This window comes from Macaca fascicularis, chromosome 12, assembly GCF_037993035.2.
Source record: "Macaca fascicularis isolate 582-1 chromosome 12, T2T-MFA8v1.1".
Taxonomy (NCBI): domain Eukaryota; kingdom Metazoa; phylum Chordata; class Mammalia; order Primates; family Cercopithecidae; genus Macaca; species Macaca fascicularis.
In genome coordinates, this window is record NC_088386.1 from 3,199,371 (window position 1) to 3,336,886 (window position 137,516).

The window sequence follows — 137,516 nt, forward strand, 5'->3', positions numbered from 1 at the left end:
CAGAGGGTGCAGAGGGGCACACAGGCCTGGGTGAGTGGTCCCACGCATCCTGAGCCCTGAACCCTGGCGCTCACTTGCAGCCAGCCCTGGGGCTGGGCAGAGGGCCCCAAGGGGGCAGCGGCAGGCACCCACTTCTCCGTGACTCCCCTCATACCAAGGTCTTCAACCATCGGCAGCCCAAATCCTCACACAAAGCCACCGCAGACCAGACGGTCCCAGACCAACACCTTGCAACAACACTCTGGTCACCAGCCGTGCATGGGGCCCATCACTCAGGGGACTCTGGAAACAGGAAAACAGAAGCGCTACCTTAGTGAGCTGCTGTGAGGACAATATCAGCAAATGCGCCTAGGACTACCCAGCACAGCCGCCCAGGCTGGCGTAGTCAGTGCTCATTCCCCTCTCCTCTCCCTTCCCTCCCGTGTCTCCATCTGAAGTACTTGGAGGCTTTCCCAGTGTTCCTCCGAGCAGGGTGCTCCCAGGAATTCTTGCCTAGCACAGTGGTGTTGCCACCAAATGCCTCCAGCCAGTGAAAAGGAAGCAGCCAAGTGGGTGACCACAACACCCATCACCCTAGAAACACTGCTCCCACTTCCCAACGGCCAGGGGTCGGGAGACGGACAGCACCCCGGGCAGGCGGCTCTGTGGATTTCATGAGCTGAACCACACAAAACCCTGGCAGCAGGACCTGGCCCAGAGCAAGAGTTCAAGCATTGTTGGCTGTTGCTAGGAGAGTTTTTATTTTTTATTTCTGATTGTTACTATTTTTTTTAAGGCAGAGTTTCACTCTTGTTGCCCAGGTTGTAATGCCGTAGCACGATCTCAGCTCACTGCAAACCGCCCCCACACCTGGTTCAAGCGATTCTCCTGCCTCCACCTCCTGAGTAACTGGAATTACAGGCGCACGCCACTACGCCCAGCTAATTTTTGTATTTTTAATAGAGACAGGGTTTCACCATGATGGCCAAGCTGGTCTTGAACTCCTGACCTCAGGAGATCCACCTACCTCGGCCTGCCAGAGTGCTAGGATTACAGGTGTGAGCAACCACGTCTGGCCACCAGGAGAGTTTTTAAAAAGAAAGGTACAAGGGAGCATGTGGCTGTGTAGAGGAGTTTGTGGGTGCACAGGCTGCAGAGGTCACATGTGTCTGGTGGCCCCAATGAGACTGATTGCTGACTTCATTCCTCTACCCCGTCAGTGCCTCGTGAGCATCTAGGATGCACTGGCCGTGCTCTCTATAGTGCACGGGGAGGTCAGGGGCACAGAGAAGCTCTTCCCTGAGGCGCCAACATCCCCACACAGTGTGACATTCAGCCTCAACTTGTCCGGCGAACCTCTGTCCTGTCCTGTGTCACAGCGTTTTCCAAAGCTTTTCTTGCATATTTTCAAATAATCACATGCTTTTCCTCCTGCTATTCCCGGAATAAATCCTGGTTTGTCATGGTGTAATGTTATCCAATTTAATTTTCTACTATTTCGTGTTTTTACATTTATTTTCAAAAATGAACTTGGTCCACAGTTTTGTGTCTGACTTTATCAAATTTTGATATCAAGGAAATTTGAAGGGAATTATTTATTAAAAGTTTGACAGACTTTGACTATAAAATTGCTTGGACAAGTGAGAAAAGGTAATAGAAAAAAGTATTATATTTATAACAGTAATAAAAATAAATATTTAGATATAAATTTCCCTCCATAGTACTGTTCTTTTTCATTTGTATGTATAAATTGATGTACAATTTACATACAACAAAATATGTAGATCTTTACTGCTCAGTTCAATGAATTGTGACAGTTGCAAACAGCCAAATCAGGATCTAGAGTATGTCTATCACCCAGAAACTTCCCTCATGTTCTTTTGCTGTTGATACCCCACACACATCCAGAATCAACCGCTGTTCTGATTTCTATCACCAGAGATTAGTTTTGCTTGTCCTAAAAATTTATATAAATGGAAACATACTGTTTGAACTCTTTGGTGTCTGGTTTCTTTCACACAGCATAATAATTTTGTAATTCAACCACATAGCTGTGCATATCAATAAGTGATTCTGTTTTATTGCTAAGTAGTATGCCATTGTTTGACTGTATCAAAAACTGTGTAATTCATTCACCTACGGATGGATCTGAGATGTTTTTAGCATACGATTATGTGAATAAAGGTGCAATGCACATTCATGTACAGATCTTTTTAAGGACTCCTGGGTGAATACCTAGAAGTCAAATTGCTGGGTCATGGGTAGGTGTATGTTTTAGCTTTATAAGGAACTGTCAGAGAGTCCTCCAAAGTTATCATCCCATTTTACATGCCCACCAACAAAGTATGAGTTCCAGTTCCTCCACACTCTCACCGATATCTGACATTGTCAGTTATTTTACTTTTAGTCATTCTAATATTTGTGTAACGGGAATTCATCATGATTTTCACTTGCTTTTGCCTGATAACAAGCAATGTTGAACATCTTTTCATGTGTTTATTGGCCATTTACATATCTTGCATTGTAAAGTGTCTATGAGTCTTATTACCATTTTAACTGGGCTGTCTGCCTTTTTATTATTTTTAGTAATTCTTTCCATATTATGAATATGGATTATCACTGTGACTATTTCCTCATCTGTGGCTTACTTGTTCATTTTCTTAATTGTATCTTTTGATGAGTAGAAATGCTCATCTTGATGATATCCAATTCTTATTTTTTTATTTACAGTTAAAGATTTTTGGGCTAATTTGGTTGGTGTCTTTGTATTTCCCAAATTTGCAAATATCTTGCTATATTTTTTTTCTAAAACATTTAGGTCACGTTTACAATTTAGGTTAAATTATTTTCCGTGGGGGTTAAGTTTATTTTTTATATAAATATCCAGTTTGTTTTAGCACCATTTGTTTAAAAGGTTTTCTTTTCTGCTTTGAATTAGTTTGATTCCTTGTTGAAAAATCAATTAACCATATTGTGGAGGTTTATTGCCTCTCTGTTCTGTTCCGTGGATCCATTTGTCTATCCTTATGTCAGTATGATACCATCTTGATTACTGTAGCCTTATAGGAAGTCTGAAAAGCAGTTAGTGTAAGTTCTCCACTTCTAAAAACTTAAAATCAGCTTTCTTCAAGAAGACTGCTAACATTTTTTCTTGAGATTGTGTTGAATCTACAAACCAATTTGGAGAAATCAACCTCTTTTCAATATCCAAGAACTCTAATCTATGATCATGGTACATTTCTTCATTAACATAGGTGTTATTTCATTTCTCTCAACAATGTTTGTGCAGTGGTCAGCATGGAGGTCTTTTGCATCTTTCTTCAGACATATTCCTAGGTATTCGGTGGGTTTTAATGCTATTTTTAAAAGTATTTTTAATCTCACTTTTGTAGGTTTTTGGATACCATCTTTATCAGATCGAAGAAGTTCCTTTTTATTTCTAGTTAGTTGAAAGTATTTAATCATATACGTGTTTGAATTTTATCAGATGCTTTTTCTGTTCATGTACTACTCCAATAGAAATCAATGTAATTCATTATGCCTAGCATAAATCGCACTTGGTCATTATATACTATTGTTTCTATGTATTGCTGGACTCAATTGGCTAATATTTTATTAAGAATTTTTGCAAATATGTTATTAAGGGATATTAGTCTATAATTTTCTTGTCAGGTTTTCATATCAGGATTATGCTGACTTCATAAAACAAATTGAGAAGTATTCCCTCCTCCTCTGTTTCCTCCAGAGTTTTGTAGGATTATTTTGTGGTATTATTCCTTCCTTAGAAATTTGATAGAATTTTCTGGAGAAGCCATTTGAGCCTGAAGATTTTTTGTAAAAAGATTTTTTATTATAAGTTTAATGTCTTCGATAGACATAGGGCTATTTAGACTTTCTATTTTTGTGTAAGTTTTGGTAATTTGCAATTTTCAAGAAATTTGTTGATTTCATCAAAGTTGTTGAACTTACTGTCATGAAGTCATCCATAATACCCCTTCATTATCACTTTAATGTCTATATAATCTGAAGTGGTGGCCTCTCTTTAATTCCTGATATTGATATTTTTTTTTCTATTTTTCTTTATTAGTATTTCTAGGGCATTTTGTTAATATTTGCAAAGAAGCAGCTATTGGTTTAATAGGTTTTTCTCTACTGTTTTCTAGTTCATTACTTTTCACTCTCTTTTCTACCTTGGGTTTCATGTACTCTTGTTTTTTTAGCTTCTTAATGTAGAAGTTTAGATCAGTGAATTTGAACCTTTTTTTCCCTAATATAAGTGTTTAAAGCTATAAAGTTTCCTCTAAAGACTGCTTTACCTGCATCTCAATTTTTTTTTCCCCCCCGAGATAATGTCTCACTCTGTTGCCCAGGCTGGAGTGCAGAGGAGCAATTTTGGCTCACTGCAAGCTCGACCTCCCAGGCTCAAGTGATCCTCCCACCTCTGCCTCCCAAGTGGCTGAGACTATAGGCACATACCACCATACCTGGCTAATTTTTGTGTTTTTATAGAGACAGGGTCTTGCCATGTTGCCTAGGCTGGTATTGAACTCCTGGGCTCAAGTGATCTGCCCACCTTGGCCTCCCAAAGTGCTGGGGGCAACCATTCCCAGCCACAAATTTTAATATAGTATCTTCTCATTATTATTCAGGTGAAAATATTTGCTAAGTTATTTTATGATTTCCTATTGACCCATAGGTTATTTAGAAGTATATTGTTTAATTTCCAAATATTTACGAATTTTCTAGATAACCTTTTGTCATTGATTTCTGTTTTTAGTAATGTTGTGGTCAGAGAACAGATTCTATATAAAAATCAAAACATTTAAATTTACTGAAACTTATTTTGTGGCATCTTTACATTTTTTAAGGGTCAATCAAGTATTTTTTGTGTGTTTTAATGTCATCTATTAAACTTTTAGATATAACTCTTCACGTTGCTTTTTAGTACAGTATGCTCTCAATGTCTTCAGTAGGTTTTTGGAAACTGTGACTTTAAGTGAAACGACGTACAGTAGGTTCTCCAATAATGTCATTTTGTTCAACATCATTTCTTTTTTTTTTTTTTTTTTTTTGAGATGGAGTTTCACTCTTGTCACCCAGGCTGGAGTGCAATTGTGCAATCTCAGTTCACTGCAACATCTGCTTCTCATGTTCAAGCAATTCTCCTGCCTCAACCTCTGTAGAGACAGGGTTTCACTATGTTGGCCAGGCTGGTCTTGAACTCCTGACCTCAGGTTATCCGCCCGCCTCGGCCTCCCAAAGTGCTGGGATTACAGGTGTGAGCCACCGCGCCCGGCCCAACATCATTTCATTTCTCAATGAATGTTCCATGTGCACTCAAAAAGAACAAGTATTCTACTCTTGTTGGATATAGTGTTCAAAATGTCAAAGTCATTTTGATGATGTCATTCAAATATTCTGTAACCTTACTGGTTTTGTCTGCTCATTCTATCAGTTACTCAGAGAGTGGTGTTAAAGTGACTAAGTATGATAATGGATGTCATTTTCCCCTTTAATTCTGTCAGCTTTTGCTTCATGTATTTTGGGGCTCTGTTATTAGGTGAATACATAATTAGGATTTTTATGGCTTCATGAATTTCCCTTTTATATTTCTGAAATGTCCCTTTTGGCGTTTATATCTTTATCTAGAAGGCTACCTCTTCTGATAGTGATATAGCCACCCCAGCTTTCTTGTGGTTAGAGTTTTCATGGTATATCTTGTTCCACCCTTTTACATTCAACCTGTCTTTGTATTTAAGTTGTTTCTTATTATATAAACAACATACAGTTGGATCTTGCTTCTTTATCCAGCCTGGCGGTCTCTGCATTTTAATTGGAGAGTTTTTCTATTTACACCAAATGTAATAACTATTATGCTTTGGTTTGAGTCTACCATCTTGGTATGTTTTCTATTTGGCACATTTGTTGTGTTTTCTTTCGTGCCTCTGCTCCACTTTTCTTGACGTTTTTAGGGGTCAATCAAGTATTTTTTTGTGTGTTTTAATGTCATCTATTGAACTTTTAGATATAACTCTTCATGTTGTTTTCTAGTAAAGTAAGCTCTCACTTAATGTCATCAATAGGTTCTTGGAAACTGACTTTAGCAGGTTCTCAAATAATGTCGTTGTGTTCAACATTATTTCATTATAACGATGAAAAGAATGGTTTTATTACATGCCATTTTACTCAGGCACATTTTCCAAGAACCTACTGATAACATTAAGTGAGGTTTACTTTAGTTGCTCTAGGCAGGGGTGTCCAATCTTCTGTCTTCTCTGGGCCACATTGGGAGAAGAAGAATTGCCTTGGCCTAAACATAAAATACACTAATACTAACATTTTAGTTGATGAGCAAAAAAAAAAAAAATTGCAAAAAAATCTAATGTGCCAGGCACAGTGGCTCACGCCTGTAATCCCAGCACTTTAGGAAGCCGAGGTGGGCAGATCACTTGAGGCCAGGAGTTTAAGACCAGCCTGGCCAACATGGTGAAACCTCGTCTCTACTAAAAATACAAAAATTAGCTGAGCTTGGTGCCGCTTGCCTGTAATCCCAGCTACTCGGGAGGGAGGCAGGTGAACCACTTGAGCCTGGGAGGCAAAGGTTGCAGTGAGCCAAGATAGCGGCCACTGCACTCCAGCCTGGGTGACATAGCGTGACTCTGTCTCGGAAAAAAAAAAAAATCTCATAAGATTTTAAGAAAGTTTACAAATTTGTGTTGGGCCGCATTCAAAGTCATCCTGGGATACATGTGGCCATGGGTGGACAGGCTTGCTCTAGAGATTAAAAGGCATATTTTATAAAACATTTGACTGGTTTTGTCTGCTAATTCTATCTGTTACTCAGAGAGTGGTGTTAAAATGTATAGCTATGATCAAGGATTTGTCTATTTTCCCCTAAAATATTAGAGCAATATATTTCTTTTACCCCCTCCTGTCTTGTGCTTTTGTTTTCACATATTTTATTTTTATTTATTCTATAAATCCCACAATTCCTTGTTATTGTTTTTGCTTTGGTCAACATTTATAAGTAGACATAGGTCTAGAGGTATACATACATCTTTCTAATACTCTTCGTACCTTCCTGCAGATCTGGGATTTCATCTGGCATCATTATTCTGCAGCTTGAAGACCTTCTTTTAGCATTTCTTGAAGTGTAGATCTGCTTGTGATGAATTCTCTCAGTCTTTGTTTGAAAATTTGTATTTTTCTTTATTTAAAGACACTTTTTTCTGGATATATGTTTCTTGCTGGAAAGGGTTTTTGTCTTTTATTTTTTCATTCAAAATTCAATATTGTCCCACTGTCATCTGCCCTCCATTGATTCTAATAAACATAATCAATGAAAATTGATTCTTATCATCGTTCCTCTGTGTATAATGTGTTTTTTCTCTCTGGCTGATTTTAAGATGTTTATCTTCGCAGGGCACGGTGGCTCTCGCCTGTAATCCCAGCACTTTGGGAGGCCAAGGTGGGCGGATCATGAGGTCACGAGATCGAGACCATCCTGGACAACATGGTGAAACCCTGTCTCTACTAAAAATACAAAAAAATTAGCTGGGTGTGGTGGTGCATCCCTGTAATCCCAGCTGCTCAGGAGGCTGAGGCACAAGAATCGCTTGAACCCAGGAGGCAGAGGTTGCAGTGAGCCAAGATCACGCCACTGCACTCCAGCCGGGCGACAGGGTGAGACTACATCTCAAAAAACAAAACAAAACAAAACAAAATTTATCTTTATCCATGGCTTTTAGCCATTTGAATATGATGCACCTAGGTGTGGTTTTATTTGTGTCTACCCCATTTGAAATTCACCGAGTCTTTGATCTGCAGATTTCCTTCATCAATCTTGTTCAATTCTCTGGTATTATTTCTGCTAAATGTCTTCTGCTCTTCTGCTCCATCCTCTCACCTGTCCTTTCTGGTGCTCCACTTACACATATATTGGACCATTTGGTATCCTCCCAGAGATCCCTTCTGTTTTGTTACATACTTTTCTCTTTGTGCTTCAGTTTGAATAATTTCTCTTAACCTGTCTTCAAATTCACTGATTAGTTGTTCCCTCTGTTGTTCCCTGAGGAGCTCAGCAGATTTCGCATTTCTAATATTTTCTGTTTCTAAAATTTGCCTTTGGTTCTTTGTTGTAATTTCATATCTCTGTTGAAATAACCCCATATACTTACACATGTTGTCTATCTTTTTGGAGGGATCATTTAACATATGTTTTATAGCTATATTAACATGTCTGTCTGATAATTCCAACATCTGGGCCATCTCTGATCTGATTCTATTATTTCTCCTCTTGACCATGGGCACATTTTGGTTTTTTTGTGTGTGTGCCTGGTCATTTTTTTAAATCAGACTTTGTCTGTAAAATAATAGTTGAGACTAAAGTTAATGATGTTCATACCCATACAGGACATACCCTTTCTTTTATCAAGCCACTACTGTGGAGGGTTGAGTTAGGTTTTGACTTCAGTGCAGCTTCAGTTGGCAGGTGGGTCCAGACTCATTATGTGATTGTGTGTCTTAAGATACTAATGTGAGTATCCAAGATGCACAAGATACACATGTGGTCTGCCAGGCCACATGTGACCACTAAATGCTCATCAAAATGTTGGCTGTTTCCTCTTTCCCTATAGCATATTCTTCCTTCCCTCCCCAATGTACCAGGGACAAAAGCAGTCATCTGCCTATTCTGCTGTCTGGAATTTAGGTCATTTACATTTCTTTACAACCTCAGCTCTCTGATGAGTTTTTTAAACTGTGACTTTTGCAGCTTATCTACTTGTTCTCACTGTTAGGATGAATTCATAAGTGTTATTGAGAAAATAGACTCATAATTTTTAAAGTTATCTCTATCTCACATGTTACAACAAAATAAATTCCAGACAGATTTTAGTTTTAAATATTAAAAAAAGACACATTAAAGATATTAAGAGAATATAAAGACGGCCTTCATATAGTCTTCAGGTATGGAGAGCTTGTCTAAACATGACCCCAAGATAAGAAAACAAAGCAAACTGATGGATTCGACTAAACAGAAAACTAGAACTTATATATGGCAAAAATACACAAAAGAATTAAAATGTAAATGAAAATTTGTGAGAAATTATTTCCAAAATCTATGAGAGATGGGGGGTTAATACCATTAACATTTAAAGAACTATTAAAAATAAAAAGAGGCTGGGCATGGTGGCTCACACCTGTAATTCCAGCACTTTGGGAGGCCAAGGCTGGTGGATCATGAGGTCAAGAGATTGAGACCATCCCGGCCAACATGGTGAAATCCCATCTCTACTAAAAATACAAAAGTTAGCTGGATGTGGCACGCGCCTGTAGTCCCAGCTACTCAGGAAGCTGAAGCAGGAGAATCCCTTGAAGCTGGGAAGCAGAGGTTGCAGTGAGGCGAGATTGTGCCACGGTACTCCAGCCTGGCGACAGAGTGAGACTCCATCTCAAAAAATAAATAAATAAATAAAATAAAAAATAAAAAGACAAACACCTCAACAGAAAATGAACTAAGGAAATGAATAATTTGCAAAAGGAGAAAAATAAATGGCCAAAAATAATGAAAATAATTCATTTTAATTAGCAATTAAATTGATGTGAATTGAAACCACAGTAAGATACCATTTTTCACTTATTGATCTGGTGAAATTTGAGAATAACCCTTTATTCCATAAGTATTTGTTTGGGGCCGGGGGCGTTGGCTCACGCCTGTAATCCCAGCACTTTGGGAGGCCGAGGTAGGTGGATCACCTGAGGTCAGGAATTTGAGACCAGCCTGGCCAAAATAGTGAAGGCCCGTCTCTACTGAAAATACAAAAAATTAGCTGGGTGTGGTAGTGGGTGCCTATAATCCCAGCTACTTGGGAGGCTGAGGCAGGAGAATCGCTTGAACCTGGGACGTGGAGGTTGCAGTGAACCGAGATCGCGCCATTGCACTCCAACCTGGGCAACAAGAGTGAAACTCCATTTCAAAAAGAAAAAGAAAAAAAAAAAAAAATATATATATATATATATATATAGAGAGAGAGAGAGAGAGAGAGAGTATTTGACTCCAATAAATATTTGCTGGGCACATTCTACATGAGAGATTCATATGTATCCCTGGGCACTGGACTCCGGAAATGAATTGACAGTGTCTGCCCTTAAGACCTTCTCTTCTAGTGTGGAGAGACACAAGGTGATAGGTGTTAGGAAGAAAGATAAGGAATAATAAGGGAGTGGGGGAGAATAGAGAAAAAGGTGTTTATTCTTCCACATAGGATGAACAGGGGAGGCAATTCTGATAAAATGGTATCTGAGCAGACACCTGAAGAAAGTGAGGGTGTGGCCACTTGGACGTCCTGGGGAACATATTTCAGGCAGAGGGATTAGCACGTGCAAAGGCTGCTGAGGTGAGAACACGCCTGACACATTGAGGAAACAGGAGGAAAGTCGTCCTGGCTGAAACTGAGAGAGTTGGCGAGCATGTACAATGGAGTCAGAGCTGTTATTCCTGGAAACGAGGACTCTCATAGACTGCTGGTGGAAATATTCACTGGCAATCCCTTTTGAAGGACAACTCAACACTATTTACACAAAGCTTTAAACCACACACATTCTTTGACTCCAAAATTCAAATTTCCTGAATTTATTCTGATGCAATAACCAGTGCACAAAGATGTACATACAAGAATCTTCATTATAGCAGGAATTTACAATTGGAAACAACCTAAATGTTAAACATCTGTGACTATTTAAATTGTGGTATAAGTCATGAAACGGAATTCTATATAGCCATTAAGAACAATGGGCCGGGCGCAGTGGCTCACGCCTGTAATTCCAACACTCTGAGAGGCCGAGGCAGGCAGATCACGAGGTCAAGAGATGGAGACTATCTTGGCTAACACGGTGAAACCCTGTCTCTACTAGAACTACAAAAAAAAAAAAAATCAGACGGGCATAGTAGCATGTGCCTGTAGTCCCAGCTACTTGGGAGGCTGAGGCAGGAGAATCACTTGAACCCAGGAGGCAGAGCTTGCAGTGAACTGAGATTGCACCACTGCACTCCAGCCTGGGCAACAGAGAAAGACTCAGTCTCAAAAAAAAAAAGAAAACAAACAGTGATATACTGGTACATATCTAGACAAGGAAAGATGTTCATAACGTGTTATAAAATTAAAAAGTAAAGGCCAGGAGTGGTGGCTTACTCCTGTAATCCCAGCACTTTGGGAGGCTAAGGTGGGCGGATCACCTGAGGTCAGGAGTTCAAGACCAGCCTGGCCAACATGGCAAAACCCTGTCTCTATTAAAAATACAAAAATTAGCTGGGTGCGGTAGTGGGCGCCTATAATCCCAGGTACTCAGGAGGCTGAAGCAGGAGAATCACTTAAACCTGGGAGGCAGAGGTTGCAGTGAGCCAAGATCACGCCATTGCATTTCAGTCTGGGCAATAGAGCCAGACTCTCTCAAAAAAAAAAAAAAAATTAAAAATTGATTATACAGAATGTGTACTATTGTTCTACTTTTGCTAAAATGTTTATTCACATGCATTTGTGTAGACAGAAAAAGTCTGGAAGTATAAACAGCAAAATATTAATCATAGAGTCTACTGGGTTGTAGGATTGTAGTAATTTTTATCTTTTAAATAAACGATGTGCTTAATTTTCTTCCCATCACCATGTATTATTTACTACACTTGATCTTAGCCAAAAGGCCAAGAAGTGAACCATATATTATTTACATAATCTAGAAACATTATTTCAAAGACCATTAACCTACTGCTAATAAGAGACATTCTTAAATGATATGAAAAAACGTTTTTAAAAGGTAAGTCAGCTGGGCGTGGTGGCTCACGCCTGTAATCCCAGCACTTTGGAAGGCCAAGACAGGTGGGTCACAAGGTCAGGAGTTCGATACTAGCCTGGCCAACATGGTGAAACCCCATCTCTACTAAAAATACAAAAATTAGCCAGACGTGGTGGCATGTGCCTGTAATCCCAGCTACTTGGAAGGCTGAGGCAGAAGAACTGCTTGAACCCAGAAGGTGGAGGTTGCAGTGAGCCGAGATTCCAGCCTGGGTGACAGAGCAAGACTCTGTCACAGGAAAAAAAAAAAAAAGAAAGAAAGAAAGAAAGAAAGATCGAGCTGCAGGGGCATAATCTCCTAATTTTATGGTCATTAGTGAACATTAGTTAGTTGATAATTTTTTTTTTTTTTTAGTTATAAAAAAGAGTTAGAAGTAGAATCCACCGCTTCTTGCTGTTTCTCTTTTTGTAGACCCACGGTGGGGCAGAGGGAGAAACAGCTTATTACAAGTCTCACGTTCTAGGATGCCTTTATTCTGGCACAAACATTAGTAACTGCAAATGCCATGATTAGGATTCTGAGAAAATGAATTCTACAACAGAAAACTCTTTTAAACATTTTTAAATTTGGCTGGGCACGGTGGCTCATGCCTGTAATCCTAGCACTTTGGGAGGATGAGGTGGGTGGATCACGAAGTCAGGAGTTCAAGACCAGCGTGGCCAAGATGGTGAAACCCCATCTCTACTAAAAATACAAAAAATTAGCAGGGCGTGGTGGCAGGTGCCTATAATCCCAGCTACTCGGGAGGCTGAGGCAGAGAATTGCTTGAACCCAGGAGGCAGAGGTTGCAGTGAGTCAAGATTACACCACTGCATTCTAGCCAGGGCGACAGAACGAGACTCTGTTTCAAAAAAAAAAAATTAAATTTTTTGCTCTTTCAAATTCAAAAAGATTTAAGAAATGACAATATTCTGTGCTATAAGAGGGGTGAGGCAGCACTGCCATTTACTGCTTATGGGAGATCAAACTTGAACCATCCTGGAACGGAGCTTGGCATTATGAATTAAGACTCTTCAGATGACCCCTCCCCGCAGCCCCCATTTGGTCCAGCAAATGCTCCTTTAATAAAGTACCCAAAATAGCCTGAAATGCAGACAACAATTTGTGCATAAGAGTGTTCATTACAGCATTCTTTTAAATGAGGAAAGAAATAAACAATCAGAAACAAAAAAAGTGAAATACCAAAGAAACCTAAAGGCCCAACACTAAGAAAACAGTGAAGTAAATTATGGTATGTCCAAAATTGGAAATATTGAGTAGTCAAATATGATGTTTATGAAGTTATTCTTAGTCATTTACAAAAATGCTTGGGATAAAATATTAAGTGAAATAAAGCAGGATTCAACACCATACACGTGGTGTGCTCTCAACTGCAACATGAACATGCAAAAGAAAAAAGACCAGAAAGAAATAAAAACATGATTAGGAGCTCATTCTAAATAATTAAAGTATAGATGATTGGCATTGTTTCCTTATAACAGTTTTCTTCTTTCCTATAGTTTAAATGTTTTCCAGAGTTGATAACATAATTACCAAAAAAAAAAAATCCACTTGTTAAAAATTTCAGAAACTGAATATGCCTCAGCTTGCTATTCCGCTCTGCCCCAGCCCCGGCCCAGGTGCTGCTGTGGGAAATGGGTGTGCCTAAAGTGGGCGGGTGATGCACCCACAGGGCAGGAATAAAACGGCCACTCTCCTCCCCTGAGCCTAGCTCCTGGAAGGAGGCTTGGCCACTAGCTCCTACAGATTCCAGCCCAGCATAGAGCCAGGCCCAAGCCACCACCCCTGTTCCAGGGACAGGTGGGCAGGTGGAATGGGTGTTCTCAGCCCTAGCTCCATGTCACAATCACCCACAAGCATTTCAAACCTGGTGCCCAGGCTCCCTACAAGAGGCCCCCTACAGACTCTAGCTGGCCCTGGAGCCAGCATTTCAAAGTTCTCCATCTGATTCTCTTTGTCCAGGGCCTAGCCCTGCTGGGGAAGTAAATCCTGGTAACAGGGGCATAAAGACCAGAGGGCTAGAGATGGCAGAGGGTGGTCAGAGGGTGCTTGGACTGGGCCTGTGCCACCTGCCTGAACCTGGGAGCAGGACTGTCCCTCTCATTGGTAGTCCCAGCCAAGGCAGCAAGCCAGACCAGGCCCCACAGGCCAAGGCCAGAAGGAGCAGGCCAGCGCTGGGTTGCAGTCCCAGGGAGTCTCGGGCGAACAGAGCAGGTGCCTGGACAGGACTGCTCCTCCATCATTCATACCCGCCTTTGATGAATACTGATCAGATGGCAGGTGGGCAGGGCCCATAGGACAGCAGGGTGCACCCTGTAGGACCTCACAGAGCCAGAAGACTGGCTCCGTGACGCCCACTCACTCCAGACGCAGATGTACTTTTCTTTCTTTCTTTTTTTTGAGATGGAGTTTCACTCTTGTTGCCCAGGCTGGAGTGCAATGGCGCAATTTTGACTCACCACAACCTCCGCCTCCCAGGTTCAAGCAATTCTCCTACCTCAGCCTCCGAAGTAGCTGAGATTATAGGAATGCGCCACCATGCCTGGATAATTTTGCATTTTTAGTAGAGACAGGGTTTCTCTGTGTTGGTCAGGCTGGTCTCAAACTCCCAACCTCAGGTGATCCGCCCGCCTCGGCCTCCCAAAGTGCTGGGATTACAGGGGGGAGCCACCGCACCTGGCCGGATGTGCTTTTCTTCACGTTAAACTTTTTATTATAACGGTGGGTTTGCATGCAGTTGAGTTCCTTCACCAGTTTTCCCCAATGGCAAGTGGCTAACATCCTGGGGAAATACAGTCAGTATTTTAAGCAGGCTGTAACACGGAGACGACAGCAATCTTGTTCAGATTTCCCCAGTTCTGTTTGCGCTCACTGGTGTGTGTGTGTTCGGTTCTGTCCAACTTCATCGCACTGTTTGAAATATGTGAACACACCCACCTCATTTGCATCTCCTGGTCCTGCCACCTCCCTCTTCTGCAGGAGGCATCCTTTTGCCTCGGGTGGCCTGGACTCTCAAGAATGAACACTCGGCTTTGGAATTCCAAAACCAAGCTTTCTGAGTTTGCACCTGGCCCATGGGCTTGAAAGGCAGACTTTGTTGAGATGAGGATTCTGTGAATCTTTTCTCTCTTGATATTTCAAGATAGGAGTAGATGTCCTATCTGGAACACAGGGGTGTCTGTGAGGGGCTCTGTCTGCCCTTAGGGGCCTCTGGGTGTAGGCTGCTCTGCAGGCCCAGCAGGGTAGGCGTGGTGGAGCGGAGGGGCTGAGTTTGCCCTCCCAAACGGTCCTGGGTTTCTCTGTGGCAGAGATAGAGCCCAGAGGCTTCTTGTGCCTCAAACGGGGATGCAGAGTGCGACTGAGGTATGGGCAGGGGCAGGCTTGCCCCCCATGGCCCACCAGGGCTGGGCTTTTTCCATGACTGCCAGGTCTAGGGGTTGTGGCAAAGCCCAGAGTCCTGCCAGCTGCAGGCCTGGTGCCTGTGCCCATGGCACGCCAAGCAGGCTCCACCAACCTCCCTAGCTGGACAGTGGCCAGCTCACACGGCGGCCAGCCACTGCCTGTGAACCTCGCCCTGTGCTCTTGCTTTGGGGCCCTCTGGGACTCCCAAAGAATTCGGATCTCGGAAGACCACACATTCTCTTGGGGTGTGTGAGTAGGGACCAAGCAGCCTTGAGAGAAGGCCCGAGGGTGACCTGAAGATAGAGAGCAGAGGGCAGCACTAGCGGGGAAAGCCCGTGTTGTCCTGGGTTGGCTTTCGGTGCTCCACTGGGGAGGGCAGTTTGCAGCGGGGGCAGGCACAAGCGCCAGCCGTGGATGCCTGGGAAGGGCAGGAGTTGGCTCACTGTGCTACCCTCTTTACCTTTGTGTGAATTTAAACTCTTCGTAAACAAAAGTTAAGAAATCAAATAGAGCCTAACAATTATCGGATCAGACTGGGATTACAGGATGGAAGTAATACAGGTTTTCTCTGCCACACAGTGGGATGGGCTCTCAAGAAGATGGGAGCAGATAAAAAGAAAAAGCAGTGGTTGAGTTCGGGTCTGGACAAGGAGGCACAGACCCATTTCTCCAGCTCCCCTCTTCTAAGTTCAGCTACAAACCCTGGAAATGGCACCAGAGATAGAGTCAAAGGAGGGCGTGGAAAGGGGGAAGAGGAAGGGGAACGCATCGAGACCCTAGGACAGGAGGAACAGCCCAGCAGCAGGGCACCCGACAACCCCACCCGGCAGGAGGAGGCGGTCCAGGCCGGGCGGGGGGCTGGACTCCACCCAGGAGCCCAGGGCTTGGGCTTCCCCAAGGGCTGGTAGTCGGGAAATGGGAAGGTGGAGAGGACCCTCAACCAAGGCTCTCACCAGGGAGGGGACACTGTCCCCTTGGCCAAGTCACTATCCTCTGCTCAGCCTCAGCTCCCTGGTCTGAGAAATGAGGGAATTATGCCCATAGGGCAGCCGAGAGCACCGAAGACAATCATGCACAGAGGAGGCCAGCGCACACGAGGGCCTGGCACGCAGGAGAAGCCGCGTAGCTGGTTTTGAATATACGGATGCTGATACAGTGCTTCCCACAACTCGACAGTAGGAATACCTAGCCCTTGGCCTAGACAGGGCTGTGGAATAAGCGTTTGCTTGCTTATTCCTTACCATGACCCTGTGAAGTAGATTCCATTATTATCCTCACTTTACAGATGAGGAAACCAAGGCTCAGAGAGGTTAAGTAACTTGCTGAAGGCCACACAGCTGGTTAGACAGAGCTGCGGTGTGAACGTAGCACCTTTGCTCCTAATGATAATGCCTAACTTTGTTTTCCTACAACTGAGGCTGAGACCCTCCTCCTTGGCCCCCAGCCCAGGGGGTCCCTCCAAGGACCAACCTGAGGGTAGCAGGAGCGTCCCAACCCCAGTCACCCAAAAGCCAAAGTCAGGGGTAAAACACTTGCCGGGAGGCCCTCACCGGCCCAAGGCTGGTCAAGACAGCATGGCAGTGGCAACGGTGCAGACATGCGTGGCCATGGTGTGGACTCCCTTTTCCAGCCCCCTTACCGGAGGGGCGGTCTCTCCCACCCTCACGGGCTCAACTGAGCACCCGCTGGCTCTGTGACCTTGGCAAGCAGCAGCATCTCCCTGGGGCTCAGCCTCCCCATCTACAAAGAGAGGCCCACAGAGCTGCCTTGGATTATAGGAGACGCGGCCTGACAAGGGCTCAGCACACACACCTTGACCACAGGGTGCTTATTGTTATCACAGACACGGCCTGAGGCCCTGGGTGGAGCACGGCCTCCAGCCCAGCAGGTGTGAGCTACACCCCATCCCGTCTGCTGACAGAAATGTGCCCCCTCTTGTCTACTGGCCTGAACAGCACCACAGCACTCGTCACCAGCCGAGGCCTTCAGCCAGGAGGACCGCCTGCTGTGTCGCACGCCGATGTGTGACCCTATCCCTGGATGCTGTGAGGTTAGAGTAGATGTTGTGGCTGCCCCATAGGCCCTGGGCCCAGAGAGGGGTGCGGCCTCCTCCCACCAGGGGCCGAGGTCCCCCCCCCCCACCCTGAGTGTCTACTCCCCATGAACTCTCCTTCTTAAAGGAGGGCAGGGAGAGAAACAAACAGCAAGAACCATTGCTATTTGGTGCAAAAAGAAACACGGTCACTGAGAGCTTCCAGGAAGTGCCAAGGCCAGCCAGGTTTACCACTGCCGTGCCAAGCCCTGGCCTAGGGACAGATGAGTCCCCCTCCCCACAGTGCAGGGCAGGGCCCTCTCCATAAAGCCACTATTGTGTCTGACCTCTGTGTCTCCACCCAGGGCCCAGGGCCCACCAAGAAGAAGCTTCCGACAGTCAACTTACTTGTCAAGCCAACTGTAATCTAGCAGGAGGGTGACTCTTCAATGGCAGTGGCGATGAATGGAGGTAAAAAGAGCAGGACCTGGTGATGAGGAGCATGGGGGCCAGCCATCATCCTCCAGGAAGGGCACTGGCGCCAGGTGAGTTCCACAGACAGAGGGTGGCCAGCCCAGCCCACAGAGAGCGAAGTGGAGCGGGAGCTGGTCCTGAGCCCCGACAGTCAGGCAAGGTTGCCTGGAGGGCACTGACCATCCCCTTCTGGACATCAAGGCCAGGGACCGAGGCCTCCTTCCACCCATGCCCCGGCCCCTGGTAGCTCAGGGAGCTGGGGTGGGAGCAGCAAGCACCCCAAGGTCGAGTGACTTTTCTCGGACTAGCCCATTTCACCCTTAAGAGGGCCGCTATCCACTCCACCCCACCCCCAGGGAACATCCCCACCAGTGCAGCTTTTCAAGCTGCCCAGTGCCCTCTCTGGTGGCTCCCCCGACCCGGCTGGGTCCGAACCCCTTTGGGTAGAGAATGACAGCCATCTGGGAAGAGACCCACTGGCCACTGGAAGCTGCCAGCAGTCACCCCCCACCCCATCCAGGCTGTGGGTCCGCCTCCGCCCTGGCCCTCTAAAGACATGTCTCTTGGGAAGTTTCAAGCAGAAGAACCAGGACGATGCCCTTGGGCAACATTACCAGGCCCCCGTCCTGCCTCCCAAGCTGGCAGAACCTGCCCGGCCTGCCCACAGCCCCTCTACCTGGGGAGGAGGGTGGGCTCCACTGGACAGACTCGGAATCCCGGCCAGGCAGCAGGCCAAGCCCCCCACCTGCCAACAACCCCACGTCACACCCGAGGGCAGGGGGCCAGCCAGGGGGAGGTCACCGGGCCGGCAGGGCGTGTGGGCAAGCCCAGGACCACGCTGCCCCTCCGAATTGCTCAGGTTCTCCTCCTCTGTTTATCCCACCCTCTTCCCCTAAGGACTGAAGCGGGCCTGGAGGTCCTGCAGAGAGGGCACAGGGAACGGGGAGGCCCTGGGAGGGGGTGGAAGGGAGCGACCCTTCCAGTGTGGCCCTCGAACCGAACCCCAGGACCCCTGCTGTCCCCGGGCAGCGGCCGGAGCGCGCCCCTCGGGCCCTGGGAAGACCCGCCGCGTCTGCGGGCTGCGTGGGAGCCCAGACGCTCCGCGGTGCTGGAGGAGGAGCCCCGCAGGGGGCCACCGGGCGGCAAAGGGGCCACGGGGCTCCCTGGAGGAGGCGGCTGCGGACGGGGGTTGGCGACCCTGGAGGAGGCGGCGTCCACGGCGCACAGCCCGGCGCCCCAGGCCCGCCGCGGGGTCGGGGTCGGGGCTGGAGCCGGGCCCCGCGGGTCCGCGCGAGCCGGAGTCCCCTCTAAAAGTTTGTCCCCAAACAAAACCCCTCTCCCCGCCCCGCGTGGGCAGCAGGGCCGACCCTAGGGGAGGCTCTGAGGACAGACGCAACTGCCCTCCTCCACCCCTTCGCAAACAACAATGGGCGGCCGCCGGACCAACGACTGGGGAAGAAAGTGTGGAAAATCCCCCAATTTTGCAAAGTCAACCGCGGGCGCTCGGGGGCCGGGCCGCGTGCTGCCCCCGCGCGGCCGCCCGCGGGACTGTGCGCCGGGAGGGGGCGCCGCGGTTGATCTCGTGGTTCTCAGACTCTGAGACAGCACGGTGGGCCGGGAATGAGGCTTCACTCCTGAAGCTGAACATTAATGCCTTTTCTGGAATCATCACAGCCTGCCACTAGCCGTGTTCTGTCACTTTTCTTTGCCATTAAGTCAGAGATAACACATTAAAGAATTGGTGAAGTGGATCTTTAGGGGACAAAGCCACTGAGCAGAAGAGCTGCCAGTGCTTTTCCCTGGACTCCACAAGCAGTCAGGGCTAGAAGCTGCCCCTAGCAAACAGTTCATATGCCCTCTTGGGGCTGGAGCAAACCTTGGCCAACGAGGAGATCACCCAGGGAAGAAAGGAAACAGCGCTCAGAGCGCACCTCCTGAGGGTCTGGCTGTGTCCGCTGACCTCCTGGAATCCCAGGCCAGCACTGGACTCTGCGTTTCTGTCCATTTTCCAAGACATGACACTGAGGACTCATAGCGGGGAGTAGCAAGAAGTGGTGGGGAGTAGCATAATGCAAGCTGCCCCGCCAACGAGCGCTCGAGCTGCCTTCCACTTGGCTCAAGTGTCCACTGATGGGTGGCTCATGTGACTTGACTTTCAGACCCCAGAAACTCACCTACAGCCTTGGGGTCTCAGGTGCATGCGCAGCGCTTCAATCAAAGTGGAAGACTGTAGCCAGCCAGGCAGATTTCCCTCCTCTTAAGAGAATTCTAGAAAGAAAGGGCTTCCTGGCTAATGTGGGTGCTCCCCATCAGCCAGTGTGGCAGGTATGAAGTTTGATTAAATAGCTCCTTCGGGGAGATGTTGCTCCATGGGTCAGACTGCTATGGCTCCCATTCAAGGGTGGGACCTTATCACGGGCACTTCTTCCCTGCCTGGGCCTCAGTTCCCCCTTGGGACAGTGAGATCATCACAGGGTGGGGCCATGGCCCAACTACCGATGGCTTCGTTGGCCTTCAGAGCTGCTCCAGCTTTCCCTTGAACACTCTGGGTCCACATTCCTCCTTGGTGGCAGTGACAGTCACCATGCGCTGAGGAGTGGCCCCTGTAGACGCTCTCCCTGCCCTCACTCCTGGCCTGGGGAGCTGGGGCAAGTGCAGAGGTGGGGAAGGGCAGGGTTCTGGGGCTCACAGCAGGAATCAGGATTCCAGCCTTGCTGACTCTCACGGGGTGACAGTGGTTGACCCTGGAACCAGGGTCTTAACCCCTTTGAACCTCAGTTTTCTCTTCTGTAAATGGGTACCACAGCCTACCCTCGCAGATTTGCTGATGGAATTGGAAATGACACCTCTACAGTGCCTGGCACCCAGTAGGTCTCCAAAACAGCAGTCTTAATTATGATGTAACACTTGGTAGAGGATTCTTATCTGGGTAAAAACATCTCGGGGGTGGACCCGGGGCAGCTGTGGTCCCCTAGGCCATACAGGAAGGCTCCTCAGGGCTCAGCCACAGGCTGTGTTAAAGGGCTGCAGGCAGAAGCAGACGGGTCCAACCACACTGCAGGGCGGCCCCACCTGTGTGGGATGGGGACTGCACCCCCATCCACAGCGGATATTCCTGCAGTCCCTTTGGAAAATGCATGCCGCCCGCCCAGCTGGGTTTGGGGGTGTTGGTTTTTCCAGCTCTCTGCGTTTGCTTCCGGGAGGGCTTTCTGGTGTGATGCTGTCTATGTTTAACAGCTTTACTGAGGCATAATTGTGACACCCCATGATCGCTTCCAGCCCCTAACAGAACGGAAGGCAGGGCACCCCGCCTGCCCCGTCCCCGGCAGGGCTTGATGTGGACACTGGGACCCCAGCCTGGCAGCCGGACTCGCTCCCAGAGCCGCGCTGGCCTGAACCAACACACTAGGGCCCACCGGGGCCGGCCCTGCAGCTGTGAGATCCTGGCAGGTCCCAGCCCGGCTCCTGCGCTTCCGACGGGCAGCAGCCTCCGAGTACTGCCAAAGCCCAAGCAGCGTGAGTGGGTACCTGGCGGGAACCCCCGCCCCACGAATGCTGCGTGCTTGCCAGGCTGGGCAGCGGCGAGCGAGGAACCCGCACCACCGGGGCCACACGTGAGCCAAAGGGGAGCGAGGCCTCCGCAGCCAGGATGGGCCCGGGCCGCTGGACTCTCCCACCGACCCACGACAGCCAGAATCTTTGGTGGGCACTCAAGATTCTTAAGACCTGGCTCAATGTTTTATAACTCTTTCATTGGAGTATCATAAGCATGGAAGGGGGGAAACGCACCGTGTCTGAAATTGCTTTCAAACAAGGAGGGAGCCATAAAGCTGGTCCGCAGGCCTCGGCAGACAGCCCAACATCTCTCAATGCCGGGCTGCGGGGCACCGTCCCAAAGCCAGCCGCGGGGGTGAGGGGGTCGGGCAGGAACGGAAAGCCTGGCTTTCCCTCTCGGCTCCCGCGGTGCGCGGCCCCCGCCGCCCTGGTCCCTGGAAGTGCAGCCCAGTCGGCTGCGTCTCACTTCAGCGCCCCGGAGTGCAAGGTCAAGGCCTTTCCTCCCGCGCGGGCTGCAGGGACGCGGGCGGCGGGACTCGGGGAGGAGGTGGTACGGACCCAGGCTTCGGAGGCTCCAGCCGCCGCGCCCCCCACCCCCCGCCGCGGCCCCAGCCAGGAGAGCCTCCCACGCCTGGGCTCCGCGCGGCCGGTTGGTCCCCCACGCCCCTGTGGGAGGAATCACCTCCCAGTCCCCGGCTGCCCGCCCGCGAGCGGCCCTGCCACGGCCGCAGACCCTGGTCCCGCGCCCAGCACCCGCGGCGGCCCCCGGCACTCCGGGGGCGGGGCCGAGGATCGGCGCGGGCGGCGACGTCAAGAGACGCCACGGGGGCGGGCCGGGGGCGGGCCGGGGCGGGGCGGCGGCGGACTGCGGAGACGCGGCGGCGCGCGGGGCGGCGCAGAGCGTTCTCGGCGCGGAGCGAAGCGGAGCTTGCGGGTGCGGGGGGCGCGGGGCGCGCCGTGCGGGCCGGGGCCGGGAGCTGGGCCGAGCGGGAGCGGAGTCGGGCGTCGGGCCCGGGGAGCTGGGGCCGGGCGAGGAGCAGCCATGGCGCCGCGGAGGGTCGGGGCCCGAGCCGCTGCGGGCGGCCTGGGCGCCGAGTAGCCGGGCCGGGCCGGAGCGCGGGTGGCGGCGGAGGCAGCTGCGCCCGCGCCCCCCGCCCTCCCAGGCCCCGCGCCCCGCGCCCGGGCCCCGGCGATGGTGACACATGCGGCGGCGGCGCGCCGGCGGCAGGACCATGGTTGAGCGCGCCAGCAAGTTCGTGCTGGTGGTGGCGGGCTCGGTGTGCTTCATGCTCATCTTGTACCAGTACGCGGGCCCGGGACTGAGCCTGGGCGCGCCCGGCGGCCGCGCGCCGCCCGACGACCTGGACCTGTTCCCCACGCCCGATCCCCACTACGAGAAGAAGTACTACTTCCCGGTCCGCGAGCTGGAGCGCTCGCTGCGCTTCGACATGAAGGGCGACGACGTGATCGTCTTCCTGCACATCCAGAAGACGGGCGGCACCACCTTCGGCCGCCACCTCGTGCAGAACGTACGCCTCGAGGTGCCCTGCGACTGCCGGCCCGGCCAGAAGAAGTGCACCTGCTACCGGCCCAACCGCCGCGAGACTTGGCTCTTCTCCCGCTTCTCCACCGGCTGGAGCTGCGGGCTGCACGCCGACTGGACCGAGCTCACCAACTGCGTGCCCGGCGTGCTGGACCGCCGCGACTCCGCCGCGCTGCGCACGCCCAGGTGAGCGCCGGGGCGGCGGGATCCTCGCGCAGCTGCGCCCCCGAGGCCGGGCCTTATGCCCGCCGTGCAGTGCTGGGTCGGCCCTGCCTTCCTCACCCGCTTCTGCCCTCTTGGGGGCCCCCACTCGCCGCCACCCCTCCCGACCTGCCGGGCACCCGAGGCTCCCAGCTCCTCTGGTTTGGCCGGCTGTCACCGCGCTTTCTGAGCTCGCTCTCACCCTCTTTTCCTTGCATGGTGCTGCCCCACTGCCGGCTTGGCTGCGCAGCGCCCGGGTTTTCTCCAGGGTCCCCGCCCGCTGCCCTCGGGCCACCTTACCTGCTGTGCGCCGCGATGTCTGGCCCGCCGGACTTGGGGACGCGGGTTTCTGGGTGTATGCGTGGCCCACCTGGAGTATTGGCTTCCCCGTGCCGCTTCGGTGCTGTGGTCCCAAAAGTGCAAGGGAGAGTAGTGAGGTGCCGCCCCTGTGCCTGGAGTGCCTGCCTTCAGAGGGTGGGGGAGCTGCCAGGGAAGGGGGCTGGCTCTGCCCGCCTGCCTGCCGGTGTGTACAGGTAGAACAAAGGCCCTGTTGACCTGGGGCTGGGGGCGGGGAGGAGGCAGTACCGTCTGTCCTCCCAGTGGGGCTTTCCAGCCAAATTCTTCCAGGCACAAGCTTGCCTGAAGAGAGGAACAAAAGCCAGCCGATGGGGGACCACCTTCCCCAGGAAGCCACCAGCCAGGATGGGGGTAGCTGAGCTGGTCCAGGGAACCTGTGCTGCCACACCTCTTTCTTGGGGTCCCCCAGCCCCATGTCTGCGGGAGTTGGGGAGCACAGAGCTGAGCTGCGTGAGGACACAGGGCATGGGAGGGGTGCCGGGGCAGCTCTCCTGGGAAGCCGTTTGTAGGGGAACCTGGGGTGCTGCTGGGTTTCCAGCAGTTAAAGTTGGGTTATTCGGGGCCTTCCTTCCCAAAGTCTGGGCTGGCAAGGGCCAGGAGCAGGGCTTCTTGTCTGCCTTTTGTTTCTCTTCCAAATTTGCCTTCGGGCTGAGTTTGCAGACAGGCTGGTGATAGGAGGCTGGGTGGTTGTAGGCATGTTGGCTGGCACTCTTGGGTCCAGAGGCTGCAGGCTCTCAGGTGTGCTTGGGGAGCCTGGAAGGTCCGGCCAGCCTGGAGCTGAGCAGAGTCCAAGTCACTGCTCCCCTGCACAGCCCTCAGTCCTTGCTCTGGTCTTTCTCAGACTGTCAGGAAATGGGGGTCCTAGAGTTGGAGGAGCGTCTTCCCACTTTCATTTCTCCCCCCACCCCCCACTGTACACACACACACACACACACACGCACGCACAGCAGCTCCCAGCCTGGGAGGTGATGTTCTGAGCCCCTTAGGGCCACATTCTACACTTGGTGGTCACAGAAATGCCTGTCTAGGGCCCATGAAGGATTACTTCCGGCCCAGCACTTGGTCTGCTTTGCACAGATCCACGTTCCTGCTGCAGGGCCCCCAGCCCCGGTCCAGCCGCTCTATGCTAGACTGAGCTGTGCCTGGGACTGCCGCCATGCCCCCACCGCCTTTCTGCCAGCCGGAGCAGTAGGCTTCCAGAATTGGTCACTGACCAGTACCAACAGGCGCCTCCCTACCTGTGGCGGGTAAGAGGGTGGGGGCCACCCCCTTTGCCAGAGGGACTTGGAACGGCAGCCTAAGAGGAGTGCGTGGAAGCTTCAGGCTGCCAAGAAGCCAGAGCCTTTGAAGCAAGCCTGCTCAGCAGAGGCCACCTCAGCCCTAGATTGCAACCAGCACACTCTCCCTGCAGCCCCGCATGCCTGTGGGTCCCCACGGTGAAGGGCCTTGGCCTTCTTTCTCTGGAGTTTGTCCATGAGAGTGGGAGGACCAGGTGGGGCTGATGGGGCGCCAGGTGCTGTGCCAGGGCGGCCCGGCTCCCCCTGCCCAGGGAGCATGTGTGGAGCAAGAACGGAAAACACAGATGCCTCTCGCGGAGGTGGGCTGCCAGCCTGGAAACTGCTAGCTCAGCAGCATGCGGCGGGGTTGGGAGGGGCTTCCAGGGCCTTCAGGATGCCCCCTCTGCCGCCCACTCTGGAAGTGGGTTGTGCTACCAGGCAGGTGACAGCATCCTGCCCCCCGAGTCCCTCTTCTCTGCCTCCACTCCCTTCATTTCTGTTGCAGGCACTAGGTAGATTGCTTTTTTAATGAGCTTCCTCAGGAGGCCAAGGTAATCTTGGCTTTGTGCTGGCAGGGCCGAGCTGCACCGAGGTCCACCTGCTGAGTGCTACCCCGCCACCTGAGTCCTCTGGCCCAGGCTGGGGCTGGGCTAAGCCGCTGTGCTGTGGCGGTTGGGATGCGCTTCCCCCATCTGCCCAGGGACCCAGCTACTCTCTATCAGGGGCAGTGCCCGTCCCTGCTGGGGTGCCTGGTGTTAAGTGGGCTTGGTGTCAGGAGACTCAGGTGTCACCCTGGCCCTCCTGCGATGTCTTCACTCTGACTCTGCACTGCCCTCTCCGTGTTCTCTGGGGACTGAGATCCTCTTCCTCCTGTCTCTGCCCACCTCCCTGCCCAAGGCTGGCTCCTGGAACCTCTCCACCAAGCCCCTCCCATCCCCTGCCGCGGTTTGGGAGGGCCTCAGTGGGCCTGTGGTGTGTGTAAGAGAGGTGGGGCTCTTCCCGGCTGCCAGCCTCCCCATTGCACAGCATCAGCCTGGGCTGCTCTCAGCTGGGCGTACACTCAGGTGACACATGGAGATGAACAGGATTTTGACATCTTCCTGGAATACGGTTTGGAACTTCTAGTGGCTGTTAGTGCTTGGCTGCCTTGGTAGAGAGAAATGAGTGTGAGCAGAGCGTTGGCGGGTCCCTCTTTGGTCCTGTGTTCACTGTGGGGGCTGCCTCATCCGCCAACATTAGCCAGGGTTCGTGTAAGACTGCCCTGGAAGGACGTTTGCTGGCTGGCCTTGAAGAGGTGTGGCCATCCCCAGGCAGCAGCCAAATAGCCAGCCATTCCAGGGACCACTCGGTTAGAATGTCTCAGCACCGCATGCTCTGCTGTCGCTCAGAGGGTCCGGACGGTGCTCCAGAGCGAGAACCTCCCCCTTCCTCTGCCTGAAGGTAACACAGGAGGAGGTGTGGTCAGGGCCTTGCCTGGGCCACCCTGGAAATGTCCCTGAGATCATGTAGGCTTCATTTGGAGCCATGGAGGGCATCTGGAGCCCAAGTGTGGCATCTGGGCCACCTTGGCCGGGGTCCCGGGCCCAGCTCACATCCTCTCTGCACCAGGGCCTCTCTGGAGCCCTCAGTGGGCTCAAAGCCTCTGTGACATTGGCCTACAGAGACAATGTTTCCTTGCAGGAGGGTTGGCGCAGGAGCCCGCAGGTTCGTGATGTGCTCTCGGTGCCTGCAGCCTCGCCTTTGACCTGCCCTCCGTGATCCTGAAGCCTTCTCAGACTCCGGAAATCCGCCTGGTGCTAGGCCTGTGTGCCCTCCACCTGGCGTGCCTGCTCTCCTCTTCCACTGTTCTGCCTGCTCCTCCCCTCCCTTCAGTCTCTGCTCAGATGCCCCTTCCTCCAGGAAGCCTTCCCTGGCTTTCTGTTCCTAGACTCCCCTGTTGCCTTAGGCGCCTCAACTGCTCTCCCATCTGCCACCCTGGCACCTGCACAGTGCATTGGCACTGCTGTGGCCTGATGCTGAGTAGGCACTGCCCTCTTGCTGGCACCGTGAGAATGTTTTTTCTTCCTGGGCTCTGCAGGATCTGGGCTCTGTCCCCGCCCTTTCCCTGTGACTCAAGTTCACGGAGTCGGCCTTGAGTGTCATGCTGTTCCCTGAGAACCTGGGGGACTCTTTGGTGAGGCAGACCAGGCGGGGGTGGGCTTAGATGAGAGCCTTTGTTTCTGTGGCACACGACAGTTCCCACCCTACCTGCATAATCCGTTTCTTCTTTGAGATCAAGGGACAAGCCCTCATCTGCTGTGATGGGGACAGATGTTACCCAGAGCATGTGACTGGGGCCAATGAGCAGGACCTGGGGACCGGGCTGGGGGTGTCACTGTTGCCTGCATTGCCTAGAGAGTCTTGGTTACGATGAGAAGGGAATCTGTGGTTAAGATGCTCCTGGATTTTCACTAAAAACAGATTTTTTTTTTTAAAAAAAAAGTCCTTTTTTTAAAGCAGACACATGATAAGGCAAACTTACAAATGGTTTGGTGACGGGATCATTTTAGACGGTCCTCTGGCTTGGGAGATCATTTCTGCTGTGCTGCTCTGGTGGTCTTCAAGCCAGAGTTTCCTGTCCTAGGCACTTCATCCGTAAAACGTGGGCAGGGAGCCCTGGGGACTCCTGCTCCTGCATCAGAGAGCCCAGTCCCAGAGAGTGCAGCGCCCACCTGGGTCCCCAGGGCCAGGGAATCCAGGTTTCTTCCTCAGCGGGAGTTCGGCTGCCATGCGGGGGGAATGGCCACGTCGGGTCTGGCGTCCTCCAGGGCCTGGTTTTGTCGTCCTTTCAGGACTTGGAGGCTTTTTCTTTCACGCCCCCTTTGTTGTGGTTCTAATGATTGTTTGGTAGGTGAGTGGGAGGAAAGTACGAGGCAGAGGAAGAGAAGGAAAATCATCCATTCCCCATGCATGGTTTTTCCACTGTAATCGAAGCCATCGCATAAATTACACCATAAACGTTGTCTGTTGTCATTAAAAACTTAATATTTGAGTGGCTGCAGCTGCTGCGCTCTGGGTGTGCCACCGCTGGCTGGCAGTGGGTGAGCGTGCAGGTTGCCCATTCTGTACTCGGTGGGGACTGCTCCTTGTGTGTGAATATTCCGCTTAGCTCTGGTTTCCTTTGGTGATTGCTGGGAGTGGAATTTCTGAGTTGAAGAGTCTGAATGTTTTACTGCTCTCGGTGGAAGCGTTACCTTCCTCTTCGGAACACCCGCTCCTGGTGTGCTCCCACCTGTGGTCTATGAGCACCCACGTCAGGGACACGCTCATTGGTACTGAATAGCTTGTGAATTTTTTTTTTTTTTTTTGAGACGGAGTCCCACTCTGTCCAGTGCAGTCTGGACCATGGCACGATCTCAGCTCACTGCAACCTCTACCTACCGGTTTCAAGCGATTCTCCTGCCTCAGCCTCCCACGTAGCTGGGATTACAGGTGCCCGTCACCACACCTGGCTAATTTTTTTATACTTTTAGTAGAGACGGGATTTCACCATGTTGACCAGGCTAGTCTCGAACTTGGGACCTCAGGTGATCTGCCCACCTTCGCCTGTGAAAGTGCTGGGATGACAGGTGCGAGCCACTGCACCAGCCTATTGTGAATTTCTTTTTTAATTTATTTTCTTCAATCACCCAAAAGTACCAATCTTCTGGCTTTTATTGCAAAGCCTTGCCCCACGAGTGCACCCTCGGGGTGGCCCATCTATGTAGGGCGCTTGGGAGCAGCCGTGCCCAGTCACCCACGTGTCCTCACCTGCTGACAGGTGACTGAGTTTCACCCCTGCTGAGAGAGGGGTGCAGCTCCCAGGGGCCTGGGATGCACCCTCTCTGGGTGCCCATCACTGTCCCACGTGGCATTTTGTGGGACTGAATTCCACCTCTCTGAGGCAGGCGTGACAAGCCATGGGGCTTGTAGAGAGGCTGGCAGGGTGGCTCTTGTCCCCTGAGTGCTTAACAGGCACTTGGAATGGGTCATCTTTGGCCCCAGTACTCCCACAAGACACGTATATGAAGATCGGCCCCATTTTCCACACAAGTCAGGCCCCAGAGATGGTGGAGAATGTGTCAGCCCCTCAGCCTGGAGGGCCAGGAGCTGGCATGTGGACATCTGTCTGTCTGTCTGTCCTGAAGGCGGTATGCCGCAGCCAGCCCTCTGCTCCCCGCCACCCCTGCATGCCTGTGGAAGGGTGTCTGCAGGCGGGAACGATCGCCGCCGGCCCAGGCCAGCCAGATGCGGAACGCCGGGGCTTCTGAGACCTGGGCAGACCCGGGCAGTTTCCCACGTGGGCCTGTGTTGTAGCGTTTACTGGAAGACATCTGGCGGCCTTCACTCAGAGCAGAAGGACGGGCATCACGCCTGGGCTCTGGGCTCTGCAAAGGTAGTGCTGGTGAGGCTGCCTGAGAGTCGGCCCCCTGGCAGCAGAGACTGCCCATGGCGGTGCCTGACTGCTGGCACAGTGTGGCCAGCCCCTTCCGCCACCTCCCCGTAAGATCGGGCTGTTTTCAGGTACTCCTCTGGTCCTGCACCACCGATGCCACCACCAGCCCAGGGAGGGTCAGCCGTGCAGGGGCAGTGCTGTGAGCGTGTGTGGGTGCAGTTGGGTCTAGGCCATCCCTCTGCTCCTATGTCCTTGCTCTGCCCCAGTGGGTGCTGGAGGGTGAGGAGGTGGGAAGCCCAGGAGTCTCCCCAGCCCCTCAGCTTCCCTCTCTGGGTGCCATCACCATCCCACGTGGCATTTTGTGGGGCTGAATTCCCCTATGAAAGACTGGGGGGTGTTTCTGGGTCAGACCTCGAGCATCACGGAGGCAGCAGGACTGGGCTCAGCCCCCACTTGGTGGTAGCGTGTGGTGGGTCTTTCGGGTCTGAGACGGGAAGAGCGTGAGAAGCCGAGCTCCGGGGAGCAGTTACCGAGTGGTGGCATGCGGGGCCCCGTCAGAGGGGAGCCCCACTGGAAGGGCTGCGTGATTCAGGCGGGAGGCAGACTCGGGCCATCCCCTGCCAGCTGCTTTTCGGGCACTTCTCTGCAGCCACCTGGACACTCATTGGCACCTGCTCTCCTGTCCTTGAGGCCCACTCCACACGGCAGCAGTTATAGGTGAGGTGACATTTTGTCTGCAAAAAGGTTTTCATCTCTTAAGACCATTGTTCTGTTGCCTTTTCAGAGACTCAGTTGGCTCTTTCTATGAAGATTTGCTGTCTGTTTGGGGTTTGGGTGGGGTATGTTATGCTGAAAAAATAGGTCTAGACCTAGGGGATAAGGTTGCTCCACCCAAATGACAGTGAGCTGGTGGCAGCGAGAGGCATGGGCTGCAGTGCCCTGAGTGAGTGGAGAAGCCTCCCACGTACACGGTTTGCAGGATGAGCAGGGGTGTGGAATGGAAACCGCGCTTGGAAAGCACAGTTGGGTTTCAGACACAGCATCCGAGACCCGGCCAGTCACAGCAAGAGGAGCCAGTGGAGATGGGACGGCGTGAGTGGAGACAGGCCCCTGCATGCAGGCCGGCTGCTTTCTGACTGTGGGACTTGTGGCCTAATCTCTCTGTTCCTTTCCTGAAAGTGCCTCTTTTGTGATAGGGCATTGTCCCAAGTCCCCAGCGTGCAAGGGCTGTCGTTTTGGAAAAACATGGCAGGTACATGCGCACACAGGAGCATTCAAGTGCTGATCCCAGACCACCCAACCCAGGGTAGAGGCTGTTAGAGGGCATTTAGGCTCAGCAGATGGGTGGAGGGAGGCTGTCCAGTCACCAGAGACCACACACGTCCTACCCCAGCCGTGGTGTGAAGCTGGGGCTGTCTTCCTTGACCATGGAGCGAAAACCATGCAGGACAGCTCTCCCCCTCCGCACCACCAGCTGCTCCTGAGCCAGCTCTGTGGGTGCTGGGAGCTGCGCTGAGGATTTGCACCCGTCCCTGCCAGCCTGTGGCCTTCTGCTGCCGTGGTGCCCCTGCCCTGAACTCCCTCCAGGGCGCAGGACCTCTGGGGCCTCACACCCACCCCACTGTTGGTCCTTGATTCTTTGACTCACACAGTGTGTGCTCCGGGGCTGGGGCTGGGGCCTGGCTCCCTGGGGGAGGGTGCCTGTGGGGGTGACACGCCCCACGTTCCTTGCCTCAAGGCCACCTCGGGAGCTCTTGGGTCCTCTCTGTGCAGACCAGGCACTGAGGCTGCAGTGGAGGGCACGGAATCCGTAGGGACTCAGCTGTCTGTTCAGGACCTGGGATGTGTGTTGGGTGGGCTTCTTCTGGAAAGTTCTGCTGAGAGTCCAAGGAAGAGAGGAGTGCCCTGGGCAGCCCCTCCGGAGACCTTGTGGCTGGACCCGGTGGGTCTCATGGGCCCAGGTAGAGATCTGTCTGAGCCTCAGTCTTCCCATCTCTAAAAGGGGGTGGCAGTCTGCCATTTGGTTCTGTAGAGGAACCAGTGATTTATTAACCGTGACCCCTGTGACCTCATGATCCCTCAGCCCCGGACCGTGTCCGTGTCCTATGGGAGCCATGGCCACTCATAACCCTTTGGCATTCCGCAGCCTGGTGCAGGCCCAGTTCCTCATCGGGAGAGCGAGCCGTCAGCAGCTGTCCACGTGCCGTGGGGGGACTGGCCGCGGGGCCAAGGCTTCAGTGAGAGGCAGCTCCCACAGCCTGCACCTGGCCTGCCTTTGAAGGCCACACGTGACCAGCGCAGCTGCCTGGGATTGTTTACACGGAGAACGTTAAAAGGCCCAACAGGAGGCCCGTCAGAGCAAACCGCTAATTGTCTGGAAAGATACGAACTGGAGAGACTGAAGCTCTGGAGTTAATTGTTTACGAAGCCTTGAAGGCCACAGAGGTCGGTGGCCGTGGGTGACCGCCCCCGCTGGTCATCAGCAGGGGCAGGGTCCTGTTATCTCCCTGTGACAGGGCCTCCTGCTGAGGCAGGCCTGGTCCTTGTCCAGGATCCCAGTTGTTCCCTGGGAGTGGCTCTCCACTGGTCAGCCCAGGCCACTGCTCGGAAGTTGTGTCAGGTGGACATTGGAACGTCCGATCTCTGGGGCCAGCCCAGTTGGCATTCTAGCTCTGGCCCCTTTCCCGCCTAGAGAAGTTGGGAATACTTAGCCTTGTTTTCTTCTCCTGCCTCATGGAGTGGTGGGAGATGAGAGTCCACTCTGTAAGCTCCACGCCATCCTTCACCCTCCACAGCAAACAGGGACAGAAGGTTCTGAGGGTAACCCAGCAACAAGGAGGGCAGGCCAGGCTGGCCGGGACCCACCTCGGGGCTGGGGAACCCCGGGACCGTACCAGGGGTGGCAGCAGAACAAAAGAGAGGCCCCAGGCTTGCAGCCAGACCAGCTGGGCCAAATCCTGGCTTTGCATCTCATAGGCTTCTGCAGCTCAGGTTCCCCGTCTGTAAAATGGGCACACTGATAATGCCTATGCGGTGCGTAGGCACTTGGAGTTGCACCCACAGTTCCACTGTGGCCTCTGTACTGTAAGAGGCTAATGTGGCCCGGCTCTCCTGGAGACAGGGAAGAGACCTCCAGAGCCAGCTAGGAAGTCAGCCCTTGTTCTCACTCCATGAATCGGTTGGTTTGCAGGGAGCTTCCCGCAGAGCAGCTGAAGTCTGGGCAGGTTGGGTCCTGTGATCTGGGACATCACCAAGCGTCATCACTGGCCTTCCAAGGTGATGACCTGGAGCATGTTGTGCTTTGGCTGTGGGGGTCTCCTGCTTACCTTGGGCTATGGCCTTGGGACCGCCCAGTGCCTTCCTGACTGTGCCCACTTGACAAAAGGCTGTCTCTACCAGGATCTCCCAAAAGCTCTGGCCCTCCCTGGCCAGCAGCCAGGATATAGAGACTGTGCACGTCTGTCCTGCTGCCCAGGTCGTGAGACCCTGTGGGTGGCAGCCCGACCCCACCCCCAGCCATCTGAGAACCTAGAGACCCAACCAAGAGGAACTCAGGGTCAAGAGGAGGAAGGGGTGGGTGCCGCGTGATGCTGGCCCTGCGCAGAGGCCCTCCTGGCTGAGGGCCCAGGCCTTGTTCCTCAGATGCAGTGGTTCCTCCCTTCCCTGGACCCCACCAGCTGCCATGGCCCCCTACATGGCATCTCCGGGGGTGTAACTGGGGAGCCCTGTGGAGTGTCACCTCCGTTCCCGCTGCAGCCTCGGAGCTGGGTGCGGCTCACAGGTGAAGACCCCACGCACTGTGCTCCCCCCCCCTCCGGCCTCCCCGCAGCCTCGCTCAGCACCACTGTCCTGCGTTTCGCGTGTTTCCTGCCCTTTTGTTTATGCTTTCGCTGTAGATGTGTGTATTCCTTAAACGATACACACTGCCATTTTGATGTTACTAATTTTCCAGAACCCTTATCAAACTCTCCTTGACCTTCTGCAACTTGCTGTCTTCACTCAGCCTTGTTTTGAGATCTATCCCTGTTGGTCCCTGACATGCATGTTTAATTCATTGACTGCTGGACTTAACATCAAGGTAGTCCGGACGGATCTGTGCTCGGTTCTAATGCAGCTGCGGGGAGCATTTCACTTCGGCTGTCACAGTCCAGGTGCGGCCACGGTGCTCGCACACCGTCCTTACGTGTCCCTAGGAGTGTGTCAGAGGGAGGTTCTCCTCACCACCATGCTGTGCCTGTGGTTCCCCATTGTTTGGGCGGGCACACTTGGCTCATTTCTGCCAGGCCAGGAGCCGGGAAATGGGACCTCTGTGCTCTTAGTGCGTGTCTCCCCTTGGCGGAGAGATGGCATCTCACCATGTGTTTATTGGCCACTGAGGTCTCCTCCACCGAGCTGTTCGTGTCTTTGGCCTGTTTTCCCTGCAGGGTTGTTTGTTCTTTGCACATCGGTCTGTAAGGGTTCTGTGGGTAGCATGCTGTCCGCTTCTCTCCTCCTGTTCATCGTTTCTCCGTGTGTGGGCTCGGGCCTGGGGCATCCCGGTGCCTGCACCGGGTAGGGCCAGGCTGGCCCAGGCACATCCCATCCTGCAGCTGAGACAGATGCCAAGAAGAGGTATGCCTGCTGACCTCTGAACCCCATGGGACCCTGCTGGCGGTGAGAGCTCAGCCGGGACTTGTTAGTGTGAGCGGGTGGACAGACGGCAGCTGACCAGCATCCTCCCTGCAGCACGCACCCTCCAGGGCTTTCCCTGGAGATCCTCAGTAGTGCCCACAGTGGCACCTGCATGGCCCCGAGCCCAGGAAGACCAGACGAGCAGGCAGTTCTTCCTGTGCCAGGGCCCCCTCACAGCGATTTTGCCCCATGTATTGGGGTCCCTTTGAGATTGAGTTGGAAGGAAACCCAACTAACACCAGCTAAAACCAGAGCCTGGAACCCACAGCTCTGAAGTCACAGGGTCCCCCCACCCCAACTCCCAGTGAAAATCTGGGTGGGCCTTTCCCAGAGTGAAGCCTGCCTGTGTCACCCCCCAGCCCTGCCAAGGAGCTGGATGTCCACACCCTGTGCCTCAGCCTCCCCCCATGACACTGACGACACTGCTGTTTGTGCCTCCAGCCTGGTGCCTGGCCCTGCCCTCAGTCCCCAGGCCCCTTGGGCACTGTCTGCTGCGGGAGCACCCAGGGCTGCCCCTGCGGGACACTGCTCTGTGGATGAAGCTTCTCGCACCCCCTCGGAAAGGAGCGGGGGGGTGGCAGCCCCCCCATCATCCCAGCCTTGGAATGTGCCCCCACCCCACGTGGCCCCAGCCGCATGTTTGCGGCACCCCTGCTGCTGTGCCCCTACTGGCCTCAGACAGAAGGGCCTACACCTCCCCGTCCACATGAGAATTAGAAAGCGCCTTCTGCTGTAGGGCTTGCAGGAACAAATGTTTGCAGCCCCTAGGCAGCAGGGGTAGCATCTCCCCTCTGAGTTATGAGCTTTGGAGGCTCCCGTGTAAATATTTACCTCTCTGGAGCATTGGTGACCTTGGGAGAGCGAGATCTGTAAGCACTGAGGTTTTGTGTTTGCGTCATCGTGGCCAGGGTGAGGTGGGGGTGTCGTCCTGGAGCAGGGAGCCGCCGGGCTGCGGAGTGTGCAGCTGCATTCTCCCTGGAATCCTGGTCCACATTTCCTGGCAGGGAAACCTTCACAGCGGTGCAGCCACGTCCTCCAGCCCGACCGCAGCTGATGGAGGGAAGGCCAGGGAAGGTGCTGTGCTGTGGGGTGATGCCAGCGTGGTGGCACTGCTGAGGAGTGGAGGCACAAAGGAGGGCATTCCTGTCCCAAGGGTGCAGTCCGGGAGTGGAGAGGGGCTGTGACCGACTGCCACCCACTCCAGGCCAGGCCAGTCTCATTCAGGCCTCACTGTCAGGGGCCCCGTTTTGCAGATGAGAAAACTGAGACTCAAAGAGCCTAACTCACTCATCACCTAAGGCCACCGGTGGCAGAGCTGGGATTCACACACAGGCCCATGCCTCCAGGATTTCCCCCAAACTCCTCCCAGTGACAAGGTGCAGGCTCCCCAGCGTGGGAGCCAGGCGTCAGCCAGCCAAGGTGCTGGCTCCCCAGCGTGGGAGCCAGGCGTCAGCCAGCCAAGGTGCTGGCTCCCCAGCGTGGGAGCCAGGCGTCAGCCAGGCATGGGGCTCGTGTCCACCACGGTCCCTGCCTCTGGGAGGGTAACGCAGCTGTTCTGTGAGTGGTGGGCTCTCCAGGGAGCCCAGGATGGTGCAGGGACCCTGGGCAGGTCCCAAGGGACCGCCGGCCCACCCTCCTCAAGGTCCAGCAGAGTGAGTGGCCACCTGCTGGAAGCAGCTGTCACCAGGTGTGATGCGTCAGCTCCCCTGAGAGGATCAAGGGCAGGCAGAGCAGATGGTCTCCCGGGGAGTTGAGAGGGTTGTGATGTCACCTGTAAGGAGAGGCCCTGCCCAGGCCCTAAGCCGGGGAGAAGGTGGGCCCCGGAGTGAGAGCAGGTTCCAGCTCTGCCTGGAGAACAAGGGCCTCAGTGGGCCAGACTCCAACCCTTGCCACAGCCTCCTTCCTTCCCGCCCACCACAGCCCCCAGGGCTCCAGGCCCCTCCTCTCCTGCCTCCGTTCCCTCCTGGCAGGCAGGAAGGTGAGCAGGTCTGAGCGGTTGGTTTTGCTCACGCAAGTCCAGACAGGGCTGCTTGTCGGCCCACATCCTGAACCCTGCGAAAGTATACGCCTCCCAAGTCATGCTTTCACCATCCAAGCAGGCCCGTCGGGAAGCCAAGCCCGGCAAGGAGGGGTTTGTTCCTCTGCTTTCCTGGAAGCTGGGCTGGCAACCTTCCCAGCAGAGAACATTGTTCTTATAAAGTGAGGGGTGTCAGCTTTCACCCAGTGGGTAAAAGGCAGGTAGTGGGACTGGTATGGCTGTTCCAGGACAGGAGCAAACCCCCATCCTTAAGCAAGTGGGTCAGATGGGGACCCAGGCAGGCAATGGGTCAGGCCAGCAAAGGCTGGAGAATCCCAGAATGGAGAGCTTAGGAGGCCCTCATCGCAGGGAGCCGCCTCCTGCATGACATTGACCCTGTGCATTCCACACAGATCACAGGTGCTGCCCTGGGCCACCAGGAAGACCCTGGGGACCACATTCCATGGTTTGCCACAGAGCCAGGGGATGATGGCCTGCAAGTGTGTGTGGCTGCCCAGTCACCCGTCCTCCCCAGTGCAGCCCAGCCCAGCCCGGGTGCAGGAGAGGAAGGCAGCCACTCCTGAGTGTGGTGAGATGCTGAGTGCTCCAGGGTGGGTCCTCTCACTGACCCCGTGAGGGCTGCCACCGCTGTGCAACACTGCCGTGAGCTCTCTGATGGGACCGTGTCCCTGTCACTGTCCTCTGGTACCTGGGTGCCTCCATATCTTCCCAGTGGCAGAGGGGTTTTGGGCAGCATCTGACTGCAGTGATTGTGTGCATTGCTGCAGTGCTGGGCTCCTCTCCCGAGGGCACCCGCGGGCAGAGGTCACCAGCCAGATGGGCAGGGCCAGGGTTTGAACCAGCCAGCCCAGGGACCTTTCTGGAGTCCTTTGCAGCTGTCCATTAGCAAGGCAGCCTCCAAGGGATGCCAGGGCCTTGCAGTCTGTGACAGGTACTTGTTTCGTCCTCCTGCCCCTTAACCAAAGACAACCTAGCACCCAGGCAGTGGTCCTTGTCCTGAGGGGCTAGAGGCCCTCCTCTCACCAGGCCTGTACCACGCACCATCTCCGTCCCTGGGGAGCACCCACACGGGGGAGACCCAGTCTCTGAAGGCTCGGAGACACCTCCAGAGGATGAACATGGCTGGCAGCATCCCCTGGGGTAGGGGTCCGGGAGGGGAGCTGTATTCGGGTTCTCCAGAGGGACAGAACTTACAGGATATATAGAGGCAGGTGAGAGAGGATTTGTTAGGGGAATTGGCTTATGCAATTAGGGAGACTAAGATGACCCGAGATCTGCCATCTGCAAGCTGGAGAACCAGGGAAGCCAGCAAGGAGGCTTAGTCCAAGGCCAAAGGCCTGAGAACCTGGAGGCTGCAGTGTTAGGTCCCAGAGCCCAGAGGCCTGAGAACGTGGAGTTCTGATGTCCGAGGGCAGAAGATGGGTGTCCCAGCTCCGGAAGAGAGAGGAGATTTGCCCTTCCTCCACCTTCCTGTTCTGCCGAGGCGCGTGGTAGATGGGAAGATCCTGCTCACGCTGGAGAAGGCGGTCTTCCTTTCTCAACCCACCGATTCAAATGCCAATCACAGACACACCCAGAAACAAAGCTTTACCAGCAATCTTGGTGTCTCTTAACCCAGTGAAGCTGACACCTAAAAGCCACCACAGTGGCCTTTGAGGGAGGACCTGAGCACCCACACTGGGCTGCAGTGGCATTCTCCCAAGGGAGCCTCAGCCATTTATTTCTAGGCACCTCCCAGATGTCGCCTTTAGCAGGCTGGATGTCATGAAGCAGAAGGACGTTGGCAGGGCCAGCTGGTGGCACGTGCCCACCTGACGGGGCTGCCCAGCGGTGTCCCCCCACCGTGTACGCAGGAGCATCTGGGCCAGACAGGTGCATGTGCAGGTGGGACTTGAAGCTCAGGGTTTTGCGTGATTGGGTGCTAGACCTGGAAACTATGTTTTAGATACTTCGGTTTTGTTCTTACTGTAACAGTAATGCATGTTGATTCTAGAACTTGTTCGCAAGCACAGAGGCACTACATAGAGCTGTCCCCAGCCCTCAGGCGGCCCCGTGGGTGTTGTGCTGTTAGGGTCAAGGTCAACCTGCTCCCAACTTCTCCACGTGGCCCCGTGTCCCTGGCACTTCACACACCCTCCTGGCCCTGCCTTTACTGTTCTCTGGGATGCTGCAAAGCACGCCTTGGCTGCATGTTTGGTCTGCATCTTGGGGCGTCCTTTCAGAGAACGTGGAGAGTGGAGGTGTCCTGGCTGTGTGCCTCGCCCTTGAGCATCGGGGTGGGGCAGGCCAGGCCCCGGAAGAGCCTGGCATTCCGGTCGTGTGGGGGCCCGGCTCCCAGGGTTTACGCTGTGGGGGACTAGAGAAACCTGTGGTCAGCACTGTGGAGGAGCATACAGGGAGGGTGAGGACAGGAGGGCGTTGCAGGCAGAAGGTGCTGTGAGCAAGGCCCTCAAGGGCAGGCAGTCAGGGGAGAAGGGGCTGGAGCTGGTGAGAGGCCAGGCCTTGCCCTGTGCAGAGCAGGGAACTGGCCGGCTGTCTTCCCAGAAGAGGCCCCACCACAGAGCCGTTGCAATGGGAGAGCTAGCTGCCAGGGCCCGGAATCAGGAAATGCCTGAATCAGGAAATGCCTTGAAGCCCAAGGGTGGCAGGGGCTTGGTGGGGAGGATCCCATGTGCAGCTTGAAGGAGTGAGGGGAGGGGAGCCAACCACCAGGCACAGGAGTAGCGGGGGGTTTGCGGAGGGAGCCACTGTGTCCAGGAGCCGCTCCTGTGTGCAGAGCCATTCCTGGGCCCCAAGAGAGGACTGGGTGCACCCTTGGGGAGCCGCTAGCCCTACACCTAGAGGAGCTGCAGACGGTCACAGGGCCGGCGCTGGGAGGGAATGGATCAGATGGGAGTGTCCTCAGCTGGATGCTTAGTGAGAGAGCCCCCCACACGCACTCCCACAAGCGAACACACCAAGCATACATCAGTAAACAGGCAGACACACACGCACCCCCAGCCTTGGCTGCACAGCCCCAGCTCAGCCTGACCCGTGTGACCTCAGGGTCCCCAGTTTAGCAGGTGGCCAGTGAGTCATGGGGCCTGAGACCAGGTGTCCTCCCCTAGCTATGCCTCTCAGACCCCCTGAGGCAGCGGCGCCAGCCCGGAGCACAGCACCTGGCCAGAAGTTCCCAGGCACAGCCTCCACTCTGGTCACACTGAGCGGCGACACCCACTGCCTGAGGATGTCCTGAGGGATGGGACTGGCTTCAGGACTCTGGCGGGAATATCTTCTGATTGGGGCATGACTTTATCCGGGGAGAGGAGCTGGCGGCACCGTGGAGAGCCCAGTCCTCTGCCTTCCCTCCCCTCAGGCCAAGCTGGAGCCTCTGAGCTGTTCCCATCAGGGAGACACCAGCCGGCAGGGTGTCCCTGACTGCCTGGCAGCCCTGATGCCTGCGTGAGCCAGTGGGGCCCGGGGACGCATGCTGCCCAGTGTCCATGAGTGCAGGAGACCCCGTGGAGGCTGGGCCCAGCGGGCAGGATCAGCTGGAGGCTTCAGACCAGCACACATGTACCCCTGAGGGTGCAAGGCTGGAGGACTCCCAGGGCTGAGCAGCAGCTGACAAAGCAGGCATGCATGCTCTCACACACACACACGCACGCGCACACTCATGTGCACACACCCCCCGCAGCAGCTCATGCTTTGGTGCCGGTGGTGACTCAGAAACATTCTGGAACAAGAATTCCTCTTTTCCTTACAAGTGGTTGGCACTTGGGGACGTTTCCTCGTGTTTGAAATTCCTTCCCGCTGGTCCCTCGAAGAGCTGAGCAATTTTCCACTCTGAGCCAGGCTGCTCTTCCATCCCGAGCCCTCAGAAGTCTTTGGAATGGTCCAAGGATATTAGAGGAGATTCTTTTCCAAAGAAGATCTGCTGTCACTGCAGACACAGGACGGGTGGCCTGGAGCCACACGCCCCTGGGAATCCCTGCCTAACACACAGGGGGCAGGAGCCATGGAGCCCCTGGGGATGTCTGCCCCACAGAGGGGTGGCTAGAACCATGCAGCCCCCAGGGACCCCGCCCCGTACAGCGGGAGGGAAGGCTGGTTTCTATAGATCGTTCAGGAGGCTGTCGCTGCGTGTGTCCAAGCACCCAAAAGCCCAGACTTCTCAAACGTTGTGATCCAGGGCTCCCGTTCCTTTCTTTTGCCCTCCTCAGCTAATGACAATGACAGAGACACTCATTTCTTGTCAGGCACATGCCATTGCACCCACCCCCATCACACACAGCACACGGTGGCAGCTCTCTCTGGCCGAGGCTAGGACGGGTGTGGGACTAGCTGCTCTGGAGGGCGAGACACGCCCTGAGCAACTGGGAGGAGGGTCTGCGCCAGGCACCTCCACTTTGTGGGACTCATGGATTGACTATGGGGGCAGCTGGCACGGCAGGGGCCCTGGGTGTGACCAGATGATGATGCCGGGCAGGAGCTGGGCCCAGTCCTGGGCATCCGCGTCCTCCACCTGCGTCACTCAAGGTGGCCTGCCCACCCTGCCCTGAGTTTTTTCAGTCTCAGCCGAAGAGATTAATTACCAACAGGTGCTAGACAGACAGTCCTGTGGGGGTCCCAGCTGTCCTTCCCTACTTGCTGGGAGAGGGACTGGAGCTGCTCAGCTTCAGGGACCAAGAACCCAGAGAAACCCCCGTGTACACAGCACCCCAAGTAGACACCTCCGCGAACACACGGCCCCCTTGGTGTGGCCCAGGTGCAGGGCTAGGGGCAGGCGTACCCTGGAAGCGCCAGCTGGTCACCAGCATGGCCCAAGGCGACGCTGGTTTGGGAGAGGGTGGGTGGTCCCTCCGTCTTCTGCAGTGTCCCATCCCTGCCAGGGTCCAGGTAGGGATGGTAGCTGGGTCCTGGGGCTGCCGGCCCTTTCCGGAGGGCAGGCCTCCCTGCGTGGGCCTCCTGCACAGCCTCGTCCATGCCAGCTCTGCCTTCAGCTTATGCCGTGGGTTGGGGCTGGGCCTGTAGTTCCGGTTTCAGGAGTTTGAAGTCTGCTTGGGACTATGGAGAAGCCCCCCATTTTACAGACGAAGCCGCTGGGGTCCTTGGTTTGGTGAATTCAGCAGTAGAAGCAGAGCGTTACCCAGGCCGAGGTCTGACTCTCCCATGCTGCCCCAGCCTGGGCTTCACAAGACAACTTAAGTGCTGATGGGAAGGGGCTGGCGAGACCCCAACTTGGAGGTGGGGTGTAGCCCTCTGCCCACCCAGAGCCACCTGCGTTACTGCGTGTTTGTGCTGCTGCAAGCCAGGTTTCCTCCGTCTGCTCAGAGCCTGGGGTCTGCCGCCCTCGCCTGCACCCCTAGCCTCCGCCTGGCAGATGGGCTGTGTTAGCCGGGCCGGGATGGGTGAGGGGTTGTGAGCCTCCCGGCCACAGCTTCCTACGCTGTGTGCCTCTGTCTCTCCACCAGCTGGGTTCCCTCCAGGGAGGCCCGGACCACTGTGATTACCCTCTGCGCCCCAGCTCTTTGCCAGGGCCCTGGTGCAGGTCATGCGTGGCCTTCAAAGACAGAGACAGGCAGCCCAGGCCCTGCTGTGCTGCTCACCGGCATGTGAGCTCTCTGCTTCAGTTCCCTCGTCCACCGCATGAGGCTGGGCCTCAGCGTGCCTTCCGCTGCTGCTGTGGCTCTTCCCCACTGGGCCTGGGGTGTCCAGGGTAGGAGTCTGGAGGATAGGGCACGGCCTGCCATCCACTCATGTCCCCACATGTCACACTGAGACTGGGGCCAGCAGAGCCTCAGCAGCATAATTTGCAGTCTACGTTGTGTTGACCTCTTATAGTTTGCTAAGATTGGGCCGGCCAGGGCGGAGGGTTTGCTCCTGCTGGTGGGCCCGCGGCCGAGGGCACAGCCGCAGCCTCAGTTTGCTCTGGACGGGAGAGCAGGACACCTCCTCCCATGCTGTTGGGGTGCGTCGGGAGGCATGGTGCAGAGCAAGGAGGGAGCTGTGAGCTCCCTGCTGCATGGCAGGAGGCAGGCACTTGCGGAGCCTGCTCTGTCCCTCCAAAGGACAGAAACTGGGTCCTAGGTCCCACCTGAGCCCTGGGCCACGTCCAGGTGTGTTTCTGCCCCGTCTGAGGCCGATTCTGGTGTCCTTAGCCTCTGGGCCTCTCATTCCGAGAGCCGAGGAGTACCCCACGCATTTGTGCAGGAAGGAGAGGAGGTAAGGGGTGGGTTAGGCCTGGGCCAACCCCACTGGTGGACCGGGGGTGGCAGCACCCAGGGAAGTGCTCTTTTCCTTCCTGAGAAGCTGCAGGGACTTGGCTCTTGAGGACACTCATCGTGGGAAAGGCTTTTCTTGTTTTTTATTGTGGTGAAGTACACATAACATAAAATTTACCACTCTAACCATTTTTAAGTGTACAGTTCAGTGGTATGAAGTACATTCACACTGTACAGTCATCACCGTCATCCGTCTCCAGAACTTTTTCATCTTCCCAAACTGAGCTCTGACCCCATTAAACACGAACTTCCCATTCCCCTCTCTCCAGCCCCTCACGCCCTCCGTCCTACTTCCTGACTACGAATTTGGCTGCTCTAAATAGCGGATCTAAGTGGAATTATATGATACTGTCTTTTCAAACTGGCGTAGCATAATGTCTTTAAGGTTCATCCATATTTTATCCTGTGTCAGAATCGCCTTCCTTTTTAGGGCTGAATAATATTCCATCGTCTGTATGTACCATATTTTGCTCATCATCCCTTCATCTGTTGATGGACACTTGGGCAGCTCCCTTCTTGCTATTGTGAATGATGCTACTGGGAACATGGGTGTACAAATATCTGTTTAAATCCTGCTTTTAGATTGTTTGGGAATATATCTAAAAGAGGAATTGCTAGATCATACGGTAATTCTATATCTCTCTTTTTTTTTTTTTTTGAGAAACCACCATACTGCTTTCCACAGTAGCGGTACCATTTTACCTTCCCACCAGCACTGCAGGAGGATTCCAGTTTCTCTACGTCCTTGCTAACATTTCTTCCTGTTTTTTGATAATAGCCAGTCTGATGGATGTGAAGTGGAATCTCATTGTGGTTTTGATTTGCATTTCCCTATTGGCTAGCAATGCTCATCTTTTATGTGCTTATTGGCCATTGGTCTGTCTTCTTCGGGGAGATGTCTACTCAAATGTCTGTTGCACATTTTTTAATTGGGTTGTTAAGTTATAGGAGTTCTTTATATATTCTGGATATTAATCTCTTATCAGATATATGATTTGCAAATATTTTCTTCCATTCTGTGGGTTGCCTTTCACTTTGTTGATACAATCCTTTAATGCACAAACGTTTTTAACTTGTTTTTGTTGTTGTTGTTGTTGTTTGTTTGTTTGTTTTTTGAAACAGAGTTTCACTCTTGTTGCCCAGACTGGAGTACAATGGCGCAATCTCGGCTCACCGCAACCTCCGCCTCCGAGGTTCAAGCGATTCTCCTGCCTCAGCCTCCTGAGTAGCTGGGGTTACAGGCATGTGCCACCATGCCCTGCTAATTTTTTTATTTTTAGTAGAGACAGGGTTTCTCCATGTTGGTCAGGCTGGTCTCGAACTCCTGACCACAGGTGATCCGCCCGCCTTAGCCTCCCAAAGTGCTGGAATTACAGGCATGAGCCACTGTGCCCGGCCTAAACGTTTTTAATTTTGATGAAGCCCAATTAATCTAGTTTTTCTTTTGTTGCCTGTGTTTTGCTGTCATATGCAAGAAATCATTGCCAAATCCAGTATCGTAAAGCTTTTCTTCTATGTTCTAAGAGTTGGCAGTTTTAGGTCTTATCATTAGTCATTAATCCATTTTGAGTTAATTTCTGTGTATAATATTAGATAAGGGTCCAATTTCATTCTTTTACATGTGGAAATCCAGTTTCCCCAGCACCATTTGTTGAAAAGACTGTGTTTCTCCATTGAATATTCTTGACATCATTTGACCATATATGCAAGGGTTGATTTCTGAGGGCTCTTTATTGTATTCCATTGGTCTATATGTCTATCTTTATGACAGTACCACACTGATTTGACTAGTGTAGTTTTGTAGTTAAGTTTTGAAATCAGGAAATGGGAGTCCAACTTTGTTTTGTATTTGTTTTGGTTTGGGTGTTTTTTTGTTTGTTTGTTTTTGAGACAGGGTCTCGCTTTGTCATCCAGGCTGGAGTGCAGTGATGTGAACATGGCTCACTGCAGCCTTGACCTCCCGGGCTCAAGCAATCCTCCCACTTCAGCCACCACAGCAGCTGGGACTACAGGCACTCCACCATGCCTGAGTAATTTTTTAATTTTTTGTAGAAACAGCATCGCACTGTTGGCAAGGCTGGCCTCGAACTCCTGGGCTCAAGCAGTCCTCCCTCATCAGCCTCCCAAAGTGCTGGGATTACAGACATGAGCCACTCTTTTTTGTCAAGTACTTTGGCTATTCAAGATCCCTTGAAATTTCATATGAATTTTAGGTTAAGTTATTCTGTTTATGCAGCAAATACTGTTGGGGTTGTGATAGGGATTTCATTAAATGCATAGATTACATGAGCAGTATTTATATCTTAATGATAGTAGGTCTTTCAGTTCATGGATATGTGATGATTTTCCATTTATTGGTGTTGTCTTTAATTTCTTTCATCAGTTTTTAGTATACAAGTATTTCACTTCATTTGTTAAGTCTCCTCCTAACTATTTTATACTTTTTGATGCCATCAAAAACATAATTGTTTTGTTAATTTCCTTCTTGTATTGTTTGTTGCAGTGAATAGAAATACAACTGATTTCTTTTAATTTTTATTTTCTTAACAACACTGTTAAGTTAGTTTATTACTTCTAACAGGTTTTTGTGTGTGGGGGTGGATTCTTTAGGGTTATCTACATATAAGATTATGTCATCTGAGAAGAGAGATAACTTTCCTTTTTTGTTTCCAATCTAAATACCTTTTATTTATTTTTCTTACCTAATTGCTCAAGCTAGAACTTCCAGTATTCTGATGAATAGCTGTGGCAAAAGTAGGCTTCTTTGCCTTGTTCCCAATGTAGAGGAAAGCTTTCAGTGTTTCACCATTGCATATGATGTTAACTGTGAGTTTTTCGTATCTGGCTGTCTTAGTTCAGCCTCTATAACAAACACTATAGCCTGGGTGGCTCAAGCAGCAAGCATTTATTTCTCACAGTTCTTGAGATCCAAGTCCAAGATAAAGGAGCCAGCAGATTTGGAACTGTTGAGGGCTTGTTTCCTGGCTTGTGTATCCTCTGTATGTCCCATGGCCAAGAGAGAGAAAATCATCTCTCATGTCTTTTCTTATGAGGCCACTGGTCCCATTCATTATGACTCCACCCTCATGACCTAATTACGTCCCAGAGTCCCCACCTCCAAATTCCATCATATTGGAGATTAGGACTTCAACATGAGTTTCGGTGGAACACACACATTCAGTCCATAGCAATGGTCTTTATTACATTGAGGTAGTTTCCTTCTGGTTCTAGTTTGTTGAAAGTTTTTATTATGCAAGTGCATTGAATTTTGTCAAGTGATGTTTCTGCATCAGGTGAGATGATCATATGGTTTTTTTCCTTCATTCTGTTATTGTGGCATACTACATTGATTTTCATATGTTGAACCATCCTTGCATTCTGGGGATAAATCTCACTTGGTCGTGATACATAATCATTTTTATATGCTGTTCAATTCAATTTGCAAGTATTTTACTGAGGATGTTTTCATCAGAATTTATAAGGGACATTGGTGTGTAGTTTTCTTGTCCTATCTTTGTCTGACTTTGCTATCAGGATAATGCTGACCTTATAGAATGAGTTAGGAAGTATTCTTTTCACTTCAGTTTTTTGGAAAAGTTTGGGAAAGATTTGTGTTAGTCCCAGGAGAGCCTCTCGGGACTCAGCATGTGCTGGGAGCCTAGTCACAATGCCTTGCAGTCAAGGGTGTGGACACCCAGTCAGCTGCCTGGCTGTGTGGCCCTGAGCAAGGCCTCACTGTGCCTGATTCCTCAACTGTAAACAGAGAGGAATGGTACCCCCTGCCCTAAAGTGGAGAGAAGAATGGTACCCATTGCCCTGGAGTGAGGAGAGGACCAAACGAGGACAGGGGAGGCAGCAAGGATGCTGCTTGTGCCATCAGCTGGCAACATTTCACGGTGTTCACAGTAGCCCTTGAGGACAGAGGGACCCAGGGCCCAGAGGGCACTGAATCTGCACATGATCACTCGGCTGCTGGTTCCTCACTGGGCACATCCAGACCCCTCTGCCTTCAGAATCCTGCATTTCTGCCTTGCCACATAGGAAAGCCAAGAAGGGGAGGTGGGTTGGAGTAGGTCATGGGGCCCACTGAGCCTTGGGTATCCTGGCAACTGCCTCTTATTTTCCTTGTTCCTCTTGGAGCCTGTCTGGGGAGGCCAGGGCTGTGTCCATTGAGAATCAGCACAAATGTGCCTGAAGGAAGTAGTTTTAGGAAGCAGGAGGCTCCAGGGCCTGCCCACCCAGGCTGACACCCCTGTACCTTGTGGGCCACAGCCAGGGAATCCCAGAGCCTGAGTATGGGAGGGTGGTCCGAAGACCTCTTTTGTCTCCCCCTCCACACACACACACACACGCCTCCCTTCTTCATGGTGGAGCCTCTCTACTGCCCAGTAGCCTGCCCTCTTCTCCTAGCTCTCCAGGCCCCGAGCACTTGTCCTCAGAGGGGCCGCAGCTCCCAGGTGGGAGTGTGACGGTGTCTCTGTCCTGCCTGGGCCACCAACCTATTGAAACTGGTGTTATCTTAAGGACAGCCAGCGCCTCTTGACTCTAACAGGCTGCCCCAGGGTGAACAAGTTTTTAAAGGTGGCAGGTCCCACCCGCCCAGTAGACAGGCTGAGAACAAAGGAGGACCCAAGCACTAGCTAAGGAGAGCCCTCCCCTCCCTCGGGGGCTGTGGCATTTCATGGGCGGGGCCCTGGGCCCTCGATCACAGCCCATCCCGCCCTGTGCCCCCTCTGATGCAGTAGAGTCTCAGTGAGTTGTTACTGGCCTGGTGCAGGCCATCCAGAGCATGGTGCCAGGGCTGGGCAGAGGGCGTGTATGACAGAAGAGCCACGTGGGATCTCAGAAGGAGGCTGTCAAGTCCAGGCTCAGGTTCCATGAGCCCAGAGGCTGTGATGTGAAGGACAGTGCTTCATGGAGTTCGGGGCAAGTTTCCAGCAGAGGGTCTGGGCCAGCAGGGCAGGTGCAGAGAGGAGAAGGCAGGGCCCTGCCCTCAAGGAGGCCCAGAGCCAAGCCTACTGGCTTCGGGGCCCAGGAATGGTGCCATCATGGTGCCCCTGTGTGTGTCCCTGCAGTGTGGTCTCAGCATGGACCCCCCCAACCTGTGGCCAAACCATTGCCCTGGGATGTTCAGCAGGCCTGGGTCAGCTTCTGCCTGGCTCAGCATGGCCATTCCGCACCTAGAGGCTGACCACAGGACTATCTGGATCCCATGTGGCCACAGACCCTGCTCACATAGCGCTGGCCGCTGGAGCTGGTGGTTAATCCCACCTTCCTCAACCCCCAGAGGACCCCCAAAACAGGTGCTTGGTATAAATGGAACTCGCCTTCCGGTGAAGGCACTGGTGACTTGAGGCCACCTGATGGCCTCTCTTTGCCCTCTGTCCCCGTGGGCCCCAGAGAGTCTGGGAGCAGGTTCCTCCTCTGGCTCCGGGCCCCCCAGGCCTGAACGCCGTCCACACCAGCCCCGTGGTTTTGCTAAACATCCCCCGAGGCTGTGGCCCCGGGAGCGCCCCTCAGGACCGTGGTCTGCTGCTGCTCTCCCTCCAACTTCGGAGGTCCCCTCCCCTCCTGGGTTACGAGGAACGGTGGTTTCTGGGAAATCTGGAGCCACCCCAGTGTTCGAAAGGAAAGTGCCCAGCAGCTGGCGGCAGCCACCACCACCCCTCAGACTAGCTTTACTCATGGCTTTAGGGAGTGACAGTCATGCTTCATTCCAGGCCTCAAAGCCTCAGCCATTCCCAGGCCTTGCTCTGCCCAGGCCCAGGCTGGCCCTCGGGCAGGCTAATGGGGAGCCAGGCCAGCAGAGGAGAAAAGCGTCCTATTGTGTGACACGCCTGTGTCTCAGAGCGGGCTGTGCCTGGGAGCAGTGTGCTTCCACGGGAGACGGGGTGTGCGGGTGGGGCACTGGAGTGCCTGGCTGGTTTGGGTCCCACTGTGTGCAGAGCAAGGCCTGGCCTTTGGGAGGGAGGCCCGGAGTGGAGGGGCAGAGCAGGGACCATCTCCACCGGGCCCATGGGTGGAACCACACAGGCTGCGGGCAGGTGGGGGCCGCAGCCACGCCAAGGACCCCAGACCCAGGGTGGTCTCCAGGGCCCTTTTGCAGTAGGAGTGGCAACAGAGTTGGAGAGGCGGCCAAGTGGGAGGCCTGCCTGGGCTCGCCCTGCCCGCTGCCCTCCCCCATACCCCATGTCTCAGGTGCCCTCCTGTGAGTCGAGCCGCCTTTTCCAGCAGGAGCCCGTCAGCTGATAGCACCCCCGCCTGCCCTTCCTGCTGCCCTTGTTCCTCTGCCCGCCCCGTGGCCTTGTGAGTCATGCCCTTTCCCGTCCGCCCCGTTCCCCCCGTGCCATTTGCCCTGGCCTGCGGCACACTGAATGCCCTCGATCTGGAGCCTCTGCACGGGGCACTGACCTCCCTGCTTCCCGCAGCCCTTGCTGGGCTGTCCCTGCCCACTCACATGCCCGCATGCCACGGCCTCCCTGTGAGCCTGGCCGCCCTCCCCGAGGCAGGGGTGGGTCCTCCACCACCCTCCACATCCTCGCCGGGATGCCTGGCTGGTCCCTTCCAGCTCCTGGGAAGCGAGGTCCCAGAGCGCCGGGGTGAGGAGTACCGGCTTCTGCAGTACGTGTCTCGCCCCGGCTTGTTCTGTGTCCAGACTGGTGTGGGCATCCCTGCCCTGAGAAGGTGTTGGGTAGATAGCTGGGCCTGGAGCACAGGGCCCACCTCACCTCATCAGGAGCCCAGCCACAGTTAGAGCCGCTCCAGGCCAAGATCCTGCCAGGCATGGGTGCCATGGAAGGGCGGACACACATGGTGTGAGCAGGCCCAGAGTGCCTGACATGGATCCTCTGGGGACCCCTCTCCCCACACCTTCACCGGGTGGTCTCTGTGGCCCTGGGAGGGCCTAGAGCTGGGCAGGGCCGGGAATCCCTGGCACTCTCTGGGCCCAGCCCCCTGGCCTCAATTCAGCCTCCTCACTGTTGCCCTGTGCCGCCTCCCCTGCCGGCTCCATCCAGGCCCCTCTTCTGGCATCCAGGGGCCTCCCCCTGAGCCGGACCCTTCCCCACACAGCCACCCTGGGATGGAGGAGCTTGTCAGGGTCTCCCCTGGGCGGGCCTTGAGAAGAGTGTGCATTCAGAGGAGCCTGCCAGCCCTGAGCAGGGAGGGTGTGGGACGGAAGGAACAGAGGGCAAGAAGCACCTATGGGGAAGCGTGTGTAGGCTCTTGGGGAAGAGCCTGTGGAGAGACGCCTGGCAGGCTACAGGGCCGGCGCCCCTGCGCAGCTGTTAGCCACGTCCTTGCTGAGTTGCCTCCGTGCGGTCTGTCCAGGGCCTCCCCGTGGAAGGAGGAGGGGCCAAGTGATGGAAAGCAGCAGGACTGGTATGAGGCAGCAAGAGCCCCAGGCTGGAGAGGCCATGCCAGGTGAGGCACACAGCCTGTGCCCGGGCTCCCTCGAGCTCCACCTTGCCCAGGCAGAGCGTCAGCCTGTGGAGGGCCAGGTCCTGCAGCCAGGGGCTCTCCCTCAGGGGCTCTCCCTCAGGCCTGCGGAGCCCATTTAGAAGCCACCTGCTCCCGCTGACGCACCTGCTGAGCTCACCCAGTGCCTGGGGCCCTCCCTGCCAGAGGTCTAGCCCCCAAGAGACACAGTGAGGATCCAGACTGAGGAGGCCACTGCTTCCTCCTGCCGCTCCGGTGCCATGGCCACCCCAAACCTCCAGGACTCACACCTCACTGAGCGCAAACCCATAGCCCTAACTATGGGGTGTTCTGGACCCAGGGCAAGGGCAGTGGGCAAGAAAAGTAGCCCTCCCCCATGCCGGGACTCCGGCTGTCTGAGAGGGTGTGTGCCGGGTGCTCAGTAAAGACAAGAAGGACAGGCAAGGGGACTCTACTGGGAGTTAGGTCCCTAGTTCCTCCTTGTTTTATTGTGTCAGCTGAGATCCCCAGTACGTGCAGAGTTGCCTCAGAGAGAGCGGACGTCTTTGTCCTATTCATGATCTTAGAGGGAATGCATCTGACTCTTCCTCATGGGGACCATGCTTGCTCTAGGTTTTGGGGATACTTTATCAAAGTAAGGAATTTTTTTTTTTCTTTGAGACAGTTTCACCCTTTTGCCCAGGCTGGAGTGCAGTGATGTGATCTCCGCTCACTGCAACCTCCACCTCCTGGGTTCAAGCGATTCTTGTGCCTCAGCCTGTTTATAGGTGCGTGCCACCATGCATGGATAATTTTTTTTTTTTTTTTTTTTTTTTTTTGTATTTTTAGTAGAAACGGTGTTTCGCCATGTTGGCCAGGCTGGTCTCGAACTCCTGACCTCAAGTGATCTGCCCCCCTCAGCCTCCCAAAGTGCTGGGATTACAGGTGTGAGCTACCACGCCCAGCCAAATTAAGGGACCTCTATTCCTAGTTGCCTGAGAGTTTTTATTATGAATAGTGTTTTTAGCAGATGCTTCTTATACATTTACTGAGATCTATAGTCTGTTGCTGTGATGAGTCACATGGATGGATTTTCTCCTGTTAAGCCATCCTTGCATACCTGGGGTTACTAAGTATGGTCGTAGTGTAGTATCTTTCATCTGCTCAGTTGGGTTGGATTTGATAACATTTTTGTTCAGGAATTTTTGTATCTATATTTGAACTCAGTGAGCTTAGCAGATCTGTCCACCAGGCTGCAATTTTCCTCTCTTTTGCGTTTTTCCAACTTTGGTCTTGGAAGATTATGTTGGCCTCGTAGAATGAATTGGGAGTGTCCACTGCTTTACTGTTGTCTAGGAGGGTTTGCTTACAAAAATCTGGTTCTTTTAAAACTTGGTGGAGAGAGCCTGGCATTTTCTTTGTAGGAATTTTCCCCCTAACTTTTTGTCTTGAAAAATGTCAGACTTACAAAGTCATTGAAATAGTAGCAAAATGAACCTCATACCTTTCACGGAGACCCACTGCTTGTTAACATTTTGCAGTATTTGTGCTTGTGAGTGGGTGCTCTCGCTTGCTGTTATAGGTGTATTTATATATGTAGTTATATACGTGCTTTTGCATTTTAGCAGAAGCATTTGAAAGTAAGCTGCAGACATTTCCTCAATGTTTTAGGAAGATTTTAAACTACTGCTTTGATTTTTGCTTTTTGAGACTATTGGGCTGTTTGTGACTTTTATATCTGGACATTGTACACAAATAATTTGACAGTTATCCTCTCTCTGTCTCTTACATGTTCTCCTGGTGCCTCTGACCTGTGGATGGTGAAAGCAGGTAAGTCTGTTCCGGCAGCTTCCTCTCTTTCCCTGCCAGCTGGGGTGGGCCCATCCTCACACCGGGCGTCATGCTGTGACCTCCAGTAGGCATATTGTCTTGTCTTGTGCAAGGAGGAAACAGATGCCAGATGCATTCCTTGGGGAACTCGTCAGGGCCACACGGCTGTTGGGTGGCAGATCCCTTAGCAAGCTGGAGACCTGTTTCCTGGTGCTGCCAATGGCACGCTGGGTTCCCCTGGGAGCCCCGTGCTGCTCATCTCGGGGACCGTGCACGTGGGTGAGCGGCAGACATGCCTTGTGGCCTATGAAGTCAGACACCTCTGGTATCTGGGAGACTTTGGCTGCAGAAGGATCTCTGAGTCTCCATTTGCCCGTCTGCAGGAGGGATCTAATGGTGGTGACCATACCGGGGTTGCAGGAATAAAATGAGCAAAGTGCTTGATGGGGGGCCATAAAATGGCTGGGGGAGTCCTGGTTCTGGAAGAGTCAGCATTCCCGAGTCCCCCGGGTCACTGCTCAGGTGACAGCTTTCTCAGTGCATCACCCAGAGCTGTCGCCCTTCCTGTGAGTAGAGCCAGATCAGCAGGGCCACAGGAGTGTAGAGTTGGATGCTGCCGTTCGCTTGGGCACAGAATGGCTTATCTCTGCGGTACGCTGTTTAGGCTCTGAATTTCTCTGTCTGGGGAAAAATAGTCTACATTAAAGAGCATGCAAGGCCATCTCTCCCCAGCCCCCTCTGTGTTTATCTGGACTCGGGGCTTGAGGGGGCAGGCGTCGGCCCCTCTTCTCTGCAGAGAGGCTCTGTGGGGTCATGAGGGTGAGAACCAGGTGGGCTTTGCCTGGGACCCTGAGATGAGTTGCTGTAGGGCATGGCGCCTGCCACCAGCTGTGGGCTCAGCAGGAGGTGGAGCCTGGAAGGGTCCCAGGGACACTCCCAGTGATCCTTAGATGAGCTCTCACCCTCCTGTCCCCGAGACAGGCTGATGACTGGTGATGGTCCTGTGGCTTTGGAGATGTCCTGAGAGGCTGCTGGGGAGGCCCTGAGCCTCCCAGGCCTCCCTGACTCTCCTGCCTCCTGTGAGAAAGTCCAGTTCGATCGTGTACATTATCCTTTTGTTGTTTGTTTGTTTTCTAATACATGATTGGTTATGTAAAACTGGAAAAATACAGCAAAAGAAAAAATGGCCCAGGGAGAAGCCGTCTTCACACCTGGCGCGGGTTGCATTTCTGCTCCGTCTCTGCAGTTCGTGTGTTTTCCAGAGTTGGCATCAGGCTGTACCCACAAGCTTTGATGTGGCTCTTTTGCTCACTGCGCCTGCAGAAATGAGCTCCTGTGTTAATGCAGAGTCCCCGCCCCGGAAAGGGCTGTGCGTTTCTACTGCCATGGAGTCACCGGGCGTAGGTATCAATTCGTGCCGGCTGGTCTCAGGGCCCTGAGCACTTTCTCACCTGGCAGGGACAGTTTCATAGCTGGGTACGAATACTGCACACCCCGGCAAGACCTGACACTGCCTCCAGCCTCCGTCTCGGGCCTCCGCGTCTCTCTCTCTGGGCCCAAACAGCCATGGCGGGTGTGTAGTTACAGGCTGTGAGGAAGGGGAAGGGCCATGTGAGTCCCCGCAGTAGCCTCAGCAAAAGGCCTGGAAGCAGGAGTGAGGAGTGAGCCCCAGAACTCTTGGCCAGGGCAAGAGGAGGCTGCAGCTCTGGAGACAGGTCTCAGGCCGAGCCAGCCCGCCCCTAGCCGACTGCCCTGCTGCTCGACTGCGCGCCCTGGGAAGAAGCAGGGCACCGTCACCTTCCCGTGACCCGGAGGTATGAGTGTGTGCGTTCAGGCAAAAGGGACATCTCGCCTGCTGGCGTCAGAAGCCAGAAAGTGCCAGGCGGGCAGGCGTGCAATATGAATGGGCAGCCTCCATGCCCGGCAAGCAGCCCCACAGGGCCCTCACGCCCTTGCTGGAGCCCTGCCTTGGAGCAGCAGGCAGGAGAATCTGAAGGGCAGTGGGACACAGGTGAGGAGGTGGTCCTCACCCCTTCTGCTCACGGAAGACCTCAGCAGAGCCCCATTCCAGGTGTCCAGTCAGCAGCATCTGGGGCCAGACTGCCCACAGCCATGCTGGGCTTTTTGACAGGTGTCAGGCTCCCAGAAAGGCACCCGCCTGTTCTTCCCTCATTGAAGAGGGTTGGTGGAGAGCACCCCTGGACCCGGCGTCTCTAGCTGGCCCTGCTAGGAGGATGTTGCCAGCACCTCCTCTTGTGGTCCTTACGCTGGGGGTGACTTCTAGGACCTCCAGCAGTCACAGCCTTCCCTGACACCTGCCAGGTGGGGGCGGTCCTAAGCCTCACATCCCAGCCCTCTGCCCAGTTCTCTGTGCACCCCCACTTCAGTGCTGTCGGAGGAGCAGCCCATCAGGGGCCTGCTGGGGTCTTGTTCACCCTCACTGAGTGGGGGGCAGCTGTCCCTGCCCACAGCTGGGGACTGCATCTCGGGGAAAGAGGCCTCGCCTGCACCTTCTCTGGGGAGTGCCCCGGGCCCTGGGTATATCCACGGAGGTGGCTCTTGCCGGGGGACTGCCCTGGTTAGGAATGGCAGTGACCATTCCTGGGGCCAGGAGGTTGGGCGCTTCCTTCCCATCTGTGCTTTTGTGGAGGTGTGGTGGGTGTGGCCTGCGCAGCACCCCACAGTGTGTGTCCACCTTATGGCTCAGCCACCCCCTGCCCCAGAGGGTTCCTTCTCAGGGCCCAATGAGATCGTGCAGGTCAGGGGGCTTTGAAGGAAAACCTCTGGGCTTCCCCCAGTGTGGGGCCTCTGCTTCCTGGTCACTTGCTCCCCCACCACCCCAAGGGGAAGATGGGAGTTTCAGGCTCTTAGGAGACATTCATAGGGGCCTCCTGCCTTGGGGAATGCTGTTCCCCAGGCAGCCAGGTGGGGCTTTGGTTTCTCTATCTGGGAGGGCACAGCTTTACAGGGGGCGAGGCGTATCATGGCCAGCAGCCTGCTCTGTTTTCTGAAACCTTTGCTGACCTGCACAGATTTTCACCCGCCTGCAGACATTGTGAGGGAGGAGGCTGAGAAGGTATTTCCTAAACCTACACTAATAAAGCCTTTTGTTTTTTATTTTTTGACAAGTCAGTATTTTTAAACAAGGTCAGAAGTTTTCCGTTTTCCCACCATTTAATAGCAGGGTCCTGTCCTTGAAACCATGAACTCATTTCCTCTTCTGACCGACCCGTGCACTTGGATGGCCTGCAAAGCCTGGGCGTGCAGTGCAAGCTCCCAGGGGCCCTCCCCGGCTTCCTGCATGTCCTCTGCTACTCTGCAGGTTTGTCTGAATTCAACCCCCAGCCCCCTTGCCAGGCCTGCTCCTCCTCGTCCTCCAGGCTCCTGACCTGGAGTCTGATGAGGCCCCTGACCCCCCTCTCCCTGGCGCTTGCTTGCCTGGGTCTTTAGTGGCCATGTTCCCATCCCTCCGGGATGCTGTGAGGGCAGGACCCTGACTCCAGCCTGCAGACATCGGCCGCGATAGATCCCCTGGGAGGGAGGAATAGGAATGGCAGATGGGATGGGACTGGGACAGGGACTGTGATGAAGTGAGGTCACACAGTTCACACCTGCTGCACCTGCTGGGGACAGGGACTGTGACGAGGTGAGGTCACACAGTTCACACCTGGTGCACCTGCTGGGGGCAGGGACTGTGACACGGTGAGGTCACACAGTTCACACCTGGTGCACCTGCTGGGGGCCCCCACGCCTGTCCTGGGCTGGATGAGCCCTCACCCCTGCAGGGTGTTGTAGGCTATAATGCTCTCTACATATGCCACCCACCAGATCCTTGCCAGCCTTGGAAGTGGGTTTCTGTCTACCTGTTTTATGGAAACAGTCCCTGGGGCTCAGAGGGGCCAGGTGACTGTCCCTAGGTCACACAGGGGATAGCTGGCGGAGCAGGAATCCCACCTGTTCATCTGTCTGACACTGGGACCTGTGTCCCCTCTGACTGTCTCATCCGTTTCCTCAGCCCCTTTGCTGGACACAGCTATTTTGGGGCAGACGGCACCCATCCCACTGCCGGCCTGAGGGGGGGGTGGAGGCCCTCAGCTCCCAGCACCACCCATCAGTGGAGAAAGGCCCTGGCCCATGGGGATGGTTGCCCAAGCCGGTGGGAAGCAGTAACTGGCAGGCAGGGACACCCACCACGGGCAGAGAGACAGTGTATGGACCCCCAGGCTGGAGTCAGCCTGGCAGGGTGGAGGCAGAGGCAGGGGTACGGCAGACAGGCCTTCCCTCGAGCCTCACTGGCCCAGGTGCTGGTCAGACAGCCCTGCCCATCCCCCAAGACCGCCCCAGTCCTGGAACTTTCCCCGCACAGTGCAGCTGAGCCCTCAGGGTAGCAGCGCTGGGCCGTAGCGGCAGGCGTCCAGGTTAGCAGCTTGACTGTGAGGTGGGACGAGGCCTTGGGAGACTGGGTGCACAGGCGCCCAGTGCAGGGCAAGGCGGGGCCTCACGCGGCTGGGCCCCAGTGGGGTCTGTGGACGCTGCCGCCAGGGCAGGCCAGAGAGAGCCACCTGCCCTGCCCATGAGGGGAGTGGGGAGCGCCCAGAACCCGGGGGCTGCCTCGTTCTCCCCACCTCCATACCACATTCAAGGGCATGGGACAGAGGGGTCACACTTCCACCAGACCCCTGGCCGGGAGGCCACAGAGAAGAAGGGGAGAGCCCAGAGAGCGGGGAACACGCAGCTCCCTGACTCCGGGAAACAGGCTAGACGGGGACTGCGGCCCCGGGACCTGGCTGGTGGTCGGTGACCTAAAGCATGCAGTAGGCACTCCATCAGTGCGTGTTCTCTGGCATGCCGCCTGTTTCCTGGAGGCCAGAGGTCGGGTCACAGCACAGGGTGTTCTGGTGAGGCCCGGGCACCAGGCTTGCCAGCGGGGCCGCGGTGGTGGCATCCAGGGAGGAGTACTTAGCAGGAGCACTGGCAGGTCCAGAAAAGCTGAGCTCAGCATTTAGGCCCAAACCACCGGGTGGGGGATGGGGGACTGCAGCCATGGGGTGCCTCTCCCTTTCTGGCTGTGGCCCTGGGAAACTCACAGCCTCTCAGGGGCTCAGTCAGCCCCATTGTTAAGAGGGACAATGGGGCCGGGCACAGTGGCTCATGCCTGTAATCCCAGCACTTTGGGAGGCTGAGGCAGGTGGATCACCTGAAGTCAGGAGTTCAAGACCAACCGGGCCAACGTGGCAAAAACCCATCTCTGCTAAAAATACAAAAACTAGCCAGGTGTCGTGGCACGGGCTTGTAGTCCCAGCTACTCGGAAGGCTGAGGCAGGAGAATCGCTTGAGCCCGGGAGGCAGAGGTTGCAGTGACCAAGATCACGCCACTGCACTCCAGCCTGGGCGACAGAGTAAGACTCCGTTTCAAAAAAAAAAAAAAGAGATGGTACCTCCACAGTGTGGTAGGTGCTGCTGTGTGCACAGCACCTGGGGCACAAGGATGAGTGACTGGGGCACAGGCTGGTGTGTGCCCGTGGGTGTAATGTGGGAGGGATGGCAGAGACTTGGGGCCTTGTGTGACTGAGGACAGGTGGCAACAGGTGGGAGGGAGGCAAGAGAAGGCCCCTAGGGTGGGGGCTGCCTGTGGATGAGGGGACCAGGTGCCTGTGTTAGCAACCTGGGCACAGAGGCCATTGGAGGGTGGAGCCGAGATGCCTAAGCCAGGTGCCCCTGCCCTTGCTGAGCACCTAGTTGCAGACATGGCTGCAGGAGCCTGAGGGCAGAGTCCAGCCAGGAAGCCTACATCCTTGCAGGAAAGCCCCCAGGAGCAGGGCGGGCAGGAGGATGGCTGCGGGGCCCTGGAAGTGGGGCGAGGCTGTGGGGCTGCCCCATGGGTGTAACTCAGCCCTGCTCCAGCTCCGTCCAGGCCTGTGTCCCTCGGCAGGCGAGAGGGCCACCCAGCCTCCATTGCTTGACCTAGAATGTGGGATTTACAGCTGTGGGGTCGGTTTTTGCCATTTTTATATCCAAATCTCCACAGTCCCAGGAGTCAGTTGCATTGTAACCCAGGCTTGCAGTGGGAGAGGTGTTTCGGGAGGAGTGGCGATAGCTCTGGAACTCAGGAAGCCACCAAGAGCTCCCTGCATCTTCCTCAGGAAGGAGCTGAGGTCTTCTTGCCAGCAGGCACCTCACACACAGGGGTTGACCCACACCCCGGCAGCCTGGCCAAAGCCCACCCCTGTCACCCCTATAATGGGGGAGGGAGGGGTGAGGCCGAGGCTGCAGAAGGCATGCTCGTGAGGACCAGGCCATGGGGCCCAGCACCCTCCAGCTCTCACACAGTTCCAGGTGTAAGTGGCACTGCTGGAGGCCACCCCCTCACGTGAGACCTGGCCCGGGGTCACTTCCGCCATGGACCTCTCCCTGGCTGCTCCGAGTGGAGCAGACCGTCTCACAGCGTAGCTGCACAGTGACTCCTAAACCACCATGTCCTCTGCCGGGGGTCACTGGGATTGCCCCCCATCATGTGGGGTCCCTGCCACCAGGGAAGAACTAGGCCAGTGGGGAGACAGAGATGTGAGCACTGCTAAGCCCTAGGGCTGGAAACCTACCAGGGCCCCTTCTGTCCAGACAGGGAGCTGCTGCGGCGACAGAGGCCTGCAGTGCCCCCAGCTGTGAGCGGATTCCTGTGCAGTGCCCCGGAGCTCCTAAGCAGTCACCCGGGGGCTCTGGGGACACTGCCCCAGCTCTGTGATGGGGAGCAAGAGAGTCCTGGTGTTTTTCACCTGCAGGAAAGTGGGCTCACAGGGGTGGCCTGCCCAGGACACGCAGCTGTGGGCCTGGAGCCAGGTGCTTGGAATCTGATAGGACACCTGGTTTTTATTTGCTGGAGAGGTGACTTTGGAGGTGGAACTGAGTGGGTCAAAGTGGGGATGAGAGCCCCCTGATAGTGAGGATGGAGTCAGTGAGCCCCTCCCCAGGGTGTCTGGTCCCCTGAGGTCCAGAGGCCCCCGATGTGGGGCAGTCAGCACCGCCTGTGTTAGGAGCTGTGGCCTGCAGCACTTGGAGCCCAACATGCAGGGCTGGGCTGTGCATCCTGGGCATGCTCAGGCTTCCGGGCTGGGCCCTCTGCTTCTCCGCAGTGCCCAGCTCCCCTCCGAGTAGGAGCTCCTGGCAGGCACAGGTGTCTCCCCTGGATTCCAGGCCTCACCGGCTAGCGGGAGTTGGAAGGGACCGGGGCAGTTGCAGAGGCACAGAGGTGGGGTTCAAGCAGCCTGTCCCTGCCCTGCCACATCCTGCCTTGCAGGGACACACAGACCTGCCCCTGACATGCCCTCCTGCCTCGGGGTCTCTGCCCATCTGGCTTCCCAGCAGGGGCTGGCAGTGCTGTGAGGACGCTGGCCGAGCTGCCCTCAGCTCCTCGGGCCACAGCCCAGCTCTGCACCGGCAGCGTTTTCAGCCATCTGCCGCGGGCCGGTGGGGGCTGGGGGGCTGTGAGGGATCAGAGAGACCCTGTCCGGGAGGCTGGAGGGAGGCCCCCCAGCGAGCCACAGCGAGGTACCACCGGGTTGGGCCACAGTCCAGGGCTTCAGCTCTGTCCCTCTGGTGCCGCTAGACGGCCGCGGCTCCTGTTTCAAGTGGTTCAGCCCGCTCCTGCTGCGTCTTCACTGTGGGGCTGAAGGCGGTTTTTTCTTTATGCGACCACTCTGAGTCTTCACTGATTCACTGTGCTCTACGGGCTGTGTTTTCTGTTCCTGGTCAGGTTTGGGCATTGGTCAGCAGGGCGTCCTGAGCAGCATTGCTGGACCGTCGTATCTGCGTCGCCTCCGGAACTGGTGAGGTCAGCCTGCCCTTCCCAGCCCGGAGGCGGTGGCTCAGCAGGCGAATGGTTCTCTTCAGTCAGTCACAGCCTGGGTCCAGGTGGGTGTGGGCTCCAATCCCAGTGCCGCCCTGACCAGCCCTGTGGCCTGGGCTAGTTATCGAACCTCTCCAGGTCTCAGTTTCCTCATCTGCAACATGAGAATAATTCGTCCTACGGGGTTACTGGGTAAAGCGCCAAGAGTTCAGTAAATTAATAATTCAGTTACTCCTGAGCCCAGGCTGCTGCCAGGCCCCCCTGGCCTCGCCCGGGAGCCCAGCCTCTCCTCTCATTCAGGTCCTTGGTGTATCTCCCTGAATAGATGGATTAGGTTCAGAGGCCAAAACGGGGCAGCAGTGTATTTTTCATTTCCGTCCCTTTGGAAGGGAGCCCAGCATAAGCAGACCGGGCTGGTGGAAAGCCAAGGAAGCACCAGGAACCCAGGCTCTTTTTCTTTGCTCTGCAAAGCTCCTGCCTCACGGTCCAAGGGGACTGCTGGTGCTCAGCAGTCACGTCCGCTTTCCAGTCAGCAGGAGGAAAACAGGGCAGAGAAGGCTGTCTCTAAGGACATCGTGATGGCCAGTCACACAACCACACCTGGCTACACATCATCTCCTGGGCGTCTTCCTCCTCAGGGACTTTCTGCAGTTTTCTAGGCCTGTCTCTTGAGGACCACGTGAGCACAGAGCCCTGCACCACCTGGACTCCCTTCCCACCCATCCGTAAGAATGCAGCTCCCCTGGGTGAGCCAAGGAGGCTCCCCCGCGCCCCCATGCCGCACTTTGCTGGAGGTAGGCAGGGCAGGAGCAGCGTCATGAGGCCAGCAGGCACCAGCTGGCCAGTCCTGTCCAGACCCAGGTGCCTCTGTCTGCCAGAGGGGGCAGGGCAGGGAGATGGGCCTCAGCCCTGCTGCTCCCTTCCTGCCAAGGGACTGGGCTGAGGCTGGACCTCAGCTGACCCAGCTCCAAGCCCAGCCCACGCTTGAGGGGCTGCGTGGCCTTGGCCTCTCTGCTGTTGCTTCCTCATCTCTCCAGCTGGGACACGCCCAGGCTGTCAGGTCACTGGCGAGGGGCTCCCTGGGGTTGGGTCAGCCTTGCCTGCCCTGCGCGTGTCCTGAGGCGAGAGGGGGCTCTCTGGAAGGGGTGTGGGCAGCGAGGACTGCCCTGTGTCCACACAGCACCTGACCGCTGATGTCATGGGGCGTCTCTCCAGACCTGGGTATGTTTGGAAGCAGATTGAGTTAATGAAAAAAAAAACTCACTACTCTTCTGCAGACGTTACCAAGAAGGGACAGCCTTAGCCCAGCATTTTCTGTGCTGCATTTGGAGAGGGGCTCCCCAGCCTGCTGCTGCCAGCTCAGAACTTGATGATCTGGGTTTTTCTGCAGGCAGAGGGGAGGGGCTGCCTGCCCTCGGGCCAAGCCAGGCCTGTGCTGCGGCACTGGGTCAGGTGCAGGCACACCCGCGCAGGGTCACACCAGAGCGATGGGGAAGCCGTTCCCTCTCAGGCGTTCCCTCTCAGGCCGTGGCTCACATGCCTGTGCCTCCTGGGAGCGGGTCGTCTCCTCGGGGCTGTCTCCCCACCCTCACCCTCCTGGACCTGCAGCTGCCCCCTCTCAGAGGGAATGACACCGTGGACAGCCAGCCCGGCCTTGTGGCCCTGGAGAGCCGTGCCTGAGGGCCCCTTCCTGCCACAGGAAAGAGGAGGCGGTCACCCGCCCCACGTGGGGTGCTCAGCGGCCTCCACCCCGCAGTGGGACTTGGAGCCAAAGTCAGACTTCCACTTTTTCTAACAAACTGAGTAGAAGCTGGACTGCTTGGTGCTGTCAGGGGCATAGGCACCAGGGGCCCCTGGTAGGGTTGGCAGCAGACAGTGCCGATGAGGGTGACGGTGGCGTGTTATGCCGTGAGCTCCCAGTTTTGGCATCCTCCTAAAGGTTGTCATTTCCTTCCTGTGATGAGGACCCAGGCCTCAGGGAGGCCCGGTCGCTTTCCGGAGAGAACCATCCTGGTGCCCTGTGGTGTCCCATGGGCCTGGGGCAAGGCCGGCAGTCAGGGTAGGCTGGGGTAGCAGGTGCCTTTGCTGAGTGCTGCCAGGTGCTCATGCAGTCCTCGGAGGAATGTTCTCCCAGGTTGCCTCTCTGAATTTCTGATGCCCCTTGGAGTCCAGGTTTGGTTTTGTTTAGAGACAGAGTCTCGTTCTGTTGCCCAGGCTGGAGTGCAGTGGCAATCACAGCTCACTGCAGCCTTGAACTCCTGGGCTCAAGTGATCCTCCCACGTCAGCCTGCAGGTAGCTCGGGCCGCCCGGAGGTGCGCGTCACCATGCCTTGCCTGGAGTAGGGTTTTTAAAACTAATCATTGAGATGCAGCCTTCATGGTAATGGCCTCTGTCCTCATAGTGGGACCCCTGGTCCCTGAGAGATCCAAGCGCACCATTGGGAGAGAGGACTTTCGGGGCCCCTCTCAGAGCTTCCCTCACCACACCATGTCCTTGTCCTTGGGGGCTGGAATGTGACAGGCATGCTTGTGGCTTCACTGAAGCCGGCCCCACAAGGACTCTTCCTCTGAGCCACGGAAAACCATTTTCTTCCAGTAACTGAGTCAGAAGAAATGCAACAATATTTCTTAAAAAAAAAAAAGTTCTGTCATTCTGACTCTAAATGGCAGTGTCCTCACCCACAATTAGGGAGCTTCCCCTCTGCTGGCACTGGTAGAAAATTTGCCATTGTTTCAGGATCTGAGTTTAGGAACGTGCGGGTTCGACCCGTTTCATGGAACCCACCCCCGCACTGCCATCAGCTTCGGGCATGGGAGGGGAGGGGCACACCCTGGACAAATGCAATGCAAGCAGGACTGGCGCGGCTGGCCCCGTGTGATGGCCCCTTTGCACCCTGTCCCAGGCAGCAGGGAGGCTTTCGTGATCTTCATTATTTCATATACATCATTCCTTCTTGGGCCAAATTTCCTGTTAGGTTGTTTATGTAATGTTTAATTACAGACAATATAGAAATAGACAAAGAAAACATTATGGTCACATTTGGGCTTATGGGTTTTCACTGAGCTCTCACCTCCTGTCAGTTTAAACATTTTTATAGTAAAATGCTGAAAAAAATTCATCATCTCACTGCTGAGACAGCCACTGAACAATCCATTCCTGTCTGGGCGGTGTTTTTTCTGAGCATGTGTGTATCTTACAAAACCAGGACCACAGCGTGCTGTTGTCCTGCACGTTGGAAAGGGACAGACCTTTGCTTGTGGAACCCCATGGTCAGCTCCAGGGCTGGTGCAGCATGTCTCCATGTCTTCAGGTCTTGCTGGCACCCCCGCCGTGGGCTGCGGGACCGTCCACTGTGTGCCTGCCCTCAGCCTCCACCTGCATGGCCGTGACTCCCTGTGACAGCTCACACTCCAGTGCACACCCTCTGAGGCGGCCCTGCCATGTCTCAGCCCTTCCCTCCAGGGCCAGCACCTTCCTAGAGGTGGAGTTACTGCACCAGCCCCTCACCAGGCTCGAGTCTCCTGGGCCCCTCCTTCCCCACCCCAGCTCTGGACTTCCCACATGCCCTGAACCAGGTTTCAAGTCTCATTTCTGGCTGGAGTCCTGAGCTTCCGGAAGGCAGAGTCAGCAATAAGAAGATGCAGGCGTGAGTTTGGGTCAGAGCAGCACTCGAAGGCAGAGGAGACAAAATGAAGCCCCCTGCAGCCATGGGCGTGAGCCACTGGAGGAGCGAGGGACAGGTACCATGGGCTGCAGGGCCCGGCCTGGTTGATGCTGGCCTCAGCTGTTACCTGCCTGCCCCGCCCTCCTGCCTGGAAGACACTCAGAGCGCATGGGCTGTACCTGCAGTATTTCCCTGGGGTGTTCTGTGTTTGAGTGGGGGCTCCCAGGCCAGGTCTAAGTTTGTCCTGTAAGAATCCAGACTCTGGATTTTAGAACTCGCCACGCCCTGACAGCAGTGTCTAGATCTTACCCAATTGTGGGACGCACTAAACCAGTGCCCAGAAAAATGTCAGAACAGCTTCAGGTCGCAGAGGGCATTAAACCAAGCATAATTAAATGCCAAAGTGCATGATCCAGGCGATCATTGTGTGCTATGTCACAAGAAGCTGCAGTTTGTGCAGACTAGAATTATTTCGTAGCGCATTTCAAGTCCTTTGACGTTTCATGCTTCATCTTTGAAATCCATGTGAGTTTTGCACTCAGGGCCATTACTCATCCAACCTCATTTTCCTATAGAGTGAACCAGACCCTCCTTGGTCTGGCCCTGCCTGTGTGCCTTAGCCTCACTGGCCATGCCCTCACCTCACCCGCCTTGGAGAAGCTGCCCTGTTACCCGCAGAGGGTCTCAGGGGCTGGCCCCTCCCGCCACTTGTGAGAGGGAGGGACGTTGGCCGGCGGCACAGACACAGACGACCCCAGCTGCCCCCATGTGGCGCCTCGGGGATGGCCACACGTCACAGCTGCTGCCCACTGACTGGACGGTGGTAGTGAGCAGCCAGTGGTGCGGACAGGGTCTCCCCATCACCCTCGAGTGACCAGTGTGTGCCCCATTCAGGATTGAACGCTGGGAGCCCTGGTCTGTCCCGGTACATGGCATGCACAGGTGTCCACAGAGATCTGCTCTGGCGGCCAGGGTGCTGTGAGTGCCGTGCAGCCGGACCACAGCTTGGGGCTGTGCTCACAGAAGATGCCAGAGGTTTGCCACCCTGAAAGAACATCATTTGCCAGCAAAGTCACTGGGCAGGGTCCCCAGCCTCCCGCATCAGGTTGGCAGCAATGAGGGAGATCCCTAAGGAGAGAAGTGGCCCTGTTTGCATCCCCAGGGCACTCCTGGACGGTGAACCAACCACCAGCCGGATGCTTGGGCTGGGCAGGACCTGTGGTTCCTTCCCAGAGTGGCCACAGAGCATTCAGACTCATTAATGCATGGTTAGTTACTAAACCTCAGGGCAACCCCCACTGCCTTGGAACCCGGCCGCCCTTGAGGTGGTCCGCCTTCACTGATACCCACAGGGGCCCTCCACCCCTTTTGTGGAGCCTGTCTTGCTCACCACAGCAGCATAGTTCGTAGGAGGAGAGGAGAGGGGAGAGGAAGTGCTGCAGACGCCTGGGATTTGCTGGGCATGGAGGTAGCAGGGGGTTGCAAGCAGAGCAAAGGGTAGAGACGGGGCGGGGAGCTCTGGGGATGGAGGCTCTGGCTTGACAAGACTGGTTCACCTGGAAGGCCAGCTGGGCCTCTCAGGCTGCCTTCTAGGGTCTCACTCTTGTCTTTCTTCCTTTCTTTAAACTTTGATTCACACGAAGTGTTTGGGACATACAAAAGAACTTCATAATGTACATAGGAAATAAATGGTCACAGTGAACACCTGTACCCCCAGCTGCTCACCGGAGGCACGAGAACATGATCGGCACCACGTAAGGCACTGTGAGCACCTGGTGCCACCCCAGCCCCACACCCCAGGGCTAGCCTCTGATTTGAATTTTCCTGTTTCAGCTCATCACTTGTTTAAAAAACAGGCCAGGCTCAGTGGCTCACGCCTGTCATCTCAACACTCTGGGAGGCCGAGGCAGGCTAAGCACCTGAGGTCAGGAGTTCGAGACCAGCCTGGGCAACATGGCGAAATCCCATCTCTACTAAAAATACCAAAATATTAGCACACACCTGTAATCCCAGCTACTCAGGAGGCTGAGGCAGGAGAATTGCTTGAACCCAGGAGACGGAGGTTGCAGTGAGCCCAGATCACGCCACTGCACTCCAGCCTGGGCAACAGAGCGAGACTATCTCAATAATAATAATAATTTCAACAATAATTTCAACACATATATATGTTGAAAATATATATGTTGAGATATATATATCTCTCTCTCCCTGAATAGTGTTTTCTGGGGATTTATTTTTGAGAACTTGACAAAATACACGTTACCATCCTAATCCAGTCTTGATGTGCAGAACCTTCTTCGTCACGTTTCCCATGGTGTTGTGAGTAGCTGCCGTTTGTTCATTTTTATTGCTGAGTGGAGTATGCCACCGTGGAGGTGAGCACACCACCGTGGTGGGCATTTGGAGCTGTTACCAGAACGCCACTGCAGCCTCCCCCACACCTCCTGTGTACACAGCAAGGTTTCTCTGCGATGTGCATCTGGGAGAGGACTCGCTGCGTCTTGGGGTATATGTACCTTCTGCTTTCCAGTGAAGACACTTGGAGATGGCTGTTCTCACTGTCTCATTCACATCCGCAAGCAGATGGCAGGAGGGTCACCCTGTATTCGTGCCTACTCTTTGCCGCTGCCCGGCTTTGCCTTCCCACCACTCTCCTGGTATTGCCTGTGGCTTCCTGTGCCACTGCCTTGGTAACTGACGCACGGGAGCCTCTTTCCATACGCTTTGTTGGTCAGTTTCCTCATTTTCTTTTACTTTTAATTTTTTTAAGTAATTCATATACGTACTTAAAAACAGATAGTTCCAGTTGGCTTATGATGAAAACCAGCAGATCTGCTTTCTCTTTCCAGCCGCTCCAGAGAACCGTTTGCAGGTTTCTCAATATACTTCTGGTGTTTACCTTCATATTTCTAAATAACGTATAGTGCCATTTCTTAATTTATTGACTTAGATATTCTTTTTTTTTTTTTTTTTTTTTTTTGAGACAGAGTCTGGCTCTGTCGCCCAGGCTGGAGTGCAGTGGCGCGATCTCGGCTCACTGCAAGCTCCGCCTCCCGGGTTCACGCCATTCTCCTGCCTCAGCCTCCCGAGTAGCTGGGACTACAGGTGCCGCCACCACACCTAGCTAGTTTTTTGTACTTTTTAGTAGAGACGGGGTTTCACCGTGTTAGCCAGGATGGTCTTGATCTCCTGACCTCGTGATCCGCCCATCTCGGCCTCCCAAAGTGCTGGGATTACAGGCTTGAGCCACCGCCCCCGGCCGACTTAGATATTCTGTTTACTTTGTTTCGATAGATGGTGAAGCGTTCTTACACCCTCGCACAGTCTGTCCTCACCCCACCGATCATCCACATACAGTTAAAGCTCACGTTTTATTAAATCAGTATTCACTGTTACAGTAATCACCGTTTCCATGATGATGCCTTCAAAACCATCATTTACCTCTGAGGCAAGTAGTATACTTCATTTTCTTTTCTATGTAGCTTTTTGTTTTTCCTGGAATTCATGATTGCCTTGTATTTTTACTTATTTTCTATCTTCATGGATTTTTTCCAAATGATTCCAGAATCTGCCACACACCTACCGTTCGTTTTTTCCCACCAACTACTCAGTTGCGTCAGGCCGTCTGTCCATCCCCCACCCCACCCCCTTTTTTTGAGACTGAGTCTCTGTCACCCAGGTGTGATCTCGGCCGACTGTAGTCTCTGCCTACTGCATTCAAGTGATTCTCCTGCCTCAACCTCCCAAGTAGCTGGGAACACAGACATGTGCCACCACACCCAGCTAATTTTTGTATTTTTAGTAGAGACATGGTTTTACCACATTGGCCAGGCTAGTCTCGAACTCCTGACCTCAAGTGACCCACCCACCTCGGCCTCCCAAAGTGCTGGGATTACAGGGGTGAGCCACCGCGCCCGGCCTTTGCCCCTTTTTACCTAGAGCTTCTGTCCCCTTGCTCGTGTCAGGCCCAGTGGGATGTGTTGCTGACATCCTGGAACCGCCCCCGGGTTGGAGCTCCCGGCTCCCAAGTTTGCTTTTTTTTGTTTTGTTTTGTTTCTTTTCCTTTTTTGCTAAATGAGATACCTACTCCAGGATCTTCCTAAAATAAGATTCACAGAAGGTGAATTTCCTAAGTCTTTGTATGTCTAAAGACGTCGCTACTGCCCACACTTGATTGATAGTTTGGCTGGGTATGAGATCGCATTGGTCATTTTCCCTCTGCCTTTTGAAGACCTTGCTCCGTTGGTTTCTAACATACGGCATTGCCATGGAGAAGCATGCCCTTTTTGTATTGTTTTTTCTGTTCAGATGCTTCAAGGGTCAACTTTTCAGTCATCTGTTCAGTCCCCACATTCATTTTCTCAGCACTTGGTAAGCCATTTCAGTCTCAGTGAATGATGGACTCCAATTCTGGTTATTGCTCTCATCATCTCCTCTCCTCTATTTTTCTCTTCCCTCTTTCCAGAAGCCTTGCTGGCAGGCACTTGGAGCACTTGGATGGATAGACCCTGCTGGATAGTGGTAGGCACAAAGCCCCCTGCTTTGTGGGGTCCCAGGTGTCACTGCAGGGAAGACTGGTCTGGGGCACAGACCCTTCCGCAGGGGGTGCAGGGCAGGGATTAGATGAGCCTGGGCACCTGAGGGCAGGGGCTGGGAACCACCTTGGTGTGCAGACCATTCCTCGAACATCTGAGCCATGAGCCGCTCCCTTGGCACCTCCAGAGAACACATGTCAGAGAGCTGACTAGATCCGGGGTGGGCCATTTGGGGAGTCCTGTGCACCTCACCACACCCCGCCCTCTTCCCACTTCTGTTCGACACCTCCACCCCACATTTTGGCAGATGACAGACTGGAGAGTAAACAGCAGATGCATCTGGCAATGCATGCAGTGGAGGAAAGAGGACAGAGCACGGGAGGTGGGACAGGGCGAGGTGGAGCTGAGGCACCGAGGCAGTGGATAGCCAGGACGTGCCCGTGGCCAGCAGTGCCTGCAGCGTTCGGCAGAGGGAAGGAGACAAGGCAGAGGGGAGGGGAGGGCTCTGCGTGGTGGGCATGGGACTGGACGCCTCTGGCTCGTAAAGAGTGCCACCGGCTCTGGAGGGTGTGCCAGGTAGGGCTTCCATGCTGTTTAGGCAGGGGTAGGTAGGAACTAGATGGTGGCCAAGGGCAGGTCACCGTCCCTGGCTCAGCTGTCACATCTGCAGAAAGGGACAGGAACAGACACATTTGGCTACTGGCCTCACAGGCAACTTCTAGAGTCTGCGTGGCCGTTTGTCTATACCACAGGCCGTGTCTGGGGGACAGAGCCAGGGAACCCAGGGCATGGCAATGTTCTGAGCAGGGAAAGGTGCACAGGGAGCCGTGGGGACAGTGTAAGCCCCTGGGCCTTAGGACGGGGGCCTCGGTCAGCTCCTCAGGGTCCCCCAGGCGCAGTGCCCGTTGCGTCATTTTGTTGCAAGATGCAGAGCCGCTGGACCGGCACTGCTAATGAGAACACGCGTGTCTTTGCACACACCTGCCTCCCTGGTGTGGGTCCCCAGCAGCTGTCCCTGCAGCGGGAGGCCTTGGTCCAGAGGGTTATTTGGGAAATGGACGCAGGAAGGACAGGTGAGGCTGACAGGCTCGGTCATTCTAGGGACCATGAGAGTTTCGGCTGGCTCAGGTGCCCCTTGCCCCCACCGTTGCCCCTGTTGGTGCCTGCTGGGCCTTCTGTGCACAGAAGTCCTTGGCAAAGGAGAGAGCCAGGCCTGGGGTTGTCAAGGAGAAAGTGTCACCTCCAGTGCTGTGAAGGCCCCAGACTTAGATGGCTTTCAAATGAGTGTCTGTCGGAAGCAGCTCACCCTCCCAGCTTTTTCAGAAACCGAAGAGTAAATTGCTCACGGCTTCTCTAAGTGGCTCGCACACGAAAAACCTAAGTCATTTCAATGGCTGGACCCAGAAAACCGAGCCCTCTCCTCTCCTCCTCCCTGTCTCTGGCCCCCAGTTCTGCTTCAGTTGTGCCGGGGTCTCACTGTCCCCTCAAGACACTGCCCCTGCAGGGAGGCCTTTGTTCCCCTCAGCTGTGTCCCGTAGAGAGGATGCCACCGTCGGACACGCGATAACTGAGCCGGCTGCCACCCTAACCCACGATGGTCAGTAGGTCGTGTGCCATCTGGGGCTACTAGAGCCGGCCCACTGTGTACACCACACGTGCCCGCTGGGTGCTCTGGGCTCTTCTTGCACTCCTGCACTGGCAACCGCTTATCTTTTTGAGCTGGGTCTTAAAGGTAGAGAGGTCTGACCAAGCGGCGGTCACTCACACTGGCGTTCCAACGGAGGGCGTGGCCCATGCAGAGACCGGGGTGGTGTATCTATGTGCTCCTGCCTGCAGACCACGACGGGGCTGGGGAGGGGAGGGCCGCAGGCCACACGGGGCGGGTGGCAGGTGGGTGCTCCAGCCTCTCCCCGGCAGAGGCCCCAAGCTTCGCAGAGGTGAGGAGGCTGTCATTCAGAAAGGTCGCTGCCAGGGAGAAGGGACTCAGAGAAGGGAGCTGTGGCTGTGGCCCCTGCTGCCCTCACCACCAGGCTCCTGCGTTCGAGTGGCCAGGGACCACCTGAACTGCCAGGGGACCTGGGTATGGGGTTGGTGTAGACCGTGTCCTGGCCCTTCCCACGGTGCCGGCTTCACCTCAGTTCCTCCGCACTCTGCTGCTGACCTGGCATTTGCGGTCATGTGCCCTAGTGGCGGCTGCTCAAGCTTGGCTGCCAAGACCCACGGTGTGGTCAGACCGTGTGCAGCTGAGGAGTAAGTTCCTCCCCGGAGGGGGAAAGCCCTCAGGGGTCCGTGTGGCCGTCACTCACCGGGTCATTGGCTGGGGCTGGGAGGGCAAGCCTCTCTGTTGGTTGGCGCATCACACTGGTTTTCTGTGTTCAGAAGAAACCCCTCACGCTGCCCTGTCTCCATCCGTTTGGTCAGGGCCCCACAGGGTGGGGGGCGGAAGTCCATGCAGCCTATGCCTCCTGGACACAGGGTCAGCTAGGAAGGCATGGATGGCCTCTCTTCTGAGCGGTCAGGGCCTTGTGAGCCCGAGGCGGGAGACAGAAGCCTGCCCCGGCCGCCTCAGGCCCTTACTCCCTGGCCCTCGGTCATTTTTGGTTCTAAAGCGTTTGTCTCACCTGCTACCTGAAGAAGGTCCCACCCTCTGGCCCTTGAGGCCCTGAGTACCCAGGAGCTGCTGCCATCAGCACGGATGGGTGGTACCAGGCAGGCGATGGGTGCAGGGTGCTCAGGGAGGGCCAGGTGTGCCTTGGGGCGTGTGAAGTGGGAGCCTGGAGCAGGGAAGCTGAGGCCTGCTCTCGCCCCTGCTGACCACAGCTTGTCTGCCCCCTGGAGACCAGCGGTGCCTGACCCTGGGGTTGTCAGCTCAGTCCTGCCGGGTCCTCCCTCCACCCCATCTGCTGGGAGCGCCTCAAGGGCAGGGTCTGGGCCTGCCAGGCCACAGAGAACACTGGGCGGGTGACAGCTGCCTGTCCCTTCCTGAGCAGTTTGCATGCAGTAGTGCTGGCTTTGCTGCCTGCCCCTGGAGCCATCACTGGCCACCCCGCCTGCTTCAGAGCTGCCCCCGCTGGGGCTTTCTGACATGTCCCCACAGGCGGGGGTGGCCTGCAGTGGCACCGCACCACTTGCCAGGCACTGTGCCTCCCTCCCCATAGGGAGGTGTGCGGTCAGATCAGAGCAGCTGCCAGCGGCCTGTGTTCCCTGGGGTCCCCCCCTGCCCCCCCATCCCCACCCCTGCCCAGGGCAGTGTGAGGGAGGAGGAGAGCAGTGTGAGGGAGGAGGAGGGCAGTGTGAGGGGAGGAGGAGGGCAGTGTGAGGGGAGGTGGAGGGCAGTGTGAGGGAGGAGGAGGGCAGTGTGAGGGAGGAGGAGGGCAGTGTGAGAGGAGCAGAGCAGTGTGAGGGGAGGAGGAGGGCAGTGTGAGAGGAGCAGAGCAGTGTGAGGGGAGGAGGGCAGTGTGAGGGGAGGAGGAGGGCAGTGTGAGGGAGGAGAAGGGCAGTGTGAGGGAAGAGGAGGGCAGTGTGAGGGGAGGAGGAGGGCAGTGTGAGGGAGGAGGAGGGCAGTGTGAGGGGAGGAGGGCAGTGTGAGGGAAGAGGAGGGCAGTGTGAGGGAGGAGGAGGGCAGTGTGAGGGGAGGAGGAGGGCAGTGTGAGAGGAGCAGAGCAGTGTGAGGGGAGGAGGGCAGTGTGAGGGGAGGAGGAGGGCAGTGTGAGGGAGGAGAAGGGCAGTGTGAGGGAAGAGGAGGGCAGTGTGAGGGAGGAGGAGGGCAGTGTGAGGGAGGAGAAGGGCAGTGTGAGGGAGGAGGAGGGCAGTGTGAGGGAGGAGAAGGGCAGTGTGAGGGAAGAGGAGGGCAGTGTGAGGGAGGAGGAGGGCAGTGTGAGGGAGGAGTAGGGCAGTGTGAGGGAAGAGGAGGGCAGTGTGAGGGAGGAGGAGGGCAGTGTGAGGGGAGGAGGAGGGCAGTGTGAGGGGAGGAGGAGGGCAGTGTGAGGGAGGAGAAGGGCAGTGTGAGGGAAGAGGAGGGCAGTGTGAGGGAGGAGGAGGGCAGTGTGAGGGAAGAGGAGGGCAGTGTGAGGGAGGAGGAGGGCAGTGTGAGGGGAGGAGGAGGGCAGTGTGAGGGGAGGAGGAGGGCAGTGTGAGGGGAGGAGGAGGGCAGTGTGAGGGGAGGAGGAGGGCAGTGTGAGGAAGGAGGAGGGCAGTGTGAGGGGAGGAGGAGGGCAGTGTGAGGGGAGGAGCAGGGCAGTGTGAGAGGAGCAGAGCAGTGTGAAAGGAGCAGAGCAGTGTGAGGGGAGGAGGGCAGTGTGAGGGAGGAGGAGGGCAGTGTGAGGGGAGGAGTAGGGCAGTGTGAGGGGAGGAGTAGGGCAGTGTGAGGGGAGGAGTAGGGCAGTGTGAGGGGAGAAGGAGGGCAGTGTGAGGGAGGTGGAGGGCAGTGTGAGGGAGGTGGAGGGCAGGGAGGAGGAGGGCAGTGTGAGGGGAGGAGGAGGGCAGTGTGAGGGAGGAGGAGGGCAGTGTGAGGGGAGGAGGAGGGCAGTGTGAGAGGAGCAGAGCAGTGTGAGGGGAGGAGGAGGGCAGTGTGAGGGAGGAGGAGGGCAGTGTGAGGGGAGGAGGAGGGCAGTGTGAGGGGAGGAGGAGGGCAGTGTGAGGGAGGAGGAGGGCAGTGTGAGGGAGGAGGAGGGCAGTGTGAGGGGAGGAGGAGGGCAGTGTGAGGGGAGGAGGAGGGCAGTGTGAGGGGAGGAGGAGGGCAGTGTGAGGGAGGAGGAGGGCAGTGTGAGGGGAGGAGGAGGGCAGTGTGAGGGAGGAGGAGGGCAGTGTGAGGGAGGAGGAGGGCAGTGTGAGGGAGGAGGAGGGCAGTGTGAGGGAGGAGGAGGGCAGTGTGAGGGGAGGTGGAGGGCAGTGTGAGGGGAGGAGGAGGAGAGTGTGAGGGAGGAGTAGGGCAGTGTGAGGGGAGGAGTAGGGCAGTGTGAGGGAGGAGTAGGGCAGTGTGAGGGGAGGAGTAGGGCAGTGTGAGGGAGGAGTAGGGCAGTGTGAGGGGAGGAGTAGGGCAGTGTGAGGGGAGGAGTAGGGCAGTGTGAGGGAGGAGTAGGGCAGTGTGAGGGGAGGAGTAGGGCAGTGTGAGGGAGGAGTAGGGCAGTGTGAGGGAGGTGGAGGGCAGTGTGAGGGGGGGAGGAGGGCAGTGTGAGGAGGAGGAGGGCAGTGTGAGGGAGGTGGAGGGCAGTGTGAGGGGAGGTGGAGGGCAGTGTGAGGGGAGGAGGAGGGCAGTGTGAGGGGAGGTGGAGGGCAGTGTGAGGGGAGGTGGAGGGCAGTGTGAGGGGAGGAGGAGGGCAGTGTGAGGGGAGGTGGAGGGCAGTGTGAGGGGAGGTGGAGGGCCGTGTGAGGGGAGGAGGAGGGCAGTGTGAGGGAGGAGGAGGGCAGTGTGAGGGAGGAGGAGGGCAGTGTGAGGGGAGGTGGAGGGCAGTGTGAGGGGAGGTGGAGGGCAGTGTGAGGGGAGGAGTAGGGCAGTGTGAGGGGAGGAGGAGGGCAGTGTGAGGGAGGAGGAGGGCCGTGTGAGGGGAGGAGGAGGGCAGTGTGAGGGGAGGAGGAGGGCAGTGTGAGGGGAGGAGGAGGGCCGTGTGAGGGAGGAGGAGGGCCGTGTGAGGGGAGGAGTAGGGCAGTGTGAGGGGAGGAGTAGGGCAGTGTGAGGGGAGGAGGAGGGCAGTGTGAGGGGAGGAGGAGGGCAGTGTGAGGGAGGAGGAGGGCAGTGTGAGGGGAGGAGGAGGGCAGTGTGAGGGGAGGAGGAGGGCAGTGTGAGGGAGGAGGAGGGCAGTGTGAGGGGAGGAGGAGGGCAGTGTGAGGGGAGGAGGAGGGCAGTGTGAGGGGAGGAGGAGGGCCGTGTGAGGGGAGGAGTAGGGCAGTGTGAGGGGAGGAGTAGGGCAGTGTGAGGGGAGGAGGAGGGCAGTGTGAGGGGAGGAGGAGGGCAGTGTGAGGGGAGGAGGAGGGCAGTGTGAGGGAGGAGGAGGGCAGTGTGAGGGAGGAGGAGGGCAGTGTGAGGGAGGAGGAGGGCAGTGTGAGGGAGGAGGAAAGCAGTGTGAGGGGAGGAGGAGGGCAGTGTGAGGGGAGGAGGAGGGCAGTGTGAGGGGAGGAGGAGGGCAGTGTGAGGGAGGAGGAGGGCAGTGTGAGGGGAGTAGGAGGGCAGTGTGAGGGGAGGAGGAGGGTAGTGTGAGGGGAGGAGGAGGGCAGTGTGAGGGAGAAGGAGGGCAGTGTGAGGGGAGGAGGAGGGCAGTGTGAGACGAGGAGGAGGGCAGTGTGGGTACACTTCCGTGTTGCCATGGGGAGTTCCTGACGATGGGTCATGGCCCTTCTGGAGCAGCTCCCCCGGGCAGTGAGGGGCCCTGTGGGCTCCTAGGCTGTCTGCCCGGCCTTGGTGCTCCTTGATCTGAGGCCCGCCCACCCACCCCGGCACGGGCAGGAGCCAGGAGGAGGAACCGTCTAAGAATGACTGCAGCCTCCCCAGGGCTGACCCCCCACACACACACACTGGGCACATCCGCAGCTCCCGCCACATTTTACCCACCTGTCCAGTGTCCTGACGCCTCCAGCCCAGCGTCATCGCGAGCCTGGCAAAGACATGCTCCACGCTGGGCTCCTGCCGTGCAGGGGACGGTGGGAGGTGGAGCCGTCCTTGGGTCGTTTGTCCCTTGTGCACGCACCCGTACATACTGTGCAAAGCGCTGGCGTCTTGGGGGACAGCCCGCCAAGTAGAGTCGGAGACTGTGTAAGTCATGGCTTCCCCTGGGGTCCTGGGCTGGATGGTCCACTGGGCCCAACCACCAGGCCTTGGCAGGACCCTGGGACTGGGACTGGAGGTGACCCTCCCTGACCCCTGCCCCACCCTCTGCTCCTGCTGAGTGGCTCCTTGGGTGGCACCGTGCCCAGGCTGTAAACAGCTGGCGAACACTGCTGGTCTCAGGCGGCTGTGGCTCTGGGACCTCCCTGGATGAGGTATTGGCGGCTTTACCCACCAGCAGGAAAAGTCAGGTTGTCCCTCCAGAGGAGCCAGGCCAGGCACTGCAGGGCGCCGTGGTGGTCACCCTGGGGAGCCGTGTGACCGTGGCGTGCTCCTTGGCATCTCTGATACCGGGTTTTGAAACGGCTGTTGGAGAGCTAAATGCAGGCGTTGGTTGGCCTCGGAGGTGAAGCCCAGACCCCTGCAGTGGGGACTTTGACTCCAAGCAGCCCTGGTAGCACCCCTCATGCTGCCACAGCCCTCACCTCCTCTCCCCGTCTCCTTGCAGGAAGTTCTACTACATCACCCTGCTACGAGACCCCGTGTCCCGCTACCTGAGTGAGTGGCGGCACGTGCAGAGGGGTGCCACGTGGAAGACGTCGTTGCACATGTGTGACGGGCGCACGCCCACGCCCGAGGAGCTGCCGCCCTGCTACGAGGGCACGGACTGGTCGGGCTGCACGCTGCAGGAGTTCATGGACTGCCCGTACAACCTGGCCAACAACCGCCAGGTGCGCATGCTGGCCGACCTGAGCCTGGTGGGCTGCTACAACCTGTCCTTCATCCCCGAGGGCAAGCGGGCCCAGCTGCTGCTTGAGAGCGCCAAGAAGAATCTGCGGGGCATGGCCTTCTTCGGCCTGACCGAGTTCCAGCGCAAGACGCAGTACCTGTTCGAGCGGACGTTCAACCTCAAGTTCATCCGGCCCTTCATGCAGTACAACAGCACGCGGGCGGGCGGCGTGGAGGTGGACGAGGACACCATCCGGCGCATCGAGGAGCTCAACGACCTGGACATGCAGCTGTATGACTACGCCAAGGACCTCTTCCAGCAGCGCTACCAGTACAAGCGGCAGCTGGAGCGCAGGGAGCAGCGCCTGAGGAGCCGCGAGGAGCGCCTGCTGCACCGGGCCAAGGAGGCGCTGCCGCGGGAGGACGCTGACGAGCCGGGCCGCGTGCCCACCGAGGACTACATGAGCCACATCATTGAGAAGTGGTAGTGGCGGTGGTGGCCACGGGGAGGCCTCTTGGGGGGTGTGGGGGGTAAAACAGGACAGACAACAGGTCCACCCAAGACTGTCACGGGGAGACTGTCCCACACCTGCTCCACAGAGATAGCTGCGTCCTGAAAATAAACAGAACAGGGACATAGTGGGGCTGGGCGGGGATGGGGGCTTGAGGAACCGACAGGTGCAGCCAGTGGGTCAGAGGAAAGCATGCTCGGAGGATGCCATGGGCAGGGCAGGGCCTCCAGAGCAGGGGTTGTGCCTGCTCTCCTGGCCCCCTTGGATTTATCACGAAAACTGAAGGTTTGCACAAGAGACAAGGACAGCAGAAAGTGGACCTGCCAGGCCAGGAGTGTGTCCCTCACCAGCTATGCACACGGCACTCGCTCTTAGCTCCTCTGTCCAGGCTACTAGGAGTGAGACCAGCTTCTGGCAACTGCCCCAGCTCCAGGCCATCCATAGGCCCTCCCCTTCTGGCTGCCCCCGATGCCCCAAGGCCTGGGGAGCCCCCAGCTCACCCATGTGTAGCTCCCTCAAGGTCAGGGCCCACCCCATGTGAGGCAGAGAAGACTCGAGTCCAGCCCCCAGGAAGCCCACTCCGCTCTGGTCCATGGTCCTGCTTCATGCTTTGGGTCAGGAGGCCAAAGCTGATGTTCAGGCCCCACCCTCTTCCCACAGTCCTCAGACCAAGGAGGGGTTTGGGGAGTGGGCCCAAGCTGTATTGCCGGCCTTCCGTGGGCCGACTGGCAGCCCAGGAGTGGGGAGGCTTTGACCGGAGATGCTGCCACTTGTGCCTGAGTCCCTGGCTGGCCTTTGGGGGTGACCACCCAGGCAGACCTGGCTCAGACTGGAAGGGCTGGGGACCGAGCACTCCCCTGCCTCTGTTCTTTCTGACCCACTGGGATTTGCTAGCAGGCTGCCCCAGCCCCATCACCAAGACACGTACTCAAGAGCTCAAATACCACTGCTGCCACCAGCGTGTGGATTAAGTTCATCAGGCCTCCATGGGCTGGAGCGTGGGACCGTAGCCCCTGCCCAGGAGCCATACCCTCGGACCACAGTGGCTCTGGATGGCCAGGAATGGGGACTTGAGCGTTCAGATTCTCAACTAGCCTTGACAAAACAGCTGTAGGTGGCCTCCCTGACACCAGGTACTCAGCCCTCCCCACCCTGGCTCTCCTTGCGTTTCCCCGAGCTGCCCACCCCCTGGCAAAAGGCTGGCCAAGCTCTGTTCCCAGCAGCCCCACAGGGTTCCCCACTGGCTGCAGTGGCCCTAGTAAAAGCCATGTTGCATATCCGCTGTAAGCACGTGCCCTGTGCCCTATCCCCACCCCTTATGCCCTAGGAGGCCAGGCTGGTGTCTCTAGGAGGGCCCCCGCAGGCGCCCTGGGTCCCCCAGAGGGCAGACGGGTGTGCTCAGGCCGCAGGCTGACTCCGATGCGGGGCAGTGGGCTCTGCAAGCCGCCTGGCTGGGGTTGGCAGGGGCCCTTTCTCCTGCCCCAGCTTTCACTCGGCCACCGCAGCTGCCCCACTGTGGGGTAGAGATGTGAGTCACCACGGGCTTGGGAGCAAGCGCCTTCTGCAGCACAAGAAGGCGAAGGTGTGGTCAGATGAGGCTGCTACCCCTGGAGGTGTGGCATACGGCCCCACCCTCAGGCCTCCTACGCTGGCCCCATTTTACTTTGGGGTCCAAGGACAGGGCAGTCAACAGGGTAGGGTGGGCAGCGTGCTGGCGCAGGGGCACCTCCCTGGGTGGATGCATCGCACTAAGGAAGTGAGTGCCAAGGGGATGCAGTGGTGTGGTTCTTTCAAAGGGAGGTCAGGGTCAATGGGAATCTGCTCGGACACTCGACACTGGGGTGGGTGCACTCCTGGGAGGAGCATGTTCGGGGAGCCTGGGGTCTTGCACAAGCCACATGGGGCACCTTGGCCTGCTGGCAGGAGGTGGACACCCAGCCAGAGGCCTGGCTCAAGGTGGCCTCACCTGGCCACGGGCGTCCTGGGTGCACAGGCCCGAGCGCAGGTTGTTTTGTACATATTGGAGTATGTGTTAACTTACGCCCCGCAGCCCAACTCACACGGAAGCACGGGTCTCGTCTCAGTCTCCGCTGCGTTTGGAAAGCAGTCTCGGGCCCGCGCCAGGCTGAGGTGTCCCGAGGTGGTGGCAACTGGCAGTGCCCTCAGCCCCCGAGTCTCCAGCCTGGCACTTCCCGTTCAGGCCACCTGCTTTGGGTCAACGGTTCCTTGGCCAGCAGCATCTCCTAAATTGTAAGAACTCTGTCCCCCAGGGCCCTCCCAGGGCTGCGAGGACGGAAGCAGGCAGGCAGTGGAGCTAACAGCTTAGTCACCAGGACCCCCAGGCCTGCAAACGTCCCTTCCTGGAGGGGGAAGCCAGGAACAGCAGAACTGCCCACGAAACAAGGCTGTGAACTTTTCGGGAACTGGAACTGTTTAACTTGAACCCAGGATCGTTTAAAGCTTTATTTATTTATAGCTTCTTAAAAAAAAGTGTTGAGAAGAAATGTTTTGGTTATTCATAACAAAAAAAAATGAGTTGATGATGGAAAAGCAAGTCATAATCATCTAATTGTTTTTGTCTAGGTCGAGAATGAATGTTAGCCGATGAAATAAACTCTGACAAGGAGTGGTGGGTGTGCTGTGGTCTCTGCGGCATAGCTGCCCCTCCCAGTGGGGGTCTCACACCGAGTCCCAAGGGCGGGGTGCGTGGCACAGGTGCAGGGGGCTCAGTGAGGACAGTCACATGAAGGCATTCTGAGGCCGGGCGCGGTGGCTCAAGCCTGTAATCCCAGCACTTTGGGAGGCCGAGACGGGCGGACCACAAGGTCAGGAGATCGAGACCATCCTGGCTAACACAGTGAAACCCCGTCTCTACTAAAAAATACAAAAAAAAAAAAAAAAAAACCTAGCCGGGCAAGGTGGCGGGCGCCTGTAGTCCCAGCTACTTGGGAGGCTGAGGCAGGAGAATGGCATGAACCTGGCTAACACAGTGAAACCTCGTCTCTACTAAAAAATACAAAAAAAAAAAAAAAAAACTAGCCGGGCAAGGTGGCGGGCGCCTGTAGTCCCAGCTACTTGGGAGGCTGAGGCAGGAGAATGGCATGAACCCGGGAGGCGGAGGTTGCAGTGAGCTGAGATCCGGCCACTGCACTCCAGCCTGGGTGACAGAGCGAGACTCCGTCTCAAAAAAATAAAATACAAAATAAAATAAGGCATTCTGAAAGAAAAAATGGGACTTTGTCATCACCATAAAGAGTAACCATTTATTCATCATCAGTGACAGTATTTGGGAAGAACACCCAGCTGAGAGGGAGGCAGGTGCCACTGAGTTACATTCCCATTAACCTCTTCCCTCCCTGTCTTTTGAAATTTTGAAAGATTTCAAATGACAAAGAGGGTGGAGGAATAGTTGATGGACACCCACATGCTCTTAGCCTAAATTCTTCACCTTCTTTTATCCTGTGCCCACACTTTCTCATACACGCACACATGCGCACGCCTGTCTGAAACATCTGAAAGTAGATTGTGATCATCACAATACCGCACTTCTAAATCCATCAGCTCGTGTCTCCTAAGGACGTTCTGCCACAAAACTCAACCCTGTTATCCCAGCCCCCAAATTTTCTAACAATACAATATTTTCCAATATCCAGATCTTCCGCTTGTCCTAGAGATGTTTTCGGAGCATTTCGTAGCCCCAGGACCACACGATCCTCTGTGTGCCTCTCCTGTCTCCTTGAATGGAGGAGAGAGTCTCGGCCACCCCTTCTTTTTTCCCATCTTTCTTAGGACTGACTTATTTGACTAATACGGGCCAGTTGTCTTAAAAGGTCTGCACATGCAAGTTTCCCAGTGGTCAGATTTGGTGACACTGGGCAGGAAGGCCCTCGGGCGAGGCACCTTCTGTCAGCCCAGGTGTCTTCTGGCTCTGTTCCCTGGATGAGGGAAGTCCAGCCTCCCCACTGGGGCCCTGGGGAAACCCAACCATAATGGTCACCTGCCAGCTCGTATCTGCCACCATCCCAGTGACAAAGGTCACCGTGGTGTTTCTAGGAGGGTAAAGGCTTGTACTCGCCACCATCCCAGTGACAAAGGTCACCAGGATGTTTCTGGGAGGGTCATGGCACAAGTAGGGCAGGAGTCAGAATGCGCCAGAAGGAGGCTGGGCGCAGTGGCTCACACCCAGCACTCTGGGAGGCTGAGGCAGGCAGATCACTTGAGGTCAGGAGTTCAAGACCAGCCTGGCCAACATGGTAAAACCCTGTCTCTACCAAAAACATAAAAAAATCATCCAGGCGTGGTGGCGGCGCCTGTAATCCTAGCTACTGGAGAGGCTGAGGCAGGAGAATCGCTTGAACCCAGGAGGCGGAGGTTGCAGTGAGCCGAGATCGTGCCACTGCACTCCAGCCTGGGCAACAGAGCGAGACTCCATCTCCAAAAATAAATTAATAAATGAAGTCCACCTGAGCCAAAGACCCAGGAGGCTCGGGTCTGCCCCCTGCCCAGCCCTCATCCCCACTTCCTGCCCACTGCCACAGAGTCCCGTGAGCGTCAGGCTCACCCGATTCTCCGAGGTCCCCTACCCCCTTCTATCCTGCCAGGGAAGTCCACATCTGTCCTTGCTCCTGGGCCTCTGGGTTTGGACAAAGGCAGCGCCTCCACCACCCAGCCTCATGGCCAGCACCACATGCCTCATCCCTCCTGCCCCGGCGTTCCGTCTTCACACAAGAGGCTCCAGCCATGGCCAGCCACGGCCCCATCCCTGGACGGGCCTACTGGGCCTGCTCCCCACTGCTCCCCCTTGGGCTTCATGCCAAAGCCATCAGGCCAGTATCAGTCCTCACACCCTGCTCAGCTGGGGGCACCTCTGCACACAGCGCTGGGTTCTCTTCCTCGGGGAAGCTGGGCCCCCACGACCCCTATGTAGGTGTGGTCTCCCAGGTGCCTGGCTTGGGGCCCCTGGTCCCCTTCATTGTGGCACAGAGAGGAGCCCATCCTCAGGCCACCCTCGTAAAGGTGGGAGCCCCAAGACCTCTCCTGGGAGTGTACACCTGGACTTGGGGAGCTTCCAGACTAGGAGGATTCGGGGGGCACACAGTGTATTCATGACATGAGAACGCCTTCCTAGGAGGGCCTCACCTCAGGGCTCAAACGACACCCCTACAGGGAGAGCCTGGGTCTGGCTCCCCTGACATGTATCGGCAGCAGCAGAGAAACCTGCAGGAGTCGCTTTGTCAGATCAGGTCTTGGGTTCCAAGTGGACCGCTGGCTGCTGTTCGCTCCTGTGCCTCCATTTCCTTCTCTGTGAAATGGGAAAGCTGGGCCAGGCACAGTGGCTCACGCCTGTAATCTCAACACTTTGGGAAGCCTAGGCAGGCGGGTCACCTGAGGCCAGGAGTTCGAGACCAGCCTGGCCAACATGGCAAAACCCCATCTCTACTAAAACTATAAAAAATTAGCCAAGAGTGGTGGCGGGCGCCTGTCATACCAGCTACTCGGGAGACTGAGGCAGGAGAATCACTTGAACCCAGGAGGCAGAGGTTGCAGTGAGCCAAGATCATGCTACTGCACTCCAGCCAGGCAACAGACTTCATCTCAAAAAAATAAAAAAATAAAAAAATAAAAAATAAGGGAAGGCTGCCGTGAGGATCCGGCTGAGGATCCGGCTGCATCGGGGGAGCCAGGCCTGGCCCTACACCTGCCCACAAAGGCGGACGAAACATGGACCACAAATGAGCCACCTGGGGGCCTTGTTGAACGCACAGAATCCTGGCCCCACCCACTGCCTTGCAGGTGCCAAGCAAAACCACGTGGGCCCAGCCCCTCCTATGGGCACACGGACGCACTGTCCCTCTCTCCCCTCTTTCTTTCCCCGAAAGGGCCATGACAGTTTACCACGCAACCCTGCCTGGCCCTGCCATCCTGCTCCCAGCCCCACACTGAGAGGACGCCTGTCTGCCTCCCTCCTGCCAGCCCTGCTGCCTCTCACTGGCCTCCAGCTCTGTCTGCACGAACACTCCCAGCTCAGCCCCGGGCCTCGGGCTTCAGGTGGGACCTGGGCTCCTGGGGCAGATCCAGAGGAGGGTCTGAATTCACTACTAAAATTCACTACTGAATTCTCTACTAAAAATACAAAAACTTAGCCGGGCGTGGTGACGGGCACCTGTAGTCCCAGCTACTCGGGAGGCTGAGGCAGGAGAATGGTGTGAACCCAGGAGGCGGAGTTTGCAGTGAGCCGAGATCGCGCCACCGCACTCCAGCCTGGATGACAGAGCCAGACTCCATCTCAAAAAAAAAAAAAAAAAAAAAAAAACCACCTACATCCTGTTCAGTCAGTCATCCCCCTAGCAGGGACAGGACATTCACACATGGTCCCCCTCACCCCGCCTTGTAGAGGGGTCATTGGTCTCGCCAGGACCGCCAGCCTCTGCCCTCAGCAGCTCCACTGCAGGCGTGTCCAGGGCGGCCGGAACTCAGAGTCTAGTCTCTTGGCTCCGGCGAGACACAGAGACCCCTCTGATGCCCTGCTCTGAGCCCCCACCTCAGCCCCAGGTCCCCCTTGCACCTCAGCCGTGTCTGAGCGCCCACAGCCGTGTCTACTGCACTGCACCCCGCCAGGCCTGCCAGACGCCCCACGCAGGATTCCAGGTGGATGCCACGCCCGCCTCCCAGCGCCTGGCCCCGGCAGAGGCCACAGCCGTGGAGGGCTGAGGTGGGGTGTCTTCCCTTTCACCTGTGCCCCCAGACTTCCCCACCCCTCGCACATTCTCACTGTCCCCTGCGACAGGGCGTCCTCACTGCGCCGTCCGCCCACCCCACACACTGTGGCTCCTCGGAACTCTGTGATTTCTATGCAAGAGGAAGCCCGGGGACTTTGGAAAACACTTTTCTTTCTCAAACAAAAAGCCAGGCATTCAAGACCAGCCTCTCCAAGACTCCAGGGAGTCGGCCTGGAGCCGCGTGGCTCAGGCTCAGGAACGCCTCTTTGTTCCCCGCGGTGCCCGCCCAGCCCAGAAGCCGCAAAGGCCGGGCCCCAGGCTGGGGAGCACCAGGCAATGTGGTTCATGAGGCTGAGCGGCTGGGCTCACTGCTGCACTGCGTCCTCTGCCTCGGGCGCAGGAAGAGCTGGACGGGGCCCTCGGCTCCGGGAGGAGGACTCCAGGAGAGCTGGCTGAGCTAACAAAGGCCGCCTGTGTGACTCATGCGCTTGCTTAGGAAGCGGCCCTGCGCAGCCTGGCTGCAGCTTCTGAGATTCACCCAGAGGTGCCGCTGGGGAAGCGGCCTGAAGTCGGTCCCTTTCCGGCGGGCACTCCATGAAGGCGGGGGTTTTTCAACCTGGAATATCGGAAACTCAGGCATGGTGGCAGAGCCTGCTAGCTGTGCCTTGGTAGGCGTTCTTCCCTCCTTTCTTAGCGGTAGAACCACTACGTATCAGCGGTGACACAGCCAGCCAGGATCAAGACTACAATTCCCAGCCCCCTTTACAATGACCTGTGCTGTCACTACACCCTGTGGCCACCAGTGTGCAAGAGGAAATGTTCCTTTCCGCTCTGGGAGACAATCCTGAAACAGAAGTAACTTCCTCCCTTTCTCCTACTGAATGGCTACAATGAGGATGTGATGACTGGAGCTCAAGCAGCCATGTTGGACCATGAAGTAGATGCCATGTGGTGAGGGTGCTCGAGCAACAAGATAGGTCCTTGATGATTGTGGAACCACCCTAATAGCTGTGGGATGCCTACCTTAAGACTTTATCCATGTCAAATAGAAATGTGTGTTCTGGCCAGGTGCGGTGGCTCACATCTGTAATCCCAGCATTTTGGGATGCCAAGGCAGGTGGATCACCTGAGGTCAGGAGTTCAAGACCAGCCTGACCAATATGGTGAAACCCCGTCTCTACTAAAAATACAAAAATTAGCTGGGAGTGGTGGTGCACACCTGTAGTCCCAGCTACTCAGGAGGCTGAGGCAGGAGAATCGCTTGAACTTGGGAGGTAGAGGTTGCAGTTAACTGAGATCATGCCACTGCACTCCAGCCTGGGTAAGAGAGTGAGACTCTGTCTGAAAAAACGAAAGAAAGAAAGAAAGAAATGTGTACCTTGTTAAGGCCAGTGTCACTTGGGGTTTCTGTCACTCTCAACTGAACCACTAAAGATCAAATTCCTACAAAGAGCACAGCTGGAGGCTGCAGCCCATGTAATAACACCTTCTTTCCACCAACTACGCAAGACACTGCTGCTGTTCCTGGCTTCGTTTATGTGCAAGTGTTAAAAGGCCCAGAGAGGGGAAAGGAGCTTTTGCCTTTTGTACCTTTTGATTTTTGAAACATGTGAATGAGGCCGGATGGAGTGGCCCACACCTATAATCCCTGCACTTTGGGAGGTTTGAGAGGATTGCTGAGGCCAAGAGTTCCAGACCAAGCTGGGCAACATAGCAAGACCTCGTCTCTACAAAAAAATAAAATAAAATTAGACAGCAGAGGTGATGCATGCCTGTAATCCCAGCTACTTGGGAAGCTGAGGCGGGAGGATCACTTGAGCTGAGGAGTTGGAGGTTGTCATGAGCCGAGATCGAGCCACTTCATTCCAGCCTGGGCGAGAGAATGAGACCCTGTCTCACAAAAAAGAAAGGAAGGGAAAGCAACGGGAGGGGAGGGGAGGGGAGGGGGAGGAGAAAGAAAAGAGAAAAAGAAAAGAGAGAGAGAAAGAAAGAGAAAGGAAGGAAGGAAGGAAGGAAGGGAGGAAGGGAGGGAGGGAGGGAGAGAGGGAGGGAGGGAGGGAAGGAGGGAAAGAGAAGATGAAGACAATGACGTTATGTTTGAATTACCCATTCAAAACATAAATCGCTGGAAATAAAAGCAAATGCAAAATGGAAGGGAAGATAAACACTAAATTCGTGACAGGAATTTTCTCAAAATTGCAAAATGGGGACTTCTCAGGTTGGAGGAATAAGGGAACATCAACTTTATCTGTAACAGTTTACATATTTTCATTAGAAAATAAGACAAATAAGGACAGCAATCATCACCTCTGAGTGATTTTATAAATTTATAAAAATTTATAAATTTATAAATCTATTAATCAATAAGTATAAATATTGGAATCATAAATATGTATATATCTTATATAACAATAGTATATATTAACAATATAAATACATAAATACGTACTAAGGATACACGTTGTTCTTTGGACTTTCCTGTGTGGTTATGTGTCTCAAAATAAAGTCATAATTTGAATAAGCCTGCCTGTGAGGCCAGCACAGAAGCCTGGGCTACCTCAAGCTACCCGCTCCCGAAACAGAAAGGGATCTGGCACCCACAGCCAGGTCCAAGCACTCCCAGGACATGGACAGAGGCCAGGCTGGTTGGCACCTCCTGGGTGGCCAGGTGCCATGAAGGCAGGGGAGACCAGGGACACGGGCTTTAAGCCGTGGCACATCGTGTTGCTGGATTAATCATAGAGCAATGGTGACACTGGTCCTGGTTCCCCCAGGGTGGGCCCACCTTCCCCCACACATCTGTTTTGTCCCCTTTCACAAGAGCCCCCAAGACCGGCTGCCACAGCCCTACCACACACAGCGTTGCTGGGTGAGGGGAAGTCCACTGAGCCAGCAACGTGGAGGCGGACACCTTGGGGGAAAGGGCCCTGCCTCCCAGCCACAGGGATTGGCCGTGTTGTGGTCACATGACACAAGCAGAACCAATCAGATCACTGCCCAGGATTTCTTATTTTTTTATTTTTTTCAGATGGAGTCTTGGTCTGTCCCCAGGCTGGAGTGCTGTGGCATGATATCGGCTCACTGCTACCTCCACTACCTGGGTTCAAGCAATTCTCATGCCTCAGCCTCCCAAGTAGCTGGGATCACAGGTGCGTTACCAAGCCCAGCTAATTTTTTTTTTTTTTTTTTTTTTTTTTTTTTTTTTTTGTATTTTTAGTAGAGAGAAAGTTTGGCTATGTTGGCCAGGCTGGTCTCGAACCCCTGACCTCAGGTGATCCACCCACCTTGGCCTCCCAAAGTGCTGGGATTACAGGCATGAGCCACCGGGCCTGACCTGGGACTTTAGATTCTTGATTTGAATCTTTTCCTCTTCTCTAATGGAAACATTTCTTGCTGTACATTTGCCTCTCAACACTGCTTAAGCTGCCTTCTATAAATTTTACTGTTACATTTTTATTCTTAGTTCAATGTTTAAATTTCATTTAAATTTTAAATTTCATTTTAAACCTTCCTATTTAACTCATGGATTACTCAGAACGACATTGTTTAGTTCTCAAATATTGGGAGATTTTTCTGTTATCTTTCTGTTATTGATTTCTATTTTATTTCATTGTGGTCAGAGAACATGCTCTGCATGATTTCAATTCTTTTAAACTTGTTGAGATTTATCACCCAGTATATGGTCTGTCTTGGTATATGTTCCATGGACACTTGAAAAGAAGGTATATACTGCTGTTGTTTTATAAATGCCAATTAAGTCTGTTTGTTGTTGAATTCTTCTACATCCTTGCCAATTTCTGTCTAGCTGTTCTATCAATTTTTGAGAGAGGGACATTAAAGATTCTAACTATAATTGTGGATTTATCTATTTCTCTTTTCTCAGTTTTGTTTCACATATTTTATAACTGTCTTGTCTGGTGCATAAACATTTAAAATTACAATGCCTTCCTGGTGGATTTTGACCGGTTTAGCATTATATACTATCCCACACTATCTCTGGTAATTGTCTGTGCTCTGAAGTTTGCCTTCTGATATTAATATTGTCACTCCTGCTTTCTTTTGATTAATCTTTACATGATATATCTTTTTTCATCCTTTTACTCTCAACTTGCCTATATTGTTTTATTGTTGCTGTTTTTGGTTTTTTTGTTTGGTTGGTTTTGTTTGGTTTTTTGCTTTTTTTTTTTTTTTTTTTTTTTTTTTTGAGACGGAGTCTCGCTCTGCCGCCCAGGCTGGAGTGCAGTGGCCGGATCTCAGCTCACTGCAAGCTCTGCCTCCCGGGTTCATGCCATTCTCCTGCCTTAGCCTCCCAAGTAGCTGGGACTACAAGCGCCCGCCACCTCGCCCAGCTAGTTTTTTGTATTTTTTAGTAGAGACGGGGTTTCACCGTGTCAGCCAGGATGGTCTCGATCTCCTGACCTCGTGATCCACCCGTCTCGGCCTCCCAAAGTGCTGGGATTATAGGCTTGAGCCACCGCGCCCGGCCAGTTTTTTGCTTTTTGAGACATGGTCTTGTTTCCTCACCCAGGCTGGAGTGCAGTGGCACAATCATAGCTCACTGCAGCCTCTACCTCCAGGGCTCAAGTGATCCTCCCACCTCAGCCTCCCAAGTACATGGGACCACAGGCACATGCTGCTACACCTAGCTAATTTTTGCATTTTTTGTAGAGATGGGGTTTCACCATGTTGCCCAGGCTGGTCTCAAACTCCTGGCCTCAAACAATCCTCCTTGCCTCAGCCTCCCAAAGTGCGGTGATTACAGGTGTAAGCTACCACACCCAGCCAGCTTATACTGTTTTATTTGAAGTTAGTTTCTTGTAAGCAACACAGAACTGAGGGATGTTTTTTCATCCACATTTCCTTTGTCTTTTAATTGGTATATTTATACCGCTTACACGTAATATAATTATTGATATGTTAGGTAGGGCTTAAGTCTAACATTTTATATTTTGTTTTCTGTTTGTCCTCTTTTTTCATTTTTCTATTTTGTTTTTCTTGCCTTGGTGTGGCTTGGCTGAACAATTCTTTAGAATTCTATTTTCATTTATCTGTAGTGTTTTTGAGTGTATCTCTAGATACAGCTTTTTTAGTGGTTGCTCTACTATTACATAAGTATACACAATTTATCACAGTCTACTAGTGTCATCATTTTACCAGTTTGCATACAGTATAGAAACCTTACCTCCCTTTTTTCTCCACCATTTATAATTACCTTAATAAATACTTCTTCTACATACACTGAGAACCACATCAATGTTACAATTTTTGCTTCAACCATCAGATACAATTTGGAAACTCAAGAAGAGAAAAGCCTATTGTAGTCACCCAAATTTTTGCTTACCATGTTCTTTATTCCTTCCTGGTGTTTCGGGGTTCCTTATTTTATTGTTTCCTTTCTGTTTAGAGACTTTCCTTTAGCCACTCTTTTAGGGTAGGTGTGCTCATGACCACCTCTCCTGGTTTTCCTTCATCTGAGAATGTCTTGGTTTATTCCTGAAAGATCTGGGGAGCAGGGGTAGTAATGAGATTTTGGGTTGACAATTCCTTTCTTTCAGCACTTGAAAAAAAATTATGCCACTTTCTCCTGGCTTCCATGATTTCTGATGAGAAATACACTGTCATTTCAATGTTTTCTTCCTCTAGGGGTAATTTGTTGTTTTCTCTGGCTACTTATTAAGATTTTTTTTTTATCTTATGTGTTCAGAAGTTTAATTATGATGTATCTTGGAGTGGATTTCTCTGAACTTATCCTGTTGGGCATTCATTCAGCTTCTTGAATACATAAGTTTATGTCTCTTGCCAAATTTGAGAAGTTTTCAGCCATTATTTCATCACATACTTTGCCAACTCCACCCTCTTTCTTCTCTCCCTCCAGGAGTTGGATGGTATTAATGTAAGATCTTGTTATAGGCCCACAAGGTTCTGCTCATTTTTTAAAGCTCTGCTTTTAATCCCTGTTTTCAGATTGGGTAACTCCTTTTGTTCTGTCTTCCGGTTCATCAGTTCATTAGTTCTTTCTTCTGTCCCCTCCATTTGCTATTGAGACCATCGGCTGAGATTTTTACTTCAGTTATTGTGTTTTCAATTCTGAAATTTCCATTTGGTTCTTGTTTGTTTGCTTGTTTTTGCTTTTTGAAAGACAGTCTTGCTCTGTTGCTCAAGCTGGAGTGCAGTGGTATGATCTTGGCTCCTGCAACCCCTGTCTCCCAGCTTCAAGCAATTCTCATGCCTCCCAAGTAGCTGGGACTACAGGCGTGTGCCACCACACCTGGTTCATTTTTGTATTTTTAGAAGAGACAGGGTCTTGCTGTATTTCCCAGGCTGGTCTCGAACTCCTGGCCTCAAGCGATCCACCTGCCTTGGCCTCCCAAAGCACTGGGATTACAGACGTGAGCCACTGCACCCAGCCTGGTTCTTCTTTATAGCTTCTATTTCTTTGCTGAGACGTTCTATTTTATCCTGTGTTTCCAGAGTGCTCATAATTATTCATTGAAGCATTTTTATCATGGCTGTTTTAAGAATTATTGTCAAACTTCTCAAATAATTCTGACATCCCTGTCATCTTGGTATTGGCATCTACTGATTGTCTTTTTTCATTCCGCTTCAGATGTTCCTGGTTCCTGATATGATGAGTGATTTTCTGTTGAAATATGGACATTTTTCCTAAGACTCTGGATCTTATTGAATCCTTCTGTTTCAGCTTCCAGTCACTGGCATGGCTCTGGAGGTGAAACAGGGGAGGCGCTGATGCTGTCCCAGCACTTCCAGGTGTAGATGCAGGTTCCTCGCTTGGCTCTCCTGACACCTGAGGTGAGGGGCTCAATGTTACTGAAACCTGGGAGGGGCCCATAACCAGCCACTGGGGATAGAAGTCCCAGTCCCCTATTTGGCCTTCTCTGACACCATCCCAGCAGACGTTGAGGTGCTTTGTTATAGTTTAGGATCTCACCTTGGCCTTTGCTGGTGGGGGTTCGGGGGACTACAGATTTTTCTGTGGTGTTCAGCGGGGTTAGAATGGTTACTGCCTGAGACTTTTCTGTTCTGGTAGGCGACACCTTTCCTGGTCTTTGGACTAAGATAGCAGACTTTCGGCCGGGCGCGGTGGCTCAAGCCTATAATCCCAGAACTCTGGGAGGCTGAGACGGGCGGATCACGAGGTCAGGAGATCAAGACCATCCTGGCTAATACGGTGAAACCCCGTCTCTACTAAAAAAATACAAAAAACTAGCCGGGCGTGGTGGCGGCACCTGTAGTCCCAGCTACTCGGGAGGCTGAGGCAGGAGAATGGCGTGAACCCGGGAGGCGGAGCTTGCAGTGAGCTGAGATCCGGCCACTGCACTCCAGCCTGGGCGACAGAGCGAGACTCCGTCTCAAAAAAAAAAAAAAAAAAGATAGCAGACTTTCTTGGGGTTTTAGTTTTTCCTATGTCCATGAGCATTTCTGGGTTGCCAGCTGCTTCTCCTCCAAGTCTGGGACACATGAGGCCAAAAAGAAAACCCAGGGACTCACCACTATTTCATTGGATATGATTTGACTCTGTGTCCACATCAAATCTCACCTTGAATTGCAGTTCCCATAATCCCCATGTGTCACAGGAGGGACCCAGTGGAAGGTAACTTAATCATGAGGGCCGTTACCATCATGCTGTTCTTGTGATAGTGAGTTCTCATGAGATCTGATGGTTTTATTAATATAAGGGGCTTTTCCTTGGCCAGGCGTGGTGGCTCATGCCTGTAATTCCAGCACTTTGGGAGGCCTAGGCAGGCAGATCACCTGAGGTCGGGAGTTCGAGACCAGCCTGACCAACATGGAGAAACCCCATCTCTACTAAAAATACAAAATTAACCGGGCGTGGTGGCACATGCCTGTAATCCCAGCTACTCGGGTGGCTGAGGCAGGAGAATCGCTTGAACAAGGGAGGCGGAGGTTGCGGTGAGCCAAGATTGCGTCATTGCACTCCAGCCTGGGCAACAAGAGTGAAACTCCATCTCAAAAATACATATATATATATATATAATTATATATAGATTATATAGATACACACACATACACATATATATATATGGATATGTGGGGCTTTTCCGCTTTTACTCGGCACTTCTTCCTGCCATCATGTGAAGAAGGATGTGTTTGCCACCCCTTCTGCCCTGATTGTAAGTTTCCTGAGGCCTCCCCAGCCCTGAAGAACTGAGTCAATTAAACCTCTTTCCTCTGTAAATCTTGGGTATGTCTTTATTAGCAGCATGACAATGGATTAATACATCATTCCTTGGGTCTCAAGGTCCCTAGCTGGTCTATCTTCTCTCCACCTTTCAGAGTATATACATGATGGACAGAGTTTTTAGTTTTACGTAGCAGGAGGAGGGGAAAGCATGTCTACTCCACATTCCCATATTACCAGAGGTGTAAGTTTCCTATCTAGAAGACTTTTATTTTAATCAACTCACCTTTAGGACATGGTTGGGTTTTTTTGGTTTGTTTTTTGTTTTTTTGAGATGGAGTCTCGCTCTTGTTGCCCAGGCTGGAGTGTGATCTCGGCTCACTGCAGCCTCTGTCTCCCAGGTTCAAGAAATTCTCCTTCCACAGCCTCCTAAGTAGCTGGGATTATAGGCAAGCGCTACCGCATCTGGCTAATCTTTTTGTATTTTTAGTAGAGACGGGGTGTTACCACATTGGCCAGGCTGGTCTCAAACTCTTGGCCTCAGGTGATCCGCCCGCCTCGGCCTCCCAAAGTGCTGGGATTATAGGCATGAGCCAACGCACCCAGCCTGGGACATGGTTATTCTTACCCCAGGACAGGCATCCACATTTCCTTTGGTCAATTCAGGGAGGCTCCACTCAGAAGGCCCTTTCTCACGGTCACTGAGAAAGTGGCTCTGCGGCCATAAATAATGACCATGTCAGATCTTTGCTGCTCCCACCCTCAGCCAACAAACCCTGCCTCAGGTCAGCACGTGCAGCAACCATTGGCTGCAGCATCCCACCGTCTGGCTGGGCCCTCCTGACATGCTGACCGTGTCTGATTTTCCCCAGCAAGGAGAACTGTGTTCTCAGGACCTCCTGAGGGCTGTGTCATGGGCCGTGGTCACTCATATTTGGCTCTGCATAAATCTCTTCAAATATTTTACACAGTTTGACTCTTTTTTTTTTTAGATGGAGTTTTGCTCTTGTCATTTGGGCTGGAGTGCAATGGCGTGATCTTGGCTCACTGCAACTTCCGCCTCCTGGGTTCAAGCAATTCTCCTGCCTCAGGCTCCCGAGTAGCTGGGATTACAGGTGCCCGCCACCACGCCCAGCTAATTTTTGTATTTTTAGTAGAGATGAGGTTTCACCATGTTGGCCAGGCTGGTCTTGAACTCCTGACCTCAGGTGATCCACCTGCCTTGGCCTCCCAAAGTGCTGAGATTACAGGCGTGAGCCACTGCGCCCAGCCAAGTTTGGCTCTTTTCGTCAAAAGTTTCTACTGTAAAATGAGAGCTGGGAGTAGATCACTCCTTGAGAACTGGTGGTTCCACAACAGACAAGGATAAGTCTCCAGGATCCCCATAGGGATTGGCCCCACTTGCCCAGTGGAGCCTGCGTGATAAGACGCCCGCTCTATCCTCCCTCACTTCCCCGTTTGCACACTGGAGGTTCCTGAGATGACCTCCTGAATAAGCCACCTGCAATTGAAGCCTTGCTGAGTCTGCTCCTGGGGGAACACAAACCAAGACACCCTGATTTCAGGGCAGTCACCAGAAGCCCTCTTGCCAAGTTGCTTCTCCCTTGAGAGAAGCATAGCGGGACTGAGGAGAAGGAAGTCAGCCTTCTTCACACCCGCAGCCTGGGGGCCCGGTCGCAAGGCAGCCAGAGTCCTGGTGCAGCCAAGTGACCTCTTCTAGTGACTCCAGGGGCCAGTACAGAAAAGAGCCTCCTGGACTGTTCTCCACTCACAGCCACATTACAAAAGGCCCCTTCTTTATCCCAGCTTATTTGGGCCATGTCCCAAGAAGGAAATAAAGGGTAGAGGGTGAAGGGTGAGGCAAAACAAGCCTAATTAGGCCTGCTGGGAAGAGCTATTCCCACCCTCAGGCCAGTCCAACCAGGGGAGAGGACGTTCCTCACGGAAAGACAAACCACAGGCCAAGGTGCCATGCATGTATACACGCTATATCTGCGACATGCTATACATGGTATCTGCTGCATGTGGTGCATGCTATATATGTTACACGTTATACCTATTATGCAGTATGTATATTACTTGCTATACATATATGCGTGTGTTATATGTTAAACATGCATGTGTGTTATGCATTCTTTATGTATGCTATGAGTTATGTAGTGTACATGTTGCTATGCATGTTGCATGCCATACATGTACACATGCTGTCTGTTACATGTCATGCAGCTTGTGTTATATATGCTGTGCATATTATGTACTACATGTGTTGCACACATATGTGTGTTACAAGCTATGCATGTATGCATGCTATGCATGTTATATGCAGTATATATTACATGCTATGTTTCATGCTATTCACGTTGGGCACCATGTGTGTTACCTGTGACTCCTCACAGACGCTGGCTGGCTAAGTCCAGTCTCCCTAGAAGAGGTGCCACTGGCTGCTACAGGCTGCACCATCTCCAACTCTGAGCTCCCTCTGGGCTCTCTGCCTGCCAAGATGCTGCTACAAGATCCTAGGCCAGGCCCAGAGCCTTTCAGGGTTCAGGACAGCGGATGCTACTAGCTGGACCTGGCCAGGCCTGGCTAGCGGCAAGGGACCCTTGCTGTTTTTTATGTGTCACATGAATGTACCATAATTTGTTTATCCATTCTCCCGTTATTGGACGTAGGGTTGTTTTGAGTTTTTACCTATTTATAAATAAAGTTGATACTAAATTCTCTCTGTAGACCTATCTTTTTATTCCTCTTGTGTAAATACCAGAGAATGTAATTTCTGGGCCATAAAAAGTGAATTTTAACTTTATACCAAATTTGCAGTTTTCCAAAGTGCTTGAACTGATTTACCTGTGTAGACAGTGGATGAGAATTTCCATGGCTCCACATCCTTGCCAACCTTTGTTGATGCCAATCTTTTCCATTTTAGTCATTCTAATTGCATAGTGGCATTTCATTCTAGTTTTTAATTTTTATTACTCAAAGAAGTAATGATGTTGAACACTTTTTCATATGCTGTGGGCCATCTGGATATCTTTGGATATCATAGCAAAATTAAGAGGGAGGTACAGAGATTTCTCATATAACCCCTGCCACCACGCTGGCCATTATCCACATCTCCAAACAGTGTGGTACATTTGTTACCGTTGATGACCCTACATCATTAGCCTCCAAAGTTCACGGTTTACCTGAGGACTCACTCTCGGTGTTGGACATTCTATGGGTTGGACAAATGCATAATGGCATGGATCCACCATCAGAGCATCACACAGAGGATTTTCATTGCCCTAAAAACCCTCTCTGCTCTGCCTACTCATCCTTCCCTCCCCACGAACGCCTGACAACCACTGCTCTTTTCACTGTCTCATGGCTCTGCCCTCTCCAGGGTGTTGGAATCATACACTCGGCAGCCTTTTCAAATTGGCTTCTTTCACTTAGTAAGATGCATTTAAGGATCCCCGGCCAGGCGCGGTGGCTCATGCCTGTAATCCCAGCGCTTTGGGAGGCTGAGGTGGGTGGATCACCTGAGGTCAGGAGTTCGAGACTAGCCTGCCCAACATGGTGAAACCCCCGTCTCTACTAATAATACAAAAATTAGCTGGGCATGGTGGTGGGCACCTGTAATTGCAGCTACTTGGGAGGCTGAGGCAGGAGAATCGCTTGAACCCAGAAGGCAGAGGTTGCAGTGAGCTGAGAGTCCAGCCTGAATGACAGAGCCAGATTCCATTTCAAAAAAAAAAAAAAAAAGGATCCTCTGTGTGCTTTTGTGGCTTGATAGCTAAAATCTTTTCAGTGCTAAATAACATTCCATTATTATGCATGAACCACCATGTTATCCAATCACCCACTGAAAGACATCTCGGTTGCTTCCGAGTTTTAGTAATTATGGGTAAAGCTACTATAAACAGCATTTTGTCAAATGTTTTTTCTGTATAGATATGATCATAATTTTTTTTCTTAGCCTGTTGATACGATGGATTACATTAATTACTTTTCAAATGTTGAACCAGCCTTGTATACCTAGGATAAACCTCAGTGGGTCTTGGTAAATAATTCTTTGTATACATTGTTGGATTTAATTTACTAATATTTTGTTGAGAGTTTTTGCCTCTTTGCTAATGAGGGATATCAGTTTTCTTTTCTTGTATTGTCTTTGTCTGGTTTTGATATTGTGGTAATGCTGTCCTCATAGAAAGAGTTAGGAAGTATTCTCTCTGTTTCTACTCTTTGAAAGACATTGTAGACAATTTGTAGAATTTCTTCCTTAAATGTGTGTGAGGCTGGGTGAGGTGGCTCACGCCTGTCATCCCAGTACTTTGGGTGGCTGAGGTGGGCAGATCAGTTGAGGCCAGGAGTTTGAGACCAACCTGGCCAACATGGCAGAACCCCATCTCTACTAAAAATACAAATATTAAGGCCAGGCACGGTGGCTCACACCTGTAATCCTAGCACTTTGGGAGGCTGAGGCGGTGGATTACCTGAGGTCAGGAGTTAAGAGACTAGCCTGACCAACATGGAGAAACCCCGTCTCTACTAAAAATACAAAATTTGCCGGGCATGGTGGCACATGCCTGTAATCCCAGCTACTTGGGTGGTTGAGGCAGGAGAATCACTTGAACCCAGGAGGCAGAGGTTGCAGTGAGCCGACATCGCACTATTGCACTCCAGCCTGGGCAACAAGAGCAAAGCTCCATCTAAAAAAAACAAATACAAATATTAACCAGGTGTGGTGGCACAAGCCTGTAGTCCCAGCTAGCAGGAGGCTGAGGCATGAGAATCATTTGAATCCGGGAGGTGGAGGTTGCAGTGAACTGAGATCATGCCACTGCACTCCAGTCTGGGTGACAGAGCAAGACTCTGTCTTTAAAAAAAAAGAAAGAAAAAAGTTTGGTAGAAGTTGCACTTATCTGGGCCTAGTGCTTTATTTTTTAGAAGATTATTAATTATTTATTCAATTACTTGAATACCTATAGGCCTATTCAGAATGTCTATTTTTTTTCTTTGGTGAGTTTTAGCAGATTGTGTCTTTCAATAAATTGGTTCATTTCATCTGTGTTATCAAATTTGTGGACAGAGTTCTTCATAGTATTCCTTTATTCACCTTACAATGTCCATAGCATCTTTCATTTCTGATGTTAGTAATTTACATTCTCTCTTTTTTTCTTAGTCCTGCTAGAGACTTACTGATATTATTAATCTTTTCAAAGCACTGCTTTTGCTTTTGTGGATTTCCTCTACTGATTTCCTGTGTTCAGTTTCATTGCTTTCTGCTCTAATTATTTTATTTCTTTTCTTCTGATTACTTTGGAATTAATTTGCTCTTCTTTCTCTAGTTTTCTACTGTGGAAATTTAGATTTTCGATTTTAGATTTTTCTTCTTTTCTGATGTATGCATTCAGTGCGATAAATTCCCTTCATGTACTGCTTTTGCTGCATCCCACGATCTTGGATAAATTGTGCTATGGTTGGAATATACCCCTCAAAGTTCATGTGTTGGAAACAATCCCCAATGTAACAGTTTTGGGAGCTGGGCCCTAATAAGAGATGATTTGGTCCTGAGGGCTTTGCTCTCATTAATGGATTAATGTCATGATCACGGGCATGGGCTAGCAGTTATCTCAAAAGTAGGTTTGTCATAAAAGTGAGTTTGGCTCCCCTCTTGCTTTCTTGCTCTTGCTCTCACCCTCTCTTGCCCTTCTACCTTCTGCCATGGGATGACACAGCACAAAGGCCTTTGCCAGATGCCATCACCATACTCTTGGATTTCTGAGCCTCCAGAATTGTGAGTCAAATAAATTTCTGTTCATTATAAATTATCCAGTCTGTGGTATTCTATAATAGCAACATAAAATAGGCTAAGACATGTTGTATTTTCATTTTCATTTGGCTCAAAATATTTTCAAACTTATCTTGAGATTTCTCCTTTTAATCCATGTGTTTGTTGGTTTTTTTCCTAAGGAAGCGTCTTGCTTAATTTCCATGTATTTTGGCATTTTCCAGTTATCTTTCTGTTACAGATTTGTAGTTTGATTCCATTGTGGTCTGAAAGCAAATACTGCATGATTTCTATTCTTTTAAAGTTGTTAAGGAATGCTTTATGGCCTGAAATGTGGTTTATCTTGGTGAATATTCTGTGTGAGCTTGAGAGTATTTTGCTGTTGTTGAAGGAAGTAGTTTAGAGATGTTAATTATATCTAATGATTGATGGTGTTTTGAGTTCAACTACACTTTTACTGATTTTCTGCCTGCTGGATCTGACCATTTCTGATAAAATGTGGTTAAAGTGTTCAACTATGTTCATAGATTTATCAATTTTCCTTTCAGTTTTATTAGTTTTGTATACATGTAAAGGATTGGAGAACCTCAGTGGATAAGAGGGCATTACATAATGACCAAGGGACAAATGACCCCCTTTGTCATTATGCATTGCCTTTCTGGTTTTTTTTTTTTTTTTTTTTTTCTGAGACAGAGTCTCGCTCTGTCACCCAGGCTGGAGTGCAATGGCACAATCTCAGCTCACTGCAAGCTCCGCCTCCCGGGTTCCCGCCATTCTCCTGCCTCGGCCTCCAGAGTAGCTGGGACCACAGGCGCCCGCCACCATGCCCAGCTAATTTTTTGTATTTTTAGTAGAGACGGGGTTTCACCGTGTTAGCCAGAATGGTCTCGCTCTCCTGGCCTCGTGATCCGCCCGCCTCGGCCTCCCAAAGTGCTGGGATTACGGGTGTGAGCCACCATGCCCGGCCTATGTATTGCCCTTCTTTATCCTTGATAACTTTCCTTGCTTTGAAGTCTGCTCTGTCTCAAATTAATAGACCTACTACTGATCTCTTTTGATCAGTGTTAGCATGGTGTATTTCTCTTCATCCATTTACTTTTAATCTATATGTGTCTTTATATTTTAAGTGAGTTTCTTGTAAACAACATATAGCTGGATCTTGTTCCTTGATCCACTGTTCTTTGTTCCTTGATCCACTCTGACAATTTCTCTCTCTATATATAGATATAGCTATAGATATAGGTAGATATATAGAGAGATATATATATAGAGAGAGAAACCTAGGAGGTGAAGGTTGCAGTGAGCTGAGATCATGCCATTGCACTCCAGCCTGGGCAACAAGAGCGAAACTCCATCTCTCTATATATATATTTTTTTAATTGGTGTATGTAAACCACTGATGTTCAAAGTGAATATTGATGTAACTAGATTAATATTTACCATATTTTTTTTACTATTTTCTATTAGTTGCCCTTGTTCTTTATTCCTATTTTTGTCTTCCATTCTTTTTCTGCCTTTTGAAGTTTTAATTGAGATTGTAGGTTGGGTGCAGTGACCCACACCTGTAATCCCAGCACTTTGGGAGGCCGAGGTGGGCGGATCACATGAGGTCAGGAGTTCAAGACCAGCCTGACCAACATGTTGAAACCCCATCTCTACAAAAATACAAAAATTAGCCAGGCATGATGGCAGGTGCCTGTAATCCCAGCTACTCAGGAGGCTGAGGCAGGAGAATCCCTTGAACTCGGGAGGCAGAGGCTGCAGTGAGCTGAGATTGCGCCATTGCACTCCAGCCTGGGCAACAGAGCAAGACTCCATCTCAAAAAATAAAAGAGATAATATATGATTCTGTTTTCTCTAGACCATTAGCATATCAGTTATCTCCTTTTTAAACTTTTTTAGTGGTTGCCCTAGAGTTTGCAATATACATTTACAACTACTCCAAGTCTACCTTCAAATAACACGATACCACCTCACAGTCAGCATGAGATGAGTACCTTGTAACAAAATGATACTAACTCTTCTCTCCTGTGCTTTGTCTTATTGCTGTCATTCATTTTACTTATGCATATAAACTTACAGTATGTAGCTGTATTGATCTGTTAGATATTAATTGATCTGTTAGATCCATTAAGAATAAGAAAAACTAAAAGTTGGCCGGGCACGGTGGCTCAAGCCTGTAATCCCAGCACTTTGGGAGGCCGAGGCGGGCGGATCACAAGGTCAGGAGATCGAGACCACAGTGAAACCCCGTCTCTACTAAAAATACAAAAAATCAGCCGGGCGCGGTGGCGGGCGCCTGTAGTCCCAACTACTCAGGAGGCTGAGGCAGGAGAATGGCGTGAACCCGGGAGGCGGAGCTTGCAGTGAGCCGAGATCGCGCCACTGCACTCCAGCCTGGGCAACAGCGTGAGACTCCGTCTCAAAAAAAAAAAAAAAAAAAGAAAAAAAGAAAAACTAAAAGTTTTTTGTTTTTTGTTTTTTGTTTTAAGATAGAATCTCGCTCTGTCACCCAGGCTGGGTTTTGCCATGTTGGCCAGGCTGGTCTCGAACTCCTGACCTCCGGTGATCTGCCTGCCTTGGCCTCCCAAAGTGCTGGGATTACAGGCATGAGCCACTGCGCCCAGCCCTCTTCCTTTCTTTATGTAGAGCTTGAGTTTCTGACCTATATTATTTTTCTTCTTAAGACTTCTTTTAACATTGCTGCAAGGCAGTCCTGCCAGCAACATAGCCCTTCGCTTTTTGTTTGTCTGAGAAAGTTTTCATTTTTCCTTCACTTTTGAAGGATAATTTCACAGTATGTAGAATTCTAGGTTGGTGCTTTTTTTCCTCCCAATATTTTAAATATTTCACTCCACTCTCTTCTTGCTTGCACTGTTTTTAAAGAAAAGTCAGATGTAATTATTATCTTTGTTCCTTGTAGGTACGGCGCTTTTTTCCTCTGGCTTCTTTCAAGAATTTTCCTCTATCTTTGATTTTCTGTGGGTTCTAAGTGATATGCCTAGGTGTGGGGGTTTGGGGGGCATTTATCCTGGCTGGTGTTCTCGGAGCTTCCTGGATCTGTGGTTTGATGTCTGACATTAATCTGGGGGAAATCCTGTCATTATTGTTTCAGATATTTCTTCTGTCTTCTCTTTCTGGTATTCTCATTACACATAGGTTACACCTTTCTATAGTTGGCCCCATAGTCCTTGGATATTCTGTTCTGATTTGGTTTGGGGCGTGTTTTTTTGTTTTGTTTTGTTTTTTTCTTTTTTTCAGTCTTTGTTCCCTTTGCTTCGCAGTTTTGAAAGTTTCTGTTGATATATCCTTAAGCTAGAGATTCTTTCCTCAGCTGTGTCCGGTCTACTAATGAGCTTATCAAGGCATTCTTCATTCCTGTTACAGTGGTGTTTTGTTTTTTTGGGTTTTTTTTTTTTAATCTATAGCATTTCTTTTTGGTTCTTAGGTAGGATTTTCATCTCTCTACTTATATTACTCATCTGTGCTTGCACGCTGTCTGCTGTATCCATTAGAGCCCTTAGCATATCAATCATAGTTGTTTTAAATTCCCGGTCTGATAATTCTAACATTCCTGCCGCGTCTCATTCTAATGCTCTGTCTCTTCAAATTGTGTTTTTTGCCTTGTGTTATGCTTTGTATATAGTTTTCTTGATGGTGTACATGGTGTACTGAGTAAAAGGAACTGCTCAGCCTTTAGCGATGTGGTAATGCTGGGGGGAGAGGACGTGTCCTGCTATGATTAGGACTTCTTGTGAGCCTATTGCTCTGTACCATGAACTTCACGGATCCTTGTCTTCCCCCTTAGGTGGAGCAGAATAGCTACTGTGGGCTGGAATTGCTACTTCCCTTCCTCCAAGTCAGTTAAGCTCTAATAATACTCCAGCAGGTGAAGGTGTGTGTGGCGGGGGGTGAGGGGGATGAAGAAAGGTTGATTAATGCATGCAAACATACAGCTACATAGAAGGAATAAGTCTCAATGTTCAATAGCAGAGTAGAGTGACTATAGTCAACAACAGTGTGTTGCATATTTCAAAACAGCTAGAAATGTTCCCAACACAAAGAAATGATAAATATTCCAGGTGATGCGCACCCCAAATACCCTGACTTGATCATTACACATTCTATGCATGTAATAAAATATCATATATACCACTTAAATATGTACAATTATAAGGTATCATTCAAAGAAAAAATTAGGGCCGGGCGTGGTGCCTCATGCCTGTAATCTTAGCACTTTGGGAAGTCAAGGCAGGAGGATCACTTGAGCACAAGAGTTTGAGACCAGCCTGGGCAACACAGTGAGACCATATCTCTACAATAATTTGTTTTTTAATTAGTCCAGTGTGGAAGCGTGACCTGTAGTCAACAGCTACGAGGGAGGCTGAGATGGAGGGATTGCTTGAGTCTGGGAGGCCAAGGCTGCAATGAGCCATGATTATGCCACTGCACTCTAGCCTGTACAACAGAGCAAGACCTTGTCTCAAAAAAAATGTGAAAATAAAATATCCCTGCAGGTAGACTCTGACTAACTAGTTCTCCTGAGGGCAGGTCTATTAAGAACAGAATGCTATGGCTTATTTCAAAATAGTTCCTTTTCCCCTCCTCCTGCTAGAAATACAAGATTTTTCTCCAGTATCCACTGTGGAAATCTGTTCAAGGTCCTGGAAGGAAATCTCACAATATTCTTCCCCTTATCCTGTGAATGGGTGCCCTGGAGTTTCGAACTCTCAGACTCATCCCCACTAGCCTCCAGCAACTGGCCACTGGCAGTTCAGGTTTCCTCCCGGCATTGATTCCTGTGGTGGTTTCTGCCCACAGTCTCTGCTTCAGTCAGCTGCGACTCCCTGTGTCTGCCTGTCAGTCCCTCCAGTGCTGGGGACGATGGTCTACCCTGTGTCCTCACCTCTCTGAAGGATCCAAGAAGAGCTCTTTGATTCTTCAGTATGTTCAACTGTGTACTTGTTGTTAGGATGGAGTGATGGCTTCTAAGCTCCTTAGAAGGAGCTTAGAACTGGAAATAAAAAGTCCCCATTTCCTCTTCTGCTCATTTTAAAAAATTGAATCATTTGGCTTTTTCTTATTCATTTGTAGGAATTCTTTAAACATTTTTACTAAGAATACTTTGACAGATACATGTTTTCTGAATATCTTCTCCTAGTCTTTGACTTGATTGTCTACTCTTTTCATGAACTCCTGATAAAGTGAAGTTTTCCATTTTAATAGTCTATTAATTTTTGTTTGTTTTATGGTTAGTGCTTTTTGTGTCTTTTTGGCTGAAGAAATGTAAACATAAATGTTATATAATACTTCTAGGAAGCCTCCTTAAAAAAAAAAAAAAAAAGGCATGCCCTTCATCCTTCTTTCCCCTGTCCTGCTGCCTGGAACACACATGTGATGACTGGAGCACTAGCTCCCATTTAGACCTTGAGAATGAGGTGATCTTGGGAACAGAAGTCACAAGATCAAAGAAGCCTAAGACATCATGAAGATGCTATTGTAGCCCTGAAACTGTCTACTTCCAGACTTCATTTATATGGGACATAATAAACTTCTTTCTTTTACTTTTTTTTTTTTTTTGATGAAACAAGGTCTCCTTCTGTCACCCAAGCTGGAGTGCAGTGACTCGATCTCGGCTCAATGCAACCTCTGCCTCCCAGGTTCAAAAGATTCTCCTGCCTCAGCCTCCTGAGTAGCCGGAATTACAGGTGCACACCACCATGCCCAGCTAATTTTTCTATTTTTAGTAGAGACGGGGTTTCACCATATTGGTCAAGCTGGTCTGGAACTCCCGACCTCAGGTGATCTGCCTGACTCAGTCTCCCAAAGTGCTGGGATTACAGGTGTGAGCCACCATGCCCCACCAGAATAAACTTCTATCTTGTGTAAACCTCTATTATTCAGGACTTTGTTCTTCACAGCTGAACCTAATCATAAACTGATGTATAAAGAAAGATCAGTTAGCAAACTCACTAGTGACCCTTCTGTTTCCACTTCAGTTCCAAAACTTTCTCTAAATCAGTGGGTCTTAATCCTCCATATCCATCACAGTTACCTAGTGAGCCTATAAAAAGTGGAAAAGTGGCCGGGCGCAGTGGCTCACACCTGTGAGCAAAACTCCATCTCAAAAAAAGAAAAAAAAAATGATGGGGGGAAAGCCCTGAGTCAGGTTGGGCCTGAGTGAGGAGGCCCAGGCTTCCTAGTTTTCAAAGTCTCCCCAGGGGACCCTACATGGATTATCAAGGTTGAGAACTGGTGCTTTGAGTCAATGCTTTGCTCTTGGCATGGAAGTGTGAGCACAGTGGTCTAGGTGGCTGTGCTTTGGCCTCTGGTGGGAAATGAACTGACATACAGAGATTTATGAAATACAAATAGAACTGAACTCATGGATCCTAACTTATGCCTTGAAATATAGGCGTGAGCCAGCCACACAAGCACAACTTACTTAGAGTGCACAGGCAGTGTGAGGCCATGGAGCCCTGGGATCAGGAGCCAGCAGCTCTAGGCTCCTAGTGGGATGACCCTGGGCCAATTGTAACCTCTGCGAGCCAATTCCTCCTTTGAAATAGGGGTCTCAGGGATCTATCAATAACAACAGCTGCCTGCCTCACCCTGGATTGTTGTGAGGATCATTTAAAGTAAGGGACTGTTTTTTTTTTTGTTTTTTTTTTTTTTTTTGAGACAGAGTTTCGCTCTTCTCACCCAGGCTGGAGTGCAATGGCGCCATCTCACCTCGCTGCAACCTCCACCTCCCAGGTTCAAGCAATTCTCCAGCCTCAGCCTCCCAAGTATCTGGGACTACAGGCTTGAGTCAGCCCCCCCCGGCTCATCTTTGTATTTTTAGTAGAGATGGGGTTTCACCATGTTGGTCAGGCTGGTCTTGAACTCCTGACCTCAAGTGATCCGCCCGCCTTGGCCTACCAAAGTACTGGGATTACAGGTGTGAGCCACTGTGCCCAGCCTAAAATAAAGTGTTTGGAAGTGCCTTGTGTATAACGCCCAGGTACGTTTCTGACATCTCTGTACCACAGGCATGTCAGAGATTCTGTCCTCCTCCACGTACTGTTCTAAAGGGCCACATGCACAACCTTACTCCTTCCGGGGCTTCGTGTGGACTCACCGGCCCCAGCCACCTGGAGCAATGGTCCTTATCGATTTTCCCTTGGAGAATAACGTGAACGTCGTTCACCTTCTCCCTGAAAAGTGCAAAAGGCATAGACTCACTTGTCCACAAAATATGCCACAGCCTGGGGTTCACTATAGTCAGGAAGCCCGCTAGGGACCTAAAGTAAGGACACTGGTTCTATAGTATACCACTCCACTAGGACCAGAGAGAGAGCAGCCACTCCAGGCAGTGGGACAATCTGCTAACTAGAAGGGGGCAGAGCATAAACCCGTGAATGTCAAGTCCTCAGAACTGGGACTGCTAGCTAGGCATGGTAGCTCACGTTTATAATCCTGACACTTTGGGAGGCCAAGGTGGGAGGATCACTTTTGGCCAGGAATTCAAGACCAGCCTGAGGAACATAGAGAGGCCTTATCTCTACAAAAAAAAATTTGAAAATTAGCCAGGTGTGGTGGCATGCGCCTGTAGTCCCAGCTACTCAGGAGACTGAGGCTAGAGGATCACTTGAACCCAGGAATTAAAGGCTGCTGTGAGCCCTGATTGAACCGCGGCGCTCCAGGCGCTCCACTTGAGTGAAAGAGTGAGATCCTGTCTCAAAATAAAAATAAAAAAGGAACTGGGTTGCTCATGGACACCTTGGGCATATGTCTCTGACCACCTGTTATGGACTGAATTCTGTTCCCCCAAATTCCTGTGGTGAAGCTCTATCCCCCAGTATTTTAAAAGGTAATAGTATTCAAAGATAGGGCATTTAAAGAGATAATTAAAATTAGCCGGGTGTGGTGTGGGTGCCTGTAATCCCAGCTACTAAGGAGGCTGAGGCAGAAGAATCGCTTGAACCTGGGAGGCGAAGGTTGTGGTGAGCTGAGATCGCGCCACTGCACTCCAGCCTGGGCGACAGAGCAAGACTCTGTCTAAAAAAAAAAAAAAAAAAAAAAAAGAGGTAATTAAGGTTAAATGAAGTCATAAGATGGGGCCCTAATTCAACAGGACTGATGTCCTTGTAAGAAGAGAAAGAGGGCCGGGCGCGGTGGCTCAAGCCTGTAATCCCAGCACTTTGGGAGGCCCAGACGGGTGGATCACGAGGTCAGGAGATCGAGACCATCCTGGCTAACACGGTGAAACCCCGTCTCTACTAAAAAAAAAAATACAAAAAAATTAGCCGGGCGAGGTGGCGGGCGCCTGTAGTCCCAGCTACTCCGGAGGCTGAGGCAGGAGAATGGCGGGAACCCGGGAGGCGGAGCTTGCAGTGAGCCGAGATCGCGCCACTGCACTCCAGCCTGGGCAACAGAGGGAGACTCTGTCTCAAAAAAAAAAAAAAAAAAGAAGAGAAAGAGACAGCAGGGAGGGGTGTGCACAGAGAAAAGACCACGTGCGCATGTGCGGACACAGCTGGACCATGGCTGTCTACCAGCCAAGGAAGGAGGGCTCCGGAGAAGCCAACCTGCTCACACCTTGATCTTGGACTTCCAGACGCCAGAACTTTGGGGAAATAAACTGCTGTTGTTGAAGCCGCCCAGTCTATGGTCTCAGTTCTGGCAGCCTGAGCAGACTCGGTGTCCACTCAGTCTGAGGTTTGTTCTGAACGGCTGGGATCGGGATCGGGAGTGGGAGGCTGGAATGCAGGACAGTGTTGCGTCCACAGGGCACGGCCTCCCCCACCTGGCTCTATGTTCCATGTTCCTCTTAGCAAGGTCGTCCCTCTGCCCCTGGCCTGGGAGAGTGGGGTCCCTCCTGAACCCCCACCTCCAAATCAAGTTCCTTCCCACCCCACCCTGCCCACAACATCTGCTCATCTTCCGGGCTTGTGGATCTCATTTGGAAACCACCATTTTTTTCCCTGGCTTTAAAAGGTAGATTTACTCAGAAAATTTCATGCAGAAGAAAATTATAATCCCATTGTGGAAATAAACAAAGACCAGCCAAATGAGAACAGCAAGGCTATTGATTGAGAGCTTGCTCTAGCAAGGGAGTCGGCCATCCTCACTTTTGTTTGGCAGAGACTCAAAGGCAGGCTGAGGAGGGGAAGCCTCATGGTGGAAAACGGGAGGCTTCAGGGGTGCCCTGATGGAGGCTGCCATCATGGAGAAACTGGAGGCAGCTAACTAGAAGAGGGCATTTTATGGGATTGGTTAGGGGCAAATATTTGGTTTTCTTTGGTTGGTCCTAAGTTAAAAGGGTTGGTCCAAAAGTTAGAGGCTGAAGCCGCCTGGCCAACATGGCAAAACCCTGTATCTACTAAAAATACAAAAATTAGCCAGGTGTGGTGGCACACACCTGTAATCCCAGCACTGGGAGGCCAAGGTGGGCGGATCACTTGAGGTCAGGAGTTTAAGATCAGCCTGGCCAACATGGCGAAACCCTTTCTCTATTAAAAAAACAAAAATTCGGCCGGGCGCGGTGGCTCACGCCTGTAATCCCAGCACTTTGGGAGGCCGAGACAGGCGGATCACGAGGTCAGGAGATCGAGACCATCCTGGCTAACACGGTGAAACCCCGTCTCTACTAAAAAATACAAAAAAAAAAAACTGGCCGGGCAAGGTGGCGGGTGTCTGTAGTCCCAGCTACTCAGGAGGCTGAGGCAGGAGAATGGCATGAACCCGAGAGGAGGAGCTTGCAGTAAGCTGAGATCCGGCCACTGCACTCCAGCCTGGGTGACAGAGCAAGACTCCGTCTCAAAAAAAAAAAAAAAAAAAAAAATTCACCGGGTGTGGTGGCGCGTGCCTGTAATCCCAGCTACTTGGGAGGCTGAGACAGAAAAACTGCTTGAACCCAGGAGGTCAAGGTTACAATAAGCCAAGACCATGCCACCGCACTACAGCCTGGGTGCTGGAATGAGACTCCATCTCAAAAAAAAAAAAAAAAAAAAAAATTTAAATTACAAAGGCAGGCAGTCATTAATCCTGGACATTTGGGGCTGATTGTCACAGGTGTCATTGTTTAGCGTGCTGGAGATGGTGGGCCAACTTTCTATCAGCCTGATCTGGGCTAGTTCCGGCAGGTAACAGGTCAGTTTCCTGGCCTGGTTGCTGCAGATTGCGGGTCTGAGTTCTAGTTTTATACATGCTCTGGCTATTGTCTGTTTGTATATTCATTCAATCTCTCACCAGGAAGGTTCCAATCAAGGCCTCAGATTGTTATATAAATACCAAGAGCAAAATCCTAAAGTAACTATGTCACATCTTATTTTCACCAATAACTTTTTTTATTAGATAAATGGAGGAAAGCTGACATTTGTTGAGCAATCGTTCTTGTTCAACCTCCTCATTATATCTGGGATTGGGTAAAAAAATACATAGATGAATCAAATATGGCAAAAGTTAGGTGCTGAATCCAGGTGGTGGGTGTATGGGTGTTAAACTATTTTCTCAACTTTTATCCATGTCAGAAAATTGTCAGGATAAGTTGGGGAAAAATGCTGGACCTGCATTTTTACTTAAACACAGCACTGACCAGCAGTTGCAGAATATGAATCACCAGCTTGAATCACAAAACCCACAGCTTCATTTTAAGTTATGTATCTACATATTTCTTTGTACAGAGCAGTGCCCAAGAGTCGGGGATCGGCCAGTTGTGGCTTGTCCAAGCTGGACGGCCCTGCCACTGTGCTCCAGGACCACAGATGGCCAGCCCTTGCCAGAATGGCTGCCCGCTCCTTGGACCCCCACACAGCTGGCAAACCAGCCCTCAGCACTAGGGCAGCCTGGCCCCAGGCCCTCTTTCCAGACACCGGCCTCCCTGTTGGGTAGAATTGCTCCACCTAACTCCATCTCCTCTGGCTGCAGCTGCCCTGCCCCACTCACCAACGGCCACCTCACACTCACCCCCTGAGTTTCTTGGCCATCTGCGCTGAGCTCAGGATGACCACATGGGGCCAACTATAACAGAGCATTTTGATTTGTGTTTCTTCCTGAGTAAATGAATTAATCAACCAATCCGAGTCTACCCTCAAAGTACATCCAGGAGCCCCTTCTCACCCCATATTCACCACCCTTGTCCCCCAAGATCACACCTGCTCCAGTCTTCTGGCTCCCCTCTTGACCCCTCTGTGTGACTCCCACACAGCAGCCAGAGTGCCCCTCTTAAAACTGAGCCAGGCCTAGGTGCAGTGGCTCACGCCTGTAATCCCAGCACTTTGGGAGCCTGAGGCGAGTGAATCACCTGAGGTCGGGATTTCGAGACCAACCTGACCGACATGAAGAAACCCTGTCTCTACTCAAAATACAAAATTATCCAGGCATGGTGGTGCACACTTGTAATCCCAGCTACTCGGGAGGCTGAGGCAGGAGAATCGCTTGAACCCAGGAGGCAGAGTTTGCAGTGAGTCGAGATCACACTATTGTACTCCAGCCTAGGCAACAAGAGTGAAACTCTGTCTCAGAAAAAAAAAAAAAAAAAAAAACTGAGCCAGGATCATGCTATTGTACTCCAGCCTAGGCAACAAGAGTGAAACTCTGTCTCAAAAAAAAAACAAACAACTGAGCCAGGCCAGGTTATTTCTTGCTCAAGTCCCCCAGCGCCTCTCCATGTCTCTCAGAGAAAAGGTCAAAGCTTTAACCATGGCTCCAAGGCTACGTCGGGGTCACTAAACTACAGCCCACAGCCACCTGCATTCGATTGCCCTATCTATGGCTACTATCTGTTTACCACAGTTCACCTGCGGCTGCCCGACACTGCCATGAAGACATCAAGTAACCCCACGAAGAGGCCAGCAGTTAACACCACGCTGCCAGCTGTGTGAGGCTCCACCTTGGAAAGGGGGTCCCCAGCACAGATGAGCCTTTAGATGGCATCTGACGCCAAGTGCAAACTCCAGCTGCACCTTTCCCCAGTGCCTGACCCACAGACTCCATGGCCATCTTACATTTATTTTGAAACAACAATAATGGTTTTTCTTCTCATGCCACTGTATCTTGCCACAGAACTGTGTGTAATCTCCCTCTGTCATAAACATATCTGTATACACATTTAAGTGTGTATGTGTACATATATATGTGGATGTGTGTAACACCTTATAGAAATATATAAGCAAGAATTTTGCTTTCATTTACTTTAATTAGTCTTCTTTTCCTTCTTTTCTTGGCTGTATACTTCCCTTTCCTCTCCCGTCTGTCTCACCACCCACATACCCTATGTCAATAACCTAATTTGTATTCCATCTATTCTCTGTATTTTTCCTTTATCCTTATATATAATAATCAAGCACACGTGTGCATATTGATGTGTATATACCTCTACACACGTGCATCCACAGAGGTATTCTGTTAATTCATTACACAGTGGCATCCTGTTTCACACATTTTTCTGTATCATGATGTTCTCAGTCAATGATGCCTTGTAGAAATCCCTGTGAAATCTACTGCTCGCAGCCTCCTCACTGGGTCCTTTTTGTGGCTGCATAATATTCCACGCTGTGGGTGACTGTAATTTACTCATCCAGCCCTGGGTGACAGGCAGTCACTTTGCTACCAATTTGGGGCCCCATGGTAATGTCTCTGCACACAGGCCCCACCCACTTGTGCTTCATTTCTAGGTCTGGTTGCTCAGAGTGGGGTTGCTGGCCCGAAGACAGAGGCATGTTAAATTTTAACAGATGCTGCCCGACTGCTTTCCACATGGCCTGATGTCCAGCCCTGGGAAGATCTGAGCTTTTTCGTGCCGTGGACACAGGGCCTTCCAGCTGTGCCAGGCTATCACCGGCCGCATGGAGTCCCCACACAATCACCACAGCTCAGTGTGAAGCCTTCAGCAAATCCATGTCCTGTTGTTTCTCCAATTTTTCTCAGGCCCAACTAAACTTCACAGGCTGGTCAACACCACGTGGGTATAGAAAAAATGCACACCTGAATTTCTCTCTTTTTTTTTTTTTGGAAACAGAGTCTCTGTTGCCCAGACTAGAGGGCAATGGCACGATCTCAGCTCACTGCCACCTCCGCCTCCTGGGTTCCAGCGATTCTCCTGCCACAGCCTACCGAGTAGCTGGGACTACAGGCACCCGCCATCATGCCTGGCTAATTTTTGTATTTTTGTAGAGATGGGGTTTCACCATGTTGGCCAGGCTGGTCTTGAACTCTTGACCTCAGATGATCTGCCCGCATCGGCCTCCCGAAGTGTTGGGATTACAGGGGTGAGCTTACACCCCGCCTGAATTCTTCTTTTGAGTTTTGCTTTCAGAAAAGAAATGCTGCCCATCAGGGTTCAGCAGGGCAAGGGTAGCTTAGACATCCACCCCCGCCGGTTCCTGCCTGACATCAGGCCCCTCTGGTGTCCCGCTTGACCACACGGAACTGCCAAAACGCACCTGTGGCCACCCTCCTGAGGAAGATGTTAATTTTTATATTTGGGAGCCTCCAGTTCCCAAGTTCAGTTCATGGAGCCCTCGGTGTCTGAAAATGTTCAGGGCCTCCTAGGGGCAGGCAACACCTGGCAGGTGCGTTTATTAAGTAGTTAGGTCAAGCCACCCAACAAGCACGTGTATGCTAATGACTTAGCTGGCGTTTGAGAAAGTGATCCACGTAAGTAGAAAAGAGAATCGTTTTTCTTTAATTCTTAAATACCTGCAATTCCTTTGTAACAGGATGTTGGACACTGCGCAGCTTCTCAAACCCACCCACCTGGTGCCTGTTCCACGGTGACTTCCACGTGGTACTGAGCGCACCTTTGCACAAGGAGGAAGGAGGACGAGGAAGGGCTGGCTACAGCCTGGTGACTGCAGGGGAGCCCGCCGTCCCCACCGCGGCCAGCAGAGGGCTCCGCCCTGCCCTCCAAACAGAGCCCCTCGCGCAGCCGCGCCACCCCGCGCGGCCTCTCTCCCCGCCCCCCAGTCCCCGGGCCCTGTCCTCGAACCCCGAGGCCCTCAGGGATTTAGAAAGGGGGCTGGAAGCCGAGGCGGGTCCTGTGCCGAAGCAGGAGCCTGGCTGTGGGGTCGCCCCTGGCGGAGGCGCAGGCGCCGGGATCCGAGCCCCAGGGACCCCACGGCACTCCCGAGACCGTCCCGGGAAAGGTCGCGCGGCCGTCGCCTCGCGGGCGCGCGAAGGGCAGGGCGGGCAGGGACCCTGGCGCTGTGTGCGAGTGGGGACAGCGTCTACCGGTCTTCTGTTTCTGCACCTTTCCCATCTTCCAACCCGGGCGGCCCTCCCAAGAATGGCCTCCTAAGGCAGTGGGGCCCCCAGCGACCCCCTGTGCTCCCCAGGAAGGCTGGAGGCTGCCGAGGCGGGCGCGGGCGGGGCAGCCTCTCCGGGAACCCGCCGCTGGCGAGGAAGCGGGCGCTCGGGCCGTCCTTGTCCCCAGGCGAGCCTGGAAGGGAGAAGCAGGGAGGCGGAGCGCTAGGTGACTCCACCACAGCCGCCGCAGCGCTCCTCCCAGCGCTCCCGCCTCGGCCCACGGTGGTTGCGCGGGTGACAGGGCGCGGCCCCTCGGGCCTCCTCTCCCCTGCACAACCAAGCCGGCCCCGCAGCCTCACGGGGGAGGGGAGGGGCGCACTTGCGGGGTGCAAAACTCCCCAGGCAGCAACATGGGAGTGCGCCCCAGAAACGTCCACCAGCACCAGGGAAAGTCCGGACGGCTGCAGCTAGGGGTTCTTTAACGAGCGAAGAGACCAGAAGCCCAAGGAAAAGACTGATTTTTAGTCGGGCGCGGTGGCCCACGCCTGCAATCCCAGCATTTTGGGAGGCGCTGTGGCGGGAGGATTGCTTGAGCCCAGGAGGTCGAAGCTGTAGTGAGCTGTGAGAGAGCCCAGGCTGGTCTCCAACTCCTGGGCTCAAGCACTCCTCCTGTCCCCGGCCCCACGAAGTGCTGAGATTACAAGCGCGAGCCACCGCACCTGGCCCCAAGTTCTGTTCTTTAAAAAGACACCACAGGGCCGGGCGCGGTGGCGTACACCTGTAATCCCAGCACTTAGGGAGGCTGAGGCGGGAGGATCACTAGATTAGGAGTTCGAGACCAGCCTGGCCAAGATGGTGAAATCCGGTCTCTGTTAAAAAATACAATAATTAGCCGGGGTTAGTGGCGCGCGCATGTAGTCCCAGCTACTTGGGAGGCTGAGGCAGGAGAATGGCATGAATCCGGGAGGCGGAGCTTGCAGTGAGACAAGATTGTGCCACTGTACTCCAGCCTGGGCGACAGAGCAAGGCTCCACCTCAAAACAACAACAACAAAATGCTATTCCCTAAACAAAAAGGAAATGATAACAAAAGGAACCCTGGAACATCAAAAATAAAAGAAAGGTGGGGTGTAGTGGCTCACACCTCTAATCCCAGTACTTTGGGAAGTCAAGGCTGGTAGATCACTTGAGGTCAGGAATTTGAGACCAGACTGGGGAATTTGGCAAACCCTACCTCTACAAAAAATACATAAGTTATCCAGACGTAGGCGGGTGTGGTGGCTCACGCCTATAATCTCAGCACTTTGGGAGGCTGAGGCGGGTGGGTTATCTAAGGTTGGGAGTTCGAGACCAGACTGACCAACATGGTGAAACCCTGTCTCTACTAAAAATACAAAAATTAGCCATGTGTGGTGGCCGGCACCTGTAGTCCCAGCTACTTGGGAGACTGAGGCAGGAGAATTGCTTGAACCTGGGAGGCAGAGGTTGTAGTGAGCCGAGATCATGCCACTGCACTCCAGTCTGGGCAACAGAGCGAGACTCCATCTCAAAAAAAAAAAAAAAGTTAGCCAGACGTGGTGGCACATGCCTATAGTCCCAGCTACTCGGGAGGCTGAAGTGGGAGGATCGCTTGAGCCCTAGAGGTTACAATGAGCCGAAATTGCATCACTGTACTCCAAACTGGGTGACAGAGTAAGACCCTGTCTCAAAAAAAAAAAGAAAGAAAAAGAAAAAGAAAAGAAAGAACAAATAAATTGGTTTTAAAAATAGGGTTAAGTAAAATAAGCTGTCCTTATAGTTTTTAATATCATGTTTGATGGCTGAAGCAAAACTTACAGTCTAATGTGATACTCAATATATGTACAGGAAACACAGTCATGTGTCACTTAATGACAGGGATACATTCTCCGAAATGAGTCATTAGGCAATTCTGTCATTGTGCAAACATCATAGAGTGTAATGGCATGTGATTATACTGAATATTATAGGCAATTGTGGCACAACGGTCAGTATTTGCTTATGTAAACATATCTAAACATAGAAGAGGTACTATAATCTTATGGGACAGCTATCTTATATGTGGTCCGTTGTTGACCTAAGTATCATTATGTGACACTAAGACAATTATATTTTTTAAGTGGGGAGGAAAAAAGGACCTAAATGGGAATAAGTTTTCCACGTTTTACTTGCAGTGGTGAACTATCAGTACCAATAGACTGTGATAAGTTGTATATGTATACTGTCATACCCAGAGCAACCACATACACAAAAAGTATACATAGAAAGCTAATTAAAAAAAAACTATATGGCCCTTTCCTCTTGGAAGTCCCCTCCCTCTCTTTCCTTTCTCTTTCTTTCTCTTTCTCTTGCCTATTAAACCTCCACTCCCAAACTCCTTAAAAAAAAAAAAAAGAAAGAAAGAAAAGAAAAAGAAAGAAAGAGGGAAATTGTAATGTAGACCACTCCTCTAAGTAGCCCAGAGGAGAGCAAGAAAAGGAAACAGGAGGCCGGGCGCTGTGGCTCACGCCTGTAATCCCAGCACTTTGGGAGGCCGAGGCGGGCGGATCGCAAGGTCAGGAGATCGAGACCATCCTGGCGAACATGGTGAAACCCCGTCTCTACTAAAAATACAAAAAAATTAGCCGGGTGAGGTGGCGGGCACCTGTAGTCCCAGCTACTCAGGAGGCTGAGGCAGGAGAATGGCGTGAACCCGGGAGGCGGAGCTTGCAGTGAGCGGAGATCGCGCCACTGCACTCCAGCCTGGGCGACAGAGCGAGACTCCGTCTCAAAAAAAAAAAAAAAAAGAAAGAAAAGGAAACAGGAAAAAAAATACAAAAATATTGGAAATATTGAAATATTAGAAATATAGATGATCCCTAACTCTCTTATCTGAATATACACATAATAATAACGTCTTTTGGGACAAGCTTCTTGACCACTAAACTTTATTTATTTATTTTTATTTTTTATTTTTTTGAGACGGAATCTGGCTTTGTTGCTTAGGCTGGAGTGCAGTGGCATGATCTCGGCTCACTGCAACCTCTGTATCCTGGGTTCAAGCGATTATCATGCCTCAGCCTCCCAAGTAGCTGGAATTTCAGCACTTTGGGAGGCCAAGGCAGGTGAATCACCTGAGGTCAGGAGTTCGAGACCACCCTGGCCAACATGGTGAAACCCCTTTCTCTACTAAAAATACAAAAATTAACTTGGTGTGGTGGTGCACGCCTGTAATCTCAGCTACTCGGGAGGCTGAGGCAAGAGAACTGCCTGAACCTGGGAGATGGAGGTTGCAGTGAGCCGAGATTGTACCACTGCACTCCAGCCTAGGCGACAGAACAAGACTCTGTCTCAAAAAAATAAAAATCATATTAGTAATTTTTTTAAGTGTAAATAGTTTAAATACACCAATTAAGACAGATTGGCAAAGGGGATTTTTAAAACACAAACCAACCATGTGCTATCTACAGAACACTGACTTCAAACATAACAACATAGGTAGGTTGAAAAAGGATGAAAAAAGATATATGCGTCTTGGTTCATTTTCTGTTGCTTATAATGGGATATCTAAAACTGACTAATTTATAAGAAATAAAACTTATTTCTTATAGCTCTGGAGGCTGGGAAGCCCAAGGTCAAGAGGACTCATCTGGTGAGAATGTTCTGGCTGGTGGGGACACTCTAGAGAGCCCCAAGGCAATGCAGTATATCACAAGGTGAGGGGCTGAAGTGCGAATGTGCTTGCTTAGGTTTCTCCTCCTCTTCCTGTAAAGCCACCAGTTTCCCTCCCATGATAACCCGTTAATCCATTAACCCATTGATCCATTAACTAGGGCAGAGGCCTCATGAGCCAGTCACCTCTGAAAGGTCCCACCACTCAATACTGCCACATTGGGAATTACATTTCAACATCAGTTTTGAAGGAGACATTCAAATCACAATAGCAAACAAACATTGATTTTTTAAAAATCAGGAGTCACTATCTTAATATCACATAAAGCAGACTTCAGAAAAAAAATTACTAGAAAAAAAGAGGGATATTGTGTAATGATAAAAGAATCAATCTACCAGGAAGATAACAATCCCAAATATATATGCACCAAACAACAGAGCCCCAAAATACATGAAGCAAAAACTGAGCTGAAAGGAGAAGTAGACAAATCCATAGTTGCAGTTGGAAATACATAGAAATTAGATAGAAAATCAGTAAGGACATTTATTAGGCCATTTTTGTATTGCTATAAAGAAATAGCTGAGACTTTGTAATTTATAAAGAAAAAAGGTTTAATTGGCTCACAGTTCTGCAGGCTGTACAGGAAACATGGTGCCAGCATCTACTTGTGGTAAGGGCCTCAGGAGGCTTCCAATCATGGCCGAAGGCAAAGGAGGAGCCAGTGAGAGAGGAGGAGCAAGAGAGAGAGGAGGGAGATGACACATAGGTTTTTTTCTTTTTCTTTCTTTTTTTTTTTTTTTTTTGAGACAGGGTCTCATTCTGTTGCCTAGGCTGGAGTGCATTGGCGTGGTCACAGATCACTGCAGCCTCTACCTCCTGGGCTCAAGTAATTCTCCCACCTTTGCCTCCCAAGTGGCTGGGACTATAAGCGCACGCCACCACGCCCAGCAAATGTTTTCGATTTCTAGTGGAGACGAGGTCTCAGCATGTTGCCCAGGCTGGGTCTCAAACTCCTGAGCTCAAGTGATCCTCCTGCCTCAGCCTCCCAAAGTGCTGGGATTACAGGCATGAGCCACCGTGTCCAGCCAATGCCACAAACTTTTAAATAACTAGATTTCATGTGAACTAACTGAGAACTCACTCATCACCAAGGGGATCGTGCTAAACCATTCATGAGGGATCTGCTCCCATGATCCAATTCACCTCCCACCGGACCCCACTTCCAACATTGGAAATTACATTTCAGCATGAGATTTGGAGGGGACAAACATCCAAACAATATCAGACATGGAAGAACTGAGCAACACTATCAAACAGGATTTAACTGATGTTTATCAAACAGCCTATAGCCAACAACACCAGAATGCAGTCTTTTCAAGTGCCTATATAATATGAATCAAGACAGACCATATCTTGGGTCATAAAGCAAACCTTAACAAACTTAAAATAATTAAAATCATGTAGAGTATATTCCTTGACCATAATGGACTTAAACTAGAAATCAGTAACAGAAAGACAACAGGAAAAATCTCCAAATGCTTAGGAATTAACCAACACACTTCTAAATAATTCATGAGTAAAAAACAAAGCCTTAAATAAAGTAAAACATACATAGCCAGGCGCGGTAGCTCACACCTGTAACCCCAACACTTTGGGAGGCCAAGGCAGGTGGATCACCTGAGGTCAGGAGTTGGAGACCAGCCTGGCCAACATGGTGAAACCCTGTCTCTACTAAAAATACAAAAATTAGCTGGGCATGGTGGCAGCCCCTGTAATCCCAGCTACTCAGGAAGCTGAGGCAGGAGAATCACTTCAACCCAGGAGGCAAAGGTTGCAGTGAGCCAAGATCACGCCATTGCACTCCAGTCTGGGTGACAGAGAAAGACTCTGTCTGAAAAAAAAAAAAAAAAAAAGTACATAGCGCTAAATTCAAATGAAAATACAACATGTCAAAATTGGTGGGATACCTCTAAAGCACTGCTGAGAGGAAATTTTTTTTTTTTTTTTTAGATGGAGTCTCACTCTATCGCCCAGGCTGGAGTGCAGTGGCGTGATCTCGGCTCACTGCAACCTCCACCTGTTGGGTTCAAGTGATTCTCCTGCCTCAGCCTCCTGAGTAGCTAGGACTACAGGCTCCAACCACCACGCCCAGCTAATTTTTTGTATTTTTAGTAGAGAATGTTGCCCACTCTGGTTTCAAACTCCTGAGCCCAGGCAATCCGCCTGCCTCAGCCTCCCAAAGTGCTAGGATTACAGGCATGAACCACTGTGCCCAGCTGAGAAGAGAAGTTATAGCATTAAATGCTTACATTAGAAAGCATAATAAGATTTATATCAATAATCTAAGCTCTGACCTCAAGAAACCAGGAGAAGAAGAGCAAAATAATCCCAAAGCAAGAAGAAAGAAGGAAATAAAAATAAGAGCAGAGGCGGGGCATGGTGGCTCCTGCCCATAATCCCAGCACTTTGGGACGCCAAGGCAGAGCCAAGATAACGCCATTGCACTCCAGCCTCAGTGACAGAGAGGGACTCTGTCTCAAAAGTTAAAAAAAAAAAAAAAAGCAGAATTCAATGAAATTGAAAAGGGGGCCAGACACCATAGTTTATGCTCATAATCCCAGCACTTTGGAAGGCCAAGGCAGGTGGATCACTTGAGCCCAAGAGTCCAAGACCAGCCTAGGCAACATGGCAAAACCCCATCTCTACAAAAAATACAAAAATTAGCTGCACATGATGGCATGTGCCTGTAGTCCCAACTACTCGGGAGGCTGAGGAGGGAGGATCACTTGAACCCAGGAGGTCAAGGCTGCAGTGAGCCAAGATCATTCCACAGCACTCAAGCCTGGGTGACAGCAAAATCTTGTCCAAAAAAAAAAAAAAAAAAAAAACACAGTCTCCATGCCCAGATAGTTAGATAGTTTCACTAGAGTGTTCTCCAAAACATTTAAAGAATTAACACCGGCCGGGCGTGGTGGCTCAAGCCTGTAATCCCAGCACTTTGGGAAGCCGAGACGGGCGGATCACGAGGTCGGGAGATCGAGACCATCCTGGCTAACATGGTGAAACCCCGTCTCTACTAAAAAATACAAAAAACTAGCCGGGCGAGGTGGCGGGCGCCTGTAGTCCCAGCTACTGGGGAGGCTGAGGCAGGAGAATGGCGTAAACCCGGGAGGCGGAGCTTGCAGTGAGCTGAGATCCGGCCACTGCACTCCAGCCTGGGCGGCAGAGCGAGACTCCGTCTCAAAAAAAAAAAAAGAACACCAATTTTATACGATTTCTTCCAGAAAACAGAAGAGTTGGGAACACTTCCAAACTCATTTTATGAAACCCCGAAATCATGAACAGACAAAGACAGTACTGAAACATAAATAAATAAAAATAAAACTATGGGCCAATATCTTATAAACTAAGACACAAAACTCCCCCACCAGCCAGAAGACTCTTACCAAATGCAACCCCTCCAACTTGGACTTCTCAGTCTCCATAAACGTAAGATACAAGTTCCTTTTCTTCATAAATTACCCAGTTTCAGGGATTCTGTGGAAGGAAATCAAAATATTTTACCCCAGATATATTTGTTTGATGTATTTTGAAATGGCTGTCTCAGGGCCAGGAGGCTGAGGTAGCCTTGCAAAACTGTCTTTTGGGGGCAATTCTTACATCTGTAGAAAATCTCCCTAAGGCCAGGTGCAGTGGCTCACGCCTGTAATCCCAGCACTTTGGAAGGCTGAGGTGGGCGGATCACCTGAGGTCAGGAGTTCCAGACCAGCCTGACCAATATGATAAAATCCCATCTCTACTAAAAATACAAAAATTAGCCAGACGTGGTGGCATGCACCTGTAATCTCAGCTACTCCTGAGATAGGAGAATCGCTTAAACCCGGGAGGCAGAGGTTGCAGTGAGCCGAGTTTGCGCCATTGTACTCCAGCCTGGGCAACAAGAGCAAAACTCCATCTCAAAAGAAAAGGAAAGAAAAGAAAATCTTCGGCCGGGCGCGGTGGCTTAAGCCTGTAATCCCAGCACTTTGGGAGGCCGAGATGGGCGGATCACGAGGTCAGGAGATCGAGACCATCCTGGCTAACACGGTGAAACCTCGTCTCTACTAAGAAATACAAAAAATAGCCGGGCGAGGTGGCAGCGCCTGTAGTCCCAGCTACTCGGGAGGCTGAGGCCGGAGAATGGCGTGAACCCGGGAGGCGGAGCTTGCAGTGAGCTGAGATCCGGCCACTGCACTCCAGCCTAGGCTACAGAGCTAGACTCCGTCTCAAAAAAAAAAAAAGAAAAAAGAAAAGAAAATCTTCCTAAATGCCAGGCCTTCCCTTTCTAGCCCTTTCCTGGATCGCGGAGAGATTAACGCACTCTGACGCCTTTAAAGGTCTGAACAGAGCCATTTACCATCTATTCTCTCCGAGTTCTGCTACCTGTAAGGCTTCATCTGCATAACAAGCCCACCTCTGCCAGCCAGGCCGCTTCCTTTCTCCCTCCCAGGACCTGTTTTTGCCAAGATCCAAGCTCCCTTTCTTATTGTAACTGCAAGATGGTATGGAAGCTTCTATACCTTATTGGGAGGTGGAGTCTTCGTTCTGAAGGCTCCCATGGATACACCAATGTGTATGCCTTTTCTCCTAAATGTGTGTGCTTTTTCTCCTATTAATCTGCCTCATGTCAGTGATTGTTCAGCAAACCTTCAGAGGGCAAAGGGGATGTTTCCCCTGGGCTCCCCTACACTGTTAAAGCAACAGAAAATGGGCTAGTCTGGGAGACAGAGATGGAAAATAAGCACATGAAAAGATGTTCAACACCATCGGCCATTAGAAAAATGCAAACGGGCCAAGTGCGGTGGCTCCTGCCTGTAATCCCAGCACTTTGGGAGACAGAGGCGGGCAGATCACCTGAGGTCAGGAATTCAAGACCAGCCTGGCCAACATGGTGAAACCCAGTCTCTACTAAAAATACAAAAAGTAGCCAGGCACGGTGGTGCATACCTGTAATCCCAGCTACTCGGGAGGCTGAGACAGGAGAATGGCTTGAACCTGGGAGGCAGAGGTTGCAGTGAGCCGAGATCGAGTCACTGCACTCCAGCCTGGGTGATAGAGTGAAATTCTTCTCAAAAAACAAAGAAAGAGGCCGGGCGCGGTGGCTCAAGCCTGTAATCCCAGCACTTTGGGAGGCCGAGACGGGCGGATCACGAGGTCAGGAGATCGAGACCATCCTGGCTAACACAGTGAAACCCCGTCTCTACTAAAAATACAAAAAACTTAGCCGGGCGAGGTGGCAGGCGCCTGTAGTCCCAGCTACTCGGGAGGCTGAGGCAGGAGAATGGCGTGAACCCGGGAGGCGGAGCTTGCAGTGAGCTGAGATCCGGCCACTGCACTCCAGCCTGGGTGACAGAGCGAGACTCCGTCTCAAAAAAAAAAAAAAAAAAAAAAAAAAAAAAAAAGAAAGAAAGAAAAATGCAAATGGAGACCAGAATAAAATGTCACTACACATTTACTAGAATGTTCAAATAAAAAATGGGGATAATACCAAATGCTGGCACAGAAGCAAATAAACTGGAATGGAAAATGGTACAGCCAGTCTGCAAAATAATTCAATGGTTTCTTATTGTCGACAAAGAGTCAAACTGTAAAATATTTGAAGAGATTTATTCTGAGCCAAATATGAGTGACCATGGCCCATGACACGGGCCTCAGGAGGTCCTGAACATATTGCCTAAGGGAGTCGGGATATAGGTTGGTTTTATACATTTTAGGGAGACATGAAATTTCAATCAAATACATTTAGGAAATAACATTGGTTCGATCCAGAAAGGCAGGACAAATTGAAGTGTGAGAGTGGAATTGCAGGTTATAGGTAAATTTAAAATTTTTCTAATTAGCAATTGGGTGAAAGAGTTATCAATAGAAAAGAATGTCTGGGTTGAGATAAGGAGTTGTGGAGACCAAGGTGTTATCGCACAGATGAGGTCTCTAGGTAACAGGCTTCAGAGAGAATAGATTGTAAATGTTTCTCATCAGACTTAAGGTCTGTGTTGATGTGAATGCCAGAGAGGTATAATGAAGCATGTCTGACCCCCACTTCCTATCATGACCTGACCAGTCTCTCAGATTAAATTTTAGAGTACTCTGGCTGAGGAGGAAGTCTATTCCATGATTGGGGGCCTTAGAATATTATTTTTGATTTACATTATAAACTACACATGTACCTATAAAACAACCAGCACTAACACTCTTGGACATTTATCCTAAAGAAATGAAAACTCATGCTCACACAAAAACCTGTGCACATGGCCAGGTGTGCTGGCCCACACCTGTAATCCCAACACTTTGGGAGGCTGAGGCAGGCGGATCGCTTTGAGCTCAGGAGTTTGAGACCAGCCTGGTCAACATGCTGAAACCCCATCTCTACTAAAAATACAAAAAAAAAAAAAAAAAAAAAAAAAAAAAACCTTAGCCAGGCACGGTAGCACACACCTGTAATCCCAGCTCTTAGGAGGCTGAGGTGGGAGGATTGCTTGAGCCCGGGAGGCGGAGGTTGCAGTGAGTTGCGATCGTGCCTTTGTGTTCCAGCCTGGGCCACAGAGCCAGAACCTGTCTCAAACAAACAAAAAACCTGTGCACAGATGTTCTTCCAAACTTATTCATAAAGTAAACCAAAAATAAAATTCTAAGCCCCTCAACCAACTGAATGGACCCCTCCTCTCAGCCAAGGGCTTTCTAAAATAAACCTGAAACACTAGCTCAGGCCATCATGGAAGTGGGATGGTCACTCCCTTCTACTGATTCCAAGGCTTTAGATAAACTCTCAACCAATTGCCAATCAGAAAATCCTTCAATCGACCTATGACCTAGAACCCCACCCCATCCCACCCACCTCCACTTCCAGTTGTCCCGTCTTTCCCAACCAATGTACATCTTACACGTACTGATTGATGTCTTAAGTCTCCCTAAAACGTATAAAACCAACCTGTAGCCTGACCATGTTCTCAGGATCTCCTGCAGCTGTGTTGCAGACCACGGTCACTCACATTTGGCTCAGAATAAATGTCTTCAAATACTTTACAGAGTTCGACTTTCTTTGTCAACAATAATATTCAGAAGCCAAAAAAGCAAAAAACAAAAAACAAAATTTCCTTCAGTGGGTGAATGGTTTAAAACTCTCTGGATAAGGCTAGGCATAGTAGCTCATGCCTGTAATCCAGCACTTTGGGAGGCCGAGGCGGGAGGATCGCTTGAGCTCAGGGATTGGAAACCAGCCTGGGCAACATGCAAAACCCCAACTCTACAAAAAATACCAAAAATTAGCCAGGTGTGGTGGTGTTACCCGTGACCGGCAGCTGAGTTACCAGTGGCGAATCCTGACGGGTCTGCAGCAACCTCAATTCTTGCCTCCTCAGAAGAAAGAATTCAACTGAGGGGCATAAGGCAGAAAAAGAGACCGAGGCAAGTTTCAGAGCAGGAGTGGAAGCTTATTGAAAAAGCTTTAGAACAGGAGAGAAAGGAAGGTACACTTGGAAGGGACCCAGGCAGGCAGCTTGAAGAACAAGTGCAGTGCTAAACCTTGCACCTGGGACTTTACAGGCTGACCCACCTCCAGCAGCCTGCGCTCCTTTCCCATGATTCTTCCCTCAGGGCGGGCTGCCCGCCTGCAGTGCCCTCCTCACCCGTGGGAGGCGAGCACGCACAGTGGGTTTAGTAGCAAGTTGCATGCGTGTCCCTCTGAGGCTTTCTTCCCTTTTCTGGCGTCCCCTGGAAAATCACACTCAGCCATCTTGTCTCTCAATGCGCATGCCCAGGCGCACTCGCCCAATCCCTGAGACTTCATTGGAAGCCCTTTGTGCTTCTCCCTCGTGCCTGCATTCAATTCACACTTTAATGTTAACAGCTGTGGATCAGCAGGAGCTTGTCTCTTTTTGGTGCCGGCTGCCGAATTACCATTTTGAGAAAGGCAATGTGAATATTGTCAAACCATCACCTGACATTTCTAGCGGGTGGGGGAAGAGTCCTCTCCTGCCCCACCCGTGCCTGTCTAACTACCTGTTACAGTGGCATGACCCTGTGGTCCCAGCTACTCAGGAGGCTGAAGTGGGAGGATCCCTTGAGCCTGAAGGTAGAGGCTGCAGTGAGCCTACCTAAAGATCGTACCACTGCACTTCAGCCTGAGCAACAGAGTGACACCCTGTCTCAAAAAAAAAAAAAAAAAAAAAAAAAAACACCTCTGGATACTCTGGATACACACTCTGGATGGAGTGTACATCCATACAGTGGAATGCTACTCAGCAATACGAAGTAGCAGCTATTGATCCACTCAACCACTTAGACGGATCTCAAGGCAACCGTGTTTACAGGAAGAAAGTCAGTAGCAAAAGGTTACATACTGTAGTATAGTTCATATATTGTATGATAACATTTTGAAAATGATCAAACTATAGAAATAAAGTACAGATTAATAGTTGCTGAGAGACAGGGGCGGGGTGCAGGAGGTGAGTGCAACTATAAAGGGTAGCCCAGGGAATTTCTTCATGGTGATGAAATACTTCCATATTGATTGTGGCGGCAGTCCGGTCATTCTATACGTGAGATTAAATCACAGAGAACCACACACACAAATGAGTACATATCAAAACTGATGAAAGCTGAATGAGGCCTGAAGTCTAATTACCAGGATGGTAGCCTGTCAGTTTCCTGAGTTAGCTATTGTACTACGGTTACATAAGTAGTAACACTTGAGCCGGGCGCGGTGGCTCAAGCCTGTAATCCCAGCACTTTGGGAGGCCGAGGCGGGTGGATCACGAGGTCAGGAGATCGAGACCATCCTGGCTAACATGGTGAAACCCCGTCTCTACTAAAAAAATACAAAAAACTAGCCGGGCGTGGTGGCGGGCGCCTGTAGTCCCAGCTACTCGGAGGCTGAGGCGGGAGAATGGCGAACCCGGGAGGTGGAGCTTGCAGTGAGCCGAGATCGGGCCACTGCACTCTAGCCTGGGCCACACAGCGAGACTCCGTCTCAAAAAAAAAAAAAAAAAAAAAAAAAAAAAGTAGTAACACTTGAGGGAAGATGAGGAAGGGTAATGGCATTCTATGTACTGATGTTGCAACATCATGTGAGTCTATAGTTATTTTAGTTTTATAAATTATTTCTTCCATGATAGAACCCATGAGGGACTATTTTCAAACCAGTAAAAATGTTTCATAAATAATATCTGGCCATTTTCTTTTTTTTTCTTTTGTTTTTGAGATGGAGTCTTGCTCTGTCACCCAGGCTGGAGTGCAGTCGTAGCTCACTGCAACCTCCGTCTCTCCAGTTCAAGTGATTCTCCTGCCTCAGCCTCCCAAGCAGCTGGGGTTACAGGCACCCACCACCACACCCGGCTAATTTTGTATTTTTTGTAGAGACGGGGGTTTCACCATGTGATCCACCCACCTCAGCCTCCCAAAGTGCCGGGACTACAGGCGTGGGCCACTGCGCCCTGCGCCTGGTGTCTGACTGTTTTCTAACCAGTCGAGTAATTTGTTGCACAATAAGCTACCTCACATCTTTCAGCAAGAAATACATTAAATTTGGAGAGTAAAGACATTACAGAATGAATTAGGATCCAATTAAAATTTGCTTTAAATATTTCTTTGGGGGAAAGGATACCACACTTTGACTCGATGAAGAGAAACATTTTCACAGTCTAGAGGTCTTTTTGTTTCGTTAACACCTATGATGCCCTGAATCCATAGGGAATAGGTTCCAGCGGCTCAGACTCCTTCCCACTGGTTCTCACACAGTGTGCTTCTCTGGGTGGAACAGGCTGGCACTTCAGTTGAACCCAGGCACCTTTCTCTTTGGCTTCTTTCTTTTTCTGATCATTTTCCTTCACGCATTTCAGGAAGTTATCTCGGCTGCACATTAATTCTCTTGGCAAGAATCTTGCCCCAAATGTGTTTGTTTACAACAATGCCAACAGCATGCTGGGTAACACTGTAAACTCTTCCAGTTTTGCCGTGGTAACACTTGTGGGCATTCCTTTTTGAACAGTACCTTCCCTCGATGTCTACAATCTCACCTTTCTTATAGATTCACATACATGTGACCAAAGGAACAACTCCATGTTTTCCAAAAGGCATAGAGAAAATATATCGGGGGCCTCTCTTCTTTCCTTCTGTGTTAGTCATTTTGGCGAATTACTGGAAGACGGTGCCATCCGAAAAAGTTACAGTTACTTTATCTTTTTGAGACAGAGTTTCACTCTTGTTGCCCAGGCTGGAGTGCTATGGCACGATCTCAGCTCACTGCAACTTCCACCTCCCAGGTTCAAGCGATTCTCTTGTCTCAGCCTCCCGAGTAGCTGGGATTACAGGCATACGCCACCATGGCCAGTTAATTTTTGTATTTTTAGTAGAGACGGGGTTTCACCACATTGATCAGGCTGGTCTCAAACTCCTGACCTCAGGTGATTCATTCACCTCAGTCTCCCAAAGTGCTGGGATTACAGACCAACAACTACTTGGCCGGGCGCGGTGGCTCACACCTGTAATCCCAGCACTTTGGGAGGCCGAGGCAGGCGGATCACGAGGTCAGGAGATCGAGACCACCCTCGCTAATACAGTGAAACCCCGTCTCTATAAAAATACAAAAAATTAGCCAGGCGTGGTGGCGGGTACCTGTAGTCCCAGCTACTCGGGAGGCTGAGGCAGGAGAATGGCGTGAACCTGGGAGGCGGAGCTTGCAGTGAGCAGAGATTGTGCCACTGCACTCCAGCCTGGGCGACACAGCGAGACTCCGTCTCAAAAAAAAAAAAAAAATTACAAAAATGAAAAAGCAAGCCACAAATGGAAATTATTTCCAAAACATATACTTGTATCTAGAATACATATATACAGCTATTATAACATAGTAAGACAAACAGTTCAATTTTTTTTTTTTTTGAAAGAGTTTCTCTCTGTTACTCAGGCTGGAGTGCAGTGGTGCCATCTTGGCTCACTGCAACCTCCTTGCCTCCCAGGTTCAAGCGATTCTCCTGCCTGAGCCCCCTAAGTAGCTGGGATTACAGGTACGTGTCACCACACCTGGCCGATTTTTGTATTTTTAGTAGAGATGGGGTTTCATCATGTTGGCCAGGCTGGTCTCAAACTTCTGACCTCAAGTGATCCACCCACCTTGGCCTCCCAAAGTCCTGGGATTACAAACGTGAGCCACCAAGCCCAGCCAGTTCAATTTTTTTAAAAGCACAAAATTTTGAACAGAGACTTCACCAGAGATGCTCTACAGATGGCAAATGAGGACGTGAAAAAATAACCTCACTATCATTAGGGAAATGCAGATTAAAACTTCAATGAAAACAAAAACTTCTATAAGATACCACTGTATCTCCACTAGAAAGGCTAATTTTCATTTTGAGAGACAGGGTTTTACTGTGTGGCCCAGGCTAGAGTGCAGTGACAGAAACTTGAGGTAACCTGTAACTTCTGGTTTCAAGTGATCCTCCCGCCTCAGCTTCCAGAGGAGCTAGGGTACCCGGAGTTTGGTTCCTGCCACTGGGGGTTCATGGTCTTGCTGACTTCAAGAATGAAGCTGCAGATCTTCACAGTATTTGCGGTGAGTGTTACAGCACAGCCCTTAAAAGTGGCATGGACCCAAAAAGTGAGCAGCAGCAAGATTTATTGTGAAGAGCAAAAGAACAAATCTTCCAGAATATGCAAGGGGACCCGAGCAGGTTGCTGCTGCTGGCTTGGGGGGGTGGCCAGCTTTTATTCTTATTTGTCCCCACCCATGTTCCGTTTCTGTCCTATCCGAATGCCCTTTTTTCAATCCCTCCCTGCAATTGGCTACTTTTAGGATCCTGCTGATTGGTGTGTTTTACAGAGCACTGATTGGTGCATTTTACAATCCTCTTGCTAGCTACAGAGCACTGATTGGTGCATTTTACAATCCTAGCTACAGAGTGCTGGTTGGTGCATTTTACAATCCTCTTATAAGACAGAAAAGTTCTCTAAGTCCCCACTCGACACAGAAAGTCCAGCTGGCTTCTCCTCTCACTGGGACTACAGCTGTGTGGGCTAATTTTTCATTTTATTTTATTTACTTATTTTTGTTTTGTAGAGACAGGGTGTCGCTATGTTGCCCAGGTTGTTCTCCAACTCCTGGCCGCAAGGATTCTCCCATCTTGGCCTTCCAGGCACTGAGATTACAGGCATGAGCCATCATGCCCAGCCCCAGAACGGCTAAAATTGTAAAAGCAAAAGTGCAGCAAAACAGCGAGTCTCATACCTTGCTGGTGGAAATGAAAAACGGTAAAATTATTTTTGGAAATCAGCCAGGCAGTCTTTTAAAAAGTCAAACATTGGCCGGGCGCGGTGGCTCAAGCCTGTAATCCCAGCACTTTGGGAGGCCGAGACGGGTGGATCACGAGTTCAGGAGATCGAGACCATCCTGGCTAACACGGTGAAACCCCGTCTCTACTAAAATACAAAAAAAATTAGCCGGGCGAGGTGGCGGGCGCCTGTAGTCCCAGCTACTCGGGAGGCTGAGGCAGGAGAATGGCGTGAACCCGGGAGGCGGAGCTTGCAGTGAGCTGAGATCCGGTCATTGCACTCCAGCCTGGGCGACAGAGCGAGACTCCGTCTCAAAAAAAAAAAAAAAAAAAAAAAAAAGTTAAACATTACCTTTCATATAATCCCACCTTCCCATTCCTAAATATGCACCCAGGAGGAATGAAAATCCACATCCATGCAAAGGCTTGTACATGAATGTCTGTGACAGCTTTTTTTTTTTTTTTTTGAGACGGAGTCTCGCTCTGTGGCCCAGGCTGGAGTGCAGCGGCCGGATCTCAGCTCACTGCAAGCTCCGCCTCCCGGGTTCCCGCCATTCTCCTGCCTCAGCCTCCCGAGTAGCTGGGACTACAGGCGCCGCCACCTCGCCCGGCTAGTTTTTTGTATTTTTTAGTAGAGACGGGGTTTCACCATGTTAGCCAGGCTGGTCTCGATCTCCTGACCTCGTGATCCACCCGCCTCGGCCTCCCAAAATCCTGGGATTACAGGCTTGAGCCACCGCGCCCGGCGACAGCTTTATTTGTAATACCTGGCTGCCACCGTGACTTATCCAGGGTTCCATGGCCAGGGCGGGGTGAGCTACATTTTCACCCTGGAATTCCCTCTTGGGTCATGTGTAGAGCTTAGGTTTACGCCCATCTTCATGTTCGTAAGTATACTTGCACAGAGGGATAACAGGAAGCAGAGCATGCCGGGGACCCCTGGGGGGACAGCACTTGCCCTGCTCCGTCCTCCCGCCAGCCCTGGGAGCACAGCAGAGACGGGCGGGCTGGCGTCCATCTCCTGGAGCTGGCAAGGAAGGTGGGAGCAGGCCCAGGTCCTGCCTCATACCTCAGGGTAAGGAAGGAGACCAGTACTACTCCTGCTGCCCTCCTCCCCCAACCTTGCCTAGTTCACAAGACAGGAGGAAAGTGAGAGAGAAACAAAAGTAAGATAAATAGCCAGACAACCCTGGCACCACCACCCGGCCCTAGGAGTTAAAAAAATAATAACATCAACCCCTGGCCTAAACTACTTGTGTTATCTGTACATTCCAGACACTGTATGAAAAAAGCATTGTAAAACTTTCTGTTAGCTGATGCATGTAGCCCCCAGTCACGTTTCCCACGCTTGCTCGATTTGTCACGGCCCTTTCACGTGGATCCCTTAAAGTTGTAAGCCTTTAAAAAGGCCAAGTATTTCTTTCTCGGGGAGCTGGGTTCTTAAGATGTGAGTCTGCCGACGCTCCCGGCCGAATAAAAAACCTCTTCCTTCTTTAATCCGGTGTCTGAGGAGTTTTGTCTACGGCTCGTCCTGCTACAACGGCACCTCCCACCCTCCTAGAGCCAGCTCTCTAAACAGCATTTTCATCATCAAGCCCGCGAACAACTTTTTAAAGTGTTGATACTCAGGTCTGATGGAAATACAAAAACAGCACAAAACAAAGGCACTCAAATAGGGTGGTGCTGGAAGGGCGTCGTGCAACATGTATCGTTTTAAACCTTTAAAAATGTGTCAACCTTTGACCCATTTAGGACTTTATCCTAGAAAATTGGTTTAGCTGTTTTTTTTTAAAAAAAAAAAAAAAAAAAGCACTAGGCTGGGCATCGTGGTGTGCACCTGTAGTCCCTGTGCTTCGGGAGGCCGAGGCAGGAGGATCACTTGAGCCCAGGAGTTAGCAATTACAGTGAGCTGTGATGGCCCCACTGCGCTCCAGCCTGGGCTACAGAGCCAGACCTTGTCTCTTCCAATAAAAAATAAAGTGAAATAGGTGGCACCTAACACAGCCTTGATAACATGAAAAAGTAGAAACAACTGAAAATCCTCAACAATAATGTAGGAAAATAACTCCCAGCCTCAAATTTCATTTTCAGCCAAGCGTCAGGGAGACTTAAAACATCTTCAGGTGTGCAAGGACTCCAAGACACCTGCCGTGCATTCTTGTTCACAAAGGATGTCCTTTGGGAAAACAAGGTAGGAAGCCAAAAGTGAGGAAGCCGTTGAACCCGGAACACAGGCTCCACCAGGGGAGAGGCAAACAGAAGGGTGGGCTGGGGAGGGGGAGTAGAACCCTGGCCTCGAGGCCACCGGCCAGAATGGGGCCCACCTGAGGATGGAGGGTGGCAGGCACAAACCGTGGATTTGAGGTGTGGAGTCGGGAAGAAGATAGAAAGGCATTTTCTGTTGGACTTCTTGGGGGAAAAACTGATGTATAGAAAACTGGACGTGGCCGGGCGCGGTGGCTCAAGCCTGTAATCCCAGCACTTTGGGAGGCCGAGACGGGCGGATCACGAGGTCAGGAGATCGAGACTATCCTGGCTAACATGGTGAAACCCCGTCTCTACTAAAAATACAAAAAACTAGCCGGGCGTGGTGGCGGGCGCCTGTAGTCTCAGCTACTTGGGAGGCTGAGGCGGGAGAATGGCGTGAACCCGGGAGGCGGAGCTTGCAGTGAGCCGAGATCACGCCACTGCACTCCAGCCTGGGAGACACAGCGAGACTCCGTCTCAAAAAAAAAAAAATAAATAAATAAAATAGAAAACTGGACGTGAGGCCCTGTGTGGTGGCTCACTCCTGTAATCCCAGCACTTTGGGAGTCCAAGGAGGGTGGATCACTTGAGATCAGGAGTTTGAGACCAGCCTGACCAACATGGTGAAACCCCGTCTCTACTAAAAATATAAAAATTAGCTGGGTGTGATGGCACGCGCCTGTAATCCCAGCTTCTCGGGAGGCTGAGACAGGAGAATCGCTTGAACTCAGGAGGCGGAGGTTGCAGTGAGCTGAGATTGTGCCACTGCACTCCAGCCTGGGCAACAGAGTGAGACTCTGTCTCAAAAGAAAAAAAGAAGAAAAAAAGAAAACTAGACACAAAAGAGAGAGAGACAAAGACAGAGAGATTTTACCCTCTGGTTAAAACAAAATAAGTTATTCCAGAAAGGAAAAAGGTTGCAGTATACAGCTTGTTTCAGCAGCAAACAACATTTGCATAATTAGAATTATTAAATCACTATTGATTTAGCCAAATTGATACTGTACTTGTCTAATAATTACTAATGATAACACTGTATTAGTCTCCTAGGACTGCCATAACAAAATACCACAGACGGGGAGGCGTAAACAGCAGACGTTGACTTGCGCACAGTTCTGGAGGCTGGAGGCCCACAATCAATGTGCTGGCAGGGTTGTTTTCCCCTGGGGCTGCTCTCCTTGACTTGCAGCTGGCCATCTTCTGTCTTCTCCCTGTATCCTGACGTGGCCCTTCTCTGTGTACACCCACGCCCAGTGTCTCTTCCTCTCATATGGTCCCTTATATGACCTTATTTAAGTGTAACTACCTCTTTAAAAGCCCTACCCCTGAATACAGTCACATGGGGGCTTGGGGCTTCAACATATGTAGGGGAACACAATCCCAGTCATAATGGCTCCTAAGCTTGATGCCGTAGGAGGGGAAGAGGGGAGGCGGGAGATGCAGCTGTAGGGGAGCGGAGGGAGTCCTCGGTCTCCACACTAGGTACCAAGCAGTGGTAGTGCAGGAGGATAGGAGGATATGCTTGAGAAACTTGGAGGGGAATCCTGGGAAAAATAGCATAAAGAGTTGAAAAATATTTGCCACTAGATGAAACACAGTGGGTCAGCTTGCTGGGTGTGTGTGTGTGTGTGACTTTTAAAAAACAGAGACCAATTCTTGCTATGTTGCCCAGGTTGGTCTCAAACTTCTGGGCTTTACTGATCTGCTCTCCCTGGCCTCCCAAAATTCTGGGACTGCAGGTGTGAGCCACAGCGCACAGACTCATTGAGATATATGTATTTTTTTCTTTCCTTCTTTTTTTTTTTTTTTTTTTTGAGATGGAGTTTCATTCTTGTTGCCCAGGCTGGAGTGCAAAGGCGTGATCTCGGCTCAGTGCAACCTCCGCCTCCCGGGTCCAATTAATTCTCCTGCCTCAGCCTACCAAGTAGCTGGGACTATAGGCACACGCCACCAAGCCTGGCTAAATTGTGTATTTTTAGTAGAGATGAGGTTTCACCATGTTGGCCACACTGGTCTGGAACTCCTGACCTCAAGTGATCCACCCACCTCAGCCTCCCAAAGTGCTGGGATTACAGGCATGAGCCACCGCGCCTGGCCGGCTCGTTGATATTTTTAAGCACTACTTGACTTTTTGAACTTTGGTGGTGCACACTGTGATGGACATGCTAAAGCCACACCCCTCTCCCAGCCCACCTGAAATAGCAGTAACGAGGCTGAGTAATTAGCCTCAGTTCAAGGGACAGGCTTGGTTTGTGCCAAGTGGCTGGCTCTGGAACAGGAGAGGTTTGCCAGTCTTCGGGAAAGGTCTCTCCTGACACTAAATCCAGGGTCATCACTGTGGGAAGCCAGGTCCTCCCACCATGCGGACAAGCGAGCATGTAGCGCCGCATGCTGCGGGCAGCCATCCTAACACAGAGCTGATGCTATGGATGACGGGGCAGGGAGGCAGGAAGAACCTGAGACCTAAGGACATCTCGGAACACCTGAACCTTTCAGACAGACGACCATCCTCGCTCTGGCTTCTGATGTGTTAGCATTAGAATATTTTCTGAGTGGGTATGCCAGCCCGAGCAGGGCTTTCTCTTACACGCAGCTTAAAGGACCTGAAGAGACATACAACTGCATTCATATGCAAAATTGCTACGTAAAACTGTCTTTTAAAAAGTGGTAGATACAAGGCTAGACGCAGTGGCTCATGTCTTTAATCCCAGCCCTTTGGGAGGCTGAGGCGGGGGGATCATTTGAGGTCAGGAGTTCCAGACCAGCCTGGCCAACATGGTGAAACCCTGTCTATACTAAAAATACAAAACTTAGCTAGGTGCAGTGGTGGGTGCCTGTAATCCCAGCTACTTGGAGGCTGAAGCAGGAGAATCGTTTGAGCCCGGGAGGCAGAGGTTGCAGTGAGCTGAGATCGTCCACTGCACTCCAGCCTGGGCAACAGGGCAAGACTCTGTCTCAAAAATAAATAAATATAAATGAAAAGTAGTAGATACAATATGTCGTACTTTTAATATAGATGTATATGTGGATATAGATGCAAATATGTGAAAATGTTAATAGTAGTAATCGCTGATAGCAGGCTTTTCTTTTTTTCTTTTTTTTTTTTTTTGAGACGGAGTCTCTGTCCCCCAGGCTGGAGTGCAGTGACCGGATCTCAGCTCACTGCAAGCTCCGCCTCCCGGGTTTATGCCATTCTCCTGCCTCAGCCTCCCAAGTAGCTGGGACTACAGGCGCCCGCCACCACGCCCGGCTAGTTTTTTTTGTATTTTTTAGTAGAGACGGGGTTTCACTGTGTTAGCCAGTATGGTCTCGATGTCCTGACCTTGTGATCCGCCTGTCTCAGCCTCCCAAAGTGCTGGGATTACAGCATTTTGCTTACAAATTGCATGCTTGTCATCTAGCACACTAATAAATATTACTCTTTTTTTGAAAGGATACACTAATTCTTTTTTTTTTTTTTTTTTTTTTTTTTTGAGACGGAGTCTCGCTGTGTCACCCAGGCTGGAGTGCAGTGGCACGATCTGGGCTCACTGCAAGCTCCGCCTCCCGGGTTCACGCCATTCTCCTGCCTCAGCCTCCCGAGTAGCTGGGACTACAGGCGCCGCCACCTCGCCCAGCTAGTTTTTTGTATTTTTAGTAGAGACTGGGTTTCACCATGTTAGCCAGGATGGTCTCGATCTCCCCACCTCGTGATCCACCCGCCTCGGCCTCCCAAAGTGCTGGGATTACAGGCTTGAGCCACCGCGCCCGGCCAGGATACACTAATTCTTAAATTAATGGCTTTAGCCCAACATTTTTAGTCAGTTACAGAACAATAGCAATGGCAAAAATGTTGACAATACAGTTCATGGTCTGGTTCTCCCATCTTATGGTACAGGTTCCATCAGATGTGGTATTCCAAAAACAGGAGCTGGCTGTTTGAAAGCCATGTGTGCTCTTCTGGACCACTGCACAGGTCACAATATATTTACAAGCTTTTCCCAACTTAACCAGATGTGTTAAGGATTGTTCCACTATGCTTGGTTGATATTGTTGTGATTATAATCTTCACCAGCTGAAACCCTATCTACACACTCTTCGACAATACTGTGGGCTTCCTTAGCGCTGAAGCCAACCTCAGGGTGGGGACAACGGGTCAGGCGGGGTGGAACCCAGGCCCATTGGAGAGGACCAGGGCTTGGAGGACACTGAACCCCAACTCTTGGGACCACCCCTGCTGGGAGCCTTTTTTTTTTTTTTTTTTTAGCACTTTTTTGTAGTACTTGCCTCCTACAATGAACTCTGTCAGCATTCAGTTACTCCAAAATGTTTTTATTCCAACTTTTTTTTTTTTTTTTTTTTTTTGAGACGGAGTCTCCCTCGGTCACCCAGGCTGCAGTGCAATGGCATGATCCTGGCTCACTGCAACCTCCGCCTCCTGGGTTCAAGCGTTTCTCCTGCCTCAGCCTCCCGAGTAGCTGAGATTACAGGTTCCTGCCACCACACCTGGTTAATTTTTGTACTTTTGGTACACATGGGGTTTCACAATGTTGGCCAGGTTGGTCTCAAACTCCTGACCTCAGGTGATCCATCCACCTTGGCCTCCCAAAGTGCTGGGATTACAGATGTGAGCCACCGCGCCTGGCCCCAAGTTCATTTTTGAGGGATATTTTCCCTGCACGTAGGATGTTAGCTCTTCTTTCAGCCTTCCATGATGTCACTCCCCCATTCCTGATGGAAAGTCAGCTGTCATTTTCCCCTACACATCAGGTGTTTTTTCCCCCGGCTACTGCTTTTTCATGATTTTATCTTTAGTTTTCAGCATCTGACTATGATGCACCTAGGTGTGGCCTTCTTTATATTCATCCTGCTTTTGAGGGGAGGGGCTGGTGATTCCGATGAGGCCAGATGCAGATCAAGAGAGAAACGGTAAATTTGACATGGCGCGCTCAGTTCCCTGGGGAGAAACAGCACTCCACGCAGGGCCACTCAGGGGAAGCGACCACTGGTTATGGGGCACCGGGACCAGGGGAATGTGGGCAAGACCCCTGATTGTGGTTTCCCAGGAAGGAGCAGGTGAGGCAGGGGCAGCAGACTGAGGCGGACTGGAATAATCTCAGCGGGCGCTGGGCCACAGGGACTGTTGCAGGTTGACACCGCCCTGGGGTGTCAGGGTGCTGGCCTGGAGCTTGACCTGAGGAAGGGAGGTAGTTCAGGGCGTAAACCTGATTGGCTGCTCTAGAGGACTGACTGGCCTCTAGCCAAGACCTCAAAGCTAGGGCCTCAAAACTGGGTCCAAACCACATTTTTAAAAAACAGAATTTTGGCCAATATTTCTCCGTATTTTTTTTTTCTTTTCTGCCACATTTTCTCTCCTCTCCTGGGATTCTAGTTACGCATTTGTTATACTGTCTCACAGTTTATTGAGTCTCTGCTCACTCTTTTTCTTTTTTTTTTTTTTTTTTTTTTTTTGAGACGGAGTCTCGCTCTGTCGCCCAGGCTGGGGTGCAGTGGCCGGATCTCAGCTCACTGCAAGCTCCGCTTCCCGGGTTCACGCCATTCTCCTGCCTCAGCCTCCCGAGTAGCTGGGACTACAGGCGCCCGCCACCGCGCCCGGCTAGTTTTTTGTATTTTTTAGTAGAGACGGGGTTTCACCGTGTTAGCCAGGATGGTCTCGATCTCCTGACCTCGTGATCCACCCGTCTCGGCCTCCCAAAGTGCTGGGATTACAGGCTTGAGCCACCGCGCCCGGCCTGCTCACTCTTTTTCAATCTCTTCTTCCTCTTTGTTTTTCAATTCAGATACTTTCTATTAACCCGTCTTCAAGTTCACTGACTTTTCTTCTGCAAATGAGGAAATGAGGAGATGCTGATCAAAGAGCACAAACTCTCAGTTTAAAGACAAGTTCTGTGGGGACTGGGCGTGGTGGTTCATGCCTGTAATCCTCGCACTTTGGGAGGTCAGGGTGGGCGGACTGCCTGAGGTCAGGAGTTTCAGATCAGCCTGACCAACATGGTGAATCTCTACTAAAAATACAAAAATTAGCCAGGTGCAGTGGCAGGTGCCTGTAATCCCAGCTACTCGGGAGGCTGAGGCAGGAGAATTGCTTGAACCCAGGAAGTAGAGGTTGCAGTGAGGCCAGATTGCAACATTGCACTTAAGCCTGAGCAATAGGCCAGGCGTGGGGGCTCATGCCTCTAACCCTAGCACTTTGGGAGGCTGAGGCAGGCAGATCACGAGGTCAGCAGTTTCAGACCAGCCTGAACAACATGGTGAAACCCCATCTCTACTAAAAACACAAAAATTAACCGGGCATGGTGGCGCATGCCCATAATCCCAGCTACTCAGGAGGCTGAGGCAGGAGAATTGCTTGAATCTGGGAGGCGGAGGTTGCAGTGAGCCAAGATCACACCACTGCACTCCAGCCTGGGCGACAGAGCGAGACTCCATCTCAAAAAAAAAAAAAAAAAAAAGATCAATTCTGGGGAATCTAATGTGCAGCACAGGTGGGGATGGGGTCCTAACTCAGTGGTAACAATCACACAATGCACATGTGTAGCAAATCATCACACTGTACAGCTTGAATATACACAATCTTCGTCAATTAATACATATATATATACACATATACACACACAAACTCAGGACATATCAAAAGTAAGGACAATAAAAAAAGCATCCACTTATGTCTAAGAAAAACGTTTATAATTATTTTAACATTTTTATTGAATGATTTCAACACCTTGATTTATGGGTGGTTTGATTTTGTTGTTTTTTTGAGACAGGGTCTCCCTCTGTCACCCAGGCTAGAGTGCAATGACAGCTCACTGCAGCCTCACCCTCCCAGGCGCAAATAATCTTCCCACCTCAGCCTTCTGAGTAGCTAGGACTACAGGCACACACCACCACGCCTGCCTAATTTTTTGTATTTTTTGTAGAGATGGGGTTTCACCATGTTGCCCAGGCTGGTCTCGAACTCCTGGGCTCCAGTGATCCATCCACCTCAGCTTCCCAAAGTCCTGGGGTCACAGGTGTGTGCCACCGCACCAGCCTGATTTCTTTTCTTGATTACATGTCACATGTTCCCACTTCCTCTCATGCCTACTGACATGGTTATATACTGGACATTCTGAATAATATACTGTCAGGCCTCTGAGCCCAAGCCAAGCCATCGCATCCCCTGTGACTTGCACGTGTACGCCCAGATGGCCTGAGGTAACTGAAGAATCACAAAAGAAGTGCAAATGCCCTGCCTCGCCTTAACCGATGACATTCCAACACAAAAGAAGTGAAAATGGCCGGTCCTTGCCTTAAGCGATATTATCTTGTGAAATTCCTCTTCCTGGCTCATCCTGGCTCAAAAAGCTCCCCCACTGAGCACCTTGTGACCCCCACTCCTGCCTGCCAGAGACCCACCCCCCTTTGACTGTAATTTTCCTTTACCTACCCAAATCCTATAAAACGGCCCCACCCTCATCTCCCTTCGCTGACTCTCTTTTCGGACTCAGCCCGCCTGCGCCCAGGTGAATAAACAGCCATGTGGCTCACACAAAGCCTGTTTGGTGGTCGCTTCACACGGACGCGCATGACATATACTACAGAGACTCTAGATTCAGTTTTTTCCCACAAAAACTGTTTGTTTTAGTAGAGTTCTGTTAAGCCTTCATTTTAGGCTTTATGAAAGTAGGTCTATTTTAGTTTTGCTCTCAGTCCTAGACCCTAGATTGGAGTTTTGTGATGTGGTCCTAATCCTAAGGCCTACAACCTGGGTTTTCAATGGAAAGTCTGAAATAGTTACCAAATTCCTCTAATTTGATGAAACATGAACTCTAAACCTCTTCTCCCCAGCACATCTTCTGAAATCTCTGCTCAGCTTTTCCAGCCTTCCAAGTGTGGCTTTCCGTTTGGAATTCTGCCCTGTTTATGTACAACACAGGAACCCGCCAAGAACCTGACGAGACTATACAAGGCAAAGTTGGGGGCTTCTGTGGTTTCCTCCTTTCTGGGATGTGCCCCCACACCAGTGTGCAGCTGCCAAGAATGTCCTGAAGTGACTTGGCTCCTGGGCCTAGTAAGACTGCCACCTTCTGTTTCATTCCCTGTGAGCCACATGAGGAACAGCCCCTCAGATGTGGCTCTGACCCAGTGTGCTTCCCTTCTTCTGATGGCTGGTCCCCTCCCTCTTGCCTATATCTCAGCAGGCTTCAGTGCATGTCAATAGTGCGTGTAATGATCAGGCGTAGGCTGGTCTGATACAAGCTGCTGTGCCCTTCCTGGAAGTCAGACTGTAATCAGATGTTTAAATGTTAAAATAAACTCCAACTTCCTTTTCTTTATCTGGATGATAGATACGCTAGTGCTTTCACTTTGTGAAAATCAATCAAGGTGTATGTTTATGTCCTTTTCAACATGTGCTACAGACCTCAATACAAAGTTTACTACAAGACCCATTTCGTGCCAGCACCCAGTTTAAACCCCTCAGGGGCCTTCTTGTGCCCCCAGGATCAAACCCATTCCCCCTCTCCTGGCCATGAGCAGGCTTCCATGCAACCCCCTCGATGACACTAGCTCAAGCTCCTCCTCTCTGCCCACCCCTCGCCCACAGGGATCGCCCTCCTTAGTCCTCAGGCTGCAACCTGAGCACCACCTCCTGGTAGCAGGTGTTCCTGACCAGCAAGTCCCTGCTCCTGCACCTTAGGGCCCTCTCTTGTGCCCTCACAGGCAGCAGACCCCCCTCCCCGCCCTCCCCATCATCACACAGAGCCTACATCCTCCATGCATATCCACCCTGGAGTAGGAGCTCAGAGAACTGGCAAAATGCAAAGTCCATGCCACCCGCCTAAGGAACTCCGCGGGCCCAGGGGTCTCATGACACCTTCTTGCCTTGAGGTTCCCCCTCCCAACCCACCCGTTATGCCAGCCTGCCGAGTTCTGCCTGGGGCAGCTCCCAGAGGCTGAGGACCTGGAGGAGACCTGGGTGCTATCCTCAGATTCCAAAGAACTGGCTGCCACCCGAAGCCAGCCCCAGCAGCAAACAAGACTCAGGTAAAGCCCTCGTTCCTCCACCGGGTTTGCAGCTTCCACCAGATGAACA

The 137,516-nt window shown here is 52.0% G+C and overlaps 1 protein-coding gene and 2 long non-coding RNA genes across 5 annotated transcripts; 2 read left to right on the forward strand and 1 right to left on the reverse strand.

The window, feature by feature from the left end:
• Nucleotides 1-22,187: 22,187 nt before the first annotated feature.
• On the forward strand, nucleotides 22,188-77,972 carry HS6ST1 (heparan sulfate 6-O-sulfotransferase 1). 2 transcript variants are annotated; one of them, XM_005573053.4, is made up of 2 exons: nucleotides 22,188-23,021; nucleotides 74,614-77,972. In XM_005573053.4, exons 1-2 carry the CDS (start codon nucleotides 22,495-22,497, stop codon nucleotides 75,320-75,322), a joined length of 1,236 nt encoding a protein of 411 aa, XP_005573110.2. In that variant the 5' UTR covers nucleotides 22,188-22,494; the 3' UTR covers nucleotides 75,323-77,972. The 2 variants fall into 2 exon arrangements, with proteins under 2 accessions (XP_005573110.2, XP_073864830.1); XM_074008729.1 differs by lacking the exon at nucleotides 22,188-23,021 and adding an exon at nucleotides 59,055-59,210.
• A 5,850-nt stretch (nucleotides 77,973-83,822) lies between these two features.
• Nucleotides 83,823-121,683, reverse strand: LOC123568060 (uncharacterized). 2 transcript variants are annotated; one of them, XR_010579829.1, is made up of 3 exons: nucleotides 121,489-121,683; nucleotides 117,344-117,434; nucleotides 83,823-83,955 (listed from the first exon to the last, which is right to left on the reverse strand). It is a non-coding gene; the product is annotated as an uncharacterized lncRNA (long non-coding RNA). The 2 variants fall into 2 exon arrangements; XR_006691289.2 differs by lacking the exon at nucleotides 83,823-83,955 and adding an exon at nucleotides 114,514-114,584.
• LOC135966503 (uncharacterized) lies at nucleotides 88,694-92,953 on the forward strand. The gene is made up of 2 exons (XR_010579828.2): nucleotides 88,694-88,875; nucleotides 92,623-92,953. It is a non-coding gene; the product is annotated as an uncharacterized lncRNA (long non-coding RNA).
• Nucleotides 121,684-137,516: the final 15,833 nt, after the last annotated feature.

Excerpts from the sequence above, each read along its gene's own strand:
- HS6ST1 (XM_005573053.4), top strand. The coding sequence starts at position 22,495 with ATGCGGCGGCGGCGCGCCGGCGGCAGGACCATGGTTGAGCGCGCCAGC. Across the intron at positions 23,022-74,613 it reads GCCGCGCTGCGCACGCCCAG|GAAGTTCTACTACATCACCC; the intron begins GTGAGCGCCGGG and ends GTCTCCTTGCAG.